At 38.2% G+C, this 115159-nt stretch overlaps 1 protein-coding gene across 1 annotated transcript; it reads left to right on the top strand.

Moving 5' to 3' along the window:
* Positions 1 to 37904: 37904 nt before the first annotated feature.
* On the top strand, positions 37905 to 97945 carry PGM2L1 (phosphoglucomutase 2 like 1). The gene is made up of 14 exons (XM_020879844.2): positions 37905 to 38354; positions 69322 to 69489; positions 71625 to 71731; positions 72459 to 72543; positions 75664 to 75747; positions 80835 to 81028; positions 82098 to 82287; positions 82835 to 82929; positions 83633 to 83813; positions 85731 to 85824; positions 86144 to 86273; positions 86530 to 86719; positions 90398 to 90531; positions 92426 to 97945. The coding sequence occupies exons 1-14, from the start codon at positions 38244 to 38246 to the stop codon at positions 92526 to 92528; spliced, it is 1866 nt and encodes a 621-aa protein (XP_020735503.2). The 5' UTR covers positions 37905 to 38243; the 3' UTR covers positions 92529 to 97945.
* Positions 97946 to 115159: the final 17214 nt, after the last annotated feature.

Here is a 115159-nt window from a genome sequence, read left to right on the forward strand (position 1 = left end):
CCACTAAGGTGAAAGTGCCTGTTTGGGTCCTCTGGGAAGCAAGATGTCAAGATGAAGCAAGAAATGCAAGAGACTTACTAGGAGAAAATATCTAGGAATGATAAAGAGGAGAAGGAGGAGGAGGTGGGAGAGCCATAAACTGCAATGCAAGAGTGATGCCTTTGAAAGGAAAGGGAGAAGGAAGGAGGCTTGGGCAGGAAAAGCCTCAGACTGATGCAGCTCTGAGACAGTCTGAGCCAGGCCTATCAAATGCCACAGAACAAGACTGACCACTGGAGGAACCCCCATGTTAGGCAGGAATGGCTTGGTTCTAGCATGTCTGCAGTGCTCATTGACAGAGAGAAGGAGAAGGAGAGATGACTGTGGTATAAACACAGCAATACACTGTGAAGGTGTTACAGCCAGAGGCTGTCAGTTAACAGCACTCTTCCCAGCAGGCTCTCAATGTGGGAGATCTGAGCAGGGTACTCCCCATTCCTGCCACACTAGGCATGTACACACCTGTGTGAATTCAAAAAGTGAATACAATTTAAGCTTAAGCTTAGGCACATTTGACATACTTATTACAAATATTTATTGAGCCTATGAAAAGTATTACACTAGGCACTATAGCAGCCCTACCCTCTCCAGTGGAATGACTGAGTCTGAGAAGGTTTCAGATATCCTGGTAAGTTTTTTATTACCATTATTGTCAACATAAGGTATGTTTTATTTTCCTGAGCTCCAAAATCACTGTGGACAGTGACTGCAGCCACAAAATTAAAAGATGCTTGCTCCTTGAAAGAAAAGCTGTGACAAATCTAGATAATATATTAAAAAGCAGAGACATCACATTGCCAACAAAGGTCTGTATAGTCAAAGCTATGCTTTTTCCAGTAGTCATGTATGGATTTAAGAGCTGGACCATAAAGAAGGCTGAGTGCTGAAGAATTGATGCTTTTGAACTGTGGTGCTAGAGAAGACTGAGAGTCCCTTGGACTGCAAGGAGATTAAACCAGTCAATTCTAAAGGAAATCAATCCTGAATATTCACTGAAAGAACTTGTGCTGAAGCTGAAGCTGAAGCTCCAATACTTTGGCCATCTGATACGAAGAGACAACTCATTGGAAAAGACCCTGATGCTGGGAAAGATTGAAGGCAGGAGGAGAAAGGGACGACAGAGGATGAGATGGTTGGATGGCATCATGAACTAAATGGACATGAGTTGAGTCAACTCAGGGAGACAGTGAAGGATAGAGAAACCTGGCATGCTGCAGTCCATGGGGTTGCAAAGAGCTGGACATGAATTAGAGACTGAACAACAGCAAGGCATGTTTTACTAGTCTCCATTGTAAGTGGTGCTAGCAGTAAAGAACGCTCTTGCTAATGCAAGAGACATGAGAGACATGGGTTTGAGCCCTGGGTCATGAAGATCCTCTGGAGGAGGAAAGAGCAACGCAATCCAGTATTCTTGCCTGGAGAATCCCATGGACTGAGGAGCCTGGTAGGCTACGGTCTATAGTGTCTCAAAGAGTCAGACACAAATGAAGCGACTTAGCACACACTGTGTACTAATACTGGGTGAAGCTTAATACAACAAAGAAAAATCCTTAGGAAGCTCAAGATAAGGTTCCAGTATAATATCCCTCCCCCTTAGGGAGCTCAGAGGAGACTTTTGAAGATTTCTTTCATGCCAATCACCAGATATACCAAGGAGGAAGGAACCTTTTAGTAGAATTGACCTTGGAGTTTACCAGAGAGACCTTGAAACTGATCTGGCAGCCAACCGGATGGCACAAGCGCTTGCTCCACCCCCAGGACCATGTCAGCCAAGAGTCAGGATTTGCTGAGAGGCAGGCCCAGCACCTGTTGTAGCTCCTGGATCAGAGTCAAATTTCGGAGGGAAAAGGGGGAAAAGAGGAAAGAACTGGGAAAGAGGGATTTGTAGTGGGAAGAGATAAGACAGCAGGCTTTTCAGAAGCATGCCAGAATTCATCTCAACCTCACCACTTGGCAAAAGAGATAGTGTCTGTGGCAGAAAGAATACTGAGCATGACACCCAAGCTCTGCCTCTAACTCCCTGGCTGACCTTTGTCACTCAATGCCCCCGTGGGTCTGTGCTCCTTGGCTATAATCTGCAGAGCTAGGCCAGACGCTCCTTAAAGTTCTTCCTGTTTGAACACCCTAACATTCTTCCCCCCACCCCAGAATGGATTTTTACTGTATCTACCAACAAAATGAACCAAATACTATTTTTCATTTTAATCTCACAGCTTTTTGATACTTAAAAAAATTTTAATTAGAGGATAATTACTTTAAAATATTGTCTTGGTTTCTGCCATACATTAACATGAATCTGCCATGGGTATATATATGTCCCCTCCTTCTTTAACCACCCTCCCACCTCTCTCCCACCTAAACAGACATTTTTTCCAGAGAAGACATACAGATGGCTAATAAACACATGAACAGATGAACAGCCTAACATTATAACAGCTTCCAGAAAACAATCCTGGAAGAATCTGCAGAGAGGCATGAAAAAGTGGGGGTGTGGGATGAAAAGAATTTCCAGTGAACTCAGGAATGATATAATATAACATAATGAAACATACTATAACAAGCATTATGATAGGTAGCAGAATGTAGGAATGGGGGCCAGTAAAAATCTCTAAAGTTGAGTTCAGTTCTTGATCAAGACATTCAGGACATCCAAATATGACTCTACCTTTATATAGAGGTACAGTTGATCCAGGGAGGAAAATATTTCCCCCTGTCAGCTGGTTCTAAAAGAGCTGAGATTCATAAACATTTCATCAATATATGAACCTTCACTACTATTAAAACAAAGAGAAAGCACTGTCCCTGTCCTTTGCTGAACACTTCTCCAGTTTTCTCTTATAAAAACGAACCATTTCTACTCCCCTTTCAGTCTACATTTTCTGTTTGTTTTCATACAAATAAGAACGCTGGGGGAGGAGAGCATACTGTGAGATTTTTCACCAGGCCTAACATTTTAGGATTCTAAGAACAGGATTCCATGCTCCCTTCTCATCTATCTTTCTTACTGAGCTAAGAAAACACCACAGTTAAAAAACAAAAACAAAAAACCTGCAGTCCAAGGAATGGCATAATTAGCAGCCAGTCAGGAGAAGGCTCCAGGCCTTCGGATACCATACCTTCCAGGCTAGCCCCACCCAGAGAGGATCAGGTTTTCTCTTGGGGTTTCTTCCCTTTTGAATTAAGCACGACTGAAGGCTGCAGTCCAGAAACACAAACCTTAAACCTAGTCTCCGGTAGACAAACAGCTCTGAGGAGATTGTATGACCCGCAGGGATAGAGTGCTCTGGGGCCAGGAGACCAGGCTGTGGTGAAGGGAAAAGGTGTCCATGGGGATGCAAGAGCAGCCGTGGGAGGACTGAGTTACCTAAATAAATAATGGTGTGTTTGGCAGCAGACCCAATTTATGCCTGGGCCTCCAGGTAGGGAGTCTGCTAACTCACTGTTAGCCTTTGGGTCTCAGCTTAAATCGTATTTCCTTGGGAAGCAGGGTGCCTCACAAGGTTGTGCAGGTTGCACCCTGCACATACCTAGGATGTGTCACAGTATAGATATTATAGATTTACATATTTTTATGACAATTTTCCAGCAGTTGGTTATCAAGTGTTTTGAGGAAAGGCAACTTGCTTTGCTGATTCATAAAATGGTGCCACATGGGCTGGCAGTGATCCTTCTGAGAAGCCTCTCCTAACTCCACTCAGGTTCAGTGCCCCTCTTATCAGCTGCAGAAGGACCCTGTGCTTCCCCTACCATCACATCGACCACACTTTATTCTAAATGCCTGTTTACTGGTCTTTTCCATTCTGGATGATCAGCTTTGTGCAGGCAGAGTCTGTGTCTTGTCCAACAGTGTACCCTGCACTGACAAGGGTACTTGACCTACTTCAGGCTCTATGGTATTTGGTGAATGAATGAGCAACATATTCTGAGCCAGCCCAATGCTCTTGCCCAAGTGGACAGAGAGCCTGGCATAGTAGAAAGAGTCCTAGCCACATCTTGGGTTCAAGACCTTGCTCTTCTTCTCCTAAATTATGTGATTTTGGGCAAGTCATGCTGTGACTTTACCCCAGTGTCCTTGATGCAGAGTAGGGATAATCCTGCCTTGCCCTGTCCACCTCAAAGTGTCATTGTGAAGGACAATTTAAACTTCCACTTGGCAAACTAGAAAAATAGATGAAACAACATGTGAAGTAAACAGCTGTTCCAGGGAAGCTGGACCTTTGAGAAGCCCAGGACCAAGAGTAGCCTTGTATCTGGACACAGAGGCCTCCAAGAGAAAACTCAGGATTTCTGGGTCAGACAGTACTTTTTCAGTTGCTAGGAACAGAAACCCAAAAATGTTAAAAGGCAAACGTATTACTTCATATAACAAGGGGAAAGTTGTAGCTGGGCCTCCAGGACAATGGAAATAGACACAACGATGCCGCAAGGTAGACAGCCTTTTTGTTCTCCCCTTTATCCTTTCCCTCACCCCCCACCCCCACCCCCAACATCTGTCTGCCTCTTGTTTCCACCTACCTACTACAGATGGGCTCACTCAACATAGCAAGGGACATGGCTACCTGTAGTTTCTGGCTCCATCTCACAGTTTTGCCATCTGAGAGGGTTGTTGCTATTTAGTTGCAAGTCAGATCGGATTTTTTGTGGCCCCATGGACTGTAGCTCACCAGGCTCCTCTGTCCGTGGGATTTCCCAGGCAAGAATACTGGAGTGGCTTGCCATTTCCTTCTCCAGGGATCTTCCCGACCCAGGGATTGAACCCACATCTACTTGGCAGGTGGATTCTTTACCACTGAACCACCAGGGAAGCCCAACTGAGGGAAGTCTCTCTGAGAGGCACTGAGACCCTTCTCTTAATTCCAGTTTGCAGAATCTCCCTTTGCCCTGGCTTGAGTGACGTATCCAACTCTACACCAACGGTGAGGGACATGATCTCTGGCCCCCACTGGAACCACATGACTAGGGTGGGGCAATCAATGTTCCAATAAAAGGGAGGTTACTGTTCCAAGAAAAATGGGGGGATGCCAGGCAGACAAAATAATAAATGTGGTCCATCTCCGTTTTCTAAAAGAATTCCCACACTGAGACACGAAATGCTACATTTGCAATCAATTAGCTTTGGTTTGGGTTCTGCTCCTCTAGACTCATTTTATCAAATGAGTTCCCTATAACAGAAGGAGGCGAGCAGAAGGATGGGCAACAAAGTAAAATCAGAGTGTGATTTCCTCTGCAAACCTTCAGTGGATAATGAAACACCAACCACAAATCTAGAAATGTTTGTGTCCTTTTTAGAAATGGTATCTACTGACCTCACCTGCTCAACATCAGACCCTAAAATCCTCTGGACTTTGGCCAGGTTGTGGATCAAGAGATGATTTTACTGAGCAGAATACTATTCATCCAGTCTGACCGCTTTCACTTTCTGTCCTACAGCAGAACAGAGACAAGACCACCCTCTTTCTCATTGTAAATAGTCCAAACCACACAACTCACAGATGGAGAAACCAGTCTCTGAGTGGGAATATTTCTTATCCAACCTCACATATTAAAAGGGGGTTAATGGCCACATCAAGAGCAGATGCCATGTCATCTGACACTAGTTTTTCCCATGGGGCCACCCTTTGTTTTTCTGCACACTTACATCCCGAAAAATGAGCTAGCCCTTCATCTCACTTTCTTCCCATTCTCTCTGGATCACCTACTGGGCTACTTTCTCTAGGTCAGTTTTACTGTATTACTGTTTAGTTACCTCTAGGTCCCAGTCAGCTGACTATTGCCTTATTCTCAGCTGTCAGAAATGAGAGATTTCCCCATCAAATACACAATATTCTCTTCACTACTCTTCAACATAAATCCACTATTTAAGCAAACCAGTCTTGACTCCTGGCAGAATTTCAGGCATCAACTTGTTCACTCATGTTTATCTCTCAGATATCCATTTAGATTACTTTATTTTGGAAGTGTAATATTTTTTATTTGGTCTGTCTCCCTTGGCTGAGTCAGGAGTACCTTCTACAAGCACCATTAGTGCCCCATACTTCCTCCAACAAAACATTTATAATATCACCCTGGACAGTAATTTCCTGCTTATTTTATCTCTGTTCTCTACTGTAACTTCTGTGAGCACAGAGACTAGTCATTTCTGTTTCCCTGTACCATTGTTTTCCCCAAGACCTAAGCAAAGAGCGCAGTGCATAACAAATGTTGCATAAATATTTATTGAATGGATGACCAGAACTCTGACTCCATGGTTTCTAATTAATGTCACAGTAGTGATCAAATGACAAAAGATGTGAATATTAATACTTTACAGTTGAACACGTTATATGAAGGACTTATTATGTCAAAAGAACTCATTAAGCTGGCTATCACTATAATAAAAACCTTCTTTGCTTCTGATACGGAGATACAAAAAAAAATTCAATGTTTCATCCACATAAGTTTCTAAGACTCTTAAACGTCTGAAAGGGCCCTGCTACTGCCATAGGTAAAGATCATCACCAGTGTCAAATGCTGCCTTTGTGACATTATCCTGACCTCAAGGGCAGGCTGGACTCCCTGCCCCTGGTCTCTTCCTCAATCTACTTGGTATTCCTGTACTGAGTGTTCACTGCAAGTCAGTTCCTAAATTTTCACTTGCTTTATCTCATTTAATTCTTACAACAGCCCTAGGAAGAAAGTTATATTTTTATTTCCTTTTAACGATGGGAATACCAAGACACAGGGAGGTTATACGATTTATGCAAAGACACAGAGCTACCACCTGGAGTATTCAAACCCAGATCTTGTTCTTAATTGCTATAAGACCCTTCTTTCTAATAGTTCATGGACAACAATCTTCCATCTTTCTTAGAATGGCCTCCCCCTGTTATCTAAACACACCTAAGGCCAACCAGCTAGGAATTGAGGTAGATTAAGTATGGCCACAAATTCTTTTCAGTTCCTTTTCCAACTCTATGCATCTAGAATGTAATTCTATTAAGAATATGAAGAAGCCTGGTAGACTATCTTATTGAATAATCCTGTGGTTCAGACAATAAAGAATCTGCCTGCAATGCGGGAGACCCAGGTTTGATCCCTGAGTCAGGAAGATCACTTGGAGAAGGAAATGGCAACCCATTCCAGTATTCTTGCCTGGAGAATCCCATGGACAGAGGAGACTGGCGGGCTACAGTCCCTGGGTCGCAAAGAGTCAGACACGACTGTGCTACTAACACTATGCTATGCTACGCTATCTCTGACAAAGAGTGGTACGTATCATGGAAAGAATACTAGCTTTGGAACAAGGAAGACCTAAAGTCAAAACTTCACTGTCTTTGTTACCTATGGTTGTGTCACAAACCACTCCATAACTTAGCATTTAGAAAAACAGCAATTTTTTATTTCTCACAATTATGTGAATCAGCTGGGCAGTTCCTCTGAGGGTTTCACTTGAACTCATTCATGGATTAGCAATTAGTGGGATGGAATGTTCATCATGGCCTCATGTCTGGCTTTGTTGGGGTGCCTGCCACATGGCTATTCATCTTCCAGAAGGCTAGACCAGTTTCCATAAATGGTGGTGTTGGTGAGAGAAACTGAAAAGAATTTGTGGCCGTACTTGATCTACCTTAATTCCTAGCTCTTTGGCCTTAGGCAATTTATTTCTCCTGAGATCAGCTTCCTTCTCTGGGAAATTGTGAAAGTAATCCCAATTGTCTCAGGTTCTAATAAATATATAAGATAATATATGTCAAGTACCTAGGAAACTACCTGCCATTAAACAACTGTTTATGCACTGTTATTTTCACTTGCTCTAAGTCTTACAGTTACTCAACATTTCTAGTGTCTGGAGTGAATGCTTCCTCCCACTCCCCATCATCTCTGCAGTCTGCTTAAATCCTATACTTCAATCAAAACCCAGTTCTGGTCTCATCGTCACAAAAATTTCCAAAGTCAGTAGGCTTCAATAATTCTCCATATTAGGAAATTCCAAAGTTCTATTTATAAATTAAATGTTCCCAGCCTTTCCTCATCCCTACAGAAAAAAATAGATAAATTACATGTGAAAGAATTTATTGTTGTGCACAATTTGTAACTTCTGGCTAGTTGGATATAATTCTACCTCTTTTCCCCCAACTGAAGAAAGTATACTGAAATGTTGATAGAAATGTCTTTATTGTCCTAATTTATTTTATAAAGGTAAATTGTTTGCAAAATTTGCTCCGTTATTAGCAACAATTTAGTAAATCACTCATTTGGCACTAAATATGCTGCTGCTGCTGCTGCTGCTAAGTCACTTCAGTCGTGTCTGACACTGTGCGACCCATAGACATCAGCCCACCAGGCTCCCGTCCCTGGGATTCTCCAGGCAAGAACACTGGAGTGGGTTGCCATTTCCTTCTCCAGTGCATGAAAGTGAAAAGTGAAAGTGAAGTTGCTCAGTCGACTCTTAGCGACCCCATGGACTGCAGCCTACCAGGCTCCTCCGTCCATGGGATTTTCCAGGCAAGAGTACTGGAGTGGGGTGCCATTGCCTTCTCCATATGCCTCTTTATTTTTAAATCTTTTTAAAGATATGTTCTGTCCTCTAACTAGGTTAAAAACACTAATAAAAGCAAAGACCTTGATACATATACATATACCTATATAAATATGTGCATATATATATATATATATATATATATATATTTAATTTATCTTGTGGTTCTATCAAAGTGAACTGAACGTACTACAAAGGCAATACATATATCCCAAACCCTTCGAGAATGTGTCGAGAATGAGCATGAAGCCGCTTGGACAGTGAGAAAGAAAATTGGATTTAGAAGCACAGGTTCCAGGCTTATGTGCTGGATTCTGGACCAAGAAGTACCTATTTATTTCTTAAACTTCTATGTTATAAAACAAGAAAAATTGGATGAATAGAGTGGGGGCCCTTGGGCATTCAAAACTCACTGTCTTAGGCCAACAATTCTCAAAGATCGGAGGGGAGGCCTTTTTAATCAAAATACACAGGACTGATCCTTCCCTCCTCTTGCTCATTGATGTACTGTTGGATGGGAAGCAACAGAGAAAGATATATTTGGGAAATAGTCTCCTGCTGAGAACCACTATAGTATTAGACTCAGATTAATCAGTGTAGTTAGCTCCAACAGCTTTGTGCAATGGTAGGGAGAAACAATCTTTCTATATCAGTTCAGTTCACTTCAGTCACTCAGTCGTGTCCGACTCTCTGAGACCCCATGGACGGCAGCATGCCAGGCCTCCCTGTCCATCACCAACTCCCAGAGTTTACTCAAACTCATGATCATTGAGCCAGTGATGCCATAAAACCATCACATCCTCTGTCGTCACCTTCTCCTCCCACCTTCAATCTTTCCCAGCATCAGGGTCGTTGCAAATGAAGCAGCTCTTCACATGAGGTGGCCGAAGTATTGGAGTTTCAGCTTCAACATCAGTCCTTCCAATGGACACTCAGAACTGATCTCCTTTAGGATGGACAGGTTGGCTCTCCTTGCAGTCTAAGGGACTCTCAAGAGTCTTCTCCAACAGTACAGTTCAAAAGCATCAATTCTTCAGCGCTCAACTCTCACATCCATTCATGACTATTGGAAAAACCATAGCCTTGACGAGACTGACCTTTGTCGGCAAAGTAATGTCTCTGCTTTTTAATATGCTATCTAGGTTGGTCATAACTTTCCTTCCAAGGAGAAAGCGTTTTTTAATTTCATGGCTACAGTCACTATCTGCAGTGATTTTGGAGCCCCCCAAAATAAAGTCAGCCACTGTTTCCATTGTTTCCATGTCTATTTGCCATGAAGTGATGGGACTGGATGCCATGATCTTAGTTTTCTGAATGTTGAGTTTTAAGCCAACTTTTTCACTCTCCTCTTTCACTTTCATCAAGAGGCTCTTTAGTTCTTCTTCACTTTCTGTCATAAGGTTGGTGTCATCTGCGTATTTGAGGTTATTGATATTTCTCCTGGTAATCTTGATTCCAGCTTGTGCTTCATCCAGCCCAGTGTTTCTCATGATGTACTCTGCATATAAGTTAAATAATAGGCGATAATATACAGCCTTGATGTCCTCCTTTGCCTATTTATAACCAGTCTATTGTTCCATGTCCAATTCTAACTGTTGCTTCCTGACCTGCATACAGATTTCTCAAGAGGAAAGTCAGGTGGTCTGGTATTCCCTTATCTTGAAGAATTTTCCACAGTTTGTTGTTAATCCACACAGTCACAGGCTTTGGCATAGTCAATAAAGAAGAAATAGATGTTTTTCTGGAACACTCTTGCTTTTTCGATGATCCAGCAGGTGTTGGCAATTTGATCTCTGGTTCCCCTGCCTTTTCTAAAACCAGCTTGAACATCTGGAAGTTCATGGTTCACATATTGTTTAAGCCTGGCTTGGAGAATTTTGAGCATTACTTTGCTAGTGTGTGAGATGAATGCAAATGTGCAGTAGTTTGAACATTCTTTGGCATTGCCTTTCTTTGGGATTGGAATGAAAACTGACCTTTTCCAGTCCTGTGACCACTGCTGAGTTTTCTAAATTTGCTGGCATATTGAGTGCAGCACTTTTACAGCATCATCTTTTAGGATTTGAAACAGCTTGACTGGAATTCCATCACCTCCACTAGCTTTGTTTGTAGTGATGCTCCCTAAGGCCCACTTGACTTCACATTCCGGGATGTCTGGCTCTAGGTGAATGATCACACCATCATGATTATCTGGATCACGAAGATCTTTTTTGTACAGTTCTTCTGTGTATTCTTGCCACCTCTTCTTAATATCTTATGCTTCTGTTAGGTCCGTACCATTTCTGTTCTTTATTGAGCCCATCTTTACATGAATGTTCCCTTGGTATCTCTAATTTTCTTGAAGAGATCTCTAGTCTTTCCCATTCTGTTGTTTTCCTCTATTTCTTTGCACTGATCACTGAGGAAGGCTTTCTTATCTCTCCTTGCTATTCTTTGGAACTCTACATTCAAATGGGTATATCTTTCCTTTTCTCCTTTGCTTTTCACTTTCCTTCTTTTCACAGCTATTTGTAAGGCCTCCTCAGACAGCCATTTTGCTTTTTTGCATTTCTTTTTCTTGGGGATCGTCTTGATCCCTGTCTCCTGTACAATGTCATGAACCTCCTTGTATCATGACTACTCTGATTATTAAGAGCTATTTTTATTCAACTGAAACCAGTAGCTTTTTTTTCAAAGAAGAGTTACCAACTCCAGGAGACTGAAGAGGGAAGCACAGAGATTCATAAGTGTCCCAAGCTCTCTACAGTCTACTTACAGAACCCACTTGGCCAAATTCTAAGCATTACCTTCAATTCTTTCTCTCTTGTCGTGGCCAACTCCTAAAAGCCCTTGTATTGAAAAGAGTTTGCATAATGCCTAGAAGATAGCACAGTAAATGTTTGCTGCTTCTTCAGTTATGTAGAGGGACTACTCTCTCTGTAATAATTCATGTTAGCAATTTGTTATGGTGGTGGTGGTGTCGCTCAGTTGTGTCCAACTATTTGCTGCCCCATAGACTGTAGCCCACTAGGTTTCTCTGTCCATGGAATTTTCTAGGCAAGAATACAGGAGTCTGTTGCCATTTCCTCCTCCAAGGAATCTTCCCAACCCAGGGATTGAACCTGAGTCTCCCACATCACAGGCAGATTCTTTGTCATTTGAGCTACCAGGGAAGCCCCAACAATTTGTTTTGGTTATATTTATATCCAGCACAGTAGGAGATACCAGAACGTGCTTAATAAACGTTTTTGGATTGACTAGAATGACCAGTACATCTTGGTTTTTTTCCAAGACAGTCAGGGGAACCCTCTAATTTAATAACACTCTGGATCTTAGTAGCTGAGAGAAAAGTCTCTAATGAAAAGGGAAGAAGATGAAACCTTAGGGAAGTTGTAAGCAATTTAGCATTACTGAGTCAGGTGGGAATGTTTCATTTGCCCTCTAAAGAGAGCAGCATGATCTCCAGGGTATGGCAAGAACAAAGCTGCTGCTAATAAAAAGCCTTCACATTTGTTTAGCCCTTTATATTCGGTTACAAAGTGCTTTCATAGTGCTCATCTCACTTGAGCCCCCAACAACCTTGTTAGGTAGATGTTATTTATCTTAATTTTATAGAAGCAGAAACTAAATCCTAGATGGCTTATGCTACATACCCAAAGTCACACAAATAGGAAATGCAGCAGAGCTAAGACTACTCCAAGGTTTTCCTCATTGGATTAATTAGGGCTTTTTCAAGATGAGAAAGAAATTTAACATGCAATAGTTTAAGCAGGAAATAGTTTAGAAAGCTAGTATTGTATAAAAGATATGTGATTATTGCTCCAATATCTATTCCCTTTCCTCTTGATATCTCCCCTGTTTGTTGTTCATTCTCTGTTCTCTCCCTCCATCCCTACTGTGAAGCCCACGCGCTTTGGGGAAAACCGACCCACCCCTGCCAGACTCAGAGAGGAGCTTATGCTCAAGTTTAAACTGATCTGCATAATCCCACCTCCTGGCCACAGTTATCAGTCCAAAAATGAGCATGTGACAGACAATATATGGACCAATGAGAAGCAAGGAGACGTTTGCTAAGAGTTTTGGGGAATTTAATGAGAAAGTATATGGAAGGAAATGTCTTCCATCGGATGTGAGGGGAATGGACACAACTTCCTTTTTACTATGTAGAAAACCAGCCTTAGAACAAAGATGTCAATGTGGATAGCAAACAGGGTCTTTAGTAACATTACTAAACTACTAGATCAACTATTTCGGAAGCCCAATATATCTCTGGACTTAGGAGTTTCATAAGCCATGAGCTATCTTGGTATACTTCATAGCAAGTAATAGAAAACTCGACTCAAATTGGCATAGACACTCAGTGGCTTCTTGTTACTTGCCTGTTTGCCATGGAGTCTACTAAGGTAACTGAAGAAATGGAAGGAAGAGCTGCAGAAACAAGTGCTCCAGGGACTGAAATTCAAATCTTGGCAGCATCAGGACTTTCCCTCTTCATCTGGTACTTTCATTCTCTCTCATTCTCTTCTACTTGAGGCATGCCTGTTCCACTATATGGCAAATAAATGATCACCTGCCACCTCAGGGTATCAGAGAGAGTGCTGACAGGAAAGAGAGGCCTTTCGGTTTGAGTCATGAAGAGAGTACAAAGAGATTGCATACAAAAATATGGGCAGAAATACCACAAAGGACAATGTAGTGCCCCAGGCTCCAAACAGCCTGGTGGGGAGATGTCACCTCTCCAAAGCCTGACCGGATATGGAGGTAACAGTTACTGGAATCAGAGACCAAAAAGCTGTGTGAAGAGGGTCACCTGACAGGAGTTGTGCCAAGGGATAAATCAGACTGAGTTCCAACCTATATCTCCTCCTTCCTCTAGTTAGCTGCTGGTGTTGTCCCTTGCCCAAACAGACTGGAAGTGGGAGAAGGAACCCTGTGGATGAACTCCATACAGGTCAACCCCATGAGGCAGAGTGAGCTGTGGAAGGGTGGAGGATTTAGAGGGGCATTTGGGTGGCTCAGACAGTAAAGAATTTGTCTGCAATGTGGGAGACCCAGGTTTCATCCCTGGGTCAGGAAGATCCCCTGGAGAAGGAAATAGCAACCCACTCCAGTATTCTTGCCTGGAGAATTCCATGGACAGTACAGTCCACCTTGTCAAAAAGAGTCGGACACAACTGAGCGACTAACACTTTCACTTTCATGGAAGAATCCAGTGCACTAAAGTTAGCAGCCTCTGCCGAGTAAGAGCATTACTTTTCCACATCATCTGAATGTCAACACGTAAATAATTCCTTACTCTCAACAAATACTCTATAGAGTTGACCTTGGAAGAGTATATCAGGGAGAAGTTTATTATAAAACATAAATATTACCATGAGTGGGCAGAATGTTTAGATCTTACTTGATTTTCCACTGACCTTTTTAATATATGACATAAAATAAAAGGCTAGGCTATTATAAATCATCTCAGATCACTGTAGCAGTTTTATGATGGCAATCATGTCATTTCTTAGTAGTAGTACCACTAGATTAGAGCGTTATTTTTACTACTGTTAAAACAAGGTATTATTATTAAATTATAGCCTAATGGTTATAAATTGGATGTTTGCTCATAACAGCAAAACTGAAAACAACCTAAACTTTCTTGTTATATGCTTACAATGGAGTATTAATCAGGAATGAAAATAAAGTGACAAGAAAACTTTAGTAACACAGAAAATCCTAAAAGATAACATAGATTATTAAAATCTTTTTATAAGAATAAAAAATAAGTAAAACAAGCAGTGTATGATAAAAAATAATACACCCCCTCCCCTGAAGTAATAATAAAAACAAAATCAGGAAGGTGGTAATCTAGGGGAATCTAGCTTCTTCTAAGGGAGAAGCTAGAGGTTGGGATAGGAGTGGAGAACACAGAAAGATGTAAGTTATTTGTTGTTAACTTGGATGGTAGATTCATGGATGTTTATTTATTAGTACAGATAAAAAAAATTGAAAAGAAATACATGAATAATAGGTCTCTGCACTGGACCAGTGATGAAATTGTATGATAAACCAAGGATCGTGTTTAATCCAATACTCTCTTTACCAAGAATAGTGTTCACAGCAGCTTTATTTGCAATAAAGAACCTGAAAATAAACCAAACATCCAACCCAAATAACACCAACTAAAGTAATGAAAGGTTAAAGAAAACCTGTACCTCCATACAGTGGAATACTACTCAGCAAAAAAAAAAAAAAAAAAAAAAAAAACTGGAGGGAGGGGCGGGGAACTAGTGATAAACATAATAACCTGGATATCAAAGGCATTATGCTTAATGATAAAAGCTAATTTAAAAAGGCTATTTACTGCATGACTCCATTTAATAACATTCTCAAAATGACAAAGCTATAGACATGGCAAACAAAGTGGTTGCCAGAAGCTTGACAAGGTGGGGTAGGAATATTAATGGGTAGCGCCGGGGAGTTCCTTTATAGTTATGAAACAGTTTTACATATTGAATGTGGTGATGGTTTCACAAATATACATATGGCCTAAAATTGCACAGAGCTATACACACACACACACACACACACAGAGTATTTTTAAAGATACAGTATTCTATGCATGTGGGCTTCCCTGGTAGCTCAGCTGGTAAAGAATTGACTGCAATGCAGGAGACCCTAGTTTGATTCCTGGGTCAGGAAGATCCCCTGGATAAGGGATTGGCTACCTACTCCAGTATTCTTGGGCTTCCCTGGCGGCTCAGATGGTAAAGAATCCACCTAAAATGGGGGAGACCTGGGTTCAATCCCTGGGTTGGGAAGATTCCCTGGAGGACAGCATGGCAACCCACTCCAGTATTCCTGCAGGCATGATGGTACAGACACGTGAATGAACAAAAAAGATCAATGGGATGGAAAACAGATCAGTTAGAGACCCCAAAACATAGATATTTGTTTCAGTCAATGACAAAAAGATGGATTATCTAATAAAAATTATCTGCCCTAAATAGGTCAAAGATATGTATAAGTAAAAAATAAAAAAAGAAAAAGAATTAAAGTGCTAGGAGAAAGCTTGAGATAATTTTTCTTAAAATAATCAAGGAGAAACTCTGAAAGCATAAAGTAAAATACTTACATAGATGACTACATCAGAATTTAAATAATACAATAAAGTCAAAAGATAAATGACAAGATGGAGAAAATGCTTGCAAAACATGTGACAAAGAAAATTGATCTTGATATATAAAGAGTTCTTACAGTAAGAGAGAACCAATAAAAAATGGAAAAAAACACAAACAGAAGTTAATATCAAGCTAAAAAATGGCTGCAAAATATATATATGCGTAATCTCATTCATAATTTTAAAGATATAAATTAAAATAAAAGATATTTTTAAAAGTTGATATTGATTGTATTGGCCAAGGTTTAAGGGGAGAAGAAAATGAACTAACTGACACCTTAGAAGTCCAGAAAACTTAAACCTTAAACCTTACAAGTAAGTATCATTTCATTCATATGTTTATTCATTCAACAACTCACAATACGTAGCATTTACATGTGTCAGGTATTTTTTTACACTGAATGTGCAGCAGTGAATAAAATAGATTAAAAAAAATAATAATAACCCTGCCCTCGTGAAGCTCACATTCATTCTGGGAAGGAATGGAGAGGCATGCTGGGAGCAAGCTTTGGGGGAAGAGAGGAGCCAGATGTGAGAAACAGGAATAAACTTGACCTATTTTACACCTCTATGTATGAATCTTCTCTCTCAACTGTCTAGCAATAGCCTAACTATCTATAACAGGGTTCATCTCTAATGAATCTTGCTGCCTTCCTGACTGCTTCCCACCCACCCCATGTTGTAAAAAATATTTTAAAAAATTATAAACCAGTATATAATGTAGTGTTATTTTTACATTTCCTGCAATGTGTACAATTGTGCTGTGGACATATCAGATGTCAGGTAATTACTAAATGAATTTTTGTCAAAGGCAGCATGTAGAATATGTAAGCAGTAGAGCTGTCACAAGAGAAAGCAGATGGCTTGCAGAGAACAGAACAGATGACCAGGCTGCTGCTTCAAAAGGTAATTAGCCTCCAACTAATAAAAATAAATGGAAAAAAAAAAGGCAAAGAATACCTCATATTAACTGTGCAATAAATGTGAATCATCAGTACTGTGTCAGCACATATGACATCATTTTTAGTAGGTCACAGTGTAGCTAAAAGAAGTAATTAAATACAGTAAAGGCAGTCTAACATGCACATACATCTTTTTCTTTTTTCTTTAATTAAAGTATAGTTGATTTACAATGTTGTATAGTTTCAGGTATACAGCAAATTGATTCAGTTATGCATTTATCTATCTACTCTTTCAGATTCCTTTCCACTATATGTTAATACAAGATATTGAAATATAGCTCCCTGTGCTAGACAGTAGGTCATTGTTGTTTATATATCTTGTATACAGTAGTTTGTATCTGTTAATCCCAAACTCCTAATTTATCGTTCCCCATCTTTTCCCTTTGGTAGCCATAAATTTGTTTTTTGTGTGTGAGTCTATTTCTGTTTCGTAAATAAGTTCATTTGTATTATTTCTTCTTTTTAAATTTTTTCCTTTTTTAAATTGAAGTATAGTTTGTATCAATTTTTAAAAAATTCTACATATAAGTGATAGCATATGATATTGTCTTTATCTGATTGACTTCACTTAGTGTGCTAATCTCTAGGTCTATCCATGTTGCTATAAATGGCACTGTTTGATTCTTTTTGAGGGCTGAGCAATATTGACGGCTGTGTGTATATATACACACACAAAACATCTTCTTTATCCATTCATCTGTCAGTGGACATTAGGTTGCTTGGCTATTGTAAATAGTGCTGCTATGAACATTAAGGTGCATGTATCTTTTCAAATTAGAGTTTTCATCTTTTCCAGATATATGCCCAGGAATGGGATTACTGGATCACGTGGTAACTCTATTTTTAGTTTTTAAAGAAACCTCCATACTGTTCTCTACGCTGGCTGTGGCAATTTACATCCCCACCAACAGTGTAGGAGGGTTCCCTTTTTTCCACACCCTCTTCAGCAGTTATTTGTAGACTTTTTGATAATGGCCATTCTGACCTATGTGAGGTGATACTTCATTGCAGTTTCAATTTGCATTTCTCTGACAATTAGTAACGTTGAGCTTTTCAGCTTATGCATTTTTTGTTTGTCTATTTGAAAACAAATATTAATAGCTAACCTGGTGGCTCAGTGGTAAAGAACCTGCCTACAACTCAGGAGCCGCAGGAGACGTGGGTTCGATTCCTGGGTCGGGAAGATCCCCTGGAAGAGGGCGTGGCAACCCACTCCTGTATTCTTGCCTGGAGAATACCATGGACAGAAGAGCCTGGCAGGTTATGGTCCATAGGGTTGCAAAGAGTCAGACATAACTGAAGTGACTTAGCACAGCATTAATATCCAAGGCTATAAATAAAATGAAAATACACATAATTAATAGCTAAGTAAAAACTATAAGGTCAAAGAATTGCTTTTTAGGCTCTTCATCACCCTAACTTTAACTAGCTACAGCTCTTTTGAAGTAGAGCCTATTTAGCCTTTTTGAAATAGAATATATTCCCTCGTGCTACTATTATAAAGCTGGAACACAACATCCTTGCCTTAGCATGTCATAAAAGCCACTTCTTTTGTGTATACTTATAATTCAAGCAGGCAGTAAAGAGAGATTGCAGAACATTCAGGAGTAAAAACTGAGAACAAATAGGAAAGAAACAATAAAAAGCCGGAATCATACTGCTCAAATGACGTGGTACTGGGGCCTTAACGAATGCACTTTTCAAAGATTACACACCACCAAACTCCCTCTTCACTAACAGGAGGCCAGGGAGATAGAGGAAGCAACACAAAAGGCAGATTTACAATAAAAACGTGACATGATTCAAATAAGTGATTCATTATGGAAGAGTTCCTGAGGGTCAAATGACTCATCAATTTTAAGCCGTAAAAATTTCTAATTCCTATTTTGGGGAATAAGCACTTACTCTATCCCTACTTGGCATCAATATTGCAACAAACAAAAAGGCATGAGTAAAAAATTATTTTTAAAATATAAAAAGTTTTAAAATGAAAAACAAGGGAGAGGTTCTGCATCTGTGATGGACAGAAATCAGAATCAGTTCTGAAACAGTTCCTGCGGCAGCTGAAGCCCAAGAGGTGGCTGTGCCCGTCACAGAAGTGGACAGAATGAATTGCCAAGAATGGCATCCTGTGTGAGCTCCAGCCTTTACCAATGTGTACCGAATCAGGTCAGGTCCAAATTAGGCCGTGTCCAACTTGGAAACAGCAGCCTTCTTCTAAGTTAGTCTCAGCTTGCCAGTTGCCAGTACCGATCCCCCGTGTCCCTGAAGTGGATGATGTTCCCCCACACACCTTGGCTGATCCCATGAGTTAGGGAATTGCTAACTTCCGCACTTTGGAAAGGACTTAGCAAGGTCAGCTGCTGCTACTATACCATCAAGTTCCTTCCCTGAGGGCACCTCAGCAAGACAGCCTCAAGCTGTATTCTTGTCAAGTTGTATTCTTCTGCTCAAGATGTCTTGATAATGGGGAGTGGGGCTGGGGGGGAGGGATTTTTATTTAGCTATTTAATAGATACATTGTCATTGTGTTAGTGCCTGGCTGATGAACTGGGTAGATCAGGCACTCATATCCTGTGGTGGATTAAGGCACAGAATCTGTGGCAGGACAGAGCGAGGGACGATGTGGCTACACAAGAATTTTCTAGTCCACTGCGTCTAGGTTTTCCATGTCTTACTCAAGCACTCTGCATTGTAATTTTACTCAGCATCATGCCTGTCTTCCCTATAAAATGACATAAAAATGCTCAGCAGTCACATCCACATAGCTCCCAGCTCTTAGTGTGTTGGTCACTCAGCCGTGTCCAACTCTTTGTGATCCCATGGACTGTAGCCCACCAGGTTCCTCTGTCCATGGAATTTTCCAGGCAAGAATACTGGAGTGGGTTGCCATTCCCTTCTCCAGGAGAAATTCCCAATCCAGGAATCGAATCCAGGTCTCCCGCATTGCTCAGCAGAGACACATCCACATAGCCCCCAGCTCTTATGTTCCCCAATCTAAATCCATGTTTCTACACCTGTCCCAACTCTCCCTCCTACTCAGTCCAGCAGTCAAGCAATCTTTCTCCCTGATGAGTTCTCCAGTTGTCATAGTAACCAAGACACGTGCAAAGAAAGAATCAGGTAGCAAGTGTAGATAGAAAATTTGAGCTATTCCCAGGTGACAGGCTAAGGCCACTTCATTTCTTTTTATCTTGAATGCATGTAATAAATAAACTACAGTCTGTGTGGTTGGTTTTAACTGTTAAACTTGACTAGCTAAAGAAAGGAGGTGGAGGGGGGCGGTGAAGACTAGCTCAACCTATTTTTTTAGAAGCTTTTTTTCCCCTTAATTTACTTGGCTGCCTCTGGTGTAGTTGCAACACTCTAGAGATCATTGTGTCCTGTGGGATCGTCCATATCCCCTGCATCGCAAGGTGGATTCTTAATCACTGAACCACCAGGGAGGTCCCTCTCAATCTATTTTAAAGAGGCTTGTTGCCAACCTTTAAGGTAGCTTTCTTTAACTACTTCAGGTTTTAAAGACCTCATGAAAAAACTTCAAATGGACTCACCAGTGAAATTAATGAATTCCACTCCAGACAAATAATATTCCATCTCTTGATGATAAAGAGTGCTTTAAGTGAAAGCAAGTAGTCTATAGTATTCCATCCTAGCTTACTTTGCTTTAAGATCAAACATAGAAACAATTTCTCTAAGTATTCCATAAGTCCATATCATAGGGAGAAAGGACGGCTCTTGGGACAGATGTTATGCCAAATATTTGAAAAAAAAGCTTTCATGAGGTCAATTATTATTTCCTCTAATGTAAAAGTCCATACACCAAAAAAAAAAAAAAAAAAAAGAACACTTGCTAATCTCTACATTAACTTGTCTCTCTCTTGAGGACCCTGTGGAAAATATATGACGTTTTGATGTCTTCCTCCCCCAGGAAATGTTGATGTTACTGTTCATTCAAGAGCTTAGGATTGTATATCCTCTGCCTCTTGCTCTCTTTTATGTCTGTCTCTCTCTCCTTATTGCTACTTTTCCTGCCTTTAGCAGATATTGTTGAAGCTTTTCCATATGCCACTTCTTCCTTTTCTCATGCCATCAGACCTCCACTTGTAAGCAGATTCCATCTTCCTGCCCCAGCTCTCCAGTTTTCTGCCTATGCCAGGAGTGAAGGATGGTGATCCAAAGCATTCATGTGGTCTCATTCTCCTTGCCAGGGGCTGATTAGGCATGTATCTAATTTGGGCAATTAGATATGAGTAGAAAGCTGCCAAGGACCTCTGGAAAGGGTTTCTCAGGCTAATAAAACGATATACACAGTCCTCTCTTGCTCTTAGACATTATTGGATTCAGATGTGACAACTGGAAATAAATTAGTCCCTTAGAACTGTGAGGATAGGAGTAACACACTGAGGATGGCAGAGTTCTGAGCCACTGAATGAATCAACCCTGTTGTGGTCCCAGTGCAGAAATTGTAGTTATGGGAAATAGTACATTCCTCTGAGGTCATAACCAGTTAAGGTTTGTTGTTAACATCCTAACAAAATTTCTCACAAGTTTCCCATGGATAGCTAAGAAATGAACACACATTATCAAATTCTATTCAGTTTGTAATAACCATTCAGTTCAGTTGCTCAGTCATGTCAGACTCTTTGCAACCCCACGGACAGCAGCATGCCAGGCTTCCCTGCCCATCACCAACTCCCAGAACTTGCTCAAACTCATGTTCATCAAGTCAGTGATGCCATCCAATCATCTCATCCTCTGTGTCCCCTTCTTCTCCCGCCTTCAATCTTTCCCAGCATTAGGGTCTTTTCCAATGAGTCAGTTCTTTGTATCAGGTGGCCAAAGTATTGGAGCTTCAGCTTCAGCATCAGTCCTTCCAATGAATAGTCAGGACTGATTTCCTTTAGGATTGACTGGTTTGATCTCCTTGCAGTCCAAGGGACTCTCAAGAGTCTTCTCCAACACCACACTTCAAAAGCATCAATTCTTCAGCACTCAGCTTTCTTTATGGTCCAACTCTCCCATCCATACATGACTACTAGAAAAACCGTAGCTTTGACTATATGGAACTTTGTTGGTAAAACAATGTTTCTGCTTTTTAATATGGTGTCTAGGTTTGTCAGAGCTTTTCTTCCAAGGAGCAAACATCTTTTACTTTCATGGCTGCAGTCACCATCTGCAGTGATTTTGAAGCCCAAGACATTAAAGTCTGTCACTGTTTCCATTGTTTTCCCATTTATTTGCCAGGAAGTGATGGGACTGGATAACCATTACTGTTTGAACAATTAACACCAGACTAAAACTGACAATGGCTAAAGTTGCACACGGTAAAATTTGTTGTTTTTAGAGAATAAAATCAAAGGATTTATCTATCTCATTTTTTCTATTTTGGAAAAATTCAATATAATTCAAAAGAACAGGAACTAGTATAATGAAGTACCATGTACTTATCACTTAAGGGCAACAACTGTCAACTCAAGGTCAATTCTGTTTTATTTATACTCACACCTACTCGCCTCACTTCTAGAATGCGCGAGTATGTGCTAAGCTGCTTCAGTCATGCCTGACTCTTTACAACCCTATGGAGAGTAGACTGCCAGGCTCCTCTGTCCATGGGATTCTCCAGGCAAGAATACTGGAGTGGGTTGCCATGTCCTCCTCCAGGGGATCTTCCCAACCCAGGGATGGAATCCGTGTCTCTTTTGTCTCCTGCATTGGCAGGCAGGTTCTTTACCACTAGCACCACCTGGGAAGTGCCCATCTCTGGAATTCAGTTCAGTTCAGTTCAGTCACTCAGTCATGTCTGTCTCTTTGCAACCCCATGAACCGCAGCACGTCAGGCCTCCCTGTCCATCACCAACTCCTTGAGTTTACCCAAACTCATGTCCATTGAGTCGGTGATGCCATCCAACAACTCATCCTCTGTTGTCCCCTTCTCCTCCTGCCCTCAATCTTTCCCAGCATCAGGGTCTTTTCAAATGAGTCAGCTCTTCACATCAGGTGGCCAAAGTATTGGAGTTTCAGCTTCAACATCAGTCCTTCCAATGAACCCTTAGGATGGACTGGTTGGATCTCCTTGCAGTTATTTTGAAGGAAATCTGGAGACCTCATATTGTTTCATTGAGAAATACCTCTAAGATTAACAATTTTGTTCAAGATATATGGACTTAGATAACAGAAAGAGCATTATCATACCTAAAAATGAATGACTCATTTCCACCAGTCATTTTATTTTATTTTTTGGCTGTGCCACATGGCTTATAGGATCTTAGTTCCCTGACCAGGGATCAAACCCACATCCCCTGCATTGAAAGGCAGATTCTTAACCACTGCTCTACCAGGGAAGTCCCTGAATAACTTATTATTACCATTATATACCCTGTCAATATTAAAATTTCCCAAGCTGTTTCATACTCTTCTCTCTCTCTCTCTATATATATATATACACACACACACACATACATATATAGTGGTGTAATTTCCAACATTTCATGTATAATTTTAATTTTGTTCATTTCCTTTACAGTTGAGTGCCTTGACTCCTTTAAGTTGTTTCATAATTTTGATGGCCAATTTATTTAAATCAGGATCAAACAAGTTACACAGATTGGATTTGAATGACAAGTTTCTTAAATTTGTTTTAATCTACAGTTTTGCCTTTCCCTGTTTTTCCCTTGTAATTTATTTGCTTCTCAAAAAAATAGCATTTAAAATATCAATACCAGAAAAATTAGATTTTGTGGAAAAAATGACCACAAAAGAAAATGCACAAAGGCAGAGGTTATGGAAACATTTGACATGTATAAAAACTTATCAATGAATCAAATCTTTGTTGTAAAATGTAAAGGGAAAATAATTTATTTTAAAACAATTTTAGACAAGATAAAAATAAGAGGGAAAACTAGGAAGAAATAGTATAAAATTATAAAATTTATAAAATATAAAATTTATCATGCCAATAAATTAATTTGATAGAATTTACTCCATAAAATATTTTCTTAATGAAAATTCATCATATTAACCTAATTCTGATGAGATTCTTTACTCTCAAAATGCCTTCATGGTTGAAATAGTGGGTTAAAATAGTAATAAAATAATGGAATCAGAATACTTAATATTTGTCTATGAGATATCCAAGTGAAAATACTTGATAGGATTGGGAGGCCAGAAGAGAGACTAAGGCTTGTGTCCTTAGTTGACAAACATGATCAATTAATTCATGATTGAAGCCATAGGAACATAAAAAAAAAACACCCAGGATAAATGTGAAAATTAAGGGCTTGAAAGAGAACATGGATTTACATAATGAACTGATAGAAGAAAAGCCAGCAATGAAGACAGCAAAAAATGTCATAAATTGTAGAGGAAAAAAGTAGGAGAATGTTATGTTTTGAATGCTATGGCAGCCTAAAGAATGTACCTCCAGACTTCCAACCATAGGGAAGGTAACTGATCAGGGTTCTGTTGCTGTGTTTGCCACAGAACCATGCTAGGCATTGATCTAGATGTTGTCTAAATCATGCTGATATGCTCATTAACTTTCCAGAAAACATGTTATAGTTTCTAAGAGGTTAAGATGATAAACCCCTAATTATACATTAGATAGTTTGTAGATCATCAAGGTCTCGAGCCTCTATTTGCCACTTTTGCTAAATACCTACTGAATACCCATTCTTCTTTTTCCTTATCATTAGAAATTTGAGTTCCCAGGAGTGGCCAGGTGACATACTTCTAACCAATGAGATGTAAGGGGAAAGTCTACTGGGTAGGGGTCATGGGAAAACAACTGCTTTTCCTGTATTAAAAGAAGATGGGTGGGCAAACTTGACTGACGTACACTTTAAGTCCTTTACCTTTCACTCCTCTTCTTATCTAGAATTCAGATACAATGATAAGGTGGCTTAGTGATCTTTTAAAACCAGTCTCTTTTTTTAAAGAGCAATTCTAGGTTCACAGTAAAATTAAGTGAAAGAGTTGGACACGAAGATACACCAATTTCCCCAATACCCTGCCTCCATACACACATAGTCAGCCTCTCCAACTATCCACATCCCCCACCAGAGTAATAATTTGTTACAACTGATGAACTTACATTGGCACATGTTACTCACCTAAAGTCTATAGTTTACATTACCTTTTACTCTTGGGGTTATATACTCTATGAGTTTGGACAAACGCATTGTGACCTATATCCACTGCTACAGTATCATATGGAATAGTTTCACTGCCCTACAAATCCTTTGTTCTCTCATTCCTCTCTCCTCACTAACTCCTAGCAAACTATAGTCTTTTTACTGTCTCCATAGTTCTGCATTTTGGAATCATACAATATTAGCTTTCTCAGGGTGGGTTCTTTTGGCTTAAGTTTCCTCCATGTCTTCTTATGGGTTGATAGTTCATTTCTCAGCAGGGAATAAGAGAGTTGACTCTTGGACAACACAGATTTGAATTGTCAGGGTATGTTTATATTGTACATATAATTTTATATTTTATATATATATATTTTATATTATATATACTTATATTATATATATATATATATATATATATATATATAGCTTTGATTAGAAGGACCTTTGTTGGCAAAGTGAACAGTATGAAATCCAGGAGGTAGAAATGCAAATATAGCGGGCCAACTATGGAGTTCAAGCATCTGTGGATTTTGGTAACTGTGTTTAGTCCTGGAACCAATCCCCTATGAATATCGTGGGGCAAATGTACTATGTGGTCCAGATGATACAAGTGTTTTTATCCATTCACCTACTAAAGGACATCTTGGTTGCTTCTAAGTTTTGGCAATTACGAATAAAGCTACTATAAACATCCATGTGCAGGTTTTTGTGTAGGTATTCGTTTTCACCTCCTTTGGGTAAATACCAGGGAGTATAATTGCTGGACTTGATGGTAAGCGTATGTTAGTTTCATGAGATACCACCAAAACTATCTTGCAAAACAGCTGTACTATTTTGCATTCCTAACAGCAATGAATGAGAATTCCTGTTGCTCCACATCCTTGTCAGCATTTGGTATTGTCAGTGTTCTGAATCTTGGCCGTTCTAATATACGTGTAGCGGTATCTCATTGTTGTTTTAATTTGCATTTTCATGATGACAAATTATGTGGAACATCTTTTCATTTGCTTGCTATCTGTGTATCTTCTTTGGTGAAATGTCTGTTAAGCTCTTTGGCCAATTTTTTTTGGGGGGTTCATTTTTTAAATTGGATTGTCATTTTCCTATTGTTGAATTTTAAGAATTCATTGTATATTTCAAATAATAGTCCTTTATCACTATGTCTTTTACAATTATTTTCTCCCAGTCTGTATGTTTTCTTTTCATTCTCTTAACAGTGTCTTCACAGAGCAGAGATTTTTAATTTTAATGAAGTTCAGCTTACCAATTCTTTCCTTTAAGGATTGTGCCTTTGCTGTTATATCTAGAAAGCCATCACCAAACCAAGGTCATCTGTCATGGCAAGGTGTAGAGGTAAAGGACGTGTTCTGAAGTCCTCAGACTAGGTTGCTGTTGTTTAGTTGCTCAGTTGTGTTTGACTCTTTTGCGACCCTGTGGACTGTAGCCTGCCAGGCTCCTCTGTCCAGGGGATTTTCCAGGCAACAATACTGGAATGGGTTGCCATTTCCTTCTTCAGGGGCTCTTTCTGACCCAAGGATCAAACCTGTATCTCCTTCTCCAAAAATCTTAAACTAAGTCCTCAACTTATTAGATATTACTTTTCTATTGTGAGATAATAAGATCTACCCAATAGACATTATTAGATATTGTTACAGGTTTATAGCTGCAGGCGCGGGAATTCAGAAAGAATGTCCTTTTTGTTGTGCTTATTACTTCAGTGGTAGTTTTTCCATGGCAGTATGATAAAAGAGGCTTGATACTTGTCATTTTGATCTTTCAACATCCAAATATTCTTCTTATGGTTGCTGTGGAGAAGGATGGAGGGAAGGGATAGTTAGGGAGTTTGGAATGGACATGTACACACTGCTATATTTAAAATGGATAGTCACCAAGGACCTTCTGTGTAACATATGGAATCCTGCTCAATGTTATGTAGCAGACTGGATGGGAGGGGAGTTTGGCAGACAATGGATACATGTATATATATGGTTGAATCCTTTTGTTGTTCACCTGAAACTGTCATAACACTGTTAACTGACTCTACCCCAACACAAAATAAAAAGTTTTTTTAAAAAATAGTGAGACTTGTCTTATTTTATTAATTTTGCTTAAAATGCCAAATCCCCATTGCCTAACTCCTATGTACTCTCCAGTTCCAAGTTATGTTATAAAATGAAACCATTTATATCTGTTTAAAAGAGAAAGTATTTAGGAATATTCTTAAGACTTATAAGACCTCTACACTGAAAACTATATAACCTTGTTGGGAGAAATTAAAGAAACCTTTTAAAAATAAAGAGACACATCATTTTCATGGATTGGAAAACTCAGTATTGTTCAAATAACTATCCCCAAATTGATGTAGAGATTTAACACAATTCCAACCATAATCTCAGTAGGCTTTTTTTGGGTAGAAATTTACAAGCTTGCTCTAAAAATTACATGGAAATGCAAAGGACCTAGAAAACTCAAAAAATATTGAAAAATCAGGACAAAGTTGGAGGACTCAGGCTACCTGTTTTCAAATTTTACTATGCATAGCTATTACTTCTCTTAGGATACCTTCCATGGCCCTTCCAGTCTGTTAATTGTTTCTCTTCTGTTCTTCTGTACAATTCTGGACTACCATCATTAAAGCACTTACCACAGTGCATTTCAAGGATATATTATTTGCTTATGTTCCCCACCTTAGGTTTCATAATGGCATAGAGCAGAATCTTTCTGGTTTATCACTGACTCTGCACCACCTGCAGAAGGGTGCCTGTATGCTACAAACATGCAAGTATTTACTGCATTAAGTTGTGCTTAAATAATTTTTATTAAAAAGTTAATATTTTAAAAGAAAATTCATAAAGATCATCTTTTGCTTGAGAACTATTTATACAACTGGCCAAGATTAGTTTATCTGGCTCAATTTTTTTTTTAATTTACTTTAATTTTATTTTTTTCCATTTGTTTTTATTAGTCGGAGGCTAATTACTTTACATCATTGCAGTGGTTTTTGTCATACATTGAAATGAATTAGCCATGGATTTACATGTATTCCCCATCCCGGTCCCCCCTCCCACCTCCCTCTCCACCTGATCCCTCTGGCTCAATTTTAAAAGACAGTAATATTACCATAGGGCTTCCCAGGTGGCGCTAGTGGTAAAGAACCTGCCTGCCAATGTAGGAAATGTAAGAGACGTGGGTTCAATCCCTGGGTCGGGAAGATCTCCTGGAGGAGGTCATGGCAACCCACTCCAGTATTCTTTCCTGGAGAATCCTATGGACATAGGAGCCTGGCGGGCTATGGTCCATAGGGTCACAAAGAGTCCAACATGACTGAAGCAACTTAGCGTGCATACAAGCACAATATTACCATGAAAGAAATAAATAGATTAAGATCATGCAACTCAACTGAAAAAATTATATCAAACATTTGGAAATTAAATGTCCTAAGCATGTACAACATATTGCTCAATAATTGTACTCCCAAGAAGCTAGATGTATGAAATAATAAAAGGCAAAAACAGCTTTAAGAACAAAATGTTCATTGCTATTGTTATTTATTATAGAAAAAATGTACACAAGCTAAGAGTCACACAAAACGAGATTCATTTAAAAAAAAATAATATGGCAGATCAACTTGATGTAATATTTTACAGCCAAAAGATGATTATCAAAATAATATAATAGCTCTTAAAATGTTTTTTTAATTAACCTTCCTGCTATAACTAGATAACAAAGCTCAATTAATATTTTTCACTTTATTTTAAATCATGGGAGAAAGGTGACAAGCCAACAAGAAATTACCAGGCCAAAAGTAAAGGAAAAAGAGAGGTAACAGTTGAAATGTGGCTTTTTTCCTGAAAGCATTTGTCAATCCTTAAAATTTTGAACCTGAAATTAGAAAGCCTTTTGGGCAAGAAATACAGAAAATAAAGCTTAGAGCCTACAAAAGGCTGAGAGTCTCAGGAGAAACTTGTCACAACATGTTGGGACTTCACACCCAGAGTAAATATAAACTAGGAGGAAAATATCTTACACAGAATGACACCCTAAGTAGGGTAGCAAGAGTACCAGAGAATTATAAGCCTTAATATAGTTGAACTCAGGAACTTAGCAGAAGCAAATACAAATCCTCTCTAGATAAAAGTACCTTCCTTGCAAGTCTAAACTTATTCGCACAAATAGTTGGTCAAATATAATGCCCAACACAAACACAAAACTCACAAAGAAACCAGACTCTATAACTAGGCAAAGGAAACAAATTCACAAAGATTTTAGATACTGAACAACAATGCTGACTATAGATAAAGGAAAACACAAATTTGGAGATCTCTGTAGAGAATAAGAAATCACAAAAAGGGCTATAATAAGTTTGTAAAAGAATCTAAAAGAATTCTAGAAATAAAACATACAGTAACTGAAATTAAAACCCCAAAGGTGTGGGTGAACACTTTCAGGTACTAAGATGGTGGCACACCCTGCAAGGGAATGGAAGCTCCCCACCACCCCATTCCACCCAAACTTTGACCTGTGCATCTCTTCCATTTGGCTGTTCCTGGAGGAGGAGAAGGCCATGTGAAGGCAGGAACAGAGGTTGGAGTAATGCAGCCATAAGCTAAGGAACACTTAGAGCCACCAGAAGCTGAAAGTGGCAAGGAAGGATTCTCCCCTAGGGCCTTCAGAGAGAGCATCCTCTTAAAGACACTTCAACTTGGACTTCAGGCTTTCAAATTCTGACACAATAAATGTCTGTTGTTTCAAGACAAAAACAAATACACACATGCCCCCAAAGTCAAATCCCTGCTCTAAAGTTATAGCTTGCAGCCTTGGCTACACATTGGAAACACCTGGCAGAGGTTAAAACAAAAAACAAGCAAGCAAAAATCCACTTGTTACCATGCTTCAACTCAGATTACTTGAATTAGAATCTTAAGGGGTAAGGCCCAGGAGTCAGTTCCTTAAAATGCTATGTATTCAAGTTTGGGATCCATTACTCTGAATCAGGAATGGGTAAATGGTGGCTCAAAGGCCGAATCTGGTCTGCCACTTGTTTCCGTAAATAAAGTTTTATTGGAATTCACATACACAAAACCCAAAACCCACCCAGTTTAGTAGATCGCATGCTGATGAAAAGAGAATTTTCAAATTAGAAAAAGAAAAACAATAAAGATCAGACAGCTGGATCATCGAAAAAGCAAGAGAGTTCCAGAAAAAACATCTATTTCTGCTTTACTGACTACGCCAAAGCCTTCAACTGTGTGGATCACAATAAACTGTGGAAAATTCTGAAAGAGATGGGAATACCAGACCACCTGATCTGCCTCTTGAGAAACCTGTATGCAGGTCAGGAAGCAACAGTTAGAACTGGACATGGAACAACAGACTGGTTCCAAATAGGAAAAGGAGGACATCAAGGCTGTATATTGTCACCCTGTTTATTTAACTTATATGCAGAGTACATCATGAGAAATGCTGGGCTGGATGAAGCACAAGCTGGAATCAAGATTGCCAGGAGAAATATCAATAACCTCAGCTATGCAGATGACACCACCCTTATGGCAGAAAGTAAAGAGGAACTAAAAAGCCTCTTGAGAGTGAGAGGAGAGTGAAAAAGTTGGTTTAGAGCTCAACATTCAGAAAACTAAGATCATGGCATCTGGTCCCATCACCTCATGGGAAATAGATGGGGAGAAAGTGGAAACAGTGTCAGACTTTATTTTGGGGGGCTCCAAAATCACTGCAGAAGGTAATTTCAGCCATGAAATTAAAAGACGCTTACTCCTTGGAAGGAAAGTTATGACCAACCTAGACAGCATATTAAAAAGCAGAGACATTACTTTGCCAACAAAGGTCCATCTAGTCAAGGTTGTGGTTTTTCCAGTGGTCATGTATGGATGTGAGAGTTGGACTGTGAAGAACGCTGAGCACCGAAGAATTGATGCTTTTGAACTGTGGTGTTGGAGAAGACTCTTGAGAGTCCCTTGGACTGCAAGGAGATCCAACTAGTCCATCCTAAAGGAGATCAGTCCTGGGTGTTCATTGGAAGGACTGATGCTGAAGCTGAAACTCCAATACTTTGGCCACCTCATGCGAAGAGCTGACTCTTTGGAAAAGACCCGATGCTGGGAGAGATTGGGGGCAGGAGGAGAAGGGGATGACAGAGGACGAGATGGCTGGATGGCATCACCGACTCGATGGGCATGAGTTTGAGTAAACTCCGGGAGTTGGTGATGGACAGGGAGGCCTGATGTGCTGCGATTCATGGGGTCGCAAAGAGTCGGACACGACTGAGTGACTGAACTGAACTGAACGAAGTAGGGAATAGAAAATCAATGGAGAAAATCAACAAAATAAAAACTCAGTTCTTTGAAGACAGAAGCAAAATGGACAAATTTAGTGAGACTAACCAAGGGGAAAACAAAAGAAAACACAAAAAACAAACGAAAAAGACTCAAAGTAGTAGAATCAGAAATGAAAGAAGGGATATTACCACTGAATTTACAGACAAAAATGGGGATTATAAAGGAACACTATAAACAATTTTATGCCTACAAATTAGATAACCTTGATAAAATGGACAAAATCCTACAAAGACCCAAACTACTGATATAGAGTCAAGAAGAAATAGATAAATGAATAGATCTAATAAAAAATGGAGAGATTGAGTCAATAATTAGAAAACTACCCACAAAGCCCAAACCTGGATGGCTGCACCACTAAATTCCACTAAAAGTTTAAAAAAGAATAAATGCCAATTCTTCACAAACTCCTCTAAAAATTAGAAGAGGACAGAACAGTTCTTAACTCATTGCACTAGGCCAGTATTACCCTGATACCAAAGCCAGAAAAACATATCACAAGACAACTATGGACCAATATCTATTATTGTTGTTGTTTAGTCACTAAGTCATGTCCAACACTTTGTAACTTCATGGACTATAGCCCACCAGGCTCCTCTGTCCATGGAATTTCCCAGGCAAGAATACTGGAGTGGGTTGGCATTTCCTTGTCCAGGAGATCTTCCCAACCCAGGGATCAAATCCTCATCTCTTGCATTGCAGGTAGATGCTTTCCCACTGAGCCACCAGGGAAGCCAAGTATCTATTATGAATGTGGTCAAATTAATACTCAACAAAATACTAACAAACCAAATGCAGAAACATATAAGAACAATGATATACCACCACCAAGTAGGATGCACTTGCAATGAATTATCATGAAATGAAATTAACGGACTTCCCTCGTGGTCCAGTGGTTAAGAATCCGCTTTGCAATGCAAGGGATGTGGGTTTGATCCCTAGTTGGGGAACTAAGATCCCACATGCCTTTGAGCTACTAAGCACGTGAACCCCAACTATTGTGTCTGTGTACCACAATTAGAGAGTTCATGGGCTGCAACAAAATATCCCCATGACACAATGAGGATCCCATGGGCCGCAACTAACACTTGGTGCAGCCAAATTAATTAACTTAAAAAGAGAAAAAATGACATTAAGAAAACAACTTCATTTACAATTGCGTCCAGAAGAATAAAGTATTCAGGAATATATTTAATGAAAGAAGTACAAAAATTATACTCTGAAAGCTACAAAACACTGTTGAAAGATATTAGAGAAGGCTTATAATTGGAAAAATAACACATGTTCATAGATCAGAAGATTGAACCTTGTTAAGACAATAATATTCCCCGATCTGATCTATAGATTCAATGCAATCCCACTCCCATCTGGCTTTTTTGTAAAAATTGGCAAGCTCCTTGTAAAATTTGAATGGACTTGTAAGGGACCTAGAATAGTCGAATAGTCTTGAGAAGGAAAAACAAAGTGGGAGTCATACTTCCAGATTTTAATTTTTTAATTTTTATTTTATATCACACTGTAGGTGATTTACAATGTTGTATTAGTTTCAGGTGTACAGCAAAATGATTCAGCTATACATATACCTATTCTTTTTCAGATTCTTTTCCTATGTAAATTATTACAAAATACTGAGTAGAGTTCACTGTATTATACAGTAGGTCCTTGTTGATTATCTAGTTTATACATAGTAGTGTATATGTGTTAATCCCAACCTCCTAATTTATCCTTCTTGATTTCAAATCTTACAACAAAGTAGCAGTAATTTAGACATTGTGGTACTAGCACAAGGACAGACATAAAGATGAATGGACTAGAACTGAGAGTCCAGAAAAAAACCCATATGTCTACAGTCAACCAACTTTCAACAAGAATGTCAAAACCATCCAAGAAGGAAAGAATAGTCTTTTCAACAAATGGTCCTGGGACAAATGAATAGCCATATTCAAAAGAAAGAAGTTATATCCCTTCCTAATATCATATATAAAAATTAACTGAAAAGGTGAAAGTGAAAGTGTTAGTTGCTCAGTTGTGTCTGACTCTAGGCAACTTTATCCACGGAATTCTCCAGGCAAGAATACTGGAGTGGGTTGCCATTCTCTTCTCCAGGGAATCTTCCCGACCCAGGGATCAACATGGGTCTCTTGCATTGCATGCAGATTCTTTACCATGTGAGCCTCCAGGGAAGCCAAGGACCTAAAAGTAAGAGCTAGAACTATAAAACGCTTAGCAGAAAATAAAGGGTAACTCTCCATAACCTAAGATTTGGCAAAGGATTCTTAGATATGATACCAAAATTATGAGCAACAAAAGAAAAAATAAACTGGACTTCTCCAAGACAAAAAACTTCTGTTCTTCAAAGAGTATCAAAAAGAATATGGAGAATTCCCTGGGAGTCCAGTGGTCAGGACTCTGAGGTCTCACTGCCAAGGTCTCAGTTTCAATTCCTGGTCGGGGAACTAAGATTCCACCAGTCATTGCCAATATATAAATAGGGATACTTAAAAATACATGTCTGAAAAGACAACCCCCAGATGAAGGGGCATATTTGCAAATCATATATCTGATTTGGCTCAGGGGCTATGTTCAGAAACATAAAGAAAACCTACAACTCAATAATTAAACAATTTAAAAAATGGGCAAAAGATCTGACTAGCCATTTCTCCCAAAAAGACAAATGGCCAACAAATACACAAAAAGACACTAAATCTGTTTAGTCTATAGGGAAATGCAAAAAAAAAAAAAAAAAACCCACAATGAGAATCCACTTCACAGTCACTGAAATGTCTAGTACCAAACTGAGATATTAACAAGTGTTGGAAAATCTATGGAGAAACTGGAACCCAAATACACTGCTGGTGGTAAGGTAAATGGTGCAGTTACTGTGGGAGACAGTCTGACTGTTTCTCATGTTTCTTAAATGATTAAACATAGAAGTTAGCACATGATCCGGTAAATTCATTCTTAGGTATATGCCAAAGGGAAATGAAAGCATTCTACACAAAAACTACATAAATGTTTATAGCAGCATTATTCATAATAGCCAAAAGGCAGCAATATGTCCATCAGTGGATAAATACATCAATAAAATATAGTAAACCTATATTATGGAATATTATTCAATTACAAAAAGGAATGAAACACTGATACATCTACAACATAGATAAACTTTGAAAACATTAGGCTAAGTGAAAGAAGTCAGTCACAAAAGACCCCATGTTCTCTGATTCTATTTATATGAAATGTTCAGAACAAGGAAACCAATACAGAAAGTAGATTAGTGATTGCTTAGGTCTGGGAGTGGGAGACAGGGCAACAGGATATAGCTCAAGGTAGTAAAAATGTTCCAAAATTTACTGTAGGGATGTTCGTGAATAAAACAAAAACAAAAAAACACATAAAATTGTGTACATTAAATAGGTAAATTGTTTGGCATGTGAACTATATCTCAATAAAGGTGTTTTAAAATCTGTAATGAGACACATCCTCAGGGGCCACTTCTACACTTCCATAAATCTAATAGGAAGTGCCTCCTTAGATTTTGCACCCTAGGTTCTTTGCCTTGCTCCATCCTAATCCGGTGTGTGCTCTGTATCTTTCCCCTTATACAAAGAAAACCACTTCTTATTTGTTGTTGTTGTATCCCTTGTCTTAGCAGAGGTTTTACGTAAAGGAGCTAAAAGAAGAAAGTTGGTGCAAGATACTCATTTCCTTTCCTTCCTTTTTTTTTTTTTCTTTGAATACAGCATTCACGAGAATTTATGACAAGCATTTTCGGGAACAATAAGAAAATATTTCTCTTTTCAGAGTGATCACAAGCAGAATGATAGATTTCTTCCAATTTTAAAGTTTTAACACAGGAGGGTACAAGACCTGAGCTCCGCTTGGTGGGGGTGTTTCAAGGAATTGGTAGGATTTAGAAGGGATGGCCATGTGCCTAGACAGAAGCTTTGGGGTTTGTAGCCTCAGTCAAGTTTCCAGGCCATACTTGAATGGTACACAAGGAGAAAGCTGTCAGACTTCAAGACCACTATGACCCTGGACAATATCGATGTTAGCAGAAACCTTGATGATCTAGAGCTATCTGCTCTTCCTCTTTCCCCAGTATCATTTAAAGCCTGGGCTGGAGATGGGAGACTCTGATATCGATGAAAATTTAATTTCTTGCTACCCTAACCAAAAGAGAGCTTTGAGTTAAAAAATCAGAGTTAAAAAAATTAAATTTTTTAAAACTATAAATAAAGGGTGTATATTAGGACCAAGAGAGATATTCTCTTCCATAACCACAGAGTTGTCACATTTAGCAAATAAAAATACAGGATACTGAGCAAATTCCAACAGAACTGAAAGCTTCTGAGCTTCCCTGACTAGGAAAACTATTATACACCCTCTTCTGGACACACTTAGATACTGTTCTTGGATTTGATGAGTTCTGGGTCCTCTTGGTTACCCTTCAAATCCTAAGCAACAAGTTGGAGATGTTGGGCACAGTTTCTGGTAACTAGTTTATGTCTGTCATGATCTTGCTGATAAAAATGGGGACTAGTTGATTCTGGTATTGAATTAAAACTTGCATTTCTCCCATCCTTTATACTTGCCCTATACAGTTTCACCTCTTGAAAGTTCTGTTGACTCAGTAGTGTTTCTCAGAATTGAATTAGGGTTGTCTTATAAAAACCACTGCTTAATCACATTTAATATATATACAAATCATCATTGGATCTTGTTAAAATGCAGATTCTGATTCAATAGAATTGGGATGGGCCTTGAAACTTTTTATTTCTTATTAAGCTCCCAGAGGACTAACAGACTGGTCCTCCTATCACACTTTGAGTAGCAGGATTATGACCACTTACGTCACAATCAATAGGTATTTGTTAAATATGCAAGTACCTAGGCCCTATCCCAATGTACTGATTCAGAGTCTCTGGGGCACTGTCCCAGAGGACAAACTCCTAGGGAGACCCTGCCCTCTACCGTTTTCTCTACTTACTAATTTTTTGTCCTTTAAAGCCCATTGCTAGTCCCTTCTGCCACTTGATGCTCTTACCGACTACCTCACACTCTTAAATTCTTAACAGTTGTCTACTGCAAGCACTTGGTGTTTATCATGAGCTCTTTTCTTGTATACATATGGTCTTCCCAGACAGATTTCATTCTTATTTTCACTTTTTTTATTTTTTTAAATGAACAATTTTATTATATACTTTCTCTTAGCCTCAGCCCCTAGCATAAAACTTCACAGACAGTACATGTTTACTTAACGTTCATCATAGACAATAATAGTGATGATAGCGAATGATGAATTTTTCTCCAGGACTCATGTGTATTTCCCAGGCCTAATATGAATAAAAGAACCTGCTGATTCTGTAAAGGAAATACTTAACTGACTAGCAAAAACTGTAATTCACAACTATGGCACACTATTTTTCAGGGATGGGTACTACAATCCTTTTATACCTTGGTATTTGGAATTTTATTATGGTAAATGACATTTTTAAAGGAAAGTAATTCTCTGAATTTATTATATCTTTTATCTGTGAACCTCCAAGTATTTTAAAGCCATTTAAGTTACTGCAGCCAAGGTGTAAATACTATTACACTCTCCTTGCAAAAAACTTACGAGAGAAAGAGTCACTTGGTTAAAATCATAGAGCCACTGTTTAAGAAGCTACACCAAGAGACTCAGGAGCAGCTGTGTGTGACAGGCAAGCACTTGCCAGCATCTCCCACACCTGTTTTGTGACTTGAAAGGTGAACATTCTGTAGAAGAGAAGAGGACAAAATAAGGAGAAATTTAAGACTATTTCTTTTCAATCTTTCTCCTTGCTCCATATTCCTATTGCCAGTGCTCTTTGCACGCTAACGCTAATTCATTCTTGTTAAATGCTGACACATCTTCCCTCTTTCACAACTTGGTTGTTTTTTTTTTCCCCCGGTTATCTTGTTCTCCCTACCTCCTAGTCCACTGTAGCAGCAGAGCAAAATGATCTGCCACCTGAGACTGAAATGAGGTTGGGTTGCTCGTTCGACTACTTTTGAATTCCGCCTCTTTGAAAGAGTCAGTTCACTCAGAGGCAGCTTCCTCTTTGTGCGTAAAATGAGAATGGATCACCTCCTTTTCACTCCGTCACACGATGGTTTAGACCACAGAAGGCGATTCGTAAACTGTAAAGCACTGAATATATATCAGCTATGCCCTTCCTGCACCTGCCCTTGTTTAATCTAATTGAAGCCCAGGGACAAAACTGCAGTGGCCCTAACGCGGACTGGGCGTTTCTATAGGGAACAGCCTAGAGGTGTAGCTTTTTTCCTTTGAGAAAACGCAGGGCAAGGAGCTGCTGGGAGTTGTAGTCTGCGGTGGTCTTTACAAGCCTCGAGGGGGAGAGAAAAAAAAAGAACTACAACTCCCGTGACGCCATGCGGGGCCAGCCCTCGCACTCTTCCGCCAGGCGCGCTCCCCAAGACGAAACAGGAGGGGCTCTTCGCGCGCCATGGGGATTCACAAAAGCGAGCTCTGAGACGGGCGCGTTGTGGTGGATATGGCGTCTGATGCAGAAAAGGAGACGCGTGGGGGTGGGTGGGGATTGTAACAAGAACAAGACACGTGTAAAAAGGCAAATTAAGAAATAAAATGGTCCTGTCCCTATTCCTCACCCTGCAGCAGGGTACTAACTCGCGCCGCTGGGAAGGTGTCGGGAGCGCGCTTCCCGGCTCGCGCCTCGAGTCCCGGGAGCTTAAATCGGCTGGGAAGGGGCGGGGCCAGAGGCGCGAGGGCGGGGCCTAAAGCTGCGAGGGCGGCGGTAGCGGCGGCGGCCACGACCCAGACATCTGGGACTGTTTTTGTTCTCTGGAGGTGGGACCGCCTCAGTCCGTTCGCCCAGAGAGACCAGGAGCTCGTCTAGTGGGAAGTAGGCGCCCGCGTCCCTCCTCTCTCCTGTTTCCTCAAAGCTGCGGCAGGACCTGGCACAAAAGTCCTGCGGTTGGTCTCCGATGCCTTTCAGTGAGGAGGGGGCGTCGAGATCCCGGTGAGCGCACGTCAAGCTCCTCCAGCTCTGTGTCTTGGCTGGATCCCCAGTCACGCACCCCAGACTGGCTGCCATGACTGAAAACGCAGAGGGGGACCTGAACTCCAACCTGCTCCACGCCCCCTATCACACTGGGGACCCTCAGCTAGACACAGCCATCGGGCAGTGGCTCCGTTGGGATAAGGTGGGTACCTGGTCGGCAGGGCATCCTCCCCCTCCTCCTGCACGCCCTCCCACACCGTGTACGCCCTTGCCCGTCCCCACCTGGTGCTCGGCAGGCTGTGGGGGGAGATGGCTCAGGCCATGCGGCGGGAGCTAGCGGAGCTGGGCGTTGCCACCCACCTATGCCTGGGCTGCCTCCCTGGGGCCATCTGAGCTGGGAAAGGACGCCTGTAGTCGCTTCCTTTTGCAAGGCGAGAAATTGCTACCTTCCTTCCTCCTCCCCCCGTCCCGCCCCCCTTCAAGTGTATATCGTGTCTCTTTTCTCCAAAAAAAAAAAAAAAAAATCATCATGATTATAAGTTATACCCTTACTAGAGAGATTTCCTTTCCCCTTTCTTCTCCCTTGACTTCCTTCTCTGCAAATCTGAAAGTGGGTGTTCTTTGTTTTTTTTCCACCTTCTGGGACGATATCTAACCACTGTCTGCTTTAGCGCTGGTCCTTTAGCGCTTTACCTTACGTCGCTAGGTAGTCGCTGGTCTTTTATCGCTCCCGCTCCCGTGTATTCTCTAATAACACCTTTTGCTCTTGAGAAAGATAAGGGTTCTCTTTTTTCCGCTGTCCAGAAGTTATTTTCTGAAGGTGTCCTCTTCCAAAAATCATGTTTTCCAGGTTTCATGCGATGATACAGACTTGTATATTCCTCCTCTGTTCCCCGACCCGTACTCTCTCCAAATTGTTGCGGTGTTTTCATCTTACGGAGGCATAGGGGATGGATATATGAGAGCTAGAATTAAAATGCAGCCATCTCACTTGTAAAAGAGGCCCTTAGCTCCAAAAGAGGAAGATGATCCAAGCTTTCGCTTTGTCGAGGATATTAAATGCATTTGTTGAAGTAGAGACGGCAACGTATTTTAAATAGAATTAATAATACTGAATAAAAGAATTAATGTGGTCATATGTGAAATCATGTTATTCAGCTTCCTAAAGGATTATTAGCCTTCTGAAGAGGTTTTATTTTCACTTTGTTCAGTCATTCATGCATTCAGCAAAAAATATCAATTGAGCATTGGGTAATGTTTCGGGGCCTGTTGGGTCCAGGGTATGCTAGTGGTGAGGAGGCTAGAAAGGGTTCCTACCCTCAAAAAGCCATCAGTCAGCAAATAAGGAAGACCAACAAATAAGCAATGACTTGTTTAGTATTACGTGGTCATATGTATCTTGGACATTCTGATTCTTCCTCTGGAGTCTAAACCAGTGCATTTCAAACTCTTGAAGTTCATGCAGAGCCCCTGGAGATCTTTAAATGCATATTGTGATTTATGAAGCCTGGGGTGTGGTGTGAGATTCTGCTTCATAATGAACTCCCAAGTGATACCAATGCTGCTGGTCTGTGGACCACACTTTGGGTGCAAGGCTCCAGAATGTTCTGAATGAGCTACTAGAGAGCTAACACCCTTTTTGTAGGATTTGCCCATTTATACAAAAAATACATATGTACACACACCTTTTTCAGTCATATGCAAAATCTGTGGTATCCCATTGATTACAAGGATGTGAAAAATGCAAATAACTTTAAATCCATTTTGCCAGTTTTTATTATTGCCTGCTGTGAATATAGTTCTTTGTTGTGAAAGGATACAAAAGAAGTGAAGATTTACAAATTACTCTTCTGTTTTTGGTTCATTAGGGAGGAGGAAGCCTAGTAGGAAAAAAAAGCTAAGGCTTAGCATACTGTGAAATGATATATACTGTAAACTGATCATATATATCTCTTCGGCAGAGAAATCTAAATTACAAATGAATGTTATCTTTATAGGTTTAATATAGTTAATTGCTATTGTTTAAAGCCATCTGCTGTCAGTAAAGAAATGTGATTTTACTTGTGTCTCTGTGAAGTGAAAGGAAGATGTATGATATTCAAAGACACTTGTAGAATTCCAATACAATTAAACTTACTGATAACTATTATGTGTGTCAAAGCCTTTGGCCCTTCAACAATAGGAGTTTGTTTCATTGTCACGGGTGAAATCTTTCGTTCTATTTAGGTGCCAATTTTGACTATACTTTTCCTAATGGATCTCTTGACTTGATTATTTTTAAAAATATTGGCTGAGTGAATTAAGATTATTTGTCCATGCTGTACCTAGATATTGTTGGGTATACTGAAATGTGAAAAGATTATGAAATACATATACATGTAAAAAGATAATGCTGGGATGGTGTTGGTGGCAATTTAATGGTTTATAGGCAGTCAGGTTTTATAGGAGGTTTAAAAGTAAGTGACCTGTGGACTGGGATAGTCAAGGAAGATAATATGAAGATGGGATACATATAAAAAGAATGGGGAGAGCCCTCACCAAAAGTGGAAGAGAAATTAATTTATATTTAAAGGGCCTTCTATATACAAGGTACGGACTGAAAACCTGTGGGAGACACAAAGATTAATTAGATATGGATCATATCTTCAAAGAACATAGAAGGGAATATAAAACAAAAGCTTACAAATATAATACAGGGAGCAAGTAACAAGTGCTTTTAACAGATTTAAATAAGTTTAATAATTATTTAATAAAAATAATATTTACTTAACCAATTCCTCTCTAAATGGGAAAAATGCTTTTAATTAGTAAGGAAAGATACATGTATTGTAGATTGATAGTATAGGTAAGCTAGGCTATGGTATCCCAGGGCACTGAAATGTGGAGTGCAGAAATGTGAAACAATAGTTTGGATTTACAACATTTATTGCATTACATGTTGGTGATGACATGTGTGGTCTTCCAGCATAGAGAAAGTGAGGTAATACCTGATTAATACCTATTTATTTTTTATAGTGGAAAAAAGAACCTACCAAATGCCCTGATCCTTGATGACTCTGGTGAGATACATAGTACTAAGTCATAAGTTGAACTAAAAGCCATTTGTTACTTGCCCAGGTCACCAGTATTGCTAGTTTTAGTCATGGTGGGTGGTGTTCTTTGAAATTTCTTCATAAAACAGGTGTTATCTGTGCTAAACCCTTCAGAATTAGTTAAAATTTAGACTTGTCAGCATTGAGAGGAGGAATATTCCAAGTAGAGATAAAAACAGTAATGTGTGTACTTAGAAAATTTGTTTCTGCAGTAGCTTAGGGTACATAGAAACTGTTGGAAAGGCATGTAGACCAGGTCATAGAAAGGCATTAGTATGTGGTTAGTGGCCTTGAGTAAAGGTATATGAAAATGTTGAAATAAAAATAGTGCAATAAGACAGGGTGTTTATTGGGGAGGTCCCAGGTACCCCTTGCTGTTGTTATGGAGTGACATTCTTCTGCTCTGTTTACTCTAGTCCAGGATCTGACCCTTGGTTCTTATGCCTTCAGACTAATTTGTTAGTCTCTCTTGCCTCAGGATGGACTCAGGCTGCTCAAGGTCACAGTAACTGATGTCAGAATTCAGAAAGCTGTTTTATTAATTTATGGTACAGATGTAATATAGATGAATTTGTCTCAGTCAGGCCATTTTCTCGATGCACCATAAGGGAAGTGAAAGAATCTGAAGATTTGCAGTGATTATGAAATCAAATCACAAGGAGTCAGAAATATGGCATAAATGTTTAACAGCATTAGCCTATAATAAGTAAATGCATCCATCTCTCTGATAGAACTGTCCTACCACTGGAATCCAAAAAGTCTGTGGATCAAAGTGTTCCTCCTCCAGCCAATGCACAGATGATGCTGCTACAGTGCTCCCCACTTCTATCTTTTAGAGCTAAGGCCCCCACTTCCTTCCTAATACTTTCATACATTCTATCAAATTACAGACAAGTCTTGCTGGCTAAAAGTTAGGTTCTCTATAAATATGACAACTCTCTCCTGTTTTTGATATACTGTAAATTTTACCATTTTTGAAAACAGTCTTATCAAAGACTTTAAGCCCTGTCCAAGTTTGGGTGTGTAAATGTGGGTAGGGAGTGGGATGGGACCCCGGGCAGAGCCGCTCAGCCAGCTGTAGTGGCAACAACTATATACGTATTGACAGCAGTGTGGAGGCAGGAATTGGCCATGGCATTTTGAAAAATAATGAATAGAGTACTGTGGTCTCTGAAGGTAGGTTTATGTTGAGAAAGAGTAGAATGTAAAGATAGATTAATTAGGTTACGGTTATGAAATGCCTGAATATAGAAATAAAAGACTTCATCCTAAAGTCAGTAATTTTTGAACATCTAGCAATGAAAGTTTTTAAGCAAAATGTAGCCCGCATTTCTTTAAAAGTGGTGAATGGATTTCCTTTTAAATCATCATCATGTGATGGAAAACACACCCATGCAGCACCTCTACAGAGGTTGTCTAGTCCAGTTTCATTGTGCAGAGACCCAAAGAAGTGGAAATTATCAGTGGTGGTGGATAGAACGTGAATCAGAACTTGAATCTGCCACCTAGTTCAATATAGTTTTTATAATGGTTTAGTCACTAAGTCGTGTCTGACTCTTGTGACCCCCACGGACTGCCAGGCTCCTTTGTCTATCGGATTCTCCAGGCAAGAATACTGGAGTGGGTTGCTATTTTTTTCTCCATTTTTTTTATAATACTAAGCTATATTACATTTTTTGTTAACCTTTTTCTAATACTTTACATAATTTGGCATTTGATCAATGAAGAATACTTATCACCTTGTTAATTTTGGAAAATATTAGTGGTTATTACTTGAATTTATTTGTGTTGTGTTTCAAACCTTGATGATCTAAATAATTTGATATTCACAGCAACCCTGTATGGTAGGCAGGTTAGGTGTGAAAGTGAAGTCGCTCAGTCATGTCCGACTCTTTGCGACCCCATGGACTATAGTCTATCAGGCTCCTCCGTCCATGGGATTTTCCAGGCAGTAGTACTGGAGTGGGGTGCCATTTCCTTCTCCAAGGTTAGGTGTAGTTATCCCCAATTTCACAACTAAAGAAACTTAGTTTCAGACAAGGAAAATGACCTGCTCAAGGACATATGGCTTTTAAGTGGTAGACTTGGAACTAAACCTGGGATATCTGATCTTTACTCTAGCTTTCTTATCACTGTACTAGACTCTGTAACTGGAATGTTTAATAGATGTTAGTGACATCATAAAGCAAGTTTCAAGGACCTCATTAAAACCATTTTATTGGTTTTTATAAAAGCTGAAGTAGACCATAATATTCTGCAGAATAAATTGCCATGGATTTTTTTTTTAAAGAGCTGAATTTGCTGCTTAACAGTTGCTTTGGTTTCCTTGGCAACAACATTCTCCCTCTGTCCAAGACATTTAGTATGTAGAAATAAGGGTTTGGAGAGATATATATATATGTGTGTGTGTGTGTGTATAATATATATGTAAGTATGTGTGTGTATATATGTGTGTATGTATACACACACACACACATTTATTTTTTCCTTTTATATATTTCCAAATTTCTTACCTTTGCTCTTTAGTTTCTACAATTTTATTTTTAAATTAATTTTTATTATTTCAAAGAAATACATGCTTATGGTTTTTTAAAAATAGTAAAAAGAGATTATAATAGAAAGCAGTGTTCCTACTTGCCTGTTCTCATCCTCAGTTTGCTCCTTAGAACCCATTTTTGACTTCTTAGTTATTGTCATGACCATAAAAGCTAGTACCACTATTCCTTGATTTATTTTACATATTATCTGTAAGATACATGCTGTGAAAAATGATTGCTCACTCACACTGTTCTCTGTCCTGACTAAATTACATTATGCCATTAGTTATTCTTTTGAAAACTTAAATAGTTAGTGCTAACAAAGTCTCCAGGACCATAAGCCCATCTCACAAACACAGAGCTCCCGATTAGCCATTCTCTTTGAGAAGAGATTAGCAGAAAACATGCCTATGTATTAAAAACCAGAGAAAACCCAAACCAGCTTCCAAGAAAAATTGGTGGATATCAATGACTTACCAAGGATCAAATTATGTAAAGAAAACAAGCAGCATGAAGAGTAAAAACAAAGCAACAGACCCAGAAAAGAACCAAGGTAAGGGAACATAACAACTTAAAATCAATTTTAAAAGGTAATTATTCTATCAAATAAAGAAAGATGCTATGTAAAAGGAACAGGAAAGAAGAATGAGCTCTTGGAAGTTAGGGGGGCAAAAAACTGAATCCCTCCACCCCCTGCCAAATGCAGTAGAAAATATAAAAGTTTAAGTTGAAGAAACCTATAGCAAAAGGAAATAGAAAATATGAGAGAAGCTGACAAGAAGGAACCACCCCAGGAGTCCATTGTCAAGAAATCACAGATAACAAATGTGCACTAGTTCGACACTGGGCTTTAAAGAAATGTATCTTAAAAAAGAATTCTATGTCTGTGCCTTAAAAGAGAGCTGGAAGATGTTAATGATAATGATGAAGATGGCATGTTATTTCTGGCAACAGCAACTTCAAAAAGAAGAAAAGCAGTTAACCACAGATGGAAGAAAGGGAGGAAGGGGAGGAGGGAGGGCAGGGAGGAAGGAAGGCAGACATACTTGAATAAGCAAGTTATGGTTCAAAAGTGAAGCAAACTGAAATAGGGTGTGGTTTTTGAAGAATTAATTGGTGGAGCTTAAGGGAAAAAAAAAATCCATTTTATCTCAGCACCTTCAGGCGACTCAAGGTGAGCCTGGAAAGATGAAATTTTATCCCGGGGTCTGTCGTGAACAATATGTAGATAATCTTAACCTCATACTTGCAGTATTTTCAGTTTTGAGGATCAATCTGAAGACAAAACAGAAAATTTTAATTTTTATTGTGGTTAAAAACATATAAAATTTACTGTCTTCACTGTTTTTAAGTGTGCAGTTAAATAGCATTAATCAGATTCTCATTTTTATGAAACAGATCTCCAGAACGTTTTTGTCTTGTGAATCTGAAACTCTATACTCATTAAAGAAGTCCCCTTACCTCCATTCCCTCTAGCCCCAAAACAGTGTTAACAACAGGGGAAAGAGGTCGGGTAGGAGGGTCTGAGAGAACTCCCTGTACCACCTGTTCAATTTTTTGTAAACCCAAAGTTTTTCTAAAAATTCAAGTCTTTGATTAAAAAAATAATACTTGAAAGGGAAAGGATTCTTATTTGAAAGCACCCTCTTCTTTTCCATCTGAAAATGTCAAAATAGGTAGACTGACTACTTCTTCCTTTTATTTAGGGTCTTCTTTGCCCTGTTTCTTCTTTCAAAAAAGATTTTTGTTTAGTTCCTTTATGTTTTCTACAAGGCCATTAGAAGTCTGTTTGGTATTATCTTTAATCTAGAATTATTTTTTCCCCATCTCTTCCTTTCCTCCTATTTGAAAAATCAGAGAGCCAAGAGAAGCTAACGAAAAGGAATTTGTCTTTGTTTGGCTCTTCCAGATTATACTTACAAAAGTGAAAGTGTTAGTTGCTCTGTAGTGTCTGACTCTTTACAAACCCATGGACTGCAGGCCACCAGGCTCCTCTGTCCATGGGGTTTCCCAGGTAAGAATACTGGAGTGGGTTGCCATTTCCTCCTCCCCGGGTATCTTCCCGACCCAGGGATTGAACCCAGATCTCTCACATTGCAGGCAGATTCTTTGCCATCTGAGCCACCAGGGAAGTCACGGGAAAGTAGTAGTTGTTAGTCATGTCTGACTCTGCGACCCCTGGACAGACTGTAGCCGACCAGGCTCCTCTGTCCTCGGACTTCTCCAGGCAAGAATACTGGAGTGGGTAACCATTCCCTTCTCTAGGGAGTATTCCTGACCAAGGGATTGAACCCAGGTCTCCCACATTGCAGGCAAATTCTTTACTGTCTGAGCCATGACTGGGACTGCCACAACAAGAGAAGCCTATGCTTATAAGATACATTAAATTAACCAAAGAATGTAAATGTTATTAAATTCCACTAACTTAGATTTTCATGGTTTCTCCCTGGACAGTCTAAATTTGATTTATCTATCCTTGTGGGAAGACAGTGTGTTTTGCTTATTTAGTTATTTTTATTTATTTCATATGTCTGTTCTATATTTTAGAAACACTTTTTCACCCAAATAAAAGGTTGGGTAGTAATTTAGTGTAGATTTTGCTAAAGGAGTATTTTTTTCCATTAGTTACTCTATGCATTATTGCTAATTAGTACTGAAGCTGCTGCCCTCTGGTGTTGGGAGTTAATGAAGAAAATGATTAATGCTGATGGAAAGGATACAGATAGTGTATCCAGGCTTGCATAGGATCTCTTATACCAAGTAATTTAATGAGCACTATATCTTACCAAAAAAAACTATGAAAATGGTCTTATTGAATGCTCAAAAGAGTATGAAAATTATAATGTAAATGAAAAATACTGTGCTTCTTAGATGCAAAGTCATCTTAGCTTTCAGCTCAGCAGACTTTGTTAGAAAATCTTTTCAGTGTAAATGGTAGTTTTGTGGTTTCTGCTTCAGAATTTTCTCATGTAATTTTCCCTCTGAAATATTTCATTATTTATTGTGGGTAAAAACTATCAAAAACCTAAATGCCCACCAATCAGAGAAAGGATACATAAGCTAGAACTCTGCAGAAGTTGAAAACCTATCAGGGAAATTAAACTGAACAGGGGACATGCAATAACAATGAAGAGATTTTTTAAATTGAGGTATAGTTGGTATACAATGTTATATGTCACGTGTACAGCATAGTCATTCAAAATTTTTACAAATTATATTCCATTTGAAGTTATAAAACATTGGCTCTATTTCCTGTGATGTACAATGTATCCTTGTAGTTTATTTTATACATAGTTGTACCTCTTAGTCACCTACCTCTATTTTGCCCCTCCTTACTTTCCTCTCCCCATGGGTTTTTCTCTGTATCTGTGAGTCTGTTTCTGTTTTGTTATATTCATTCATTTTATTTTCTGTATTCCACATATAAATGATCACATACAGTATTTGTCTTTCTCAGTCTTATTTTATTAAACACAATACCCTCCAGGTCCATCCATGTTGTTGAAAATGGCAAAATTTCATTATTTTTTATGGGTAAGTACTTTTGCATTGTGTGTGTATGTGTGTATTACATCTTTATCCGTTCACCTGTTAATGGACACTTCCATAGCTTGGGTATTGGAAATCCTGCTGCTATGAACATTCAGTTCAGTTCAATTGCTCAGTCATGTCCAACTCTTCATGACCTCATGGACTGCAGCATGCTAGGCTTCCCTGGCCTTCACCAACTCCTGAAGTTTACTCAAACTCATGTCCATCGAGTCGGTGATGCCATCCAACCATTTCATCCTCTATCGTCCCCTTCTCTTCCCACCTTGAATCTTTCCCAGCATCAGGGTCTTTTACAATGACGCAGTTCTTCACATCAGGTGGCCAAAGTATTGAAGCTTCAGCCTCAGTCCTTCTCATGAATATTCAGTACTGATTCCTCTAGGATTGACTGGTCTTCCACTGTTTGCCCATCTATTTGCCATGAAGTGATGGGACCGGATGCCATAATCTTAATTTTCTGAATGTTGATCTTTAAGCCAACTTTGTCACTCTCTTCTTTCACTTTCATCAAGAGGCTCTTTACTTCTTCTTCACTTTCTGCCATAAGGGTGGTGTCATCTGCATGTCTGAGGTTATTGATATTTCTCCCAGCAATCTTGATTCCAGCCCAGCGTTTCTCATGATGTACTCTGCATATAAGTTAACTAATCAGAGTGATAACATACAGCCTTGGAGTATTCCTTTTCCTATTTGGAACCAGTCTGTTGTTCCATGTCCAGTTCTAAATGTTGCTTCCTATCCTGCATACAGGTTTTTCAAAAGGCAGGTCAGGTTGGTCTGGTATTCCCATCTCCTTCAGAATTTTCCAGTTTATTGTGGTCCACACAGTCAAAGGCTTTGGCATAGTCAATAAAGTAGAAATAGATGTTTTTCTGGAACTCTCTTGCTTTTTTGATGATCCAACAGATGTTGGCAATTTGATCTCTGGCTCATCTGCCTTTTCTGAAACCAGCTTGAACATCTGGAAGTTCATGATTCACATATTGCTGAAGCCTGGCTTGGAGAATTTTAAGCATTACTTTACTAGCATGTGAAATGAGTGCAATTGTGCAGTAGTTTTAGCATTCTTTGGCATTGCCTTTCTTAGGGTTTGGAATGAAAACTGACCTTTTCCAGTCCTGTGGCCACTACTGAGTTTTCCAAATTTGCTGGCATATTGAGTGCAGCACTTTCACAGCATCATCTTTCAGGATTTGAAATAGCTCAACTGGAATTCCATCACCTCCACTAGCTTTGTTCGTCGTGATGCTTCCTAAGGCCCACTTGACTTCACATTCCAGGATGTCTGGCTCTAGGTGAGTGTGAGTGATCACACCATCATGGTTATCTGGGTCGTGAAGATCTTTTTTGTACAGTTCTGTCTGTTCTTGCCACTGCTTCTTAATGTCTTATGTTTCTGTTAGGTCCATACCATTTCTGTCTTTTATTGAGCCCATCTTTGCGTGAAATGTTCCCTTGGTATCTCTAATTTTCTTGAAGAGATCTCTAGTCTTTCCCATTGTTGTTTTCCTCTATTTCTTTGCATTGATCGCTGAGGAAGGCTTTCTTGTCTCCTTGCTATGCTTTGGAACTCTGCATTCAAATGGGTATATCTTTCCTTTTCTCCTTTGCTTTTCGCTTCTCTTCTTTTCACAGCTATTTGTAAGGCCTCCTCAGACAGCCATTTTGCTTTTTTGCATTTCTTTTTTGTGGGATAGTCTTGACTGCTGTTTCCTGTACAATGTCACGAACCTCTGTCCATAGTTCATCAGGCACTCTGTCTATCAGATCTAATCCCTTAAATCTATTTCTCACTTCCACTGTATAGTCATAAGGGATTTGATTTAGGTCATACCTGAATGGTCTACTGGTTTTCCCCAGTTTCTTCAATTTAAGTCTGAATTTGGCAATAAGGATTTCATGATCTGAGCCACAGTCAACTCCTGGTCTTGTTTTTGCTGACTATAGAGCTTCTCCATCTTTGGCTGCAAAGAATATAATCAAGCTGATTTCAGTGTTGACCATCTGGTGATGTCCATGTGTAGAGTCTTCTCTTGTGTTGGGGTTCAATTTGTGTCAGATGCTTTTTCTGCATCTACTGAGAAAATCATGTTTAGTTGTTTTTTTTTTAATTAAAACTTTATTTTTTAAGCAGTTTTAGGTTCACAGCACAATTGAAGGTAAAGTACAGAGAGATATTTCTCATATTCCCCCTACCCTCATTCATGGATAGCTTCCCTCATTATCAACATCCCCCACCAGTGTGGCACGCTTGTTAGAATCGATAAATCTACACTGACACATATTAATCACCCAAAATCCATTGTTTCCAGTATGCTGTTGGGTTTCACCCCACAGACCTTCATGCCTGGTATTTGCCTAGCCTCAAGACTGAAGAAAGAGCTCACAGTCAGCAACAGAGACATCAGTGATTTAATGGACAGGGGCATCGAACATGTCTGAAGCAAGGCCTTGAGCAACACCCCATCATGTATGGCAGATGGCATGCCAGTAGTCTTAGTTATTGGGGAAGGCAGTGTGGGAATTTACCAGTTACAAAGGAAATTGATGTCAGGTTGGCACATCAGTTACCAGGGAAACCAGCAGAGTAGCATCACTGCCCCTTTGATAAACTATCATATTGGAGCTGTTCTGATCTGGAGATTAGAGCAATCACTAGCTGGAGCTGGGGGCAAGTATGTCTCTGTGATTAAGAAGGAAGGTTAATCATTTGAGTAGAGTGTAGGTGAAGCAGGGACTGATTGAATAGGGTGTATTCAGAGAGGAAGAGAACAGCCATCTTGGACAGCCTTATTATACATATGTTTTATTCTTGGTAGTGTAGATTGTATGGGAGTAGTGTAGATTGTATGGGTTTGGATAAATGTGTAATGATCTGTGTCTACCATTATATTATCATACAGAATAATTTCACTATCCTAAGAATCCTCTCTCTCTGCTTAGTTGTGTCCGACTCTTTGTGACCCCATGGACTGTAGCCCACCAGGTTTCTCTGTCCATGGGATTTTCCAGGCAAGAATACTGGAGTGGGTTGCCATTTCCTCCTTCAGGGCATCTTCCTGACCCAGGGATCGAACATGCATCTCCTGCATTGGCAGGTGGACTCTTTACAACTGAACCACCTGGGAAACCCCACAAATCCTTTATGTTCCACCTGTTCGTCACTTCCTCAACCCTCAACCTCTGGCAACCACTGATCCTTTTAGTTTCCACAGTTTTCCCTTTTCCAGAATGTCACATAGTGGGAATCACACAGTATTTAGCCTTTTCAGATTGGCTTCTTTCACTTAGTAATATGCTTTTAAGTTTCCTCCATGTCTTTTCATGGCTTGAGAGCTCATTTCTTTTTGTCACTGAAAAGTAGTCCATTGTCTGGATGTACCATAACATTAAACAGTTTTTTTACTTTGTGATATCATGAATTACAGTGATTTTTGAATGTTGATTCAACTGATATTCCTCAGATAAATACTACTTGGTTGTAATGTATTATTCTTTTTATATATTTTGGTAAGAATCTTTTTGTATATTTGTTAGATTTTTGTATTAGGATTATGCTGGCCTTGTAAAATTAATTGAAATGTTCCCTGCTTTATTTTCTGAAAACCTTTTTGTATGATGGTATTATTTTTTCTTTAAATGTTTGATAAAATTTGACACCTAACCTATCTGGGCCTGAAGCTTTTTGAGAACAAATACAATTTCTTTAATAGATATTGGACTTTGGGGATTTTGTTTCATTAGTTTCAATTTTGGAAAATTAACTTTCCTCAGTTTATTTAGAGTTAATATTATACCGCTTATTGTAAGTTCTTGCAACAGTGTTGGCCCATCTTTTATCATCAATACCACCTCCATCCTTTATCATTTGTATCACTTTTTATAAAAGTGTTATAGTTTTTGCTTTAGTCAATCCTCTGCATTTTAAAGACATTAAGAAGAAAAAACAGTCTGTTTATATTTATCCAGCTTTCTACTATATCCAGTGCTCTTTGTTCTTTCCCCAAAATTCAAGTTTCCAGTTGATATTCCTCCCCTTCAACTTAAAGAATTTCCTTTAGCCTTTATTATAAGACAGATTCACTGGCAATGAATTCTTTTAGTGTTCTTTATACATATGTTAGATTTCTTGGTATTGTCTTGGATAGATCTCTGAGACTCTATAAATTTATTTTTATCTTTTTCTCTTTGTATTTCAGAATAGATCATTTCTATTGATCTGTCTTCTAGTTCATGGACCCTTTCATGTCCATTCTGCTATTAAGACCATTCAGTGAATTTTTAATCTCAGATATTGTATTTTTCAGTTCTAAAATTTCCGTCTGGTTCTTTTCTATAGTTTCTATTTCTTCTGTGAGATGTCTTATCTTTTCCTGCATTTTTCCAAGAGCATTTTTCTTTAAGTCACTGATAATAGCTCTATTAAAATCCTTGTTGGCTAATTCTGACATCTGGATATGTTAGCGTTGGTCACCACTAATTATCTCTGCTCTTGAGAATGCATCGTGTTTCTATAATTCTTCATTTGTCTTGTAATTATGGATTGCATCATGAACATGATGAGTGTTATATTGTGGAGAGCCTAGAATCTGTTTTTCCCCTGGAGAGTGTTTATTTTGTTTATTTTATTATGTAATTAACTTGGTTGAACTCAGACTGTACACTCTGTTTCCTGAGAGGCTTCTCACATCTCAATTTGTTTTTTTATCCTTCAGTTCAGTCAGCTTGGTCGTGTCTGACTCTTTGCGACCCCATGAAACGCAGCACGCCAGGCCTCCCTGTCCATCACCAACTCCCGGAGTTCACCCAAACCCATGTCCATTGAGTCGGTGATGCCATCCAGCCATCTCATCCTCTGTCGTCCCCTTCTCCTGCCCTCAATCTTTCCCAGCATCAGGGTCTTTTCAAATGAGTCAGCTCTTCACATCAGGTGGCCAAAGTAATAGAGTTTCTTAGCTGATATCTGTCCCACACTTATGTAGTAGAGGAGTCAGCTAGAGTTTTGGTAGAGTTTATGGACAGAATGTGGGGCTCTTCCTTTCCAATCTCTCCTTTCTTGGATGTGCACTCCAGTGGGCATGGTTGCCCTGAATCCTGTGCTCTTGTTTCTTCGGGGCATAAGGACCGTAGGATTTCCATTGGTATTTCAGCCACTGCACAAGGCTCTGACTACTGTCTGTTCTCAAAAACCATAAAAACAGGAAACTCATCTGTGCTGGTTCCTTCTCCTAAGTGTTAACTCCCTTTTAGAATCAAATCTGTATTTATTCACTCTCTTGGACTTTAAGGTCTTGTGGATTTTGTTTTTGTTTCTTTGTTTTTTATTTAGTCTAAGAGGTTACAGTTGTTATCTGTGGGAAGGTCAGATATGGTTGGAATTTACTTGGCCATACAGGAAACAGATGGTACATGATATTTTTTATGCCATTTAAAATTATTTCTTTCTGTTCGCTGTTATAGAGAAATACAGTTGTCTTTTGAACATTGACCTTGTATCAAAAAAACTCTTACTATATTCTAGTAATTCTAAAAATTATTTATTCCCTTAGATTTTTTAATGTGCCCAATCATTTCATCTGAAAATTATGTGAGTTTTATTTCTTCTCTTTTCTCGTACTTTTTGTTTGTTTTTCTTGCTTTATGGGTTTGGCTAGGACTGTAGGATTTTCTGTCTTGCCACCCCATCCCACCCTGCCTTCCTCCTTCTCTTTCTCCTCCTCCTTATAGCTTGCCATTATCAGATTCAGGAAGTTCCTTTCTATTCCTTATGTGCTGAAAGTTGAAAATTTAAACTTATATGTATCTTCAGGTTTTGTTCCCTAGAAGCAAAGAGGAATTTCTGTGCAAATGATTTATAATAGGAATGCTCTCAGGAGAAACCTATAAAGGAGTGAGGGAATCAGGATAGGGAAAGAAAAGAACTAAGCAATGATATAATTTCAGGTGAAGTTTGATTAATCAAGTTTAATCAGCTTGATTCTATGCTTTCTGAAGTGTTAGTTGCACAATAGAGTTATACTTCTGCACCAAATATCATTAGCTGTTGGCCATGAGGGAAAGGTGTGTATAACTCTCAGGTCTTTGCATAAGCTGGTTCCAGTCATCCCAAGGAAGTTCTCCAGAGAATGTTGCATGTGTGAACTCATAGCAGTAGTACCTATAGCTGCTAGAAATGGACACAACCATCCAGTTAAGAGGATCTCTGGAGAATCTTAATGGGATCTTAGCACACATATCCTGAGTTTTTCTATATTCCTTGTTTGCTAAGATTTTATCGTATGTAGTAAGTGTTTTACTTTGTTAGGTACTTTCTCTGTATCTGTATCTGTTCAGATTGTCATTTTTCTTTTTAAACCTGTCAATGTTGTGGATAACCTTGATTCATTTTCAAATATTATACAAACATTATACTCTGGCATAAAAACACATTGTCATGATTTATTATTCTTTTTATATATTGCTGGATTTGGTTTGATAGATTTTACTTAGGATTTTTGCACCTTTGTTCATTGGTGAGGTCAGACAGTGATTTTTTCTTTCTGATGATATGTCTGTTGTATCTAGGTTAAGCTAGACACAGGAAAAGAATTGATGGATGTACACTCTTTTATCTTCTCTGGAAGAATTCTTTTAAGATTTGAATGATTTATTTCTTAAATATACTTTGGAACTTGCCAATGAAGTCAACTGGGGCTGGAGCTCTCTTTGTGGGTACATTTTATGATTTAATCTCTTGCATGTTTATAATTCTAATCAGGTTTTTTCCCTTGAACAAAATTGTCTATTTGTCTAAAATTTCAAATTAGAGTTTTTGTCTTTTCCAGAAAAGTGGGATTTTGTATACCAGAGAGTGAAATTGCTGGATCATATGGGTTTATTTTAGTTTTTTAAGGAACCTCCATACTGTTCTCCATCATGTCTGCACCAATTTACATTCCCACCAACAGTGTAGGAGGGTTCCCCTTTCTCCACATCCTTTTCAGAATTTATTACTTGAGGACTTTTTGGTGACGGCCATTCTGAATAGTGTGAGATGATACTTCACTGTAGTTTTGATTTGCATTTCTCTAGTGTTTAGAGGTGTTGAGCGTCTTTTCATGTGTCTGTTGGCCGTCTGTATGTCTTCTTTGGAGAAATGTCTATTGAGATCCTCTGCCCACTTTTTTTTTATTGTGTTTTTACTTGTTTTGATTACAAATATTTTTTTCCTCAATTTGTCTTTTGGATCTATTTATGTAATTTTTATCATGCAGAACAAAGTTATAATTTTATTGACAGATAGTACTTGGAAGACATGTGACACTTAACATTTTCTGTTTGTTGAACATCTTAAAGTGTTTCTGATGTTTGTCCAATTTGGTTTTTGTTTTGAGAAATAATTGATGTACATCGCTGTATAAGTTTAAGGTGTACAGGACTTGCCTGGTGGTCCAGTGCTTGAGTCCATGCTTCCGCTGCAGGGGGCACAGGTTTAATTCTGGTTGGGGAACTAAAATCCCACATGTCTCAGCGATATACGGCATGATGGTTTGATTTACATATATTGTGAAATGATTACCACAGTAGGTTTAGTTAACATCCATCATCTCATATAGATAAAAGAGTATTTCTGATTTTTTAAAAGCTATTTTAAATAATGCTGAGAGCACTGTTTTGCATAAAGCTTTTTTCCTCTGGTTTATTTCTGTAGCATATGTAAAGATGACATATACATGAGATAGAGCTATTTAATTTTTGACCATAGACCATTAGTCAGACCATAATTGTAGCATGATTTCAGAAGAATATGAAAGTTGGGCTTTATTAAAAAAGAAAAAATCTTATTATTTCCTTTGTTGATAGTTTTCATTCTGATGGGAAAGTTTTTCTTGATTGTTAGTAGTATTTTTACTGCTTCAAAATATATATTAAACATCAGGCCATGAATCTTTTTCTGGTACAAATTGAATTAAGTATAGTTACAGAATCTCAATTGACAGGATTCTAGATGTCATCTTGTTTAAGCTCCTACTCAGAATTAAAATGTCTAAAATATCCCTAATAGGTAACTTCATTGTCAGAATATCCCTGGTATAGGGGACTCTTGTCTTACTTGAGAGCTAGATTCTAAAGTCAATAAATAATGAAAATTTCATAAAGTAAAAAATTACTCTTGGAAACTCTTAAATTGCCTATGAACTATAGAATATGTGACTTCAAGTATCTATCTTTATACAGTAACATATAATAATAATAATGTATATAGTAGTTCAGGCTTCCCTAGTGGCTCAGTGGTAAAGAATCCACCTGCTAGTGCAGGAGACACAGGTTTGATCCCTGGGTTGGGAAGATCCCTTGGAGAAAGGTATGGCAACCCACTCCACTTGGCTGTGAAATGCCATGGACAGAGGAATCTGGTGGGTTACACTCCATGCGGTTGCAGAAGAGCTGGACACGACTGAGCGACTAAACAACAACATATAGTAATTCACTATATATATATATATATATATATATATATATATATAAAATGAAGCACATGCACAAAATATAATTTTTAGCAATGCTTTGGGAGGTAGGGCTAAGTACATATAGTTGACTATGTGTAAGTTAAGTGTACATGAAACTAATGTAGTACAATATTGTATAGTAGAAGGACTTCTGGGCCTGGTAATGGCTTCCCTGGTAGCTCAGCTGATAAAGAATCCGCCTGCAATGCAAGAGACCTGGGTTCGATGCCTAGGTTGGCAAGATCCCCTGGAGAAAGGAACAACTACCCACCAGTATTCTGGCCTGGAAAAACCATGGACTGTAGTCCATGGGGTTGCACAGAGTCAGATATGACTCAGCGACTTTCACTTTCAACAACAGATGAGGTGATCTGTACAGCTTTCCTCTAACAGCTAAAAAAGATAGGTGAAGTATCGATTTATAGGTGTTGAGGACTCAATAGATTACCCAGGAACTTTCAGTTCAATATCTGAAAGAAGGTAGAAATTGAGAGAGGTTGAGTTTAGCATTTAGGGCCATTTTTGACCTGTACTCATTTACTGATCCAGGATGGGCAGCCAAGAGGTTTAGGAGTCTGTTTTTGTTAGCCTTGCCAGGATACAGGGACCAGTATTAGAATTTAGAGCCTACCATGGGTGGGGACCCTGAGAATACTTCGGCTTTAGGGCTTCCTTATAAGCACTGGTGAACTCGAACTAAACATCCTGCCCAGAATCTGCATGCAGCTCTGATCATTTAGAGCCTGAAAAGTGAGTTAAGGTAAACCCAGATTACTAGTGTCTTCGGGTGCCTGGGAGAATAAAAAAAAAAGAAACTTCCCTAGAGGGAAGTACTTTAATCCCGTTTCAAATTATTCCTACTAATAGTATTTCAAATGTAATACTCAATACAAAGATAACCAGACACACAAGAAAACAAGTCAACATGCACAAGAACCTAAGAACCAACAGATAATAAAAGGGTCTTCTCATACTGCTCTTATCAAATGCAGACTTTAAAATTACTATGCTTGTCAACTTCCCAATTAAAAATTGGGCAGAGAAATGAAAATGATACTAAAAAAGACACAGTAAATTTTAAAATAAATTATGGATTTGAAAAATTGCAGTAGCCAAAATCAAGAATTCAGTGAATGAATTTAAGAACATTTTTAAAAGATTTGAAGAGAGAATTACTAAACTAGAACATGGAAAATACATAGAATGAAGGATGGATTGACCAAAGGATGGAGAGGAAAATAAAGGAGAATGTAAGACTTAAGAACATACAGTGAAAAAGTTCTAGTTTAGTTCAGTTGCTCACTCATGTCTAACTCTTTGCAACCCCATGGACTGCAGCACACCAGGCCTCCCTGTCCATCACCAACTCCCAGAGCCTACTCAGACTCATGTCCATCAAGTCAGTGATGCCATCCAACCATCTCATCCTCTGTCGTCCCCTTCTCCTCCCACCTTCAATCTTTCCCAGCATCAGGGTCTTCTCCAATGAAGCAGTTCTTCATGTCAGGTGGCCAACATATAGGAGTTTCAGCTTCAGCATCCATTTTCCAATTAATATTCAGGACTGATTTCCTTTAGGATGGACTGGTTGGATCTCCTTGCAGTCCAAGGGACTGTCAAGAGTCTTCTCCAACACCACAGTTCAAAAGCATCAGTTCTTTGGCGCTCAGCTTTCTTATAGTCCAGCTCTTCCATCCATACATGACTACTGGAAAAACCATAGCTTTGACTAGATGTTTAGAATCAAACCCCATACCCTCCAGAGATGTTCAGAGGGCTCAAACAAAACCTTGTGTGGAAAAGTTCTAACACACATATAATTGAAATCTCTTAAGAAGAGGGAAAAAAATAAACTAGAAACAATATTTGAAGAGATAATAGCTGTGAAGTTTCCTAAGCTGGTGAATGACACAAATCCACAGATAAAAGAGTTTGGGGTTAATTTGTATTGTCTAAACTTTTCCCTCCGATTATATGATCCTTCTGTATAAGGAAATAAAGAAATTTAAAGGTTAATCACCACTAAAAAAGAATAGTCTGTTTCTTCTTAGTTTTATTTTTCTGTGTATTTGTATGTATCCATTTTATAAATCTGGAATCATGTTGCACATGGGGTATATATACTTTTCCCCTTAATATATCATAAATTTTTCCTATATCCTAGAATTCTAAAGTGATTTTCAGTATACTATTCTAATGTACTATTACATCATACTTTTTATTTAACCAGTTTTCTATTGGATATATAGTTTGCTTATAATTATTTTTGTTATTGACATAATAACAAATTTTATATCTTCATGATTAAATTTTAACATGCATCAATGATTTTTTTCCCCTTAGTATACATTTCTAAAAATACTGGATCAAAGGCTATTTAATATTTAAGCTATTTATAACATTGGTAAATTGTCATCTGAGATATATCAACTTATAGCAATAGAATGGGAGAGACTAGAGATCTCTTCAAGAAAATTAGAGATACCAAGGGAACATTTCATGCAAAGATGAGCACAATAAAGGACAGAAATGGTATGGACGTAACAGAAGCAGAAGATATTAAGAAGAGGTGGCAAGAATACACAGAAGAGCTGTACAAAAAAGATCTTCACAACCCAGATAACCACGATGATGTGATTACTTACCTAGAGGCAGACATCGTGGAATGCAAAGTCAAGTGGGCCTTACAAAGCATCACTAGGAACAAAGCTAGTAGAAGTGATGGAATTCCAGATCCCAAAAGATGATGCTGTGAAAGTGTTGCACTCAATATGCCAGCAAATCTAGAAAACTCAGCAGTGGCCACAGGACTGGGAAAGGTCAGTTTTCATTCCAATCCCAAAGAAAGGCAATGCCAAAGAATGCTCAAACTACTGCACAATTGCACTCATATCACATGCTGGTAAAGTAATGCTCAGAATTCTCCAAGCCAGGCTTCAGCAGTACATGAACCATGAACTTCCACATGTTAAGCTGGATTTAGAAAAGGCAGAGGAACCAGAGATCAAATTGCCAACATCTGTTGGATCATCGAAAAAGCGAGAGTTCCAGAAAAACATCTGCTTTATTGACTACACCAAAGCCTTTGACTGTGTGCGTCACAACAAACTGGAAAATTCTTCGAGAGATGGGAATACCAGACCTCCTGACCTGCCTCCTGAGAAATCTGTATGCAGGTTAGGAAGCAACATTTAGAACTGGACATGGAACAATAGACTGGTCCAAATTGGGAAAGGGGTACATCAAGGCTGTATGTTGTCACCCTGCTTATTTAACTTATATGCAGAGTACATCATGAAAGACGCTGGGCTGGATGAAGCACAAGCTGGAATCAGGATTGCTGGGAGAAATATCAATAACCTCAGACATGCAGATGACACCCTTATGGCAGAAAGAGAACTAAAGAGCCTCTTGATGAAAGTGAAGGAGGAGAGTGAAAAAGTAGGCTTAAAGCTCAACATTTAGAAAACTAAGATCATGGCATCCGGTCCCATCACTTCATGGCAAATAGATGGGAAAACAATGGAAACAGTGACAGACTTTATTTTTGGGGGTTCCAAAATCACTGCAGATGGTGACTGCAATCATGAAATTAAAAGACGTTTGCTCCTTGGAAGAAAAGCTATGACCAACCTAGACAGCATATTAAAAAGCAGAGACATTACTTTGTCAACAAAGGTCCGTCTAGTCAAACCTATAGTCTTCCAGTAGTCTTGTTTGGATATGAGAGTTGGATTATAAAGAAAGCTGAGTGCCAAAGAATTGATGCTTTTGAACTGTGGTGTTGGAGAAGACTCTTGCGAGTCCCTTGGACTGCAAGGAGACCCAACCAGTCCATCCTAAACGAGATCAGTCCTGGGTGTTCATTGGAAGGACTGATGCTGAAGCTGAAACTCCAATACTTTGGCCACTTGATGTGAAGAACCAACTCACTGGAAAGGACCCTGAGACTGGAAGAGATTTAAGGCAGGAGGAGAAGGGGACAACAGAGGATGAAATGGTTGGATGGCATCACTGACTCGACAGACATGAGTTTGAATAGGCTCCGGGAGTTGGTGTTGGACACGGAAGTCTAGCGTCCTGTAGTCCAGGACTTCAAGAGTCGGACAAGACTGAGTGAACTAAGTGTAATCCCTGTATGAAAGATCGTATTTTTCATATGTATATTTTCCATCATATGTATGAATGTTATATTGCTCTGTATAATTTTTTGGTATCCTATGCATTTTTATTTTTTGTATCATATATACATATCCCATCTCACATGCTGTACCTTTGGTGTACCTTATTTGAAAGGTAGGATCTTTAGTTCCTCCCTGACACCTGGGGAGACTTTTATAACAGTGTCCAGAAATACAGAACAGGGGAAGTGAAGCTTCCTGACTTTCTTTTTTGTTGTTGTTTTTTAGTATTTATTATTTATTTATTTGGCCTTCCCATGTGGCACTAGTGGTAAAGAACTCACCTGCCAACACAGGAGACACAAGAGACATGGGTTCAATCCCTGGGTCAGGAAGATCCCCTGGAGAAGGAAGTGGCAATGCACTCCGGTATTCTTGCCTGGGAAATCCCATGGACAGAGGAGCCTGGTGGGTTAGAGTTCATGGGGTCGCAAAGAGTCAGACGTGACTGAGTGACTGAGCGCAGCAGGTTTATTTAGTTGGCTTCACCTGATTTTTAGCTGTAGCATGTGGGATCTCTAGTTGCAGCATGAGAACTCTTAGTTACAGCTTGTGGGATCTAGTTCCCCGACCAGGGATTGAACTCAGGTCCCCTGCATTGGAAGTGTGAAGTCTTAGCCACTGGAGCACTAGGGAAGTCCTTGAAGCTTCCTGACTTCCAAGGCTAGATCATAAAAGGTAATGTAACTTCCCCCTGGCTTGCTTGTTCTTGAGATACTTGCCCTTGGAGCCATGTCACATATGGTGACCTCTATAAATAGGCAGTTGACAGCCCCAGCTAGCCCCATCCTGACTGTGCCCTTTCTGAATTCATGACCCACAGAAACTATGAGAAATAAATGACTATTGATTAAGCCACTAAGTTTGGAGTGGTTTGTTACCCCTGCCGTTGTAATTAATATACCCTCCCTTCCCAACACTGGGCTTACAATTTTGAAAACTCTTAATAAAATTTCTAAGTGAAAAATGGTATCTTACTTCAATTTTTATTTCCTTGATTACTGGGAAGAAGCTATTGGTTAGGGAAGTAATAGTTGGCATGCAAGCTATAGATATCATTTCAAACTTAATAAAATGCTGAAGTCATTATCTCTGTACCCTCAACTTGATCCTTACCCTTTTCCCTCCAATTTCTACTCATATTTCAGTTCAGATATTACTTCTTCCAGTTAACTTTCCCTGGCTCTGCTCTCTATCTTTCAATCCATTCTGGGTTAGAGGCTTATCTTATGTGCTCCTATAGAACCCTGTTACTTACTCCTATTTTAATACTTTTTATATTTGATGGGGTAATTGCCCTTTTACTTATTGTTATGCTTCAGTAGATCTTGAGCTTTACAAGAGCAGAGACACTATCTTCTTGTTCCCTATAGCGTTTGCTGTGCCTAGCATATAGTGTGTGCTTAAAAAAGGAGATATTTTTAATTAATTCGACAAACATTTGAATGTCTACTGGGTACCAGGTTCTGTTCTTGATAGTAAAGATACAGTAATAATTAAAACAAAGTAATATTTTGATTGATCTCAAGTAGTATATATTTGTGATTTAATTTAACCTCAGAGATAACATGAAATTATTTTTCCAAAGGCCTTTATCTTAAAAAATATATCCACTTAATTAGAAAATTCATTTCAATTGGGAATTCTGTTTGATTGCATGGTTACTTAAACCTGTTCTGATATTTTCTTTCTCTAATATTTATGTTTCCTGAAAGAACATGGCTATTTTACCACTTTATGATTCTGAGTCAACACATCTTCTGTGTACAAGATACAGGTTCGCTACTATGGGAGATACAAGGTTGTTGAAAATATGGTCACTGCTATCAACTATGAAGGTACCACCATTATGTAGTTGGGCTTCCCTGGTGGTAAAGAATCCACCTGCCAATGCAGAGAGCTGTGTTCATCTCTAGGTTGGGGAGATTCCCCTGGAGAAAGAAATGGCAACCCACTCCAGTATTCTTGCCTGAGAAATCCCATGGACAGAGGAGCCTGGCAGGCTACGGTCCATGGGGTGGCAAAAAGTCGGACACAGCTTAGCTGAGCACATGCCACTATTATGTAAGTGATTACTCTTTTTAAGGAAATTTCTACCATCTGTTAACTTTCAATATTAATACTTACTATTGAGTGACATTGCACTTGGGATTGTAGCAAAAATATAAAGCATAGTTATTTTCCCCATACTGTTTGCAAAATAAAGACTTTGATGAATGTTGGTTTAATGTATTAATGGCAAGAATGCTTAGATAGGTAGGAGAAGGAGAAATGATAGGGGATGGAATTCAGTGTATTGAAAAACTACTTTATTGGGAGTCAAAAAGGCTCTACCTTATTTCACATCAGGACGCAACCATCACCTACTGTATTAGGGTACAGTCAAAGCTGTGTAGCAAAGAGTAAAATGTAATGGTTCAAAGCAGAGAGAAGATAATTTCTCTCATAACCTTCAGAGGTCAGTGGCTGACCAGGGCTGGTGGAGGGGACCTATGCCATCCTCAAAATGTGATTGCCACTACTGATCCAAAATGGCTTCAAACTGTGGGAAGAAGAATAAGATTTAGGAGAGTGTACACTTAATCCTTTTCAGGGAAAGACCTGAAAATGGAACATATCATTCCCACTTTCATGTCATTGGCCAGAGTTTAGTCACATAGTCATACTTATCTGTAAGGTAGACTGCAGTATAGCCCTTAGCCAGGCTCCCGTGAAGTACCCAACTGTATGATTAAAGGAGAGAGAAATAATGGGAGGCATCTAGTAATTGGGTGCTATTACCAATCTGGGATCCTCAGATTGCTGACTTAACTGTCAACCTTGTAAAACACCTTGGGAAACTTATATATGTGTCTGTTTATCATCCATTTGAAATACTAAGTTCTTTTTGTTTTTGACTGAAATTAGGAGTGTATATGGTAGTACTTGAGGAGGGCATGGCATCCCACTCCAGTATTCTTGCCTGGAGAATTCCCATGGAGAGAAGAGCCTGGCGGGCTATAGTCCATGTGGTCGCAAAGAGTCAGACACAACTGAGCAACTAAGCACATGGTAGTACTTAAGATATGTTTAATTTTTAGCAATTGTCAATTGTCCTTGATTTAAATTTTTTAAATAAACTGATGTATTTTGTTGGACAAAAATATTTCCAAGGATGAATTTCATTGGAAAAACAATTAAATAGAGAGCAATGAAGAAGTTAAACTATTGACTAGATTCCAAAGTGAATCTAACAATCAAAATGTTAGGGTTTGAAGGGATCTTTTCTTTCTTCTTTTTTTAAAAAAAAAATGCATATAGAGAAGCTATATACCACAATGAGGTCTTTTCAGATTAAATTCCAACCCCTTTTCAGATTAAATTTCAACCCCTAAATTGTACTGATGAGCTTCAGAGAGAAGGGAACTGTCCGAGGGCTCATAGTTTATTCAATAAAAGAGACTGAGCAAAGAACTCAAGGCTTCTAAGTTTTAGTCTGTTAGAGAAACTGACAACAATATGGAAAGAGGAAGCTCAGCCAGGATACTGCATAAGCCCTGAAGATACAGAGTGAAGTAATTTTTTTCAGTCTGCCACCAAAAAAAAGTTTTGAGTGGTATGTGATATTCCTCTGTGAATACTAAACTAGGGCAGGTTAACTGTAGTAGCAAATACTCCAAAATTTGTTGCATATTTGTGAGGTAGGAGGTAGAGGGGAATTTTGCTCTGTGAATCATTTATTCCATCTTGATGCTACATACTCCTGTAAGTCCTTGGAACTCTCTCTGTTTTGTGGGTTGATGGGGAAAGAGGATGGGGAGGGGGCGGAGGTGGCTGGTGGTAAGGGAGTGTTTAATGGCCTAGATTGACACACATCTCTTTTACTCAGATCTGTTGACCAAAACTCTGTCACATGGTCTCGTGTAACTCTAAGGGAGGCTGGAAAATATATTCTATCTGTGTGCCCAGGAAGAAGAGCAGAACATCATTCCTATTTCTTACAAGGGAGAATACTAGAGTAAATTTATCTGTTCAAAGTACTAGTAATAGATGCTACTGACTAGAGATTTAATATAGTCCCTCACATGAACTCTTACTGTAGAGCTTGAAAAGATAATCTAAAAAGTTATCACACTCTACCGAGAATATAAGGTCTAGGAGGAGGTCAGGTGATTTGTTCCAGGTTATCTAGCTAACCAATTGCAGACTCAAGATCAGAACCACTCTTCCTAGAATCATAAGGTCTGTGGTCTCTTTATTAACCCTGCAATAACCTCCTGAACTAGTTGACCAACAGTTGGGTTCTTCATTTGTCAAAAAAGGTGCGATGTATCAATAAATAAAACAGCAACTATTCAAAATGTTTTATTTTGATTATCTTATATGAGAAATATTTTTATTTCTTTATAGAGATATATATTACTATGTCACTGAATGGTCAACTTCAACTCAGCATATGTGCTTTGTGATAAAAAAAACCCAAGAGTTTAAAAAAAAGACTGTTTATGTAATCTTAAGTTTTGAAATAAACTGATTGTTTTTATATTTCACACTAATCTTGGCATAATCAATATTATACTTAAGCAGTAACAATGTATTTTTTAAATTTATTTTCTACTTTTAGAGTAGTTAGCATCTTTATTTACTGGATATGATTTTTATGTTCATTTAGTGATTATTATTCAGATTTTATTAAGCCAGTTGTTATTAAGTAAATATAATTTTTTATGATAAGTGTAGTCATTCAACTTTTTCCCTAAACCAATTTAGTTTACATTTATTTCCATACTTTTTTAAAGATGGAGAAATTAAAGTTAGAATTACACCAAGATTAAAAGAAAAAAAATTATTGCTTTAACAAGAGTATATTTTGGACTCAGTCAGGAAGCATCTGGTTTGGAAAACATGTCTGCTTCAGGACTCTACACTTGGATCTCCAAGCTGGCTGACCCTCAGAAGTAAATGTCAGTTGCACTCACCCTTCAGATTTTCAGATTGCAGTTTCCAATTTTAACTTGTCTAGAAATAAACTAGAAAAAAAATAAATTTTTTTCTCTGATAGTTAATATAAAGCTGATGTTTACTGTTTAGACACTCATCTCTATCAGAAATATTTAAAAGTGTTATTTACAGTTTTGTAATTTTAAATATATTTGAGTTACTAAAAAATCAGTTTTATATATTGTCTCCTGTTTAGATGCTTAACAATATTAATATTTGGAATTGTTAATATATCTATTCTTTCTTCAGATTACAGGTTTCCTAAGAACCAAGAATTACATTAGAACTGGTTGTGATGTATAACAGAAAATACTTTTAGGCTTTATTCTAGTGATTGTGCAATTAAATATTAGGAAGTGTACTCAGTAACCTAATAGCATTAATGTCTGGTGATCATTTTTGTATTTATATAGCTATAATAGGAATATTGTTTGCTTCATAGCTGGAGTTAATTATTGTTAGAAGTATTATTAACATGCCCTACATAATTATTTTGTTTATAGTGAGATGGTACAGGCTTTAGAAATAGAGGAAAACAATAGAATGAGAAAGACTAGCGATCTCTTCAAGAAAAGCAGAGCTACCAAGGGAACATTTCATGCAAAGGTGGGCTCAATAAAGGACAGAAATGGTAGGGACCTAACAGAAGCAGAAGATATTAAGAAGAGGTGGCAAGAATACACAGAAGAACTGTACAAAAAAGATCTTCACAACCCAGATAACCACAATGGTGTGATCACTCACCTAGAGCCAGACATCCTGGAATGTGAAATCAAGTGGGCTTTAGAAAGCATCACTATAAACAAAGCTAGTGGAGGTGATGAAATTCCAGTTGAGCTATTTCAAATCCTAAAAGATGATACTGTGAAAGTGTTGCACTCAATATGCCAGCAAATTTGGAAAACTCAGCAGTGGCCACAGGACTGGAAAAAGTCAGTTTTCATTCCAATCCCAAAGAAAGGCAATGCCAAAGAATACTCAAACTACCGCACAACTGCACTTATCTCACACGATAGCAAAGTAATGCTCAAAATTCTCCAGGCCATGCTTTAGCAATACGTGGACCGTGAACTTCCAGATGGTCAAGGTGGATTTAGAAAAGGCAAAGGAACCAGAGATCAAATTGCCAACATCCGCTCGATCATCGAAAAAGCAAGAGTTCCAGGAAAACATCTGCTTTATTGACTACACCAAAGCCTTTGACTGTGTGGATCACAACAAACTGTGGAAAATTCTTAAAGAGATGGCAGTACCATACCACCTGACCTGCCTCTTGAGAAATCTGTATGCTGGTCAGGAAGCAACAGTTAGAACTGGACATGAAACAACAGACTGGTTCCACATCGGAAAAGGAGTACATCAAGGCTATATATTGTCACCCTGCTTATTTAGCTTTTATGCAGAGTACATCATGAGAAATGCTGGGCTGGATGAAGCACAAGCTGGAATCAAGATTGCTTGGAGAAATATCAATAACCTCAGATATGCAGATGACATCACCCTAATGGCAGAACGTGAAGAACTGAAAAGCCTCTTGATGAAAGAGGAGAGTGAAAAAGTTGGCTTAAAACTCAACATTTAGAAAACTAAGATCATGGCATTCCGTCCCATCACTTCATGGCAAATAGATGAGGAAACAATGGAAACAGTGACAGACTTTATTTTGGGGGGCTCCAAAATCACTGCAGATGGTGACTGCAGTCATGAAATAAAAAGACACTTGCTAAAAAAAAAAAAAAAAAAGACGCTTGCTCCTTGGAAGAAAAGCTATGACCAACCTAGACAGCATATTAAAAAGCAGAGACATTACTTTACCAACACAGGTCTGTCTAGTCAAAGCTATGGTTTTTCCAGTAGTCATGTATGAATGTGAGAGTTGGACTATAAAGAAAGCTGAGCACCAAAGAATTGATGCTTTTGAACTGTGGTGTTGGAGAAGACTCTTGACAGTCCGCTGGACTGCAAGGAGATCCAACCAGTCCATCCTAAAGGAAATCAGTCCTGAATATTCATTGGAAGGACTGATGCTGAAGCTGAAACTCTAATACTTTGGCCACCTGATGCGAAGAAGCAACTCAGAAAAGACTCTGATGCTGGGAAAGATTGAAGGTGGGAGGAAAAGGGGATGACAGAGGATGAGATGATTGGATGACATCACTGACTCAATGGAAATGAGTTTGAGTAGGCTCTGGGAGTTGGTGATGGACAGGGAGGCCTGGCGTCCTGCAATCCATGGGGTCGCAAAGAGTCAGACACGACTAAGCAACTCAACTGAACTGAACAGGCTTTAAAGCCAGATCAACCTGGATTCAGATCCTGTCTAGACCGACAAAATTAGCTCAGTGTTATGAGGCTCCCTTTCTAAATCTTAATCTCTTCATCAATATGATGGTAATAATACTACTAGCAGTAAGATACTGCAATGAATATTCTTGTATGAATGAATCTTGTTCATTTGAACATATGACTGTGGACAGAGAAATCTATGGGCCAAAAGGCATGTGCAGTTTGATATTGATAATTGCTGCAAAATCTCTCTAAAAAGACTATCCTAATTTCAGTGTGACTAACTGTATGGTACTGCCTTGTACCCTGTATAGTACTGGAGTTTTTTAGTCTTTTCATTTTTGTTTTTCTTATACCTATTTTTAAATGTTAATCCTCTTCAAATCTCTTTGACCTCTGTATCAAATTTGGTGGTATAATACAGACATTGGAATAATATATAGTAGCCCAGATAATTTTATTGTTTAGATTTTTCTCTTAATAGCTGTTCATATTTTAATAGTAACTCTGTTAGTTTGTGCCATATATGAAATAGAGACTCCTTAAGTCAAGAAATGCTCATACTCTTTCTCTCTCTCTCTCTCTCTCTCTATATATATATATATATATATGTATATATACATACATTTTTATCATCCATCTAGTTTAAGCAGGTTACAATTTCAGTTAATCAAAATTTCCATGTCTTCTCATTAATTTTTGGCATGTATCCCAATAACTTTAATTTTCACCATTATTAGAATACTTTTTTGTTTAAATTATATGGTAACATGATTTTATTTCTCTATAAGTGCAAATATACTCTAATATTTAGTATCTTCCATACATCTTGGCTTATCATTCTGAATATTCATTATCATTATATAGACTGTAGATATAGACAATCTAAGAAGTTAGTAAGGAATGAATCCATAGTATGTATGGTAATGGAAGAGAGAAGTTATGGTTTACCTTATTTTCTTATTTTTGACTCTTTCTCCTAAAAATAAAATACTGGAAAATTCCATTTAAGTTTTATTCTTATTTATAATTACATTTCAATTCAAAACTTGCTACTGACTTGCGAAGCCCTATTTTCAGTTATAGGCATCCTGAACTTTATGAAAATAACTTGAAGTATGTGCTAATGAAATAGGTATCCTAAAATGAAGATGTTGGCAAGTCTTGCTTCACAAGCCAAGTTTGAACTGAACTTTCATTCTCATTCTTAAACAAGTCCACATTTAAACTTAAGATCTTTTTATGGTCAGTTTTTGCTATAGATAAATTGAACAGTTTTCTGTGATTTTAAAGAGCAGTAAGGTTTATCTGCGACTTCCCAGTTGGTGCAGTGATAAAGAATCCACCTGCCAATGCAGGAAATGCAAGAGACATGGGTTCAGTCTCTGGGTGGGGAAGATCCCCTGGATGAATAAATGGCAACCCATTCCAGTATTCTTGCCTGGAAAACCGCATGGACAGAGGAACCTGGCAGGGTATAGTCTATGGGGTGTCAAAGAGTTGGACATGACTGAGTACATACACACGCACACACACAAGGCTTATCTGATCATTTTGAATTATAGATGTTTAGGAAGTATTTAATAGGCATGTTGTGATAACATTTATTTAATAGCTCCCACATTTCTTTTAAAACTTAACATAGTTGGTAATAATTGATATCATTTTTGACTAAGTTTTATTTTGGGTCCATAGCTCTTAAGGTTGTCAGTTTGTTAAAAATTTCTTAAATATAGTATTTAAAAAATATGATTAGAGATATATAAACCATATATATCTGGGTCTGGCCACTTTGGGGACTCAGTAAATAGCAGGTGTTTTTTTATTACTCTTGTTGTTCAGTTGCTCAGTCATGTCCAACTCTTTGCAACCCCATGGACTGCAGCATGCCAGGCTTCCCTATATACTAATATTATTAAGTAGCATTGTGGAATTTATAGTGAATGCAGAACCTTGTAATATATGAATAAAACTTATTGGCTCCTCAGAAGGGCTTCCTATTAGGACTCTACTTGTGATTCTGATTAAGTTTTAATGCATTTTTTTTAATAGAATCCAAAAACAAAAGAGCAAATTGAAAATCTGTTAAGGAATGGGATGAACAAGGAGCTGCGAGATAGGCTTTGTTGCCGAATGACTTTTGGAACTGCAGGACTTCGTTCTGCTATGGGGGCAGGATTTTGCTATATTAATGATCTTACAGTAATACAATCAACACAGGTAAGTATTATTGTTATATGTGTACTTTATTGCTGTTTTTTGCTTTATAAATTAGGTTTTTTTAAAAAAAATAGTAAAAAAGCTTTATATCTAGCAAGATACTTTCTTACAAATGAAAAATGTAATATAAATTCTGACCTTTGGTCTTACATAAGACTCGTCTTAGAGGTCATCTATGTATCTTTAGGGTCACAGACTGATGTTCTGGTTATTTTAGTTGCCATCATCAACTTCTTGACAGTATTACTTCGCATTTCAAACCAGGAAATGGTTATTGACATTTTCATTTAATACAAAGAAGCACACTTAGATAGAAGATGACCTATTTTGTCATGTGGCCACTGATACAGGTTAACCAGAATATTTGGAAATTTTAGTTGAAAATATTTCTGTTTAACATGGCTTTCCATATAATTTGAGAGTTAAGACAGTGTTGATATGATTCAATTTGTTTTATTTCTCCCCATTTTTATGCAATTTATTCTAGAAACCATTCTCTTGCTAGTGAATCATCTTTAACTGTTTCAGGGAGCTCCACTTTGGAGACTAAAATACATTTAGCATGTACTAAAAATCGTCCTAAACTACAGAATTAGATATAATTCTAATCAATACTGGCGAACAATAAATCTTATTCTGAGGAAATTCTTTAAATTCAGTGGCTAATGCAGGGGTTTGGGAGCAAACAATGACAAGATGACTGAATAGTAGGATACTTGCTGGCTCCTGTCCCCATCCCCTTTCTTTTCCTGATAAAGAAATGCTTCAGTTAGATCTTTTTTATATGTTGGGCTTCCTCATAAGATTTCATTTTGATTGAAGACTCCTTGACTTTACAAAAAGGAGTGGAGGAGGTGTTTGAAAATCAGTTTCTACAGAAGAGCAAATTTTTACAGGAGCTAGGATTCCAATATGTGAAGTAGAAAAGCCAGATTGAATCTGATTCTTAAACTCTAGCTATTTTTCAAGAACCTAGGTATAGTGGGATAAGATAAGATGGATTTTTACACCAAAGTATAAGATTCTGTGAGATTTTAGGAGAGCAGCATCATTAGAAACAAATAAGTTGGTCAGTTTGGTCTATATTGCATGTGTGAGTGCATGTGCACACACAGACACACTCACTCGTAAGAAGTAGGTTGGGAAGAATAATTATACTTGAAAGAACTGTGAAAGAAGGGTCTAGAAGTCACTGGAATCTCATTTGGTACTGGCACCATAGTTACTTAGCAATGCCTGCCGTATCATAGGTCTTCATTAAATTAGTATAACATCGTGAATGAATGGCCTTGGGCAAGTCATTAAATAGAGCTTCAATCTTATTTGTCTCCTCTTTTTTGGAAGAGATGTTGAACAAGAGACAAAAATAAAACTGGTATCTGCATTTCTTTCTTTTTGGGGTTATTGTGAGGATTAAATGTGGCAACATTCGAGAAAGTAGTTTTAAAAGTGTTAGTTTTGTATAGTTGAAAGTGTTTATTAAAGTTAGCATATCATTCATAAAATAGTTAAATGGCTTTGGCTTAGTGTGGTGTTTTCAATATTAAATACTTTATTCCACTTTTTGTCTCCTTTGGTGCAAATTTTCCTTGTTTATAAGATTTTCTTTGTGATTTTAAAACTAAGGAATGGGATCAGCCATCTTAAGAAATATTCTAATGAAGGTTTATATTGCTGATTTTAAATGTTTATGTCATAAATAGATCAACTCTTATGGTTAGCTTCAATCTTATGATTTAGTAAGACCTAAAATGGTCAAACTTCCATTCTCTAGAGCCTTAATGCAAACAGCAATTTCTTTTGGTTCTTCAAACAGTTTTTTTTTTTTTTTTTAGCATACTGACTTTCATGTCCCATCATTTTTTCCCTAATATTTTATGCATTGTATTAGATTTAACAGTTACTTGATATTTCTGTGTATCAAATGTGTCCAAAACTTCAGGAAACGGATGTTTGTCATCTCAGATTTGAGGATTGAAGATTGTTGCTCTCATGTAGGTGAACATGGGCAAAATGAGGAGGCCAGTTCCCTGGGAGCCAATTAGCTGCACACCACACATAAAAAGCATAGACTTTAAGTCACTGAAAATGTAGGCATTACTCAGGAATTAATCTTTTCTGTTTATCTGCTTCAGGGGATGTACAAATACCTTGAGAGATGTTTCTCAGACTTCAAGCAAAGAGGTTTTGTAGTTGGGTATGACACCCGGGGTCAAGTAACTAGCAGCTGCAGCAGCCAGAGGTACAGTATTAATTGTTTCAGAGATTAAGCTAGATTGGAATAAAATCTGAAAAAAAAATTTATGCCCAGTAATAGGAGTTCTGAAACAGGAAACTGTCCAAAAAATGTGATCACATGCTGGTGTTTATTTAGAGCTGAAACGTAAGCATTTCAAAGGTAACCTTTGGTTTTTACAGAAAAGAGTGAATTTTTAAATATTTAAAGTTAGTATTTAGAATGACATCATAGATTATCTTATGATTTTATTATTTTGGCAAAGGCACTGGGTAGCAATATTATGTAAGTTGTATTCTCTCATTATAGTCCCATTTTATTAGATTTAGCATATTTTCACACATAGATAATCATGATCTAGTGATACTTTTTTTAGGGGGTAAATAGGTATATTGTGTTTATCAAAGTCTCTGGTTTCACTTTCTTCCATGTTTTTTGCCTTTTGCAAAAGGCAAATTTTATTTCTTAGTAAAATAGCCACCAAAAGCTGAATCAGGAAGGAGGAGGAAATTAAAATGTCAATTCTGTTCCTTGTTAAAGTTCCTTTTAAAAAATCTTGTTTATTAACATTTTAAAGTTGGAGCATGAAGCTTAAATAACTAGTGATTATAAGAATTGGCTAGATTAGATTGCTGTATATTCAGAACAATTGTAATGTATTTATTTTGTGGGAGGTTGGTTTTTTTAAGTATGGTAAGCTAAGGACCAAGTGAAATCTCTGTCCCTTTTTCAGGCTTGCTAAGCTCACTGCTGCAGTCTTACTGGCCAAAGATGTTCCTGTGTATCTTTTTTCAAGATATGTTCCTACACCTTTCGTAGTAAGTGTGTTATATCATTTATCATACAGATTGCTGCTCTTGAAAAAGTATTTCTTAAATCAAACAGGGTTCAAATCTTTGTCATGCATAAAGTTCTATATTAAATGATACAAAGGACCTAACGAAAACAAATATTGCTCTGACTTTATTTTCATTCAACACACATGTGTTGAACCACCTAAGAATTTGATCTATAACAAGTTGATAAGTCTACAGTCATGGCAGGATATTTTAATATTCTTTCAGAAACAGATTTATTAAGCAGGCAAAAATTACTATAAAACACTCACTTGTTTTATTTCTTCTTTAAAAATTCAAGAGTGTGAACCGTGTTTGCTTCTTGTCATTTAACTTAACAATGCTGCTGCTGCTGCTCAGTCGCTTCAGTCGTGTCCGACTCTGTGTGACCCTATCAGCCCTCCAGGCTCCCCCATCCCTGGGATTCTCCAGGCAAGAACACTGGAGTGGGTTGCCATTTCCTTCTCCAATGCATGAAAGTGGAAAGTGAAAGTGAAGGCGCTCAGTCGTGTCCAACTCTTAGCGACCCCATGGACTGCAGCCTACCAGGCTCCTCCGTCCATGGGATTCTCCAGGCAAGAGTACTGGAGTGGGGTGCCATTGCCTTCTCCTAACTTAACGATGAGTGTGGATCTTTTCTATGCCTTGGTGAATTATCAAATTCCCTTCCAAGTCTGGATTAACTTTCCACGTTTTATCTTTTGCACATTCAATGTCATAAAATCTTTTTGAGAATTCTTTTTTTGCCAGTATCACTTACTCTAGGACAATCTCATCGTTTTCATCACAACCACATCCTTAACTTATATCCATACATTCACCTTCACTAAGCTGGTCTGATTGCCTATCTAGAGTCTCTTGAATGACAGCAGTGTCAATGTTCCCAGTTATTTTTCTGTAACTCCATTTATGATTGATTCAAATGTTACCTCCACCATTATCACTTTTTGCTTCTTTGCTGCACTTTCATTTTGCTGGCCATTTCCTAATTTCCGTCATCCAGTTTTGCAAAACTGTGACATGAGCTATCTCTGGGAGCTAAAGAGGCAACACAGCTATATGTTTTGCTGTCTGTGCAATAGTTCACAGATGCACAGTGACCACCAGTGACATGATCACTTACTAATCATGATGCATCTCATATATACATAGTTGTTTCAGACTGAAGAGCTAGGAGCCAAGTTTTTACTTGATATAGTTACAGCATAGGCAACTGAAATTTGAGCATGTTTTTGGGAGACTGCTATTATTTACTTAAACATGGTATCAGAAATTTATGTGTATTGGAACTTTACAAACAAGGACTGTCTGGATTTTAAAATGAGCAGCAATGAAAACACTAAGTAGGAAAAAAACTATGAGATATAACTAAAGCTCTACTTAAAGGGAAATTTATAGTCTTGATGAATATATTAGGAAAAAAAATTTTAAGTAATAAACTAAGATTTTAATTTAGTATGTTAGGATAAAAACAGAATAAATCCAAATAAAATTTAAAAAATAATGATACAAGGAAAAATCAGCTAAATAGAAAATAAAGAAAAGGAGGGAATCAACAAAAGCAAGAGTTGGCTTTCTGAAGAGACAAATAGTAAAATAGACCTTTTGGCAAGGCTGCTGAAGAAAAAAAGAGAAAAAACAATCCCTGGTGGCTCAGATGGTAAAGAATCTTCCTGCAAGGTGGGAGACCTGGGTTCGATCCCTGGGTTGGGAAGATCCCCTGGAGGAAGGCATGGCAACCCACTCGAGTATTCTTGCCTGGAGAATCCCCATGGACAGAGGAGCCTTGTGGGCTACAGTCCATGGGGTCGCAAAGAGTTGGACATGACTGAGTGACTAAGAACAGATTAAGAAAACCACAGTATTCTGAACGTGATGCAAATAAATGTGAAACCTAGGAGAACTGGCCAATTTTCTTGAATGATTAATACATCAAACCTGATAAGAAATAGAAAACCTGAACAGACCTGTAGTCATTAAAGAAATTGAACTGATTTTTATTAATTTTCTCAAAATAAAAATGTCAGGTCTATATGATTTTGTTGGCAAGTGTTACCAATTGTTAGATGATTAGATAATGTCTCCATAATCTGTTACTAGTGATTTATTGGACATATACGGAGTGGATCAAAGAATTAAGGAATTTTTAAACAATTAGCTCTAATGAATGACAGAAATCAAGGAGGGCCCAGATATGTTGAACATTTTTGTAGGAGTCTGCCTCTGGGTTACCATTTCCAACTGTAACTATGTGTTGGCCTTCCTCTCTTATTTCAAGTGGATCTGCTCTGGCTGCTAGGGAAGTTGTTTTTGGCACTCTTTATCACCATGTCTTTGAGTCAGAGGAAATCTACTTACAGCAAAAACATCTTGGAGAAGAATTGGGTCTTATGAGCCAGTCTCTGAGTTAAATCATCAAAGGAATAGGTTACTGTAGTCAGATCAGTGTCACGTGCCCATTCCCCCATGGCCAGGAGGAGAGAAGCTGAATGTGATGGTAGAATGGAGGAACATCTTAGGCAAATAATAACTGTGATGAAAAAGGGAAATTCAACCTGGGAATTAACTTTGGGAGAAATGGTAAATTGATTTTTATATGCTATAGAGGCCACAGAGTGTATGTAAAGATCTTCAAATCAAAAGGCAAGAGACCTATGTTTCATGCTTATGTAATTCTCCCTTATGATTACCTAATATTGAATAAGCAGTATACAGTGTGTAAAATATGGTAGATTAGATGATTTCTAAATTTACTTCCAAGTCTAATATTTTATGCTTAGATTTCCCTCTCATATCTCCAGAGTCTGGTGGAATATCTGGCATATAGTAGGTATTTGTTAAATATTTCTTAAAGGAACAAAATAATTATAAGACTAAGTTAAATGAGACTGGGGAAAAAAGCATTCAGTCTAACAGTTAGGTGGTTACTGATGACCTAATAGGTGGCTTTAGTTATATCCCACATAGTGAACCTGGAGTTGATTATTAAGGTTTTAGGCTATTTATATCTTAATGTCTTTTCCAGTTATTTAGTCAAAGTTATTCTTGTGTCAAATATATGAGTAGCTAGAAAACAGAATTACAGTATTATTGTTTTTTTAGCCATATGCAGTCCAGGAACTCAAAGCAGTTGCAGGTGTGATGATTACAGCGTCTCACAACCGCAAAGAAGACAATGGATACAAGGTAAACCTTGGACTCTTCATCTTTGGTTATTTCATAGTTCTTATTTTATTTAAATAATACGTGCTGAGTATATTTTCTACAATGGGAAGCAGGGTTAAGACATTGGAAACAGAAAGATAAAAACACTGAGGCTGCCCCTCAGAGAATGGCTTCCCAGGTAGCTCAGTGGGTTAAGAATCTGCCTGCAATGCAGGAGACACAGGAGATGTGGATTCGATTCCTGGGTTGGGGAGATCACCTGGAGAAGGTCAGGGCAACCCACTCCAGTATTCTTGCCTGGAGAATCCCATGGACAGAGAAACCTGGTGGGCTACAGCCCACAGGGTCAGAAAGAGTCGGACACAATTGAAGTTACTGAGTACCACCACCACTCAAAGAATGTGTATCCTTACTGGCCCTTATTACATCTCAATGTGTATTATTATCCTTTATATACTTATGTACTATTACAAAAGTCTCTTCAGTGGTCTTTTTACTTCTGATATCTTACTGCCCTTGATTTCCCTAGCCCATCCCAAATCATCCTCTCTACCATTTCAGAGATAAAATCATTTTGTACCAAGAACTTGAAGAATGAGTGGTAGTTTGAAGGAAGAGAGCTGGAGGGATGGTACTTTGACCTCATTCTCCTCCTTCCCCTCCAGTCTTCTGCCGGGACTCCATACTGGCCACAGGATCTGTTTGACATGTCAGGCTTCATGGCAGAAAGTGGGGTGGGGAAGGGTGAAGAGTGCTCAGAAGGGGCATACAGAAGATACAGCAGTGTTGAACCAGCGTTTGGGGCTCCTGGCTCATGAGTCTATGATCTTATATTTCTTTTTCTTCTTGTGTAGGCAGAGACTCCAGGCACACTGAGCTCTGGTTTACTGGGGAAAAGTATATTTTATACTAATCTAAGATTTTGACCCTTGCCAGCTAAGTGGGGAATATTACCATTTACAGAAGCAGTGAAGAAGCCTAATTCATTAGTTTGGGACATAATTAAGTTTGAGGGATTTGTGGGTCAGTCAAACAGCAGCAACCTGTAGGCAGTTGAATATGGAGATCTGTTGTTCAGAGGAGAAATTTGGGATCACTGTACATATTATGTTAGAGCATTTAAGAATATTTGGAAGTTCTTTATTTGGATAGGCAGCCCAGAAACAGTGTAGGTTAGAAAAAGAGGTCAAGAATGGATCCCTAGGGAATATCAACTTCAAATGAAGGGAGAAAGAAGAGAATCTAGAGTCAGGACAAAGACAGGAAGAGACTGATGTTACAAAACCAAAGGGGTAAGAGAGTAGCAAGGAGGGAGCAGTCAATTGTCAAAGAAAGTAAAGAACCCAGATCTGTCCTCTGATCATCAGACTCCTACATCCAGTTGCCAACCTGATATCCATTGGGATGCCTAACATGTCTCAAAATTAGTATCTCTAGAACAGAGGCCTTGATTCTCCCACAACCTGCCGTATGCACACTCAAATGTGTTCCTCCACGCTCGGTCGAACAGGACTACCATTCCTGATAGAGGAGGACCGGTCTTCGGCCAAGGGTATACGAGTAGCTGTGCTCCCCTGCTAGAACCTCCAAACAAGCTTTCAAATGTGTTCCTCCCCAAGTCTTACCCATCTCTATAAATTCACACTACCACCCACCCAAGCAAAAACCAAAATTCATTCTTGATTACTCCCTTTCCTTCACTCCAGACATTTAATTTTCTAACAGAATTTGTAGACAAATTCTGCATGCAAAATCTATGTAGAATATGTTTACTTCTGCCCATGTCTTCTACCTCCACGGTTCTAAACCATTGTCTTTGCCTGAACAACATCATCCTAGCTGGTCTCTTCCCTGCTTCCATTGTTCTTCCCTGCAGTCCATTTTCCACCAAGCAGCCAGAGGATCTTTTAAAATACAAACACGTCATGTTAGCTTTCCTGCTAAATCCAATCTCCTTACCTTGGGGCTTATAGGACTCTGTCTCCTGCCTGCCTCTTCTACCTCATTCCATTCAGTCCTCTTCTGTGCTCACTGTGTCCCGGTCACACTGAAGCTTCTTTCCATTCTCCCAGTTCCTCCAGTATACCAAACCCTTTCTTGCTCTGAGTATTTTGTTTGTTCCTCTGCTTGGATTGCTCTTCACCAGATCTCACAGACTTGCTTATTTTCATCCTTAAGTTTCCTGCCCAGATGTTGCTTCCTTGAAGAGACCTTCCTTGGCCACCTTATCCGAAATGGCTTCCCTCAATGATCTTCTCTTCATTTTATTTATTTTCTGCACAGAGCTTGTCACTATCTATAGTTACCTGCTTTCTTTATAATGAATTACCTTGTTTGTTTGTTGACTTGTTTGTTTGATCTTCCTCCCCCGCTAATTCCCCAATATAAGCTCATGGGTGGTGGGACACTGTTTTGATATTTATTGTTATTAAACATACTTGTCACAGAGTAGACCCGCAAATATTTTTTTTCTTAAAGTATAAGCACAAGGTAAAAAGTATAAAAGTTAAACATTATAAAAAGTTAAACAATAAAGAATATTTTTCCCACCTCTTTTCCTGAGCATCCCTTTTCAGAAGCAAATATTGTTTCTGGTTTTAGTTTCCTTCCAGAGGTAGTCTATGCCTGTGTAATCATATGAGTAGTATTGGTCAGTCCCTCTTTTTTCCCTCATAAACGTCAGGGTATTATTTATAGTGTTCTGTACCTTGTTTTTTTCACACAACAGTGTGAAATAGTCTTAGAGACCATTCTCTACATTAGTTGATCTATAAATAGGTTTGCCTCATTCATTTTTAAAAACCTATATGGATGAGTCATAATTTATTTAACCAATCCTTATTGATAAACATTTTGTTTCTAATCTGCTACTGCTTACACACAGTGCTACAATGAATATTTTTCTATATACATCTTTGTTCATATACACAAGTAGATTTATAGAGTCATTATAGAATAGTGGTTAAGAGTGTTATGGACTGGGTTTGAATCTTACCTCCACCACTCAGAAGCTTTGTAACCTAAGATAAATTACTTACTTTTTCTATGCTTTGGTTTCCCCATCTGTAAACTGAGAGTAATAATAGAACCAGTATTTTAGGGCAAGAGTTAGGATTAAGAGAGACAGTGTATGAAAAATGCTTGTATAGTATCTGGCTCTGATAAATACTCGAGAAATGTTACCTGTTGTTTTATTCTTATTCTCTGTAGCTGCACTGTCCAATCTGATAGCCAACAGCCACCTATGATTACCCAACACTTAAAGTATGACTAGTCTGAATTGAGATGTGCTGTAAATGTAAAATACACACCAGATTTCGAAGACAGTACAAAAAAGGCATGTGAAGTATGTGGTTTACATTGTGGCTCACGTTATATTTCTATGGCCCTGCTGAGCTATAGAATAAGTTTCTAGATGTGAAACTTCAGAGTCAAAGGAACTATGAAATAAAGTTTGTCATTCTTTATTCAAGGTGGTTGTTCCAACTGCTACTCTCACCGGCAATATAGGAGGGTCTTTATCCCACACTGTCCATTATTGTTTGTCAAACCTTTTCATCTTTGCCAGTCAGATATGTGGAAATGTTATCTTGAATCTGTACCTGTCTTGTGAGTGAGGTTGAGCATCTTTTCATACATTTATAAGATATTTGTGTTCCCTTTCCTGAAAAGTCTATTAAAGGCTTTACTCATTTTTGTCTTTGGTAGTTGCTCTTTGCTCTTTTCCTTGTAGATTTGTGAAAACTCCAAAGTAGTGCTTAGTCATCTGTCTTTCAGGTATTTCTCCACATATTATTGTTTACCTTTTGACTATTTTTCCATGCATGTTATTATGGTATTTTTCTCCATCTGGAAAAATTATTTTGGCATTTCATTGGTATGATATTTCACTTGTACATTACTTTAGAGAGCTTCAGTATTTTTGTAATTTTTGAGTCTCTTTATTCAAGAACAGAATGTATTCTTCCAAGACTTCTTTTAGACCCTTTAGTAGCATTTTAAAGATTTTTTATCTTTCACATTTCTTTTTAAGTTTATTCCTGGGTTTATTTTTTTGCACAGATTTCTCTGTTACTGTATCAGGGAGGGATGCTTTCTGCTACAGGTTCAGAAAACCCATAAAAGTGGCTAAAGTTGATAGGAGTTAATTTTTCTCACAACAAAAAATCCAGAAGTATGTGGCAGCTGGTGTGGTTCTATAGCTCATTGTTGTTGGACCTAGCATCCCTGCAGTTTTGTTTTGGCCTTTTCTTCAAGTGCTCATTGTATAAGCGGTGCTGTACCTCTAGGCATCACATTCACATACAAGGCAAGAAGAAAGGCAGGGAGAAAGGCCAAGATTATTTTTCTCATGTTAAATAAATTTTCATGGAGAGCTTTCAGGGCTCATGAACAGGATCTTGTTGGTTGCTTGGAATGTGGGAGCATCCGTTCAACTGGATTTTTGGTTCTGTTTTTTAAATTTCTGCAGGAACCTCAGGAGTTTCACCAACTGGGAGCAATTTTTATGTTACTGTAGACCTCAGATTTGAAATATTTTAATCACCCAGAACTTAAGAAGAGAGACATGCTACCTTACCATCTTTCAGTAATAGTGGGCAGAGCTTTTTCTGTTCTATATTTCCACAAGAAATAGTAGACTTTATTTGGTGTGACATAAATCTAGTTTAATTTATAGCTGAAAAATAAATTCTTCTTTATCATATAACAGAACCACTTTATAATGCTAAAATTTCATAGTATCAAGTTTTTTTCATGGTTTCTTAGATCTTCTTTAGTATATAGTTATAGATCTAAGATTATGATTGGATGCTATGATATATACATATTTTAGCAATGTCATAATGGTGCCCTGATTATACTTTACTTGTATTGTTATTAAAATGTACTTCTAAATGAGAAAATAATATAGAATCATTTTGTTGAAAAGTCCCTATGGAATCATTACCATCAATATCCTTAGGTATTTATTAAGTTAGTCCAGCGTTGACATTTTCTACTTGACTAATTTGGTGTGCTTCTTTGTAAAGTCAAATATCCCTGTTGTAGCTAAGAAAACATATGGCCAACATTTCAAGTGCTTATAGCTGTGTTTACCTATCTTCTAGGTTTATTGGGAAAATGGTGCTCAGATCACATCTCCTCATGATAAAGAAATTCTGAAATGTATAGAAGAATGTGTGGAACCCTGGAATGGTTCTTGGAATGATAATTTAGTGGATACCAGCCCACTAAAGAGAGATCCTTTGCAGGACATTTGTAGGAGATACATGGATGATCTGAAAAAGATCTGTTTTTACAGGTATCCAAGAGGGAATGTAGGGTAATATTACCTTACCATAAGATTAACAAATAACAGAAAAAATAAGGATAAAAATATGTTGGCTATTCATTATAGTAAAATTATAGGTAAATAATACAGTTCATAGTAGTCAAAAAGTAGAAATAACCCAAATATTCAAATATTCATCAATAGTTAAATGGCTAGAAATATATTTTTAGTATATCCATACAATGAAATATTATTCAGCAGTAAAAAAGAAGTACTGTTGCATACTACAATGTGGATGAATTTTAAAAATAGGCTAAGTGAAGGAAGCTAGTCACAAAGGACCACATATTATACGGTTATATTGATATGAAACGTCTAGTGTAGACAAATCTATATAGAAACAAAGTATATTAGTGGTTGCCTGTGGCTGGGAAAAATGGGAGGGTTAGGGTGTGGTGGCTTTGGGGTATGGAGTTTTTTGGGGGGTAATTAGAATTTTCTAAAATTTATTATGGTAATGGTTGAACAACTCTGTGAATATAGTGAAAACCATTGAATTGTGTACTTTAGGATGAATTTATAGTATATTGATGGGTTTCCCTGGTGTCTCAGATGGTAAAGAATTCACCTGTAATGCAAGAGACCTGGGATCAATCTCTAGGTCAGGAAGATTCCCTGGAGAAGGGAATGGCTACCCACTCCTGTATCCTTGCCTGGAGAATTCCATGGACAGGGGAGCCTGATAGGCTACAGTCCATAGGGTCACAAAGAGTCAGACACGACTTAGCCACTAACACTTTTAAACTACTTTTTAACTACTACTAATTACCTCTTAATAAAGTTGTTAAAAATTATAACTCAATATATGTATTCACTGTATATAAGGAAATTTCCTCTAAAATTTTACTTTTCCTTACCAATTTCCATGTTCCTATAACTATTCCATAAATAGCTAACGCTTTTCAGAGAACATTGTGGTTTGTTGAGTGTAGTTTTCCTATCCTGACAAAATAGATTTTAGCCTTTTCTCAAGATTATTTTAATTATACCACAAGTAATGAGTTTTATGACATTGATTGAATGATATTTTCCTTTACAGGGAATTAAACTCAAAGACCACCTTGAAATTTGTACATACATCTTTTCATGGAGTCGGACATGACTATGTACAATTGGCTTTCCAAGTATTTGGTTTTAAGCCTCCAATTCCAGTACCAGAACAAAAAGATCCTGATCCAGACTTTTCTACTGTTAAATGCCCAAATCCTGAAGAAGGAGAATCTGTGCTGGTATGTTTTTTCTGTATTTAAATTATGATTTAGTATATTAAAGTTTATCATGTGGATAGGACTCTAACAATTCAAAGATTACTTACAGAAGCAAAAACTACTTTAGCTTACATCTTTTAAATTGTATTAGAGCCATATATTCTGTTTTGTTTGAAATCTCTATGGTGGATTTCCCTACTTCCTAGTCTTATTTTAAATTTAGCCAAACTAGATTAGCAGATGCAAACTATTACATATGGAATGGATAAACAACAAGGTCCTACAATATAGCACAGGGAACTATATTCAATATCCTATGATAAACCATAGTGGAAAAGAATATGAAAAAGAATGAATATATATGTGTGTACCTGAACCATTTTACTGTACAGCAGGCATCAACACAACCTTGTAAATCAACTATACTTCTGTGAAATAAAGTTAAAAAAATTAGCCAAACTATATTCCTTCTAAAATTCATTATCACTAACATAGTGCATACATTTAGGAAAATGAACATTGAATTTAACATCTTCAATGTAATTCAGCTTTTTGGGTCACTATTCAGGAACTTTCTTTGAGACTGGCAGAGAAAGAAAATGCCCGGATAGTGCTGGCTACAGATCCTGATGCTGACCGACTGGCAGTGGCAGAACTTCAGAAGTAAGTAGAAACTGTTATTTGACTAAAATCTTAAACTTTGAAAAGCAGGTTTTGATTTTAAGTCTTACAGGCTCATTGGAAATAATTTTTTAAAAAGTGAAAAGAAATCTCCTGTAAGCCCACTATCCAGAGATAACCACCTAGGTTGATATTTTGACATTTCCTTCCTGTTTTCTTCATTCAAATATTCAAGATGTATTTGTTTTTTATAAAATTGTGGTCATCCATATATATATTAATACTTTTGTGTCTTATTTTCCACATAATATTGTACTATTAGCATTTTTCTCTATCTTTAAATATTATTTAAAATATTAATTTTTAAACTAGTGTAGTATCTCAACAGATTGCTTTATGAATGTAATCATTTCCTAATCATGGTTCTTTGGGTTGTTGTGTATTTTTGCCATTATAATGTCATGAAAAATGTGCTTACATAAAAAGGACACCATATTATAACTTTTTTCTCTTCAAGTAAGAAAATACAAGTAACAGTGTCATAGCTTTTCAAAGTACATTGCTGCCATTCCTACCCTAAGCTCACCCTGAGTTAGAAAAGTAATAGTAAATGTTTTCTGAAAAATCCCATAGAGTCATTTTTAGGTTTTCCTTTGTGAAGGATGGTAATTTGTAGGTCCTGGGGTCAAGAAGTTTTAATGAGAAGTTGCAAAGATCTTGACTTGAATTTTCATTCTCTCTACAGTGGTGTTTGGAAAGTGTTCACAGGGAATGAGTTGGCAGCCTTGTTTGGGTGGTGGATGTTTGATTGCTGGAAGAAAAGTAAATCAAGAAATGCTGATGTGAAGAACATTTATATGTTAGCCACCACAGTCTCTTCCAAAATTTTGAAGGCAATTGCACTAAAAGAAGGATTTCACTTTGAGGTAAGAATAGGTAATATCTATGTGCTCCTTTTCTAAACCTGTAAGCTAAAGCCATCTCCCTACCAAAGTTAACTTTTATTGATTTCATTTCTAATTCCCTCTTTTCAAATGCTGTTAACACCTAAATAAGAGATTAAGTCTTTTTGATAGTTTGGAGACCTTGAGCCAAATTCATCCTATATGTGAGTTTCTGAAACTAAGATAAACATTCTTACAAATTGCATTAATGCTTATTTTTCCATACAACAGTATCTGGCTTTCTTACCAAGAAAATCTGGCTCCCAGTGGCCTCATAAATAACATAAACTCCACTCCAAAAAAAATGTAGGTTTCGTTCAGTCTTAAGAAACTTTTAAATTAAAAAAAAAAAAGAAAAGAAAAGAAACTTTAAGTAGTCTCCTAAATTACAAATTAAGACCCAGTGATCTACATCCAAAAAACGTAATGATTCTCTCCCAACACAGATCATTAACCTTTGTGAACCTCGGGCAGTTAAACTGACCTCTTTTATAGCTACTGGGACTAATGCCAATTAAGTTGCTTTTCCTCTGCCCACTTTGCCAAATATCAGTGAAAAAGTCACCTCTGGGCGTTTTTCTTGAGCCACAGTCAAGCTATAGGTCTTAACACTAATAGGCTAACTAAAAGAAAATGATACCTTTCTTAATGAAATAGAACTTTCAATCTCTGGCTTTCTAAATTGCAAATAGCAAAATAGAGGAAATGGAAAATTCATTCAAACCTAAAATTCTGAATTACTATTGTTGTTCAGTCACTCAGTCATATCCAGCTCTTTGCGACCCCATGCACTGCAGCACGCCAGGCTTCTCTGTCCTTTATTATCTCCCAGAGTTTGCTCAAACTCATGTTCATTGAGTCAGTGGTGCTATCCCAACCATCTCATCCTCTATTGCCCCCTTTTCCTCCTGTTGTCAATCTTTCCCAGCATCAGGGTCTTTTCCTTGTAGCAAGAAAACGCATAATGAGCACAAAAGAGAAAAAACATGCTTCTAAAGACCAATATTATATATGTGCTTTCTTGTTTGTATTACAGGAAGTGGTGCTGCAGAGATTTGGGGCTTTTTTTTTTTTTTCTCAGTGAAGAGGTGGAGAGGTGAATGAGAAATCTTAAATTAGTAAGAGAGCTCTAGAGTCGCTGTGTATCACATACTCTTTCTAACTCTAAAGCAGTTCATGTCTTTAAAATGAACACTAGCTCATCAGATGAAAAGTCCAAATCTAATTATCAAAGAAAAACCTACTAACTTTCCTGATGGTTTTATTTGGGCCATGGTGTTATGGTAAAAGTATACTTGGTTCAAGTATATGTTGTAATAATGTTGAAAGTGCGTTGTTAACAAGCTTTATGGCCTTCGGTTACTCAGAGGGACTACATTACAACCTTCATAGGCACTTTTACATTTAGTGCTTATAATGCAACTTAAAGAGCTATTTCTGAGAAGTGATATTGAATCCTGGCTCTCTCATATGCTGGGTACTCTTGGGCAAATTTACTGAACCTCTGAGCCTCTGTTTCAGTAACAGAGTTTTTGTGATCATTGAAAAAGATAATGATGTAAAGCAACTATTACAGTGCTTGGTAAATAGTGTATGATCATAATATATGTGTGGATTTATGGTACTTTGTGACTATATACATCGCCACTTATTGGATTATATTTGGTGAATTATATCACTATTATTATGCTCGATAAATAGCAGGTCATCAGTCGTGGCAGTGTATATATCCATGCACTTTATGACTGTATGTTTACCACTATATAAATCTTTGTAGACTGAAGACCATAACAGAAAATCATTATCGACGTGTTATGTGCATTTAGTGATGGACTTTTCTCTAATATATATATTTTTTGAGACAGTCACTTAACTAGAGTGGCCTCTTCTGCATTTCAGGAAACATTACCAGGTTTTAAATGGATTGGAAGTAGGATAAAAGACCTCCTGGAAAATGGGAAAGAAGTCCTTTTTTCATTTGAAGAGTCTATAGGTATGTAATAAATATTAAAATATTTGAAATATGAATGAGAGCACTTTTTTCAAATATAGTAATTCTGTAGAGAGGAATTTTTGTCATCTGGTTTTACATTTTGAGTTATAAAAACTATCAAGAACTCAGAAATGTGTAAGTACATTTCTCATCAGAAAAAAAAAACCCTTAAAGGTCCCTTACATATGTTCAGTATCAGTGGGTTTCCTTTATTACCAGGCTTTTAAATGCATTGATCCTTCTGAAGAAATATGAAACTATTGAAATTATGCGCAGGCTTATATTTTCCTCCTTTTTAAAGGTGTTTTTTAATTCTTAGGTTTTCTGTGTGGAACTTCAGTTTTGGATAAAGATGGTGTGAGTGCAGCCGTTGTTGTTGCTGAGATGGCATCGTACCTGGAAACCATGAACATAACATTGAAACAGCAACTGATTAACGTTTATGAAAAGTAAGTTCTACTATTTGGAATTTCATGCTCTAATTTCTTTGGTGCTACTTTTAACTTTATAAACTTATTTTGAGGAATAGTCATTCCTTTTTAAAAAGTACTAATATTAATAAAAAAAAAAGAATAAAAAGTATTAATATTGTCCGCATGAAGAACTGCCACTATCTGCTTAACACAATAATAGGCTTATCTGTAATTTGTACTTTTCTAAAAAGTGACTTGAAATCTGATTTTAATACTTTAAATCTTTGTACAGATATGGTTATCATATTTCAAAAACTTCATATTTCTTATGTTATGATCCAACTACCATCAAAAGTATATTTGAAAGGCTTCGCAATTTTGATTCTCCAAAAGAATACCCAAAGTTTTGTGGGACATTTGCTATATTGCACGTACGAGATATTACCACTGGATATGACAGCAGCCAGCCTAATAAGAAATCAGTAAGTACCTATATTTTAAAGTTTTTAACAATTTGTAATAATTCATACTACAGTAAAATGGAAGGTCAAGCCTGTGAGTTTCTTAAAATTTAGGATCCTTGTTTTTCTCCAGAGCAGTTGTAAGTTCACTAACTGGCTCTGACTCTCACCCATCCTGTCCTCATCACTCCCCAAGGGTATAGTATACCCTGAGGGTGGGGAATGGGAAGGAGGATGAGACACAGAATGAGGGAGGGAGGGTGGGAGGGAGAGAAAAAATGTGATAATGCTGAATAATGTTGAAAAATTTTTAAGTCTAAAAGCCTATAATTTCATCATATGATACTGCTTTTATGTGGAATCTAAAAAATTAAACAAATGAACTTATTTACAAAACAGAAACAGACTCACAGACATAGAAAACAAACTTTTGCTTACAAAAGGAGAAAAGGGATGGGGGATTAAGTGGGAGTTTGGAGTTAAAGGTGGCTCAGTTGGTAAAGAGTCCACCTGCAACGCCGGAGACCTGGATTCGATCCCTGGGTCAGGAAGATCCCTTGGAGAAGGAAATGGCAACCCACTCCAGTATTCTTGCCTGGAGAATTCCATGGACAGAGGAGCCTGCTGGGCCACAGTCCATGGGATTACAAAGAGTCAGACATGACTAAGTCACTAACTTTCTTTGGAGTTAAAATATACACACATTAAATAAATGACCAACATGGACCTACTTCGTAGTATGAACTATACTCAGTATCTTGTATTAACTTATAATGGAAAAGAATCTAAAAAAGAATATATATTGCTGTACACCTGAAACTAACACAACACTATAAATCAACTATATTTCAATTAAAATTTTAAAAATTAAATTAAATTTTTAAAAGATGAATGTTTTACTAATCATCTTAGCACCTAAAAAAATAAATGAATAAATAAATAAATGCCTATAATTTCAAAACTATGTGCCTTTCTAGTTTTAGCTTCCCTTTCAATCTTATTCCCTATGAATGAGTGGCTTCCTAGGTGGCTCAGTGGTATCCCTTTTTAACCTTATTTTCTATACCTCCAGCCAAATGGGATAACATACATATACTTCTTATATATAAACATTAAAAAATTATTTTTCTATTTTTGCTCAAGCTTTTTCCTTAGTCCACTTTTTCTTCCTACTGCTGCAGATTCACACTTTAGCCATTATTTAAGACTTCATGCAGATGTCACCTCCTCCATATACGCTCCAGGTCTCATAATCAGATATCTTCCTCCTGAGGTTTCTTTTTATATTGTGCCTTCCTCTGTTCACTTATCACTTTGTATGTCATGTTACCATTGTCTTGTGCATGGCAGATTCATTTCTAATATACCTTTATGCCTCTCAAAGCTCTTGCCTACACAGTAGGTGCTCAACTAACATTTAAATGCCATAGATTGCTGATTATATTTATTTTGTTATTATTATGATTGTTATTATTAACCTAAATTTCCATGTATAATGGTCTGATATTGTCTCAAGAGTCTAGGAGCATAATATATTTTGGAAAATCTGCAGCCTCTTATGTAGAATACTACCCATATTCCCTTTGTGTATTTTCATCTAGTCAACCAAAATTGGTTCTTCTTTGTTGTTATTCTGTCTGTATGCACGTATGTTTTTCTGTGTTTATAAACTACTTGAAAAGAAGAACCAAATGTTTTCCTTCTTTTTATTTCTCTAGTGTTGCTATGGTTAGAATAGCTCTTGGTATGATGCTTTTCCCCTCTTGACTCCCTTTAAAGTTTATGATATTTGTTATTCAAAGTGCTTTCCTATCTATTCTCCACTGATGCTTACAACAGATTTTGTAAGGCTTGTAGTATGGATATTTGTTAATCCCCTGGGGTCACATAGTGACTGTCAAAGACTTCCTGAGTTCTTTCTTCTCCAACTTCAGATTGACATTCATCTGTGTGTTCAACAGGCATTTATCACAACCCTTCTGTGCTATACCGAGAAGAGAGTAATGACAAAGACACTGTAGGAGTCTAGTAGGGAAACAGTCAAGTAAACTGATTACAAAATGATTAGGGGGTGCCTAAGAGTGCCATGAAAGAGCATAGGAAAGACCCTTACTCGGATTTGAGGGGCTCATGCAGGACTCTGCAGAGGACTTTGTGAGCTGAGTTCTAGAGTTTGGGTAGGAGTTATCCAGATGTAGAAGGAACAGAGAATGTTTGAGGCAAAGGGAGCAGTAAGCACTACGTCTGGAGGTGAGAAGTCATGTTTTCTTTCAAGGAACCGCAAGAAGTTCTCTACAGCAGTAGCACGGGGTGCAGGGAAGGATGGCGTGTACGGTGAGTGGGTCAGAGAGGGGTGAGAAGATCAATTAGTATGCCGTTTCAGTAACGGAGATGAGAGACGACAGGAGCCTGAATGTAATATGGTAGCAGTAGTGAAGGAGAGAGCCTGACAAAGTTGAGTTAAATACAGGGTAGAATAACCAGGACTTGCTAGTTGATGGTCAGTGAGTGGAACAGAGGGAAGGAAGGTTTCTGTCTTGAGCAGCTAGTAGTACCACTCACGGAGAGGACCAGGCTCAGGACCCCTGAGGAAAGGCTCCACCGTCAACTCCTCCACCCCAGTACAACCCCCATAGTTCCCTCGAGATCCCTTCACAGATTTGTGAAGGTTTGTGGTGCAGGAAGAGTACCTGTGTTAATCTATATATTTGTCAGTAAAACTTCATTCTTGTTTGATTTTTAGGTAATTATATATATTTGCACCCCAGTGGATTTATTTTGCCTGCCCTCTAGGATGTGTGCACTCTGCTTTGGAGACTGTTGAAAAACTATCTGTGAAAGTGTCTTGAAATTGTGAAGCACTTTGCAAAAGTAGAGGTAGTTTGGACTTTGGGACAGATAGGCCAGGTTTCAATTTCTTGCTCTGCCACTTAGCTGATTACCTTGAACAGGTTGTTTACCCTCTTTGAACCTTGTCTGTAAATTGTCAGTAATATTTACTTTGTAGGATTATTGTTGAGGCCTGGAGATCATGTGTATAAGGTATATAGTCCAATGCTTCTACAATTATAAATAGTCAGTAAATGGTACAGTTATGAATTATTATGAATGTAATCTTTTGTATTTTAAAATTCTTTAAAATATTTTAAAAATTTTAATTGCAGTTAAAAAAAAAAAAATGCAGGGGCTTCCCAGGTATCTTAGTAGTAAAGAATCTGCTGCCAGTGCAGGAGCCACAGGAGACATAGGTTTGATCCCTGAGTCAGGAAGATCCCCTGGAGGAGGAAATGGCAACCCACGCCAGTGTTCTTGCCCAGATAACATCATGGACAGAGGAGCCTAGCAGTCCGTAGGGTCGCCAAGAGCTGGAAACTACTGAATGACTGAGCATGCAAAAAAAAAAAAAAAAAACCCATAAAATTATCATCGTAATCATTTTTAAGAGTTCAGTAATGTTAATAATCACATTGTTGTGTAACAGATCTCCAGAACTACTTCATCTTGCTAAACTGAAACTCTGTACCCATTAAATAAGTCTCCATTTCCCCCTCCCTCTAACCCTTGGCAACTGCCTTGCTACTTTCTCTTTCTATGAGTTTTACTGCTTTACACACCTCATATAAGTGAAATGTATTTTACAACTCTTGAAAATGAGAAAGGTACCAAGTGTAACTGAACCTTTGTTGCAATTCTGCCTAGGTGCTGCCTGTAAGTAAAAGCAGCCAAATGATTACATTTACTTTTCAAAATGGCTGTGTTGCTACTCTTCGGACTAGTGGAACAGAACCAAAGATAAAGTATTATGCAGAGATGTGCGCATCACCAGACCAGAGGTAGGAATCAACTTTTAAAATATTATGTATGTATAAAAGCTTTATTTATTTCAGAACTGATTTCACTTTGCTGTACCACAGAAGCTAACACAACATTGTATAGCAATGTACTCCAGTAACCATTAACTAAAAAATGCTTTATTAAGAGATGTAATTCACATACCCAATAGCTCACCCATTTAAAGTGCACAGTACAGTGGTTTTTAGTATATTCAGAGTTGTGGAAACATCACTATAGTCGATTTTATTTTATTATTATTTTTTTTTATAGTTGATTTTAGAACATTTTCATCACATCAGAAAGAAAGCCCCTTTCAATGAGCCATCACTCCCTTTTCTCCTTCTTCCCAGCCCTAGGCAACCACCAGTCTGCTACTTGTCACTATAGATTTTCTTATTCTGGACATTTCATATAAATGGAATCACATAATATGTGGTCCTTTGTGACTGGCATCTTTTATTTAGCATAATGTTTTCAAGTTTCATCCATGTTAGCATGAATCAGTACCTTATTCCTTTTTTAGAAATTTTGTTTTCATGGCCCAGTGATATGCCAATGTATAGATACACCATATTTTTAATCTGTTTATTAGAGGAGGGACATTTAGGTTATTTCCATATTTTGGCTGTTATGAATAATGGTAGTCTGAATGTTTGTGTTCAAGTTTCTGGGTGGTCATATATTTTCTTTTAACTTGGGTATATATCAAACTTACATAAGGAAAACTGCCGGGCCATATGGTAGTTCTATGTTTAACTTTTTGAGGAACTGCCAGACTCTTTTCCAAAAAAACTGCATTATTTGGGAACTGAATCTTAATTTTTTAGTGAATTTATGTTCCTGGGAAGACTCTTTAAAGCTTGAACTATTTAGGCTAAGCATAAAGAAATGACCAACAAATAATTTATTCATTGCTAAATATTCATTTTCTACATTTAATATGATTTGATTTAATATGCTGAATTAATATCCTTTTAAGAGAGTATAAATTGTGATAACTTGACTTTAATAACATTTAGAGGGTATTTAAACTTATGAGTAGTATCTCCTATAATGTTGTCGTTGGTCAATACCTATTGGGGAAGGAGATTGTTTTTGGAATTGCCTTCAGAGCAATGTACATTAATTATTTAGTATTTCTCTAAACCTTTGTGTTTAAGAGTAGATTTTATTTCCTTTGGGGGAAGAAAATGACCTCCTGAAGTCATTCAGAGCAGAGTTTAAAGTAAAGCAAATTTAAAAAGAAAAAAAAGTAAAGCAAATTGAACAGTGCTATCTTTGGTTTAAAATGAAGCGCGATTATTAACATAATAAAAATTAAATTTGTTGTGTAGCTTGTAAAATGACGGTGAAGGCAGTTTTAAGAAGACTTCTGAAAAGAGAGATTTTTGGGGTAATGGCAGCTCTTCAGGTGATAACAGAAGGGAATACTTGGTATTTTTTTAAACATCTTACATTTTTAGTTACACTTCTTTCTTTACTTCCTAAAAGATATGCTGTATCATCCCATAATAATGTATAAGAGGTATGCGTCGAAGTATTTCAGGAAGCCAGTTTATCTTAATACCTGGTATTGGTGTTCTGAGCCATTTAAATTGCCTGCTTTAGGAGCAGTCTTTAGATATACTCAAACTCATCCATGTTTCATGTACCAAGGACCTCCTTTTAATGCAGTTCAATTTCAGTTTGTGAGAATGGTGTTTTCTGTGAGTGTGATTCCCCTCTTTCCACTTTTGGTCTTGTTTTGTTTTACCCGAGTGAATTTCTCTCTTGTTTACCAGTTACTTAATCATCCCATGAAGTATATGCACTCTTAAAAAGTTTACAACAATTTAAGCACATTTTAAGGCTATGGAAATAAAGAATTTCAAAACTCTTAACCTTTTTCCTCAGTGACACTGCCTTACTCGAAGAGGAATTGAAGAAACTGATTGATGCTTTGATTGAGAATTTTCTTGAGCCCAGTAAAAATGGACTGACCTGGCGTTCTGTTTAGCATTCACCAGAACATCGTTGCTTTGCCCCGGTCCATGGAGCAGAGCAACCAAGAACCCCATGCATTGAACTCGGGTTAGCATTCTCTCTGTGTGTCATCTGGCCAAGTATCTTTTTCCTTTATTTTCTTTCTTTTTGGTTGGCTAGCTAAACAAACTGTATAAATATGAAATGGCTAGAAAGAAATGATTCAAATTTTTTCATAATCCTGAACAAAAGTCATTACATTAAAAGTATTATGGTAACACGTCATTCTTCCTTCAACAGAAACGAAATACAAATGTGAGTTTTCTTATTACAGTGTGATTAAGCTTAGTTATCTATTCTTGTGATTGTGTATAGCACAGTTTTTCTTAAAGGAAGATAAATGTTGTATAATTGTAGAGTTAGTTAAGGAGATGAATCCATAAGATTGGCAAGAAAGTGACACTGCTCCCAGAATACTGTGGAAAAGTGCCATTGTTACATTGCAGGTATTAACTTACAAATGAGAGTATCTGAAATAGGATATTTAGCATTTCTAGGTTAGAACAGGTGTTACAATTTGTAGTTTCAGCACCTCTGTTTCAGGTGCTCTTGGTGCAGTGTAAATTTATTGTATTTATTTAAAATTCTAACATTTACCGAACATAAAACAATAGTGGCAACATTCCTAGTGGCTTGGTTCTTTCTCAGTGCCTGTTCAAGGCATGGTTTGAATTGAAAGTGTTCTTCCACTGAGTATAATTTAACCAGTTTTAATTTTAATTTGCAGACAGTTAAAGAAAGTCTTCCAAACTATATAGGTATTTCTCCTCTATTTAAAATAGATTGTTGATTTAAAAATCTTATGAATGTAAGTAAAAACCTTAATAAAAACAGGCTCAGTATAACTAGCTAAGGATCTTTATGTTAGAATTGTGTCGGTTATCACAGCCTCTAAGTAAAGAAAACTACTGGAACTAAGAAAGGAGCTATGAATTTTTAATTTAAAAGTCTGACATTGAAATTACATTTTTACAAGAATATTTGTTTCTTTATCACATGAAGTAGTGCTCATTTTACAAGAAATAAAACATCAAGATTTTAGATCTTACAAAACAAGCTACATGTTTTAAAACTGAAGTCCAGTTTATCCTAACATCTTGCTGACTTCTGTAGAGTTTTTTATCATGAGTACTATTTATCTCTTTTAGTGGGAGAAAATTTTTTGGGAGGGGAACATCACTTTTGGTTGATTCTGCATCTCTAAAAAAGAGTTAATAGAGAAGTGTTGTTTAATCTTCTTAAAGTGTATTCTGTCCTGTATTGCTCACAGAGTACTTAGCACACGTGGTATAGTTGAGTCAACAATCATGGGGCCTTGGATGTACATAATTATACTAAACAAATTGCCTGTGGGAGATAACTGGTATGAGAGAATTTATTTCCTAGAAAAATAATAATATAAAATTAGACTAGAATATTTATTGAATCATGATTTGATTTATTGCAGTTATCAGCTAATATTTGACTCCAGATAATCCAAATGTGATTTTCAAATTACTGTATTGCCACTATTGTTCATTTGTTCCTTCCTTACTTTCTTATAGCTGAATCTTGTGTGACTGTAGATAATAGAGCTAAATGTAGAGTACTATTCCTGAATGAGTTTGTTTCCAAAGGCTTTGCACTAAAGAAGAAATGTGTAGAATGTTTTGCTTGTTTGCTTTTAGGAATGTAGATTGTCATTTAGGAAATGGCCTATATTCTACAAAGTGGTATGAACAATGCTATATATATATATATATATATATATATATATATATGAAAAATGATGTATATTCTGTTTTAGTATCTGTGTTTCAGTGACTGAAGAACAAAGTGGAGCTAAAATGATACAATAGCTCATTCATAATCACTAAAGCCATGCTTGTCATTCTACTATAAAGAGAACAGTTTTGAATGCAACAATATAATGCAACAAGAGTCATCTTAATCAAGGTGAAAAGTCATTAAGGCTTGGATTCTTATGTCAAAAATTTAAATATCCAAAGTTAAAATTAAAATTTTACAAATGTTCTCAAAGAGTATAGATTGAAGGAATTATTTGATTCTAGCCAAGCTCCTGAGCGTGATATTTAACAGGAGCTTGACATGGTAGGTGTATACGTGTCTAACAAAATTAATTCAGTGGCCCAAGACAACCAAGAAAAACAGAAGTACTGGCCAGTAGGGCTCAGCCTTAGGGTCTACATTATCTTTTTCTTTATGAACAGTATCATGGAAATGAGTGCCTTCTCATTAAGTGTGTAGATCAAAACTGATATTTTCTAGAGCTTTGGGGAAAAGAAAAAAATTAATCAGGCAAGCTTAAAGCACTGGAAATAAACAGTAGAAATAAACAATAGAAAAGTGGCAGAGTAAATGGCACTCAGTAAAGTGCACAGAAAATGCTTCATGTGAAGAGCAAACTTACCACCTGAAAGGTGGGAAATGAACTGGCTGTGGGCAAGTTGTTTACTTGTTATGATGAGCAGATAGTGATGCTTTGTCTCCTTTTATTAGTGACTGCTAAGAAGCAGCAAAGGAGGCCTTTGAGGAGGTAAGAAAAGTACCCTCATAGGATTCAGTTCCTGTTAGGATGTTGTGTTTTCGGATCACATGGAAACTGGAGAGGGGAGAATATAACAGAAATAAAAAGGAATGAAATATAGATTGATAAATAAGACCTATAAGAAAAAGCACAAAAGATTAAGATCACTTAACTCTGGAGGGGAGGAAGTTGTTGAGATAGTTTAGTAACTCTTGAGTTATTATTTAAATCTTTTATTGAAGAACTCAAGAAGTAATATGACAGACTGCTCTCCATCTCCAGCAGGGACAGTTTAAGAGGGAATAAGGATTTTTTTTAATACAATTAAACATTTTAGTATTATGGCATATGCTAAAAAGCTGTTTAACAATTTTTTAAAGTTCCTTCATTGAAATCTCAGGTTGGAACAAAGATGATACCATAAAGAGCATTGAAAGTAACATTTGAGTTTCACTTCATATCTGGAAGAATTTAGCTCACAAGATAGTTTTTGTATATGTTGAGTAGTAGATGCATGAGTTCAGTCTTTATTCACTGTATAAAGACCTGCTTAATTAAACCTGTAAATTAAGTGTGACTTGAACACAATTCCGTTCATCTTGAAGAATGTATAGGATATTTGAGGAGTTTGTGTTAAATATAAATTATTATTACTTGGATGTTGTAACTTCAGCAGACAGAAAGGTTCTAAGAGAGTGGATGCTTTGGAATATCTATATAGGGAATAGACCTCCTATTTCTCAAGCAAGTTGCTTCTGGAATTGATGCAACAAAGATACTAGCTGAAGTTTAATGGAGAAATTGTTCTACAAACTGCTGCTATTGGTGTTTCTCTCAGATGTTTTCCATTGATGTTTGTGATGCTTGAAAAATCCAAATTCTGCTTGGATAAATGTGTTTTATGCCTTTTTCTCTCTACCTCCCTCTTTCCCTAGGTGCCCTTCCACATTCTGTTACTGTGAAAAACTGTTGCCCTGTTACCTCACTTATAAGAAATCTTAACTGTATTCATTCAGAATGCTTTAAACTTATTCCTAAGCTGTTTTTGTTTATGGACTTTTGGTTATTTTGTTATTACTGTGAGAATATTTAAGACATTGTAAGAAGTAATTTTAAATCTATTGCATAATCTTTTTTGGTCTGCTTGGATACTACTGTATTTTAATTTATTACGGCATTTTACAATTCACTTGTTTTCTGAGATTGTTCTAGAGACTGATGAAGAAATACTCATACTAACCAAAATCAATGGTCAATTGATCTGGCATTTTACTTCAGGTTTCCTTGTACTTTGGGCATCCAAAGCACAAGATCTGAGGAAATAAATTTTTTTTTACATTTGTCCCTCAAACCACCTTACCATAAACCGTGAATCTAAGTGGAAAGGAGGGAATATCTCATCGTTGGACTCTTTACACAGCCTAAATTTACTCCTAGTTGGAAACAAGTTAGTGTTTTCTGTTGGTTACTTTAAAATATTCACCATACTATTAAATTCATTAAGACATATCTTCTCTTTGTTAATTCAAGACTGTGTACTTAAAAAAGAGAACATAGAAGAATGACTGAAGTGACCAAGATAAGGGCAAAGTGGCATATCTTTAAAGTTTGCTTCTCGAATTTTTCCACCAGCATAATCCTAAAGCAGAGGAGCATGAATGTTTTGGGGGAAGGGGCCTGAGAGCAAAATCAGAAGCAGCCGGCACTCAAAATTTTGTGTTCTGTCTTGAAAATGTGATTTTTGCATTCTCCGTAATAAAACTGTTTTAGTGAAAAATGATACCTTCAGTCTTCGTGGAAATTGATGCCACCAGAAAGAGGCACCGTGTTTATCATGTGGGCTCTCAGTTTTCTCCCCCGTCCCCTGCCTCAATTGCTATATACCCCTCAGGGGACACACACTGACTCTAGTGTGACACATATACATAGGACATACATAAGATACTCCCTTTAGAAGGTGACCTTTGAAGGTATTAATGCCAAATTGAAGTGACCTGAAACAGTTTTAGTAGCACTGAACCTTATAATATAATCCAAGGCGTTTACCAGTTTGTTCTCCTTAATTATTAGCATCCCTTGACTGTGAAGGAGCACCTGACTCTCAGCTCCCTGAGAGCAGGGATCATGGTTTATTATTTTTCATATCCACACCACCCACCACCTGTTATAGAGTACTTAGTTGGTGAAAATAGGAACTATGGAATTTTATTCTAAAGAAACAAATAGTTTAGGCAATCAAAAATATTACTTTTCTGATTCAGCTTTTAAAACAGTTCTCAATACTGATATGTACACTAATGTTTATTAAGCATGCACACTCTTAAATACTCTGTTTCTTTGGAGAGAGCAGAGCATATTCCTATTTTGGAATTGTATGTAATGCCTACTCTTTTACACTCAAAGCAAGATGTTGGCCAAGAAGGTTAAGAAAGTGTCTGTGTTAGTGCTGTTATAAGCCTACTAATGCTGCCTTCCAAGTGAGTCACAACGAATTGGATACTGTTTGATAAATTTTTGTCCAGTGTATGATTCATCATATATCTGAAGAGAGCCACCCAAACAAGATTTGCACCTGTATGTGACTAGGCCTTGTGTTATAGGCTGAAACAAACTCTCTGTATATTCATTGAATATGCCAGATAAAATATATGCAGTTAAGAGTTAATTATTTTTCTGTATACCAGTAGTTCAAAATTGTACCCTTGTTTTAATAGTTTCTGTCAACATCTTCTCATTTTTCCTTACAGACTACCAGGGTGTATCATAATTACTGCCTATGAGAATTTGCACTTTAAGTATTTGTGTGCGTGGCTTTAGCCAAATGAAGTGTTATCAGTAATAAACAGGTCTCTTCATAGGCATAAGTTTCTGTGTAATTTTTATTATCTTAGATATTATGTAGTTTATAAAGTTTGCTATCCAAACTGAACATGTTTTTGAAATATATTCATGATATACCCTAGAAACTACTTTGACCCTAAATGAGTAGTATAGCTCATTACTAAGTAAATATTTGGCTGGTTAGCCAAAAGTCCCAGAAGAAAGAACTAATACTAAACCTTTTTCCACCTTATTTTTCACCTTCTCTCCTTTAATTGACCTAATTTGTCTGCCCATGCTAGCATCAACATAATAAAAAGTTAAAGGTTTAGAAGTCCCTCAAAGAAGTAACTATGTATCTGTGATAGAGTGGTGGTCATGCAGTTAGTTTCCAGGGTTGTTAGGACTCTGGGGTCCTGGTCTCCACTGCCTGCTTCCTGTGATCAGGTTCAAAGGTAAGATGAGTGACAGTAACATTCTACAAGATCATTTTATCACCTTCCTTGTATATTCTGAAAACCATGCTAACCCCAGCCTTACCTTTTCCTCTATTTTATTGTTGTTTAAACAAGTAAACAATATGGAAAATTTAAGTAGTATTATTACCTGTCTCTGTAGTCTCCACAGGCATAGCCTTTTCACTACATTATATTGCCTAGAACAGTGCATGGCACATAGAAGGTATCCAGTAATATTTACTGGTTGAATGAACCCATCTCACATTTCTGCATGCAGAAGAAAAGCCCTGAATTCTGCTTTGATTCCACACATGCACAGGGTTGCATGTGATGAGAAATATGCAGCAGTGATTCCACCCCGTTTAGAGATTTACAAACCCATTAATCAATATCTCATTCAGGCACCACCTACTTCTCACTACCTCTGGGTCATCTCTGCCCATATCCTGTTGAAATCTCAAGCTAAGCATTTTCTTTCCACTTTCCTGGCCCCATATTTTCCTGGCTTAAAACCTCCAAGTCGTCTTTGATTTATCGTGCCACAGGATATGTACTAATGGACAAGTTATTTTTTTTTAATTGGAGTACTATATTAGTTGATTCACAATGTTGTTAGGTTCTGGTATGCAGCAAAGTGATTCAGGTGTGTGTGTGTATTTGTATATGTGTGTGTGTGTGTGTGTGTGTGTATTTTCTTTTTCATGTTCTTTTCCACTTTGGTTTATTACAAGATGTTGAATATAGTGCCCTGTGCTGTACAGTGGGCCCTCGTTGTTTATCTGTTTTATTCATTGTATCTGCTAATCCCAAACTCCTGATTTATCCCTTCCCTCACCCCTCTCCCCCTTTGGTAACCAATTAGTTTCTTCTCTATGTCTGTGAACCAGTTTCCATTTTTATAAATCAGTTCATTTGCATCATTTTTTAGATTCCACATAGAAGTGATATCATGTGATACTTGCCTTTGACTTCACTTAGTGTGATAATCTCTAGGTCCATCTACGTTGCTCCAAATGGCATTATTTCATCCTTTTTAATGGCTGAGTAATATTCCATTTTATATACATATCACATCTTCCATGGATATTTAGGTTGTTCCCATGTCTTGGCCGTTGTAAATCATGCTGCTATGAACGTTAGGGTGCATGTATCTTTTTGAATTAGTTTTCTCCGGATATATGCCCAGAAGTAGGATTGCTGAATCATATGGCAACCCTATTTTTAGTTTTTTGAGAAACCTCCAGACTGTTTTCCATAATGATTGCGCCAATTTACATTCCCATCAACAGTGTAGGAGGTTCCTTTTTCTTCACACCCCCTCCAGCATTTATTATTTGTAGACTTTTTGAGGATGACTGTTTTGCCCAGCGTGGGGTAATACTTCATTGTAGTTTTGATTTGTATTTCTCTAATAATTAGCAATGGAGAGCATATTTTCTTGTGCCTATTGGCCACCTGTGTTTGACAAGTTCTTTAACATCCTCTGAAGGTAAGGACAAGTCCATTGGCCTGAGACCCACCTAACACAGGGACCAAGAAGCTAATTTAACCTGAAATAGCAATAGGACTGTTATCATCCCCAAGGGAGAATTCATGTGTATTTAGATGGAGATGTTTTAGAGGAGGGATTATAATAAAAAGGCTTCCCTGATAGCTCAGTTGGTCAAGAATCCGCCTACAATGCAGGAGACCCTGGTTGAATTCCTGGGTTGGGAAGAACTGCTGGGGAAGGGATAGGCTACCCACTCCAGCATTCTCAGGCTTCCCTTGTGGCTCAGCTGGTAAAGAATCGGCCTGCAGTGCAAGAGACCTGGGTTCGATCCCTGGGTTGGGAAGATCCCCTGGAGAAGGGAAAGGCTACCCATTCCAGTATTCTGGTCTGGAGAATTCCATGGACTGTATAGTCCATGGGGTCACAAAGAGTCAGACACAACTGAGTGACTTTCACTATAATAAAAATGTTTATTTATTCTCCATCTTTCCTCTCTCGTCTTCCCCAAACTAGCACTTCTTCATTCCTGTTAGTGATATGACCATTCTTCTGTTTATCTTTATTTCCCTCTCTTTACCTCTGGTTCTAATCATTAAATAGACCAGTCTTGCATGTGATTTGCTTTAGATTATGTCTTTGACCTTTATCTCTCTGCTTCATTCATTCATTTTATAAATATTTGTTGACCCAGAAATCTGTAGGAACCAAGAGCAGTGCAGAAGGCTAAGAAGTAGGAAAAAAGACACAGCAACCATGTTACTGCGGGAACAGCACGTTCAAAACACTGTTCCCACTGCCCCACACCACCAGATCACCTGTATTTATTCTTGATGTCTTTGAATTCAAAGCACCTGAAGAGAAGGCCTCAGTGGCCTGGCCTCTTGTCACATGCCCTGCCTCCTGGTTGATACTAAATCCTGGTAATGGAAGGATTTGACCCCTCAGCTTTCTTCTGAATGGTAGCAGGAGACAGCGAGCTGCAGTTACCCTTCCGTCAAGACACAATGACAGGAGGTTAACTCACCAGTTGAAAATTGTGGTGCAGACCAAAGGTGACAATTGAGTACAGTGCCAGACAGAGTATTGGAGAATAAGTAAAAGCTCGGGCACAGGAAGAGGAGGGACATCTTGAGCACAGAACCCAGCACAAGCATGCACAGAACCATGCGCACTTCAGTACCGCCATGTTGGGAGCAGGGATGTGAGCGGAGATTGGGGAGAGGGCCTGCATGCTGTGCTGCAGAACTTAGACTTCAGTCAGTAACTAATGAGAGGCATGGGGGGGTTTAAGCAGAAAGTCTCCAAGAGGTGATGGTGGGGGCAGGGAAAGTATGAGGGAATCCACCACTGGAAAGAAGCTTGAAGGTCATCTTATCCAATCTAATAATTTTCTACCATATGACTACCAAATGGGATAAAGAATTGAACTTCTCCAGTGACAACTTGCCAAGACAAGTTATTCTCTTTGAAAGAAACACTAGTAGAGAGTTTTTATTATGTTCAACTGAAATCTGCCTCCCGCAGCTTCTATTCTTTGGTTGCACTTGGAAACTCAATGTTATCCAAAAATCTGTTTCCTTGTCACTTGAAGGCTTTTCCCCTCAGTCTGAATATGCATAATTCAGTAACTGTTCCATGTGTGACCTGATTTTTAGATCCCCTTCACCTTCCTAATCACCCCATAGACAATTTACTGAGAGCTGGGTCCAACATTAATATAATACCATATGGATTCTAGCCTGCCAGGCTCCTCTGTCCATGGAATTCTCCAAACAAGAATACTTGAGTGGGTACCATTCCCTTGTCCAGGGGATCTTCCAGACTAAGGGATCAAACACGGGTCACCAAATCCTGTGCAGACAGATTCTTTACCGTCTGAGCATCAGGGAAGCCCCCATAATACTATCTATCTATCTATCTATCTATATTTAATATATAAAATTCATAACTATATAAAATATAATTATAATAAATATATTTATATTTTAATATAAATTTTGTTTTGTTTATATAAAAATATAAATTTTATGATAAATATAAACATATCAATTTAATGTATAAAATTTAATATATAAATAATATTAATATATATGCCAGCCCAGAGTAGAAAAAGGTGAGATTTCTAATATGGGAGCAGCACAACAGGTGTCAGGAAGAGGGCTCTGGCCTACAGCACACTCTTTTGTTGCAGGAAGGGAGACCCCTTCCAGGACCCGAGAATGGGCTTTTGTCTAACAGTTGGAAATGAGTTGTCTGATGAGACACACAAGCTGACAAAGCAAAAAACTTTACTGGGAAGAGGCGCCTGGACAGAGAGCAGGTTAAGGGAAAGAGGGAGGTCTGCTCTGCCATGTGACTTGCAGTCCTGGGTTTTATGATGATGGGCTTAGTTTCTGGGTTGCATCTGGCCAATTATTCTGACTTAGGGTCCTTCCCGGTGGCACATGCATTACTCAGCCAAGATGGATGCCAGCGAGAAGGATTCTAGGAGGTGCTAGGACACGTGGCATCTCCTTTTGACCTTTCCTGAACTCTTTCAGTTGGTGGTGGCTTATTAGTTCCATGTTCCTTACTAGGACCTTCTGTCATAAAATAACTCAGGCAAATAGTTACTATGGTGCCTGGCCAGGTTGGGCGGCTTCAGTCAGTGTGTTTCCCCTAACACTTTGACATCTTTTGCTTTATGAACCACTGGTCTCTTAATCCTCAACTCAAGCATCATCTCTTCCAAAAAGCCTTTCCTGGGAACTTCCCTGGTGATCCAGCAGTTGGGACTTTGCCTTCCAATGCAGAGGGTGTGGGTTTGATCCCTGGTCAGAGAGCTAACATGCCTCTCAGTCAAAAAACCAAGACATATAACAGAAGCAATGTTGTAACAAATCCAATAAAGACTTTAAAAATGGTCCACACCAAAAAAATCTTAAAAAAAGAAAAGGCCTTTCCTGCCTGCCACCCACCCCCACCCCACCAACCACAGTGGGCAGGGCCCCACTCCATCTGCCAGAACCCCCTTTGTTACAGCACTTCCCACGCCACGAGGAAATGGTTTCTGAGTGTGTCAGATGCTCCCAGTGGATTGTGAGCTCCCCAAGGGCTGGAATTGGCTGACTCAGTGCAGTTCCCCAGAGCCCAGAACTGAGACAAGTGGATAACGAGCCCTCGGGTGGAGAAAAATGTTCAGCTGAAGTGAACTGAATTGGCATTTAAGCTGCATTACAAGGGTAAGTAAGCTGTGAATAAGGGGATGAGGTGTCCTTGGTCTATGAATAAATTCAACTTAAAGCAAAGAACATCTATGGGTGACAACTGGGAGACAGGGAGACTTGAGACTTGCTGGAGGACTTCCTGCCAGACTGGCTGCGGCAAAGTCATGAGTTGAAGTTGGAAGGGTGGGTAGAGACCAACCTGAGGCTAAATTAGGAAAGTTGGAGTAGGGAAACAGTAGGAGAGTGGGCAGGGAGCAGGGCAGAAAAAAATAGTAACTGGATTAGAGTTTTTTTTCAGCTGTTTGCTATTCCCACATCTGCATGCTTCCCCCTAGTGGACAGGGATCAGAACCTCTGCCTTGGAAGGAACGCAAATTCTTTACAGTTAGGAAAGTCTGAGGGTCAGGTTGGGGATCAACTTGAGTCCACAGAGTGGATTCCTGCAGAACCCAAGTCATCTTCTTCCCCCTGCTCTCCTTCCCCATGACCTGAGGGTGCCTGGTTAATATTCATTCAGTGAATCTTAGTCTTCAGCCAGAAGGAGTCCGTTCTGCTTGTATTCAGAGAAAACTAAGGTCCAGAGAGTAGTGATCCTTTGATTTACAAAGCAGTTCAGGACAAATCTGGGACTAATTCTCAGGTCTCCCAACTGGCAGTCCCTTTCTCCTTCTGTATAAATATTTAGTAACCAGAGCTTTCCAGGTGGCTCAGATAGTAAAGAATATTCCTGCAATGCAGGAGACCCAGGTTTGATCCCTAGATCTGGAAGATCCCCTGGAGAAGGGAATGGCTACCCACTCCAGTATTCTTGCCTAGAGAATTCCATGGACAAGAAGCCTGGTGGGCTACAGTCCATGGGATTGCAAAGAGTTGGACACGACTGAGCGACTAACACTTTCACTTTCAACCTACCAGGAGCAGGACCCTGAACAAAAAGTTGGTAAGACGTAACCCACATATTTAAAAAGACAAAAACAATTACAATGCAATAGAATTGCAGTAGTAAAAGTAAGTATAGAATGCTGCAGGAATAGAGGGCTATCTTTGCTGGATCCAGGAAGGGCTCTAAACAATTGCTGGGAGCCTTGAAAGAATAGCTGCTGCTGCTAAGTCGCTTCAGTCGTGTCTGACTGTGCGACCCCATAGACGGCAGCCCACCAGGCTCCCCTGTCCCTGGGATTCTCCAGGCAAGAATACTGGAGTGGGTTGCCATTTCCTTCTCCATGAAAGAATAGCTAGAGGTAGAGAAAAGAGGAAAGACCTTGCAGACACAGGAGACAACAAGAAGAAAGCAGGAAGAAGCATCCTGCAGAGGCTGGAAAAGAGGTTTCTGATCTCAACCAATGGCATAGATTTTACACACTTTTTCTGGGTGAAATGTCTGAAGTTCCAACTATCACTCTGAAATTGGTCACCTACATAGAAGTCTATGTGTTTAGGCCAGACCTTTCTAAGCTTCAGAGCCACACAGGATTTCAAGAAAAAGAGCTGACACATGCTCTTGAGGCATCTTGAGGCTTAATAGTGCCACTGCTTCATTCCATAGGCCAAGAATGTCACAAGGCCACTTCAGATTTAAGGAATGGAGAAATAGTCTCCATCTTTTGATGGGAAGAACAGCAGGGTCACAACTCAAAGAGTATGGATTCAAGGAGGATTGAAAAATTGTGACCCTTTTTTAATCCACCACAATATGTACTTTGTGACTGTAATTGTTCACATTCCTTCCACAGGCAAAATATGCTTACCTTCATTTCAGAACCCCTAAAGGTCTCTTGCTGTTATGTCATCAGGCTGTAAGTCTAGGATCTTATCATCTACATCAGGTTTGTAGGTGACTTGATGAATGTTGTTCTTTCTGATCTTGATACCTATGAATTTAAAAGACAGCAGACATTTCCATTCAAGAAGGAAAAGCGTGAGAGATACATAATCATCCTTCAACAGAGGCAGTTCTGGACTCCACGTTGACAAAATTTGTCAGGTCCCCTCTCCTGAGAGAGGGCATATTCCTTGCTGAGGCCTAAATTCTGCTCCCTGGGAGTAATTCCCAGTCTATTGATCTCTGGGCTTCTTGCTCTGCCCCCTGGACTATGCTTTGTCCATCACCTTCCTTGGCTACTTCTGAAGAAGTGGCTCATATTGCCAGCTGAGTGGCAATTCGAATTATTTAAGTCCCTTTTAATACAGGTTGGTGATACTCTCACATGTGTAGCCAATTTAATATTTTTGTGGGTCTTCTATGTATCTGATTGTAGTCTACTCCATACTCCAAATGCCACATTCATGCAATTGTTTTTGAGACATCTCTCAACTTTATCATTGCTATTTTGGCATTAGGTTTCTGTGGATATTGCTTTTAAGATTTCAAGAAGTCTTTTTGTCTAGGAGTCTACTAGACATCACTTTAATTCTCTCAAAGGTCTTTACAAAGTGTGTTACAGCCACACCTTTGGTGTGATTCACATCTCTAGGCTATATTTCCCTGTAAGAATTCTTCACTGGCTAGAGAGCCTCAAGATGAAGTTTTATTTTTTAAGGTAGTAAGTTCTGGCCCTCTCTCTTCTCTCTAAATTCATGTTTCAAGCAGGCCAGTTCTTTCTTTAACTCATACCTCTCTTCCTATTATAAGGTTATCACACCCAGCTGGGAGCACCCAACTGACACTACGTTCTCCCTAGAAATTTCCTTAGTTGGATCAAAATTTTAGTATTTTCCCCCATCATCCCTTAGTTACCACAGGCAACAGTTTTGCCAATTGTTTTGCCACTATAAAATACAGATTACCGTTTTTCTAGCCAGTCACAATTTCCTCATCATTTTCCCAGATTTCACTGTTTACTTGCCAGTTTTCCAATCTCCACCCATCCCTGATCCCAAAGCCAATGCCATGAATTTTGGGACTTTTTTTAAAAAGCAGCATTTCAGACACCAGTTCTGTAACAGTCAACTTTTGCTGCAAAACAAACTACCCACAACTTTAGTGACTTAAAACAATTATTTATATATCTCACAGTTCTGCAGTTTGGACTGGGATCAGCAGGCTGGTTCTTCTGGTCTTAGATGGGTTCACTTATCAGATGGAGGTCAGCTGCCAAGTCACCTGGGTGCTGGTTAGCTCAGGATGGTCTCAGCTGGGTCAGCCAAGCTCTGCCACACTCCAGCAGGCGAGCCCAGACATGTTCACATGTGTGCCTGCATGGGGTTCCGAAAGACAGGACTGAAACATGCAAGGCCTCTTGAGGCCTAGGCTCAAAGCTGACACATTGTCCCTTTTGTTGTATTTCATTGGCTAAAGAAAATAGTAAGGGGAAATTGACTCCTTAATGGAGGGAGATGCAAGCTCACACCACCAAGGGTGTGGATACAGGGAGGAATAAGGATCATGGCTGTCTTTATAGTCTACTTTGCCTTCTCAGAGGCCACCCTCCTCTTGAATTTTTTGTGTCCTTCCTTTCCAAATTTTTCAATTTATGTATGTGTACATATATACATGCACACACATGGTATTATTTTGTCAGTTTTCAGTTCAGTTCAGTCGCTCAGTCATGTCCGACTCTTTGCAACCCCATGGACTGCAGCACGCCAGGCCTCACTGTCCATCACCAACTCCTGGAGTTTACTCAAACTCATGTCCATTGAGTCGGTGATGCCATCCAACCATCTCATCCTCCGTCGTCCTCTTCTTTGACTTTAAATGAATAGCTTAATATATACTAAAGAATTTATGTAACCTAAGTATAAAATATAAAGAAGATAATACTTTTGTAGCTACCACTCAGAGAAAGAAATGGAATTTTACCCATACATTTAAAGCTTCCCATGTACACCTACCTCCTAACTAAACATTTATTTCTCACCTGGATTATGCAGCAGCTTCCTAATTGGTCTTTATACCTGTGACCTTGCCTCCTCCAATCAGTTCTACCCATTATAGTCAGAATTATCTTTAAAAAACAAAAATCTATTTGCATCATTCCTCTATTTAAAACTGTTCAGTTGCTTCCCATTGACCCTAGTATAAAAGTAAACTTAGAGTAGGCCCTTCATCATTTGGCTCCTGCTTTTACTTCATGCCTCTTTTATACCATGCATCCCTCCATGTGCTGTGTTTTTTCTCAAAACTGTTCATTGGTTTTTAGCCAGTTCCTTGGCTAAAAGGGAGGTTCCGTGCACCTCCCCTGCATGGCCTATATCACCATTGCTCTTGACTGTTCACTTGTCTGTCTCTCATACTTGCTGTAAGGACTCTGAGGACAGGGAAGTCATCTGGCTCCTCCGCTGCATTGCTGGTTACCAGGAGCAGCACCTGGCACAACCGATGCTCAGTAATGGTTAAATGAATGAATGGATGAGTGAGTGGTAGGCTATGGGGACAAAGACACACTCCACAAAAAGCTAGTCCCTAGTCTAGGGGCTTTCCTGGGGGCACAGTGGATAAGAATCCACCTGCCAGTGCAGGGGACACGGGTTCAGTCCCCAGTCCAGGAAGATTCCACATGCCATGAGCAACTAAGCCTGTGAGCCGCAACTACTGAGCCTGCACACTCTAGACCCCGCATGCTGTAACTACTGAGCCCATGTACTGCAACTACCGAAGCCCGCGTGCCTGGAGCTGTGCCTACCAACAGGAGAAGCCACTGTAGTAAGAAGCCCTTACACAGCAACAAAGAGGAGGCCCCACTCACAACAACTAGAAAAGCCCGTGCAAAGCAGCAAAGACCCAGCAGGGCCATAAATAAATAAATAAAGCTCCTAGTCTATTGGAGAAGAGACACATACACTGAGAAATTAATCTTGTTTCTAAGCAAACACCAAGTGTTTAACAAGGATTATGGGTTTGAGTTGGCTTCTAAATTTCACCAGGGGGCGCTATAGGAATGCCTCAGGTTTCTATAAAAGAGCGGGTAGGATCTTTTCAAGGAAATACGATTTTCAGAGATAGTAGTGGTTGTTTTGTGTTAGAATAAACTCCCTATTCTGTCCATTTGGAAGAGCTATAACTGAGCCATCTGCAAATGTGAAGGACTGGAGTAACTTCTCTTGGTGTCCATTTTATACCTGTAGTGGTTCTGCAACTTGGAATCACAAGAGCTTTGAAAAACATGATTTAATTTATCTTCCACACCAACTACTAGAAGCCAAAATAGGGGTTGTTGTTATTATTTTCATCTTAAAAGATGATAACTCTAAGGCTCAAGAGGTGAAGTAATTTTCCCAAGGAGTCACAGCTGGTAAATACCCAAGCAGGGACTTGAATCTGTCTTCCAAATTCAAATGTATTCATTTACGAAAAATAGTATGTATTGAGTTCACAGCTCTGGAAAAGATGATAGGGCTACAGAAGCCTGACCTCCAAATCCAATGTCTTAGAAAACAAGACTGTCAGAGCTGGAACTTTGGAAATCATCTAAGGAAGTGTTCTCAAACGTGCACAAGAATCACCTCATGAGCCTGTTAAAAATGAGTCCTAGACTTTGCCTCACCTTCTCCTACATTTTGATTCAATGAGTCTGGTAGCAGTATGTCTCCTAAGCACATCCACTTTCCCCCCTATGATTCTGGAGCAGATGTACTGTGGACCACACTTGTAGAAACATCAGTCTATTGGTTTAATCCTTTCATAACACAAAGGAGAAAAGAATGAGACATGAGTATCCCAGAAACTCTTCTTGAAGGGAGACTGAGCCAGGAGCTGGTAATGAGCACCTGAAGTAATGATATAGTGGAAAGGGTACTCAGCTGAGAACTGGAGACCCTGGGTTCAATTTCAGGCTTTACATCTTGCTGCTGAATCACTAATCTCAATGAACTATGGTTTTTCTAACCATAAAATGCAAAGGAACAATACATACCTCGTAGGCTTATTGTGAGGATAAAGGAGATGAATATTAGAAAAGACCTGGCAAAGGATGGTCACAAAGAGGACTGTCAGTAAACAGATTGAGTAGTAGGATTATTTTGAATGCTCTATTTGCTCTATTCATTCTTTTTAAATGAGTACCCACTATTGCCTGGTACTCTGCTAAGCACAGTCCTGCCTACATGAAACTTATGCTCTGGTGGAATAGATAGACATGAATTATGGAAAAAAGAAATTACAATTGTAATAAGTGCTACCAAGGGAAAATATAGGGGGTATTTTGAATATTATGGGGATTCGACCCTAATCTGCAAGCAAATGAAAGATTCTTGAGGAAATGAGTCAAAGGATGAGTAGGAGTTAGTCAGAAATTACACATGAATCAGGAAAGAGGTTGGCAGGAGCAGGAAATGAAAAGGCCAAAGGCCAGCATGGCTGGTGTGGAGTGAGCAGGGAAGAATGGCGTGACATGAAGCTGATGATGATTTCTGGGAAAGCCTTTCTCTTCTCTGCCTTGGTATTTATTTTGAAAGTCATGATCTTTTCCTTGATCCTTTTATTTCTGCTTTAACTTTCTATTTTTGCACTTAAAAAAACTAAAATAATAGTAATATTTCTTTAAAGCTAACATCATTTTTTAGTTTTTAACATTCCGAAATAGAAATTGTGTAATAATACAGGTCAAAAAACAAACACCTTGTTGAATACCAAACAGGAACAAAAATTGAACCTCACAAACTTAGCTCTCTTAGAAAATATCGATTCTATTGTCACATAATTATTTATTTTTGTAATATAATTTAGTTAAAATTCAGTTTGGCTTTAGTCAAACTTGGAAGCCTGTTGTTATTTAGAGTGACTTAAAGTCCTCTCTGATGCAGAATTGAAATAAAATATTATAATGTAGGAAATTCTGTTTCTTGGAAGATGTCTTGTCCACTGAATGCAGCTATAAAATCTAGACAGAATAGAGCAGGCATTTGAGGACTCTGTAGTCAGATTGGGGGGAAAAGCCAGAACTTGAAGCACCGCTGAACTGGCAGTGAGTTTCCTCTTTTTGATCCTCAGTAGGCTTAAACCTGTAAGTGGACCCCAGGTTGAGGACTGGGAAAGCTACAGGGGAAGCCCTCTAGCTCTGGCTCAAGAACAGGGAAAGAGGACCCTCACATTGATGTGTAGGGGTAGGGGTACATCCCTACACATGTTGGGGGGTAACATCCACTTGTTGGGGGGTAACATCCACTTGTTTTTTATCTTTTGTTCTCCATCCTCCTTCACCCCTCCCACCAGTCAATCCTGCAGTGATGGGCCACAATGGAAGTGGTGGTAGTGAGTGCCTATGGCCACCTAAAACTTCAAGTTATCTTATGTATTCCATTCACGCACATTAAAACCATATAAAATAATGCTGTAATTTTTTCTTCCAACAATCCCAGTAGGGTGGGGTAAACCACTGTTGAATTTTTTTCTCCCTCTATCCTCCCGTGACTTGGCCCCAGATACATGAAAAATACACTGGAGAGGAGAGCAACTGAACCTCCAAGATTTTTGGCCAGAGGGCTCAAAAGTGGGGGGTTCAAAAGACTGGAAAGTATCAGAGAAATCACAAGAGAGGGAGGAGTTCAGGAGAACAGCCCCATAATTTCTGACCTCACCCCTGAACTGTGCAAGCATCAGTCTGATGCTAAACAGCATACCATGTACTTGGGTACTGAGCATGGAATGGACCACTGTCCAGATCTGAAACTGGCCACTGGGTGGCGTACAACCAGGACAAATCTAAATGACATTGCAGAACTTTGAAAACTGGACGACATTTTGGTTTTTTCTTTCTTTTTTTTTTTTTTGCTTTTTAAGTTTTTTTTTTTTCCATTTATTTTTATTAGTTAGAGGCTAATTACTTTACAATATTGTAGTGGTTTTTGCCATACATTGACATGAATCAGCCATGGATTTACATGTGTTCCCCATCCTGAACCCTACTCCCACCGCCCTCCCCATCCCATCCCTCTGGGTCTTCCCAGTGCACCAGCCCTGAGCACTTATCTCATGCATCCAACCTGGACTGGTGATCTGTTTCACACTTGATAATATACATGTTTCAATGCTATTATCTCATATCATCCCACCCTCGCCTTCTCCCATAGAGTCCAAAAGTCTGTTCTATACATCTGTGTCTCTATTTCTGTCTTGCATATAGGGTTATCATTACCATCTTTCTAAATTTCCATATATATGCATTAGTATACTGTATTGGTGTTTATCTTTCTGGCTTACTTCACTCTGTACAATGGCTCCAGTTTCATCTATCTCATTAGAACTGATTCAAATGTATTCTTTTTAATGGCTGAGTAATATTCCCTTGTGTATATGTACCACAGCTTTCTTATCCATTCGTCTGTTAATGGGCATCTAGGTTGCTTCCATGTCCTGGCTATTATAAACAGTGCTGCGATGAACACTGGGGTACACGGGTCTCTTTCAGTTCTGGTTTCCTTGGTGTGTATGCCCAGAAGTGGGATTTCTGGGTCATATGGCAGTTCAATTTCCAGTTTTTTAAGGAATCTCCACACTGTTCTCCATAGTGGCTGTACTAGTTTGCATTCCCACCAACAGTGTAAGAGGGTTCCCTTTTCTCCACACCCTCTCCAGCATTTATTGCTTGCAGACTTTTGGATAGCAGCCATTCTGACTGGCATGAAATGGTACCTCATTGAGGTTTTGATTTGCATTTCTCTGATAATGAGTGATATTGAGCATCTTTTCATGTGTTTGTTAGCCATCTGTATGTCTTCTTTTGGATGACATTTTGGAACCACAGAAGCAGATCAGTATTTCTGAATTAAACTGGGCAAGCTACATGCTAAAACAAACAGCAAAAAAAAAAAAAAAAAGACTATTATCCATTATATTTAAATGAGATCTAGAAAAGAGTCAGACACAACTGAGTGACTGAACTGAACTGAGACATTTATAACATAATATTCAAAATGTCTGGGGCTTCCCAGGTGGCATTAGTGGTAACTAGATGTATGAAAGTTAAAGTGTTAGTTCCTCAGTCATGTCCAACTCATTGCAACCCCATGGACTATGGAGCACCAGGCTCCTCTGTCCATGGAATTCTCCAGCCAAGAATACTGGAGTGGGTTGCCATTCCTTCTCCAGGCAATCTTCCCAACCCAGGGATTGAACCCAGGTTTCCTGTATTGAAGTCAGATTCTGTACCATCTGAGCCACTGGGGAAACCCAGTAGTGGTAAGAACATGCCTACTAATGCATAAAATAGATATGGATTCAATCCCTGAGTTGGGAAGATCCCCTGGAGGAGAGCATGACTACCCACTCCAGTATTCTTGCCTGGAGAATCCCAATGGACAGAGGAGCCTGAAGGGCTATAGGCCATAGGGTTGCAAAGAGTCAGACATACTAAAGCAACTTAGCATGCTTGCATACATTCAACATGTCTAGTATTTAATCCAATGTTATTCAGCATATAAAGAACCAGGAAAATCTCCATTAGTATGAGAAAAGACAATCAACAAATATCAAGGAAAAGATAACACAAATATTTAAATGATTGAAGATTGTTATAAAATGCTCCAAGAAGTAAAGGTAAATGCTCTTGAAGTGAATGGAAAGGTAGAAAATGTCAAGAAAGAAGAGATATAAATAGGAGCCTAATGAAAATACAAAAACCAAACTAAAAATTTCACAATTTACTCAACAGCAGAATACACCTGACAAGGGAACAACTCAGTGAACTTGAAGACAAATCCATTAAAATCGTCTAATCTGAACAACAGAGGGAAGATTTTTTTTTAAATGAACACAGCCTTAATGACCTGTGATGCAGTACCTAATTTATGTCATCATAATTCCAGAAGATTTTGAAAAAGAAGTATTTGAAGAAATAATATATGGATATTTCCCAGATTTGACAAAAGACAAAGTGAGAAGTGCAGTGAAGCACAAACAGCAAGCTGAATCCAGCAACAAAGAACAAAGTTTATCCCAGAATGCAATGTTGGTTTAACAAACAAAAATCAATCATTATAATACAAAAATATTAATACAAAAGGTAAAAACCACATGATCACTTCAATAGATGCATAAAACATATTTGACAGAAACATTAAAAAAATTAGGAATAGAAAAGATCTTCCTCAACCTAGTTAAAGCATTGACAAAAAACCCACAGCTAACATCATATTTAATGATGAAAGACTGAAACCTATCCATCCAGGACCTGAAACAAGACAAGGATATCTTCTCTTGTCACTTCTATTCAACATTACACTGGAAGTTCTAGGAAAGTGTTGATAAGTTAGTAAAAAAGACATAGCATCCAGATTCACATGGAGGAAATAAACTTCATTTTCCAACGTTTTGATCTTTCATGTATATAATTATAAGGATTACACACAAAAACACAATTAGACATAATAAGCAATTTCAGTAGAGTTACAGGATACAAGATCTGTATACCAAGATCAATTGTATTTCTATATACTAACACTGAACAATCTAAAAAAATGAAATTAAGAAAACAATTTCATTTACTGTTCAATAATATCAAAGGGAAACTATTTATATGAAGCATCTATAGTAGGTAAATCCATATAGACAGAAGGTAGATTGGTGGTTGTCACATGGGAAGGGGATAGAGTGACAGCTAATGGGTATTTTTTTGGGGGGGGGTGAAGAAAATGTTCTAGAGTTCAATAGTGGTGGTGGTTGTACAACCTTGTGACTATGGTAAAAATGAATGAATTGTACACTTTAAAAATGTGAAGTTTTATCATATGTAAATTATATCTCAATTTTTTTATATCTCAATTTTTAAAACAAAAAAAAACACTTAGGAAAAGTTTAACAAAGTTATATATAATTACCTAGTTCTATCTGCCAAAAGGACCTGGGAGCAGAGACATTCCAGTTGCAATGAGCATACCTAGCACCCAGATCTTGGTTTCTGAATACAAGGTACCAGGGCTCATGGGGGGAATGCTTGATTCCAGGACAGGAGAAGGGAAAGTACAGACAAGTTGGAATATTTTGGAAGTAATAAAGTATGGAAGTCCTCAAGAAATAAAGGGAACATATCAAAAGGACACAGGAGCCAGATTGAAGGGGCTACCTCTGGCCAACTCTAGGGCAACTTAAGTTTCAAAATAAGCAAGTAATGAATTATAATTCATTCAATGAAATTCATGAGCCCATACTGATGTCAAATAAGTGAATATGTAACTAGGGCATTTCAGGATCCTTAAATTAATCACACCTGCAAATTTCCTTTTGCTATGTGAGGCACCATAGTCACAGGCTTTAGGAATTAGGATATTAGCATCTTGAGGGGGGGGGGCATTATTCTTCCTACTACAATGCTCAACCTTCTATGGGCAGAAAACAGGCTAAGATGACTACTCAGTTGCAAATACAGACCCTTAGTTATTCCAACATTGCCACCATAAGGGGACGTGTGATAAAGAGGAAGTCAGAATGGAAAGAGAAAACTTAAACAATTATGGTTAAAATAGCTTTATTTTACAAATTTTACAAATACATATAACAATAAGAAAATAATGTTGGGTTCTGCCACCCCTCAATCCTGAGGGTGTTTGTTGGAAAGGATTTGTGCAAGTTAGGAGCCTTGAAGCTTAAGCTTCAAAAGCTTCATGATAAATCTGCCTCTGGTAGCAATTAAGAAAATGGCACCCAGACCCACACCACCTGGGTTCAGGTTACAGCTCTACACTTATCGGCTGTGTATGCTGATTGTGCTGCTGTTACAGCTTGGGTTCTCCAGAAGCAGATGCTGAGGTGATGCTTGAAGTACAAGATATTGCTAGGGATCAGGGTCTGTGAAAGCACAGGGAAAGCAGGAAAGGGGAGATGAAGAGGTCAAAGAAGCTTGACAAAGCCTTGGTCCATGTGGAAGGAGGACTAGAGCCTGTCAGAGCTGTCTCATGTTGGGCCTAAATAACTGGGCTTTTATTCCCTCACCTTGCTCAGTCACTGGACGACTATTAATGCCCTTAAAAACTAACACTGGTGGGATGCAGAGGGAGGTGAGAGGGAGGTAAAAAAGAAAACGTTTCCACTGGATTTTCATAGCAAACAGGCTAAATTTCTTAGTATGACATGCAAAACCCCTTCACAATCTGACAGTCCCAGCCCCAAGGAATTTCTCATCATTTCTGCAACTGAAACTATTTTCCATTTCAAACCTTGGTATACAT

Source organism: Odocoileus virginianus, chromosome 10, assembly GCF_023699985.2.
Source record: "Odocoileus virginianus isolate 20LAN1187 ecotype Illinois chromosome 10, Ovbor_1.2, whole genome shotgun sequence".
Lineage (NCBI taxonomy): Eukaryota > Metazoa > Chordata > Mammalia > Artiodactyla > Cervidae > Odocoileus > Odocoileus virginianus.

Coding starts and splice junctions, on each gene's coding strand:
- PGM2L1 (XM_020879844.2), top strand. CDS start 38,244: ATGACTGAAAACGCAGAGGGGGACCTGAACTCCAACCTGCTCCACGCC. Junction 69,490..71,624: donor CAGTAATACAATCAACACAG/GTAAGTATTATT, acceptor TATCTGCTTCAG/GGGATGTACAAATACCTTGA. Junction 75,748..80,834: donor AAGAAGACAATGGATACAAG/GTAAACCTTGGA, acceptor CCTATCTTCTAG/GTTTATTGGGAAAATGGTGC.